Raw genomic sequence first — 144,179 nt, forward strand, 5'->3', positions numbered from 1 at the left:
ATACTCTATACTCAGTTTATAAGACAAGTCATTGATTCAGAGTGTTGCATATTGTCTTTTAAGTCCCTATAGCACATAAAATTCCTTCCTCATTTTGAGAGGTAAATTCTAAGAATTTGATAGAAATTAGTTCAAACACAAACAATAAGAAAGCCTCTGGTGTTGACCTTGTTCTCATGTACCCATACTTTGAGGAAAAGGTCATTAATAAAACATACAAATAATATAATATTTGTGCATATGCAGCTTATTTTCCTCATTTATTTCTGCGGCATTAGCTAAACATAATTCTATATTTTAGTTTGGTGAAGACCACTGTATCCTTTAAGCTTCCAGCTAAGCAGACTGAAGGCTCTCAAGTGTTCAAGAGTTAAATCTTTTATTAAAATACTAGGTGTCAAATAGCTCACTCAAGACACCTTTTCTCACAAGAGCTTTGAGGGTTTTTTTGTTTTTTGTTTGTTTTGTATTGTAGCTCATTATTTAAAAGCTGACAGCAAATGCAGTACAGTTATCTTTAAGCCAACTGTCATGATTTCTTCAGAAAATCATTTTTTACATTGAACTGATGTTGTGATCACATACCTTACTGCCTTGTGTCTTGATAAGTGATTACTTGCTGTGAAGAGACCATGAACTATTTCTTGTACTTAAGGTTCTTACACTGTATATGCACATATAGTTTCAACCATTGTACATTCATGGAGCTGGCTGAGTAATTTTCATCCAAACCCATTATTCAACAAACATTTCAATGGAATAGCTTCTTTAGAGGCTGAATTTAAAAGAAATTAAGCTAGTTCTGATCCTCACAAAGTGAGGTTCTGTGAAAAAAACCCATTGTAAATAGTGCCAGAGGGACTCATACCTTAAGTTCATGTAAGTTTAGTTCTTTGATGTGTGGGCCTTCTGATGATAACATTCATCATCTCTGTGCTACATTGTCCTGCAGCAGTAAAAAGAGTTTTATTCGCCACTCTAAATTTGTTTGAAATAGTGCATAGAATTTGATTTATAGATGCAGAATATTTTATTTCCTATTTTTATTTTGGTCACTTACATTTCACAGAGGCCAATTTATTGATAAATATGTGCTTCAGCCCATACCTGAATGAAATGATGTTGCTGTATAAACAACTGATTTTCTTGCTTTTCCAAAAAGTCCCTAAAGAGCCTTGAGAGAGAAACTTCTTTTATTTTTTACATACACTAGGGAGCTTAAAAACACCCCCCCAAAATAAACCCTATATTATCTATATAAACCCTGTACTATATACCAACAATCTATCTTGGACAAAATGTGCTGTATATTTGCATATTACAATTTTTTTATGAAAACATGCACAAGAAAATTCAAATTTCAAAATGAGAAAGCCTGTGAGGTTTCTCTTAAATCAGCTGTTTTTCTCCTGAGAAATATTGGATGTCCAAAAACAGGAAAACTGAGATGAGAAGATAGTAAACAGGGAGAATGATGGTACCTAAGAGTGGTGACAGTAAATTCCTGTTCCCCATGGTCATTTAATGACTTCTGTTGTGCCCTGAAGATGTCTGACTTTGTGTGGGACTATTTTGGAGTGGAATAACCAGGGAGAGGAAAGGTTCAAAAAATGTGGATGTCTAACTAAACATGAGGAACATTCCACTGGAACATATAGATAGAAGACTTAAAGACAAAACCAACTCAGGCTAATTATATTATCAAAAAGAGAGTCAATATGTCCTGCATAGGGAAAAGTTCCCTGGAATGCAACAACTTTTTTAAACTAGTAGAGAGAAACACAATGAGATGCGTACTTGGGCAGTGAATAAAAGCAAAATTAGACTATGAATAAGGTCCTAATTTTATCTGCAAGTGTAATTTACCCCTCGGAGCCAAGTGCATTAAGTTGTGATGGATTAACTACTGTCTGAGCTCTTTTAAGCTAGGCTATAACTCTACATGAGGTTGCAATTTTGATACACGTGTTCTTTAGTTCTTTTGCTACAAGTGATATGCAAAGGAACAGATTAATTTATAGCCACATGTAACAATGAAATCTTCACTTGCCACGCTGTAATACTCCAGCCTCAGAGCTGCGGGCTCATGGGCTCTGAAAAGAGCTTTACTTTAATACTTATACGTATAGGGTTCTTGAGTACCTTATGAAAACATCAAGAGAGTAACCTATGGATTTGTTCCCAAGGAGTTTCTTTATTAATTTAGGTAAGAAAACAAGGGAACTTGGCAAAGGTTCAAAAAGGACACTACACAATCTAAACAAAATGTGCCACCACAATACCAACTCAGCACTTATTAATCAACAACACTCAAGTCAATATTCAACCAATTCACCACACTCAAATCAAATCTGATCCATCCAGTTCTGAGCCACCCAAAGCATCAAGAAAGAAGTAAAGAAAAAGAAGTAGAAGGAGCAAGAAGAGAGAGAAAGAGAGAGAGAGATAGCTACCACCAAAACTTTGTGGAAGACCAGTTCTCACATGTCCAATGTCAGGGTCGAGACACATTACACCCCTAAACCTCTGGTTTTATCTGCTCTGGTCTCTATAGCCAAACACCCCAGGTGGGGCCTATAACTCACTGGCCACTCCAGGGTCCCAGGCCAGAGTAAGGGACAGCGTTCTCACTGTCTCTGCCAATACAAGCTGGGTCAGAGGCTCCAGGAGTCATGTATCATTTTTTTGGGCTTTTTGTGAGTGGCAGCTGCTCCACGTGAGGTTCGACCCATCCCTGCCCCCTTCACACACACACACACACACACACACACACACACACACACACACACACACACACACACACACACACTCTCACACACACTCACACACACAAGCTGGTTCTGACCCAATAATAACTTGCCTGGTGTGCAACATATGTCACCTTGCAGTCTCTCAGAAATAAGTTCTTGTTCTACTGCATCAAAGTGAACATGCACAGTAGGATCCTACAGTATCATAAGATCAGTAATGCACAGAGTTAATTTCTGTCTTGATGAGCAGCATTCATTCCCCTTGTACTCTGGTGTAACTTTTTTTTTCTTTTAGTCAGTGGAGTTATGGGCACCTTTGCATGATTATGGCATATACGGTGAGAAAGTGACTGTGGTACAAATAGATTTGTGGAAGATTAAAGAACACAACAATCTTCATTCTTTTCATCCGAATTCCTTTTTAAATTTTTTTTTTTTGTGTCCAATTTCTCTAGTGATTATGAAAAAAACCAGCTGGATAATATTTTCAGTTAATCCCCAAAAGTTATTTGTTATTATTACTGAAACAGAAGTAGAGGAATTGTAGACTCTATGTCAGCAAAGACAGGGTAAAATTTTCCATGAGTCTGCAAAGTGTTATTGTTTAGTAGAGCCTTGAAGAAAAGCACTATACTAGGAATACATAATATCTAGTGGGGTTTAGTATTTTAGGGTAAAGGAAAATCTCTTATATTGCTGATATTGTATAATTACCCTGCTAAAGTGATCTATAAAAATAGGCTCTCTCACAAAGTTATGTGTGAATGTAAAAACCAAGAGAGAATTTTAGGAAGCAGAAGGTTCTTTGAAAACATGGAGTAGCAACAGGGCAGCCTAAAAATTGAGTGGAAAAGTAGGGATTCTAACTGAAAGGTTGACTGCTATGAAAAGAAATTCAAACAAACTAAATAAGAGAGGAAGGTAAATAAGTAGCAGCTTCCCACAGAAGCCCTAAACTCCTATTTATCTATCAGGAAAAAAAAAAGCTTAAAACCCCCAAGAATCTCCAAAACAAAAATCTATGTTTACAAGATGTTTTGAGTTTAGGTTTGTTGTTTTTTTCCCCTTCCCCCTCATTAAATCCAACTACCATATATTCAAATACAGAAGGCCAAAGAAAGATGTGATATGGAAAATCTCTGACCAAACCCAGTTTTGTTAATAATTTAGATTTCCTATTGCCTCATACACCTGTTTTGTTTTTAGATAACAGCTTTGCTTTCCATGTTGTACAGATAAGCCAGGTCACTGAGGTTCAGAGAGGCTCCAGCCTCCAGCACATCATCATATTAATTCACTCAGCAGACTGGAGCTTTCAGTCTCTTAAACTCAGAATTAATCCCTTAAATTATGGCTGGTCTCCCTCTACAAGATTCAGAAGGCAAAACTACTGCTTAGCTTCAAAAGCTACTTAAATCAGTGTGCTATGTGCTAATACCATTCTTTATTTGCCAGGGTCTCCAAGGAGGAAATGCAAAAAAGTATCTGTGTTGTTAAGAGCTTATTATAAAACCCATTCCTGATCTGCATTTTGCCTGTATTTTGATCTGTGTTTTAGCTCAGTATAAACAGAGCAAGACAAATATGTAACATTTCAGGGTATGTCTTAAAAAATTCAGTCTCTCTCAGTAGCATCACAGGCAGACTGCCATAGTTCATTACAACATTTGGGGACAAGGCATCAGAGGTATTTGTGTATTATCCCCCAAGTTAATTCCTTCATTCCCCATCTTTGGGAGCCAAGTGCAAATAATATCTGTGTGGAGAAACACCACCCTTCAAGGATTAAACATGTGCTTTCTGTATCATTAATGTAATTTAAGTTTGCAGCTCTGCCCACAGTGAAGATTTGTGCCAGGGATTTAGTGATTGTGCTTATGGTTTGAAAATGAGGCCAATGCTTTTCAATGAGGAAAGATGACTGTGTGATAAAGGCATGGAATTTTAGTGTGCCTTTGGCACACACTTCTCATGTTTCAGTGGAGGATGTACAATTCTTTTTTATAGTTATCTGTATTTTTGCAGTTATCTATATGCAAATTACAATCCAGCGATATTTTGACAGTAGAAAAAACTTAAAATCTTTGATTTATTTTTCTGTCTGTATAAAGGATACTACAGTACTACTCTACTTTTCAAAGGAGTCCTTGGAGTTGAGTCAGATTCTGACAACGTGGAAAGCATCTACTGTCATGTTATTTTCTAGATGTGCTCAGGCATACCAAACCAATGCAGTGTTGCTGCCTCTGCTTGATTTGTTTAGAAAATGAACCTGAAACACAAAGTGATGGGGTTGTGCCATGAGCACCCACAGCTGTAAAGCAGCACTGGGCACAAGCCTCCAAAGGTGAAGAAATGGAAAAGCATGATGTGGTGGTCAAGTACAGAAATGTCCAGTTTTTTATGAATGAAACAATTACAAAAGCATCAGATCGTTTTTTTTTTCCATTGTTCTGGTGCATACCAGATAGTGTGGGTCTTTTTTTAAAAAATTACTATTATTTTCTAAAATATCTATACTTGTCATATGGCTTATATCTACATTTTACAGTTACATTTCCTTTTCTGTCTTTTGTACAATGTGACCAACACCTCAGTAAACACCGTAATAAGATAATTTGCTACTTACCATATTCAACACAGAAAAACAACCTGACAAAAGTTCTGACAATGAAGGAGGAAGTGGTATTTTTACCATAAATTATATATTCTGCAATGAGTGATTGCTACCAACAAAGCCTTAGCTTTATTTATAAAATGCCATTGCTTTTACACTTGTGAGCATATCTTACCTGTCCAATTAATATTACATATTCTTTGTAAACAACCCTATACAAACTGCTGGAGTTGTGACAAATCACAGTAGCCATCAGCCTGTCAATAGTCTTTAGCCATAGTTGGCTAACATCATTCTGAATCAGGAACTAAACATATAGACAAACCCTTGAAAGATGTCTGGGTGTCAAAAATATTCAGCAAATACAGTAATAGATTATTATTTTAGTAATTAATCTAATAAAATAAGTTAGAAAGTAATATTGTCAGCACCTATAAAGTGCCCCTCCTTGAGAAATTTTTACATCTGTAAGTGAAAACTTTTAAAAGTAAAAAGTGTTTGGTTGAGGGTTATGGAGGATGAAGAAATGTTCAGGTATAATTATAAAATTATTTATTGATTAATTAAAAAAAGAATACAGCATTTGTAACACAAATGTATACGTACCCAGAGGCAAGTGAAAATGCTGAATGCATTTTGAGGTAACTTCTGCATCATGCAAAAAAAAGAGATTAAATTCTTCTCTGAATGGGTTAATTTTCAAGTCAGCCTGATTTTTTCTCCAGTCTTCAATACCTGCCTGTTCAGAGTACATTGGATTTCGTTTCTCTGGACATGGGGGAAGGTACTTGGGGCACTTAAGTACCATTCTTGACCATTTTCTTGTCACAGATTTTATCAAATTAATACAGAAAATACAAACAAAAAAGTATATTTGCCTATATAAATCCACACTCTTACCTTCCTTTTCTGGCTTCAAGGCCAACAAGCTTTTCTACTGAACAACATTTAATAGGTAGGGTAATCTATTTTTAACCATAGAGCAGAGCTTTTCAAACTGACTAATCATACTGAAAAGGGAAGAGTAAGGTCACAGATGTCATTTTGTGGTGAAAAGATGCAGAAGCTTATTGTAAGAGATATCTAGCTTGCATTAGTTTTCTTATCCTGTTACATTTCACAAATTCAATATGAAAGCTACTTATATGATAATGTTCTGAAATTGCATTATCAAACTGAGACACTGTCATGTCAATAAAAAACAAAACAGGAAAGACTTTAAAGTCTATTATAAGTCTGCTTTGACCCAATTAAAAGGCATGCAGCTCAGCCCTGAGGGTAGTCCAAAAAATCACACATCTCATTGCTCATCATGGGTCATGTCAAGGCCTTGGACTAAGATTCCACTGCAGAGCATTACTAGACAACAATGAAAAAAATTACTTTGGAGGCTCAGTACCTGCTGCCCTATTTAAAAATGGAGTGGGTGAAAAGAAGCACTCCACTCCACTGTTATAACCAGGAATATCATGTTCAATGTACAAAGAGCTTTGATCAGGTATCTCTTTCTTTGCATGTTTATGTCTGCTAACTTAAAATAAAGCAAGGGCTGATGGAACCTAGCATGATGTCAAGGATATATGTTACATGATAAAAAGCTGTGTAAGTATATAAAACCTGCTGACATTGTTTCAAGATGGCTAAGTCTGGCTATGATGTGATCTCACACATATTGGGTGGTCTTTGGGAAAAAGTATTTCTAGAATCTCAGTGTTGTCCCAGAAGGAACCAGTCACTTCATTCCACAAAAGAGACTGGAATTGAAATGAGGCAGTGTGGACAATGACCCAAGAGAAAACCAAGGAGTTAAACTGTTTGATACTGGGGAAGTAAGTAGTAAACAGTACATAGTTTAAAACTGTTGGGAAGGCTCCCATATTACCAGTGAAGGAAGAAGTTTCACTGAATCAGCCAGTAGGGGTGGCTGTTCTGCTAAAGCAGCAAGAGTTAAACAGAAGGCTTAATCCATCCACTTCACTGTTCAGGAAAGCATTTCACAGAATCACAGAATGGGTAAGGTTCAAAGTGATCACAGGGGGTCATCTGCTCCAACCTCCCTACACAAGCAGGGTCATCCTAGAGAACATGGCAAAAGTTTGCATCCAGATGTTTCTTCAGTATCTCCAGTAAGGGTCACTCCATATCCTCTCTGTCACCAGTTCCAGTGTTCAGTCACGCACATTTTAAAGTTCTTCCTCATATTTAGGTTGAACTTTCTGTGCATCAGTTTCTGCTGATTGCCTCTTGTCCTACTGCTTGACATCACTGAGAGAAGCCTGGCTCCATTCTCTTTACACTCCCCCTTCAGACACTTATAGACATTAGCGATGTTCCCTCTCAATCATCTCTTTTTGAGGCTGAAGAGGCACAGCCCTCTCAGCCTTTCCTCATCAGAAAGGTGCTCCTGTCCCCTAATCACATTTATCACACTCTGCTGGACCTGCTTCTGGAGATCTATGTCCCTCTTGTACTGAGGAGCCCAGAACTGGAGACAGAACTCCAGATATGGCCTCATCAGGGTTGAGTAGAGGGGCAGGATGACCTTCCTAGTCCTGCTAGCAATGCTTTTCCTAGTGCACCTCAGGATATCATTGACCGTCTTGGACACAAGGGCACTTCTGGCTCAGGGACAGCTTGTTGTCCACCAGGATCCCCAGGTCCTTCCACTCAGGATTGCTTTCTAGCAGGTCAGTCCCCAGCCTGCAGTGGTGCCCAGCATTATTTTTCCCCAGGAGTAGGATTCTGCATGTCTTTGTTGAATTTCAGATGGTTGGTCAAGCATGATTTACTTTCAGTGAATCTATCCTGACTACTCCCGATCACCTTCTTGTCATCTATGTGGAGAGAGATAGCCGTTTCTTACACCCTACTTAGATCTGCAGCTTCTCCTTACAGGCAACCAGATGTTTCAACTTGTTTCTACCCACTACTGACAGATTGTTTGATATCCAAAATCTGGAAAGATCTCCTTGATTCTAAGATTATTTTGAGTAAGTCCTTAGGTTTGAGCTCAATGACCTCAAAATCTTCTTCCATCCAGATCTCTTTTAGATTTATTCAATCTCCTCAGTTGTTGTTGACTGACCGTCTCTTTTCCACATGGCTGGAGATAACACTTCACTTCTCCCAGAGATCTCAACTTTCTTGAAGGCCAATCTGAGGAGAAAGAGAAGCAGCGTGTGATAAAATCTGCTGGTCTTCCTGATCAGTGTTAAAGCCCATGAATTTGGATTCATTATGGACAAACATTTTCCAGAAGAAACTTTGTCTGGGGCTCAGGTTTAGATTAAACATGCACAATTAGGTATTGATACATGAATTACAGGGATCTAGCCAATAAATTAAACTAACGTTGGAAAGTAATTCTGTTCACCCCAAATTGACAGCATCTGGTTAACTGAATATGGAATATATTCTTGGTGTCTATTCATTGCAAAAGGAACATGGAAATCCACCTCACATATAAATACCTAAATATGTCTTATTCAGGACATGAAATCTACCTGCCAATAAAACCAGTAATTTTCATTCACTCTGGTTTATTCTACCATTTCATCCTGCCTAGTAAATAATAACTTCCATAAATGTTTGCTTAAATTTTAAAAGTAAGGCAAATTTTAAAATGAAAATGTTTCTTGAAATTATATCATAAATAGAAGACAAGTAAGATAAGAACAAATATTTTCTTCCTTAGAAGTCTACATCAACTAAAAACCTTTCAGTAACATCACATATATCCCTAGCAGTATATAAAATATTAGTCAATATGTTTTATATTTTCTGTTTGTTTTAAAAAGGACATATTTCATAGGTACAGATGTCAGATATAATTACCATGTTTTAAATTCAAAAAGCGTGTGATCTGCTGATTGGATTAATTGAAGGGAAAGGCAAACTTTTGAGCAGGAGAACAACCAAACTTCACTGGCTGCAATTTCCTTCCTTTTCATTGTTGTAGCTGTTTGGGGAACTTTTAGTTTCCTTGTTATTATGGCCAGTAAAAGTTACTATGGCTTATTTGTCCAGGAGCAGCAATTGCAGCTGTCAGTGAACTGTCAGACTGTTTTGTAGCCATGTTTTGTATCCATACTCTTTAATCTTATCGTTGTGACTCCCCGCCCCAAAAAAACCTTATCTCAAACTGACTGATAACAGCCTTTCCTAGTTATTTGCATATATCCTTCATGTACCAGAGGGTATGCACAATAACAACCAAATCCTGCTGCACTGTGGCATAATTAGGAAAGGAATTCAGATAGTGGTAGAGGAAGCAGAAGAAAGCTTTTGCCATTGTTTTCAATCTAATAGTAGAAAAATGTAGCAATTATGCAAGACCCATATGTGTAGATTACATATATTCTGCCCTATAGTAGAGTAGCACTGTAGGTTTATAGCCTACAGGCTGTTGCTGTACAAAGTTTGACTAATTTTACAAGAATATCTATCCTTTTATCCTATCCCCTTTTGTCCTTTCTACTCCTACTATTCCCTAGGGTATATTCATTTCAAACTGAGTAAACTAAAAATAATTAAACACTTTTGTAACTTCAGCAAAAATTTGGGGTTTGGGCTTTAATCCTATTGGTTTTCTTTTAAATTGGTTGCTCGCTTCAGACTACAGGTGTTGCTGGGACCATCATTGTGGGATCTCTAAGGAGACACTCATAGACAGTATTTTTCTCTCTCATCTCAATGTGTAGGAGATGTCTGCAATTTTATCATGGGAAGGGCAGGGAGGGAGTGCTTTTCTTTACCTTTTGAGTTTTAAGAGGTTATAATTTAGAAATAGAGGTCTGACAAGAAATTAATGACTCAGGGCCCTGTTCCTTACCACTTCAGTCTGTACCCTTCTCCATATAAGCTAGCTAAGCCCCATTTTAAACCTTGTAATTTTTACTTCTAATACTGTGATTGGAAGCCTGTTCTGAAATCAGTCTTCCAATTCTTAGACCATCTAATTTTAAAACTATATTTGTTTATATTTATTCTTACATCAATTTTTCATCTTACATAGCTCATCTCACTCTCTCTGTTGTTTATCTCATTGATATAACTACAAAAAAGAATTATAGATCCATTTTGCTAAACAAAACAATCTTTTAATAAAATTCAAAAGGCTTCCCAACCTTGACCTATGCTATTTCTCTCTTTTTAGACTTTGTAGTGAGACATACTTATAGACAAAATAAAATGCTAACAGAAATGATTGCAAGTTTGAACTGCTTAAATCTGTTAAAAAACAATGAAAAATTTCCATTGGTGTCCATGGCCTTGTGTTTAATCTTTTGTTTTCTAAGTGGCAGTCACAGGCTTTCAGTTAAAAGTGAGAGTATGACAATCTTCAGTTGCTCTCCTACTGCCTCCTCCCCAACCACCAATACATCTTATATATATATATATCAATACTTATCTATGCTTTTCTAGATTGCATGGCAGCCAGCGAACAGTCATCTAAACCCAAAGCCTAGCTAGGCTGAGTAATTCAATTGACTTCACTAGAAAGCCCAGAATAAAGCTTCATAAGCTCCTATTTGATGCATGGATTCATGATGAATTCATAGAGCAGTTGTGATACCATCCATCCTTTTTGAGTTGAACTCCTTAAAAAGTTATCTATAAATGCTCTTTATTTGTTAGAAGTGTAAATCTGACAGATTCTGACAGTCTGTCAGCCTCTTGTGTACAACTCAGCTGGAGTCTGCTTTACTTCTATATTTTTTCATCAGTTTATTCATTGTTTCTGAGATGTTAACATTGACTTCTAGCTGACTGACTTGACGAGGCAATAATCAAGCTAACCTAATTGAGGTTGATAGTATAGCCCACCTGTTATTATACAACTTTTTTATAATGAAGTTTGAAAGTTTTTATTATGTAGTTTTTTCTTCAGATAGTCCAGGTTGTCAGAAGTGTCTCATTATATCAGTAGTACAAAATATTGAAAATTGTTGCTAGAAAATAATGCAAGCACAAATGAGGTCATTAGAGTGGACTTTTATCAACCAGGAAGACCTATTTTACTTTTATGTTGTTTGAACAAAATCAGAACACTGGTATTCTAGATGAATTAAGAGATATAATTACAAAAAAAACCAAAACCAAACCCTATTAGTTTTAGCTATGAAGTAATATTTTACACTTGTGACTTCTCTGACTTTGATAATACTACATTTTGTGATGTTTCTCTTTTTTCCTTTTTAAAAATGTAATCCATCATATTTTTTTAGAATCAATCACAAAAATTATGCAAAAGGATTGTCCAGTTCAGTCCTGTAAATAGCATCGTGTTTTACCTATGCTGAAAGAGCAGGTGACTATGGGTCTGTGAAACATGGAGATCTCCAGGGTTGAGCAAAACCTATTCAAACGGCTTATGGTTGTATATTTCAACATACAATTCATCTATATTCCAAATAGATGCCCAAGATTGCTTTTATGTCTGGAGTTGTCTCTTTGTTCATGAAGACCTTAATTAGGAATAATTTGCTACAACCAACTTCCAGAAAGGCTTGAAATACTACTCAAGAATGAGTAAAATGGGGAATTAGTCCTTACAGGGTTGTAAAACTAAAACAATAATTATTAAGTCATGTCCATTTATTCTTGTTGGGAGAGAATTAGGCCTTGTTTACTCTTTTACTTCTCTAGAAATGTGTTTCATTTTTCCCTCTTGTCCTCTGTCATTTGCTGCACTGATTTAGCAATGCAAAGGGGATTCAAACCAGCTGCGCATTTATTAATGCTGGGTAAATAGAAGTTTGAGTCAGTTTTTAAATGTACTTTCCAACCTTGTTTACCGTCATCATGCTAGGTGAAAATGTTTTTATTGGCAAGAAGATCTGCAGAAAATTCAACCTCTGTGAATAACAATGGAAACAAGAATTAACTTTGCAAATTCTGCCCTGACCATACAGAGAACTTAATGTATATATCTACATAATACATTTTGCTGAACAATTGTGAAATTATTTTCAAGTGAAACGTGGTGTTGTGAGAATCACAATTCTCTGAGGAATGATTTGTGTGTCCAAGTTCTAGTCTGTCTCTTCCTGATGTGCCTATTAGCCCACTAAAAGTTATTACCCTTCACCACAAGCCACACCCTGCAGCCATATCGTGATTTGAGTTCTGTCCTTGAGAAATATTTGCTGTATCTCTGTTGGCACAATTCTCAAGAAAAGTTAAGCTTTTAATATTAGGTATCAAAATATATAGTAAGAATAATAACTGTGACCATCTGATACTAAAGTAAAGTTGAAGTATGAACATTCATACAGATGGATAAATTTTACAAAAAAAAAGCTTGAAAAGATCCTAAGAGAGAATAAATAAGTAAACCAACAAACAATCCACTGCATTGACTATCTGAGAAAGTTTAAGGGGATTTTATCTCTATGGAATGGGAAACATAGAATAGTTTTACCTTGAGGTAGAATCCCAACAGTCTATAGAGACTAGGCTTGGGAATGTCTGAGTTTCCCATAAATTTACTTTAAAAATTAGCTGCCAGAAGTAATGTAGGAGTTTCAAAATCCCTTTCATGTGATTGATGGCCCATTATGGCAAATGCAATAAAACAATTTAATATCAAACTGCTGTGTTTTAGATTAAGTGAACCTTGTTATTCCTGAACTTCAGCACCTCAGAGTACCACACAGTACTAGGTCACTGAAGAACACTTTGGTAAGCAAAGATGACCTGAAAATATTTCCCAGGAATATTTGCTCTAAGGAAAAAAATAAATATAAATTACAGTCAGTATCAATTATAATAATCTATTATTAATATCTATAGAAAAAACAATCTAAAGACGTGAAAATTTTCTGGCATCATGATTTTATCAATTAAATCGTATCTAACAGAGAAAAAAAGGACATGCACTGAAACTACTTGGGAGAAACATTTAAAGATGCTCCATGTATTTAAATGCACTTCTGAATTCTGTGCAGTTAACTATTACCCTAAGTGTGGGGAGAGAATGACATTGTAATGAAGTGGAGTCAAAACACCTAATACACATATTTATGTTTGAAGCAAAGTGGTCAAAAGGGAGCATTTTCAGGATACAGATCAACTTTTCACTCTAACCTAGTAAGTGATACTTAAGATACCCCTGCATCTATAAGAGCAGATGAAATGAATCTTGCATCTGTTCTAAGTATCTTCCTTCCCTCCCTGTGAATTCTTGCAAATTACACAACTAAAAGGTAAGATTAGAAACGGAAAACTGAAAATCTTGCTTACAAGCACAAGTCAAAGAGATACAATGTTATGCAAGGTTCAAAAACCCTAAAATCCTCAGGATTTGAGGCTGACTTTGGTACTTTTTAATAAAGATGAAGTGAATTCTGAAGATAAAGAGGGCTAGTATGAGTAATAATCCATTTATTTTAAGGGTCTATGTAAGTTCTCTATAGAAGGTTTTAGTTTTAATTTCTGCCCCCCATCCCCTCCCCGCTTCTGTAAGTTCTGCACGCAAGTAGAAGAATTTTGTCTTAACAGCTTATCTAGTCTCAGAAAATGAAGTCTAATTTACTAATTAATTTGCGTATCTTCAGCTTAACCTATCAACATCGAGTTGTAAATTAATATGTGAAAACAACTGGGAGAAAAATTAAAAATTAATTCAGAGGAAAAAGAAGAAAGTTGATGCAATCAAATTCAGAGCCTGGTCTAAACTTGAAAGAATCTGGAGATTGACAAAAATGCAGAGGAATTTTAGACATGATTTTGACTCCAGTGTCATATTTTGCAAGGGAATCCATTCTGTAGTAACATCTGGTAATAGAAATGTCAACTATCAGAAAATAAAATATACAGAAAAGAAAATCTCAGATAGCTAGACCCACAGTTAGTGGGAATTAACTTTTCATAAAGCATAGCATTCATTTCTTTGGTCAAAGACCATTAATCATGCTGAATTATTTTTGGAAAACCTGTTGTCTGCATACATGTAATCCTCAAACTGATCTTTAAGAACAGTCATTTACTCAAGAAGGAACACAACATAATGTAAATATTTGGCTTCCATGTTGTTTTTACATTCAGGTGTTATCATTAAATGCAAATTTAATTTCTATCATTTGAGAGGGTAGTTTAACAACAGTGTTACTCATTTCTCACAAAGTAGGTATTTTCCTAGTCATATAATTTGCTAAAGAAATAATGTACAAGTCATGCTATATGTTTGTAGGGAATTAATAATAATAATCTATTAGGTATTCAGAAAAGAAATGGTTTGTTCCCTGGTAGCATTCATTAATGTTGCATTTCCAAGGTCTCAGAAGCCAAAGGTTCTCATTCATGAGAATGGAAACCACTGCATCTACTTTGTGTAATTAGATGCCTACTCAACTGGAGTGGTCATTCAAAGAGATCCATAATTTATTTTTTAGTACTATTGCTCATGCAACTGTGTAATTACAATTTCACTTAAAATATCACCACAGACTTCTGAGTTTTCCTGTGAAAATCTCCACAAATGTAGGAAGATATAAAGAATTCATTATGTTTAGGATAACTAAATCTTACTGGAAATTTCAATACTGAAGATAAAGCTCAAGAATTTAGAAAAGCAATGAAGTGTTGCTACAAGTGCCCAAGAATGCTTTGTCTTCTATCCAAAATTTAGGGACTCCATTCATGAATATTACAATACTTGCTTTAGCTCTTTGATTGTGTCTTCATCTATATTTTGCAGATGTATTTAGCACTTCCTTTCATTGGAAGGGATGAAGTCTATCATTCATGAGCTGAGCTGGTGATGTTTGGCACAGCCTTCAAACTATCAATATGTGCCCAAGAAAGACATTGCTTTTCCATTATCAAGTTCCCTCAGCAACTGACATCTAGTGAATACTTTAATATATTTCCTGAAAGGAGTTATTAGAATCCAAAGTGTAGATTAATAAAATGCCTTGACACATATCTATTTCTATGAGGTTTATAGACTCAGATCCCCAGCGAAGCAAAGGGAACATGTTCTCCTTTCTAACACTGTCAACCTTCGCTATCACAAGCACCCCAAATTAACAATTATTTAGCTACTGAACAATTATGACAGATGATTAATTGATCACAAGGAACTAGTTCTCATGGTGATATTAATCACTATGTCATCAAGCAGAAAGGGAAGGCAAGTAATCTATATCTGTTACCAGCTATGTAAGGGACAGATTAGTCAGCATGAAAAGGTCATTGTGGAGCTGGAAGCAAGATGAGAAGACTTAGACAGATTGGTGAGATAGAGTTATTTTATTTATTACCAAGAAAAAAAACAAAGCAAAACAAAACAAAACACCAAAACTATTCTGTCTGTACAAACACTGTAAATAACTGGTTTACTCAAACTTAATGCTAAGAAAGTCCCTGAGCTGTCAACAATGCTTTAGTCATCTCTTGCTCAAAAGTTACCAAATGTGCTATGGGGCAAAGGAAGACACTTTCCCCTCCTCGTGATAGAAGAATATTTTGCAGCTGTGACCTCTGGACATGACAAACCTCTGTCTCGTCCTCTCCTGATGATTGCCAGGCAACTCATTAAACACTACTCATTACCATCTGCTGCAGGGTGAAATCTGTTTGGTAAAGGAGTGCAATATGAGGAATGGGCTGAGAAGGAAGTAGTAAAAGGGGCCTTATAAAAAAGAAATAAAAGGAAGAGTGACTTTTTACAAAGCCTAATTGAGAAAGGCAAAGGGGAATAGTTTTAAACAGAAAAAGGGTAGGTTTAGATTGGATCTTAGAAAGAAATTCTTCACTCTGAAAGTGGAGAGGCCCTGGAATGGGTTGTCCTGAGAAGCTGTGTATGCCCTATCTCTGGAAGTGTTCAAGGCCAGGTTGGATGAGGTTTTGAGTAGCCTCACTGGGTGACATCCCTGCTCATAGCAGGGGTTAAAACAAGATGATCTTTAAGGTCTCTCCCAAGCCAAACTGCTCTAGGATTCAGTGATTCTATGGGAAACAGTTACGTGTGCTCCATGGTGTGATGGAGTAGTACACTGATAGGAGAAAAAGTGGATGGCAGTGACCATAGGACAGTTTCCTTTCCTCACTCTTTCAAGCTTCTTAGGTATGATTGTGCACAGCAGCTTTGAGGTTTGCCTGCAGAATTACTAGCAGGCAGATTTGATATTTTTCTGCCTGCATTTCAAGATAACCAGAAACTATTGTGCTAATTGCATGGCAATTAACAATAACCTTGTACCAGGAGGTAGTAAAGAATCTTTATGAAACATTAGAGCAGGGGTGAAGAAGGGTTTGTATGTATGCCAGGCACTCACAGCTATAACATTTTTTACCTAGTGGAATCTCCAAGGACGGGCACAGTATATATCATGCTCTTTTTTGTGCATTCTAGTCAAGTGTGCTGGGTACCCAGACTTGGTGGTGATATGGGCACTGTCGATGACTTGTACTGGAGGGAACTGAGATTCAGAAAGGTTCTCCCAGGGGTGTATGTGTATAATTTCTTGTGTGTATGGATACCATTATCTCCATGGCAAAACCTCTTTGTTTTCAAGTTTCTCTCACCAGGAATTAGTGGTTTAAGATGGAGGAATCCATAATTCGTTACATTTCAATCTATGATTATGCAAAAGTAAATTTTCCCTCTGCACGTAAATTTGGTTCAGCCACATAAATATTGTATAGATGCCTTAGTGAAAAACTGTGTTTGGACTAATTTATCTTGCAAAGAAGGTTAATTAGCTGAAGCATCACACTGTTGCAGGTGTTGTTTCTAGATGTGGCTGCCACCCAGCTGGCTTGGGACAATGGCAGAAAGAGCCTAAGTCTGTCCACAATGGATTTGCAAAGCTCTCTTAACTACCTCATAAAATATTTCCTAGTTTGTATTATGTCTCAAAGTGACAATGTGAAAACGTATGGACAATAAGTGGTTGTTATAGATGTAGAAAAGCTTAGGTAGAAGTTTCCACGTATGAGGGTCTCCACAGATTACAAGGCTGTTTTCTTGATTTCTGAAACGAGTGTAGAAAAAGAACAAGGAAGCAGCAAGAAATTACAGACATAGTTGTTGTGCTTTGTTCAGACAGCTCAGCCCAGAAATTAATTCAAAGATATTATATATTCTTCCCTCTCCACTTTTCACCTACTTTGAGCATTAGCTGTAAAAAGAAAAAAAAGTCCAGAACATTATCTTTACTGGTTACCTTATCTTGAACTTCAGACAATTTGACAATGCTTCTGGCAGGTATGTACTTAATCCATTTATTTAATTCAAACATATTTCAGTTGGTTTAATAAACAGGACTTTAGATTTTTCCTTATGAAAATGCCAGTTTCATCAGCATTTTTTCATGGAAAATGGTTGATGTATAGAAGCTGCATTTTTAATTGATGGAAAATTTCCAAGCAGCTCTGTTATGTGCTTATTCATTTCTATCAGACAATTTATTTACTTGACATTTTATAAAAATTTAGATAGAGGTCTATAAACATGATACTGTATCAATTTTAATAATCTTTTCACTATGATTTTTTTTTATTTATCTGCCACTCTCCAGTCAGATAGCCTTACATAAAGAGTCCTACTCTTGTTCTTAGCCATCCTTGTTTAGCTTGACCTTCTCTTGTGCCTGTAGTCACAGAGGTTTCATACAGTTTGAAGAAACTTCAGGTGGAGAAAATGCAGTCACTTGCCTCACACCTTCCTCCAGAGAGGAGTAAGCAAACAAATTAGTAAGACCTTGACATAAAAAATACTAATGAGAATTGTGAAAATACAAAATGACAAAATGACAAAATTTGCAAAATACAGGATAGGAAAGGAGAAAAAGCCCTTGAATTTTAAAAGATAACCTACCTAGTGATTAAGAATGTAAAATCAGGAGATGACCAGAAGCATGTAAGCTTTTGTTATGGTTACAGAATTACAGGAAATGCATTGAAATCCACAGACAAAAAAAAAGCAACAAGCAGAAAGACAGACACTGAGGACATGGCTTGGGATTTGTCAAGCAGAGCAGTTCAGCAGCATCTCTCCTAGAGGTTTATGTGTGATTCCTGAGAAAGCAGGAGAATTTATCTGCATATATGAACAAATTTGAAGTTGCAAATGAATTTGCACATAAACACGAGTGCAGCCCTGAAAGTTGAGCAAACTATTTGAATGGAAGTGAGTTTTCATGGTGTGCCCTAACCTAATGTGGTACAGTGTCATCTGAAAATACCACAACATAAATTGCACAATAGTGAGCTCACTGTGATGGCAGTTTTACAAACCATTTTTTATTTCTTAAATGTCAAGTGTCTACAGATGCCACTGATGGGAAATAAATATGGCACTGCTTTCTCTAGTTAGATACTTTAAAACTAATAGGATGAATATATCTTCTTTGTCAGTGATCATGTTATCAGAGACTCATATGCATCTGCTTTATGCTGCTGTAACAAAATGAACAGGATCTAATTCACCAGTTGGTTACTTCAACCTAATACCACTAACTCCACTGATGTCTCTGTAATGAAATCAGAAGAGCAGAGAATAACAGACTTGTTGGATTTGCTTAGGAAGGAAAAAAAGGGTGTATTTTTGAGGTCCTTCACTGACACTTTTGTCAGTTTTCCCAATTCTTTGCATTCATAGATGTAAACTTTCCAGATAAATAAAATGGATCCAGAGTAAAATATAGTAACCATATATTTAATTGTTTATAATAAATACAGAATGCCTTGAAGGTACTTTAGTAATAAATGATACCATGTTAGGAACATGTAAAAGAACTGAAATACTTCTGCTAAGTCTGCTGCTATGATTTGGGAGTTAAACTGGCTTCCAAGTCCATATGCTTTTCTGAAATAAGTGTAAGAAAAGCCATGCAGGTAACATTAAATTTGTAGGCTTCTGAACTTTTTGTTTGTTTGCTTGGTTGTTGGTTTGGGGGTTTTTTTGGTTTTTTTTGTGCTATTGCAATTCACAATTTGGAATAAAATGTTACTGTTTATGGAAAAAAAAAAACAAACCTGAACTTCATTTCTTCCAAAATAAACCTTTAATAGGAAAACAAACATGATAGGTATGTAAATGTTTGGAAAACAGGATCCTATTTGCTGCTTATTTTCTAAAGGGCAATGAGGCTTGTGTCCTTCCTTACTTGATAGAGACAAGATTATATGAAAGCACAAAAATTGCATCTTATAATCCATCCAATATCATAATCTTTCAAAAAAACCAGTAACTGAGATGTCAGAAACCCAAGGTGATGTGGCTTTAGGTATGGTATAAACAGCAGGAGCAAATGAACTTTTAAAAAGCCAAGATGCTGTTTCCCTACAGCTCAGCTTGCTCCTTTCTGAGCCAGAGCATTACTTCTTCAAAATTGTGTTGTTTTTACCTTTTTTTTTTCCTGAAACACCTGAGGGAGGCATTTAAATTTAATCACATTCAGGTTCAGCACTCATCATGATGATAGCAAAGCAGTGTGGATTGGGAGGAAGGTAGGATTTGCTGATTTGTGAGATCCTATCACTCAGCATCTGCTAGCCAAATTTCCAGCCAATCACCTGTGAAAGGGGAAAAAAAAGTCTTGTTTTGACAAGAAAAGTATTTCATCACCTGTGGAAATTGCCTTTTCAAATACATGGGTTTGGCCCCAGATCTCTGCAGGCATTGAAAGGAAAAATCCTCATCTGAATTTCCAGGCTCTTCTGTTAAAAGTTCAGACAATCAAGTGGATAGTCTCATTGAAAAATTCCCTGCTTTTTATTATCTAGCTTTGCTTTCTGTCCTGAAGATGGAATTTCTTAGCACCCATGAAAGAAAATGTCTGCTCCATAGGGGAAAGCATAGGGAACTTTACCTGTAGTTTGTACAAATCAAGGCACTCTGTTCTATCAGCCATCCAGCCTGGCTAGGCATGAGGCCATTCTGGTCCAGCAGCCAGGCTGTATCACTGCTAATGAGCCCTGCTGAGACTGCAAGGTCATTATGCATGTTTAGCTAGGTCTCCAGCTGGGATCTGATTCATACATTTCTGGCAAGGAGCATGGATGAACTTGGGAAGCAGCTGCCTGTAACTGGCTGTAGGATAACATCCAGAGACCTGAAGAGATTAACAGGTCACTATAAAGATCTGGACAAATTTTTCTGGGAAAGTGGAACACAAACTTGAAAATAAGAGAAACACCACCACCAAAAAACTCCACCAAAACAAGGATGTCTGAAACATAACTCAAGATATTTTCACATGGGAAAGCTTTAATAGTTTCATACTACACTAGCATCTTCCCTTGAAGCATTTATTATCCACTACCAAAGAGAAAATGCTTCAGTAGCTGTTGTAGAAATTTCTGTCTCCTTTTCCATTGGCTCCACAGGCACCAGCACATGTGAAAAGCAAGATAAACAGAGAGGGAAGTTTAAATCTTATTGAGAGAGAGCAATAGCAAATCCTCCCTTGGCAGTTTGCTGTGCTGTGTGCTCTTCTCCCTTCCTACCTCTGTGTTGACTCTGAGCAAGAGGTCCAGGTCACCAGCCACCCTAATGCTTACACTGAATGAGATGTACAAGAAACCTCACAGATCCCCAGAAACACAAATGAAAGCAGAAGAGCAGATCCAAAAGCATTGTGAAGTGCACAATTTCTGCACCTCAGGCAAGCAGAGAACTGCAAACACAAAATACAGGGGAAAGGGACTATCTGTGGAAGGAGTTCTTCCTGGAAAGCTGGATAGATACCAATCAAACTGCTGATGTGACTAAGGGCAACATGCAAAATTTCTTAGCTAGTCTTCCATAAGCCATCTGCTCCAGCCCTACTTTGGTACATTGGTACAGAAACTAGCTGAGTATGTTTCTTCTGAGAATAGGGATCTCTTTCAAGGCAAGGTAGTATTGCAGATTTGGGGTCATTTCCTCACTGATCTGATAAATAAAATCCTGCCTGTTATTTAGAATATGAATAGTGCAACCAGGTAAAAAAGTCTTTGCTCAAAAGACAGCTCTCTGAAGCTTTCACAGAATGATATGCAACCAAAGATCACTGTTTGGGGCTCTGTATTGTCAAGCTGGGTAGGTTCCTTAGGAGAAAGAAGCTCCTTTTACATCTCATACCCTAACCCTTAACTGAAATGGGTAGGGCTGCAGACAGCAGATTCATGAATTTCCAGATACAATCTGTCAGGAATTCAGTCACAGGTAGGAATTACAGGGAGAAGATCTCTGCTCAGACTGGGTCACCTGATCTGCTTTTCATACTGTGCACCCTAAATGGGCTTTGCAAGTTTTGGTCACTTATTCAAGATGCTTTCAAAGTAAGCCAAGTTTGCTTAAATACCAGATTTTTTATGTTCTTGTTTATAAAGAAAGGCATTCAAAAATACTAAAGAAATAAAATGGGCCTGATTCATTAATGTAGAGGAGTTTTGCAGCTGAAGGTGATGCAGGTAATAAGACTGACCTAATTAAGTGTCCATGAGGAGCAGATTACTATGTGTTTAGCAAGAATATGAATGCAGTGTATGCAAATATATTTATTTGAGTGTTGCAAATATTTATCACTTTCAGGTTAATGATATAATTTACATTGTAAGCAGTCTTCACCGTGAAAGCTTCTAATGGGAAAAAATTAAACTCATTTAGTTTCTTGATAAAATTTTAGCAAGAAAATGTTAGCAACTAAAAAACAATGTTGTCTTGAATTAATCTCAGTTTATTTACAAACTCATTGTCCACTTCTCCCTTAAATGAGTACAGGATTAAAAAAGGTCAGATCTTATTTATTTATTTATTATTATTATTATTGAATTTATAAAATATGTATTTATTGTTTACAAGAAACCCCCTCAAATATATATTTCAGATGCCTAGATTTTTATAGCATGCAATCAATTTATCTCCTGAATCTAGTGGCAGGCAAATTTCATAAAGGACATTCCTGTGGATAACATAGTCATCTGTGATTAAAGAAATCTTCTGATTGGTCATAGTCCCTTTATTTCTCTATCTGAAATATCCCACTTTCAATGTAAAATCAAAGTGTTTTTCAGATTCATTAGGAATCTTTTTGGGAAGTTGCTGGAGGAAAGTGTATATAAATGTTGTAGCTATAGGCAATTGTAGAGATAAAACACTATATTTCAAAACACGTAACCAGCAGTAAAACTGTACAGCAACAAATATGTTTTAGCACCATCTAGCTATCTTGTCAGGTAAGTCATAGTTGTGTAGCACTCACAAAATCTAATCCTATCATAAGAAAAAAAGAGCATATGAATTCTATATATTTTTTTTTTCTGAAAATCAGTTGCAGTAGTTGATATTGAAATACTTGCAAATATTCAGACATTTACAAATGATCCATGTTAAATACCTCAGATTGCTGCCTGTGTTTTGGTTTAAGGTGAAGGATGCTGGAGTGTTATCAGCTTGCATCTCATAGCTGTAAGAATTTAGAAGATGTGAGTGAAAAACAAAGTTTTCACCATAAAGCCCTACTGCAGCTGAAACCATGACATTGTTTCAAAAACCAAAATCAGTGTGTACATGAGGTCTTTGGATTTGCTCACTGCTATCCTTTGGTGTGACTTTGTTTTGATTAACACCCCAAAAGGCTGACTGGCGAGGAAGAGGGCGAGTGAGGATGGAAATTCATGGTAAGTGTAACCTCTATAACCTATGGAATTTGAATGAGATTGCTGATAAGCAGATGCAGCATCTAACATCAGTGCTTGTGAGCTTAGTCTGTCTGTGTCTTGGGTTGAGCTGGCAAAACACCAACTGTTCAGGACAGAGTGAAAAGGGTTCCTCCTCCCCCCCCATCCAGCCAACAGAAGAAGAGGGAGAGGGAAAAAAATCCTTCAAACTAGGTCTATGCTGAAACTAACTACATGTATTTATACAGAAAAAAATTAAGAGAAAACTACAATATAACATGCACTTACACAAGTTATGCATATATAACAAGGAATAACCTCCCACTCCCCAATTAATACAAAGTGTATTTCTCTAAGAGACACATAGCAAGAAACAGAAAGAGTAACAAACAAAATGTTTCTACTTCCCTGAATTCAAACAAAATACGATGTAGCGGCAGCAGGCTCAGGGTCTAACAGAAGAGAACAACTGCAGCAGTCTTCTCTGTACTCCAGCCATGGTGGAACTGAACTAACACCTCCCACTGCTGCCCCATATCTTAAGTTTGTGTCATCTGGTATGAAATACTTCCTTGGTTACCCAGTCAGGTGATAGCTGTCTCCCAATCCACATAGATTCTCTGAGCCTGACAATTTGAGGCCTAGCTAAAACCACGACAATCTGTCAAGATCAAAGAGCACTCTTAGAAAAATCAACAGATGAACAGCAATTATCCACACTGAAAACAGTAGTACTAGGCACTTGGGTCAGAGATGTGCCCTGGTCAGGAGCAAAAAAGTCATCCATCTTTCCTTATTGCTGCCATTGAGATGGCTAGTAAGATACCTATGATGTTCTTGGTGTGCAGTGCAGGGGTTTTAAGGAAAAAGGGAATTTAATGCGGAAAAGAACTAAGTTTATTAGTTTCCTATTATGTGCCTTAATGAAGATTATATATGAAAACTAGTAGAGCTAAGGAGAGTCAGCAGGTGAATACAGATGCTGGCACAAATGGTTGACAAAATACTACCTGCTGTACATCTCCTTCTGAGAAGTTTCTATGCTGATTTCGGAGTTGCGATGTTAATTGTTCTGGGGCCTGATCAGACACTCTCTATGTGCATCAAGAATTTCCAGAGACACAAATGGTCTGGGCCTTCTGCTATAATTTATTCACTTGTTTCCTAAGCATTTATTCCAATTTAATAATTGAAATTGCATTGTTAGTGTTGGGACCTGGCTACAAAGCAGCTTTGAAGAATCTCTTCAGGCATTTGAAATATAACTGAATTTGTGAACAGTTGAAAAATAGGTCACTCAGTTCAAACACAAGCCATTTGAAATTTGTTAGCACTGGTTAAATGCACAAATTTTTTTAATTGATTTTTTCAAATAATTATTCAATCTTAGAATCATATAATTGTTCGGATTGGAAGATCATCTACTTCCAAACCCCCTGCCATGGCCAGGGACACATTCCACTAGACCAGGTAGCTGCTCTGAGCTCCATCCAGCCTGGAGCTGAACACTTTCACAGATGGGGCATCAATAGTTTCTCTGATCAACCTGTTCCACTGCTTCACCACCCTCACAGTAAAGAATTTCTTCCTTATATCAGTCTAAACCTACTCTTAAGTTTACAGCCATTCCCCCATGTTCTGTCAATACACAACCCTGTCAGAATTTCCTCTTCAGCTCTCTTGTAACACCCTTAGGTACTGGAAGGGGCTTTAAGGTCTCCATGGTAATTTCTTTTCTCTGAGGCTGAACAGCTCCAACTGTCTTAGCCTATCTTCATAGCACAAGCTGCTCCAGCCCCTCTCATCATCTATATGGCCTCCTCTGAACTCACTCCAACAGATATACTTCTCAGCAATCCAGAAGTCTCACAAGAGCAGAATAGAGGGGTAGAATCTCCTCCTTTCACTTGAGCCATAATGGTTCTATGAATAGCAGTTTTGAATCAGTCCTTATTTATTACACTATTAGCAATATGTGGGGGCAAAACAACTGTAAATGAGATACAAAAGAAGCTTCAATACTGAAGAAAGTCTTTAAACATAGCTTGGTGTATTCCTCAGCACTTTGTACAGTTTATACAGCTCTGAGATCCATCTGTGCAGGTAAATCATCAGGCAAAAACCATCATGAATATATAAGTGAAAGAGTAGTCATCACTTGCCTTAATGAATAAAAACAGGAGGCTCAGCCATAACAATAAAATCACTTTGGGTCAGAGCCCATCAGTCTTCCTTTCTGCTGGTATTTATCTACATTCTTTCAAGATAAATGTTTCTATTACTATGTCTTTGGTAGGATTCCTTTATTTTTTTTTTTACTTGGATGTTATTTTAGTAGCCTTTTCTTCTCATTCCTCATATAATTCATCCAGTATCAGTCACTATGCTAGTTCCCCTTCTCAGAGCAGGTGAGTGGGGGTAATTCCTATTATGTCAGTGTTGCTTTTTATCTAGAGCTGCAACAAGGGATTTTTTTTCTTTTTAAATGTTGCTGAAATTCCTGTCTTTTGCATTAATTACACTGGATTTGATATTTGTCATCTTACATTTAATTTTTACAATTTTTTGTGTATATGATGTCTTCCAACCATCAATATAGTAAATCCCTATTACACCATTAGGGTTGCCCCTCAGGGCAGAGTGCCCTCATTTTTAGTGTTGGCATGGTCCACTCAGCCCAGATTCATTCAGGAAAAAGTAGAATATAGAGAATTAATTTTAGTTGGGGAAATAAATAATTACATTCAGGTGTCCCTATTAAAATACCATTAGGCAAAATAGGAGCGGTTTTAGCACACTGCTGAGAGCTAAAATAAATCCAGATACTTACCATATGCTTTGCTTTAGCTCCTGAAAACCCATGTGATAAAGAACCTTTCTGTTAAGAATGGAAAAGAGACAGATTATACAGCTTGAAGGACAGTTGCTCTTTCTTCCCTCTTACCTATTCACCTAAATTGAACCTGAGGGAATCTTCTCACCATTTCTCAGTGTTGCCATTGTTAGATAATCTGTTTCAGATATTTGCAGTTCACATCTGCCTAACTTCAATGCTAAGAGCAAAGAGCTTTTTGTGAAGATAAAAACACCACTATCTACAAAAGCTGAGATACCTCCTATTGCATGCATTCAGTCTAGACTCCCTCTGAAATTAGAAGAAAGAGTAGACAGGTTGAATCCTCCTTTGAATGTGAATGATTCTTTACTCTGTAGTTTGCTGCAGCTACAGGGTTGCCTTAGGTACTTCAGATACTTGAATTTAGCTGAGATTTGGGTATTACACTCCAAATCCAAACACCATCTATGGGGATAAAAGTGTTGCTGTTACTCTGCACTTGTTCTGAAGGCAAAAATATTAATAATTTTACTGTGCCTTTGCCATCTTTTAAGGTGATACAATTCTGTTTTGTCCTTAAAACCAATCTTCATATCTATGGAATGGGGTTCCCTAGAGAAACTGTGGGCTAAAGTAATTTCATGTGAGAATAGGCAAGAGCTGAGCTTTGTATAGGTTACAGAACTTATGGAAATATCTCAGTTGTTCTTTAGAAAAAATAATTTCCATTCTTCATGGAATTTAATTGCCTTAAGGTGCTTTCATTTATGTTAGCTCCAATTCCAATGTCATCAAGGTACCTATTCCTCTCAGGAATCAGCATATCTGAAAGAAAAATCAACCTCATGAAGTCCTCTTTTCTCAAAGGGCAGAGATATTTAAATATGAAAGTTGATGAGGATCTTGACAGGAAAATATAGATTAAATGGGTCACCTAAAAGCTGATTCCATGTTACAGGTGTGTAATACAGAGCTCCAGTTGTGAAGCTTCCTTTCTTTTCTGTATATGTGCAATGCATTTTAATAATTTCATCTGTTTAGGTATTGTTATTGAGCAGAGGTTCTCTGCTGCCAGGATAACTATAGGATTATAGATACTCAAAATACATGTAGTGTCAAATTCTTCAGCCACTAAAATGTTATGCCTGAGGCATTACAAGACTCATTCATTTCAAATTTGGTGATTCACACTGTTGCACTGCAGTTAACAGAATTTTGCCACATCACATTGGGCCTTCTGTTACAGCAGCAGATTTCTGAGAGCAGAACTTACATTGTAAATTATTCTGATTTACTGAAGGTTAGTGTGTGATGAAAGAGGGCAGTGTGCTTAAAAAAGCACATGTTAAGGATATCAGAGAGCCACAGGGGATATCTTCTCTGGACACTGAATCAAGGAATGACCACTATTTGTATAGAAAATGCTATACACAATGGAAATACTCTGCAAACACTTCAAGAAAGCCAGATAAATCTCATTTCTTAATATGAGACAGCATTGTTCTTTTGAGAACAGGGCAAGTGCAAGTCTGTATACAACAGATTGACAAGCCTGTATTTACTTTGAAGTTTGTAACTTATATGTTGAAGAAATAAATCTTTTAAAATAACCTTAATCTTTATCATTCTCATGTGATTAATCTGGTGCACAGGAAAGCACTAAAATAAACACACATCTGGTTAACAGCAGAGAAAATATTTCATATGAAAGATCTTAAATGACCCAAACATTATTTGAGCATCAGACTGTGTTCATTCATGTGGCAGCAATAGTTTAATTCATATTATCTATTTTATTATATTTCATTTGTTGTGCATTCTGATAGTATATAGACCCTGGCTGTATATGAGGAATTGTGGGGACTTTATATTGCTCAAGAATACTGCTTGACAAGACAGCACCCTAGCAAAACTGGTGCTATGCTGGTCAAATTTTTAGTCATGATAAAAGACAGTGCTAACGCATTCACTTCCAGTTTTGGGGTGTTTTCCTTCCTAGTGAGGACATACAAATCCCTACAGAGTCATGCACTATGATCAAAGGTCAATCTCATCTCCACACTGTACTTCAAGCAGGGGACAATGGGACTTTTTAGAAACTGACATCAGACCATCATGTTTACCAGTTGCTGCAGGATCTTTCTGCCACTAAAGTATTGAACAACTTTCTGAGATGAAAAAAAGAGATGAAAGCTGCCATTTCACAAGAATCTGAAAATGTCTCTCTGTGCTACTCCCAGAAGTTGTCTCAGACAATGCTTCCTTCTGAGCACCTGCCTTTTTAGCTTTTATCTTCTCTCATTTCAAATTTTCTCATCTGATAAACTCAGATTTCTCTTTTGCCTTATAGATGAGGGTCTAATTGGTGCAAATAATGTACCAAGGGAGAGCTGTTGCACTAGTGTGTGGCAAACACACTTTTAACACATCAATGTCCTTACTAACTATGTTTCTTCTTTGATGCTTACCTATACCTCTTCTGCAACGCAGGAGCACAGATATAAGAGAAGAAAAACTCACTGTACTGAGCTCTAATTAGGTATAAAATACATGTTTAGTATATTTAGTATATATCATATACAAATTTAATTTATTTGTATATTTAGTAAATATCTTTAAGGTACAGTTTTAGTTTTCATGTTAGAATAGGCTCAAAGACAGATAAAGAATATAAGGGATGCCTCAGCCTGCAAAAAGTATTAGAAAAAACGTTGCATAAGCAAACTGAGGGATTAATTTATTTGAGGGGTTAGTTTCACTAGCTTTGCCTGCATCAAACACTGATTCTGTGTTGTGACAGGCAGACTCGAAGGGATTTTATCGAGAGACAAAGTTCTGAGCCTGGCAGGTGAATTTTCTAAACCAAAAAAGAAATTCTACTTGGTCCTCAAATCACACAACTGCTCAGGCTAGAATCTTCTTAAAACTCTTTGTGCCATGAGCTGTAATGGAAGACTTCAGTAGCAGCACAATAGTCTTTGAGCATCTGAAAAGAGCTTAAATAGAAGGTGGGGGGATATAAATGCACACAAATATGAAAAAAGCCTTCTGAGCAACATTTCCAAAGTATGTTTGTCTCCTACATGAAATGACTTTCAGTGCAAAGTATATTTATGCAAATAACATTTCAACCACTTGTGACCATTAATCAAATTGAGCTGTCTATGCAACAGAGTCACATGCCAAGTAAATGTAGGACTGCTACCCAAGCAGTTGCCAGTTGCTTATGTATGCTGATGCACAGCAAGAGCTGTGCAAGCTTATAGCTATCCAACTTTCATGGCTTTTCACAGTGACCCCATGCTCAGATGTCCCTGGCCTTCTGCTTTATTTCAGGGTTGTAAAGTCAGATTCACCTCCAGGCTTCTCTGTGGGTAGGAGAGGTCCTGAGTCTTTCAGGAAAAGAGCAGACATCATCATAATGGCATTAAAGGAAACAAAAATTGCTTCCTTTGAGCAACAAATTATAGCAGCATTAAACAACATTTACTGCAATGAAAATTATTGAAGCAGCAAGGTATCAGACAAGCTGTGTACATCTGGTCTGTTCATCTGCTTCTTTGTAGAGTGCTTCATTAACAGAGACTAGCACAGTGGTTTTTGTCATGTTTTACTAGAAGGAAAGCAGAGGATGTTGTTTTCTCTTATAAGGATCAATTTTAGCCTCTTGAAGGAAAATCCTCATGAAGTGTAAACACGTCCTTGTTTTTCTGTAAGTACAGGCTAAGCATCTTCATGTTGTAATTGCAGCATACATAAGTAAGGTTAAATTGAGAAAATCTAGGTACCGCAAGAATAAGTCTTTAATCATTTAGTAGTTGAGAGCGTGTTAGGAAGTCCCATGCTGCTAAAAGATGCCATGTTGTAAATGAGATGTAAATTGGAGGTCCTGACTGTTTGTGATCATTAAAGATTATATGAAGAATAGTGATGATTAACTTTAATGTCCTGCGAAATTCTGGTGTGACAATTTTTTTTTTCCAAATGGAGAAATTCCCCTTAGAACTGCATCACCCCTGTGCTAATGTTTAGTGGTGTTAATTGCTAGATTTTGCTTCTTAAATCAATGCAAGTTATTGTCTATCAAGTCGCAAGCCTTCTTTCTACATTCAACAGGCTAAACAGGCAGTTTGGTGCTTCTTTGACTGGAGTTTAATACCTTACAATCTTTCCAGCCAAACCACAATGCTGGAAAACTCAAACACTCTGTAGATTTTACCAGTGTTAAAGGCAGTTGGTAACAACTGCATTTGGACCAGGGCAGACTGAATAGTACTTGAATGAACCCATGCTTGCAGTTTGGCTGCAGAAGCAGGAATCTGTGTCTGACAGACACTAATGAACACTGTGGCTAGGTGACATCTTGCGTGGTATTAAAAATACTTGTGTGTTTATATCTTAGAGTAATCTTCAGGGGTAATAATCAACTGAAAATTAGAGGGGGAAGTAATAATAAAATAAAAAATCCAAAAAAATCATCTAGCATATGTCATAGAATAATTAAGGTTGGAAAAGACCTTTAAGGCCATCAAGTCCAAATGTCAAATAGCAAAACCACCTTTGGCTGAATAAGTATCAGACCTCAGAGGGCTTTATTTCATACCTTAGATTAGGGAAAAATGTATTTCCAGTTTAGTCCATATGTGACTGGCTTTTTTTTTATTATTTTCTGTTGAAATTGTTTCTCATGAAATGAGAGAGACCTATGTATTTTCCTGAAATTTCACCTTCTAAGTGTCTATTTTTCAATTCCGAAGTCACTTTTCATGGCTCTCCTTTGCCTTCTTCATAACACTGATGTAGTCATCTTCCAGGGATGATGCTGGTCCTAGATTCAGTACTCTTGTAGTGGTCCTAAAATTGCTTTACAGAGGCAAAATTTAATTTCCCGAGTTTTCTGTGGTGGTCCTCTTTTCATACATCATGGTCCTCCTAAAACACATCTACTTTTTCCCCTGTTGTTTTGTACTGAAATTTATTATTAAAGTCATAATTTGTGGTGAGTTCTAAAGCAGTAATGTTCATAACAGGCTTTCAAACTGAAGTCCCGTGCTTCTTCATCCTGTTCAGGGAGAGATATGGGCCCTTTCTCCTTCAAATGCCCTAGAACTATGCTTATTTTCTTTATTATGCAACTCTAAAGTGCAAAGAAAAGTGCTACAGATACCGATGAGCAACCATGAACAGAAACTTTGATCTCACCATTGGAGAAGTGGTGTTTTAAGAAGTAACCCTTGTAGACTTGTCTAGAGAAAAGAGTCCAATATCAACAAACCAGATCAAAGGGGGATCAGGCAGAAGACAGCCACAGGTGCTTTCACAATGCTGACTTCACTGTTGCACTTGGATCGTTGAGCAAACAAACATGAATTCCTAGAAAAAAATATTGATGTACTGATTAAAATAAGAACTCAAGTCAGATGTACATTGTCAAGAACTAAGATCATCTGACATGATCAGCTCACAAAATGCTGTGTTCCTTATGCACCATGTGTGCATCTCCATTCCATGGAGTATTCAGCAGTTCATTGTTCCCTCTGCCAGTAGTTTGTGAACTGAAACTTGGGCAACCAACGGGTACTGAAGGTTTCTGTTTGGATTTTTTTACTTTATTTAGTTTTGTTTTGTTTCCTCTGAGCAAAATATTAACATTTTTACTTGCACCAGGTTGTTTTAGGATTCCTACTCAAATGCGGAAAGGAAATGTTTATGAAGTAGGGGTATGGTGCCTCCATTATGTGAGGGAGAGCTGTCTTTAACATGGGAATCTGTTATTAAAGACAGGAACTTTGTCACTGATTGTTGTGACACTGAATTTTGTCACCAACTGCAGAAAATTGTGTTTTAACCCAAGTTTATGAAGCAGACAACAGCCACATTTTAAGCTGAAAATGTTCTCTTCTGATTAATTGTGTAAATCAGAACCTCTATCCATCTCCTGATTTGCATATATGGGATGCTGAACAGGATGGTTTGGTGTGAGAGTGGAAGAGTGCAAATAAGATACAGACCCACAAAAATCAGCCTTTGTCAGCTTTGTCACATTTTATTTTCTGTTGTTTTGGTTTTGGTTTATTTTTTGTTTTGGTTTGTTTTTCAGTCAGCAGCTTTGTAAACCTCTTTGGGGACATTGAAATTTTGCATGGGCATCTATAAAAGACCATTCAATGAAATTTCTTACCTGATATCATATCTATTCCTTCAAAATGAAACATTCAGCACATGGACTGTTAGCTTTGACTGATACTTTATTGTCCTTCACACTACAATTCAAGAAACAGACCTTGAAGGTTTCTGACAGGAGGATTAGAGGGGAGTTGGGGGGTGAGGGGGGTGGGGAGGCGAAGCTTTGTCTTTTTGTATAACTTATTTCAGTAATGCAGCTTTTGTCTTTTTGGATAACTTATTTCAGTTATGCAACTTTTTTGAATTAAATTATTAATACCTGGCTGTTTGTGTCAAGCTTTCTAAAAATATTTGATGGTCTATCATGACCTCATTTATCCAATCCCATAATTTTCTTTTACACTTTTATTCTTCATCCCTCTGTTTCAGACCTATATTTCCCTTGTCTTTGCAGGCAGGTGTGCTGCCACAAAGTGTCATATCAGGTACTAAGCTGAGAGGTCAATTGCAATGATTTTTACCAGATTGGATCAAATAGAAAGTGTATTGTACTGCAATTATCTTTAATTAAAACAAACAATATGTGTGCTCTGCTCTAGATGAGACACATGATCAAAAAAATCAGCAAGTCATCATTATAAGACAGGCATTGCTAGAGCATCAAAGAAAATAGTGGAAATTCTTAGGGATAATATATTAACATTACTGAGTAGGAAAAGAGAAAGTGCAAAGTAATGTTTCTTCAGTAATTTAGCTTCCAGAACCAATTCATTAAATGGAACTTTATCTTTTTTCTACATTTTGTATAGACACAAATGTTTAAAATTTTGTCAGAAATTTAAAACTCCAGTTAAAAGCCAGAATTATGACCCAGGTAAATAGCAATCCAGACTAAATAATAAAGATCAACATAGTGGAAGACAAAAAGGTAATTGTAGCAATCTAGAGGCATTTCCCGATGAGCAAATGGACAAATGATGAAGAGCAGGATGGACAGAGGGATTAGGGACTCAAAGCCTTGCTGGTGGCCATTACATGTGTCAGAGGCTGATACTGGTTTGTCACTGACCATCAGTGACCTAGACCATGGGACATAAACCAGTCTCAGAAAACTCAGGGACAACAGCAAATTGGGTGGAAACAGTTAATATGTTAGGGTTAGAGTTAGGGTTACTGACTTGACCCTGACCAGCTCAGTCAAATGACTCTCACCGTACTGTGGTGCCTCCTGTTTCCTCCATGTGCTTGTCTTGAAGTGTACAATTGACATATATATAAAAAATCCCAGCTACCCTTACTTGCCTTCAAAGTTGTAAATTATATGTATTCTCCCTACATATTCTTCACAAGCATCTCTTTTTCTGCAACTGCTTTTTCATTGCCAGTTATACCGGTTTTTTCCTCTTTCTTTGATGTCCCTAGAAGCGGACGTTCTCAGCCCCTCTAAAGCCTGCTCACTTATTAACATAGACTTCAGAAATTTATTTCCATCAGCCTATATGAAAGTTAGTCACTACGGCATCTGTTAAAACCTCTACTAGTTCCTCATTCTAGTAAAAGGCTAGGTCACATGGCAATTTTTTTTGAAGAGCTTTATTTCATACAGTTACATGAGAGATCTTTGAAAACTATTACTGACTTTGTTTCTCTTCATCCCCATCAGTGGCTCAACAACACACAACAGTAGGTTTTCTCCACACCAGCTGTTGGGGACTTACAAAATTGGGTAAGCCAGACTGCTCACATATGTTTTGGAGTTGATTCTTCCCTATTTAACCTCTCAGCTAGAAAATTAATAAACACAGCTTCATCCTTTATGTTGCCAAGCACTTTGTATTTTGAATTAACAATTGCAAAATCTTTGAGGATTGTGGCATTACTTTTTCATTGGTAGCTCTATTACATATATCCAACTATTTGTAGGACTTAAATTATCAATGTGTTCTCAAAACTATATGTGTGTCTAATTTATTCCAATGACAAAAGGTCTGAGGAGAGGTATTTTAGAAATTTTTATCAGGTTTTGTTCATAATGAACAGAAGTCACGGTTCTTCCTGGGGAGTCTGGTTGAAGTCGAAAGTAAATATCTGCATTTTTTCCTTCAAGTGTATTTTTTAAACATATGGCTTTTAAAATTACTTGTTATATTGATAGTTGCTATTGATGATTCATACTGTATTAATCCTGATTTTTTTCAGTGAAGCTACAGTGTTATTGCAATTGAACTATAAGCTTTCCTTTTTAATACAAATTCCAGTGCACCAAGATAAAACCTCTGATGAAAAAAAGAATAATCAAAAAGTTATAAAAATGCCATTGCAAAACATTTGCTTTGATGATCAAAATTTCTATAGGAAGAGTTAATAGTAAAGAATTTCCAACCAGCTTCTACAGTCAACTTAATGATGAATACCAAATGGTTGACCTGTGCCCAAAAGCACTTGTGGTTTCTAAGTCAAATGGCAGCTCAGTCCCTTGGACAAATTAACAGAAAGCATAAGTGTACATGTACCACTGCAATTACCTCAATAATTATTCAATTATACTAGTAAAAAAGGGTTTAAATTTTTCCTAGGGGAACAGGATCAGTTTGCTGAGAAAATAAGGGAGAAGATACTACAAATAAAATATTAAAAACAAAAACAAAAACAAAACAAAACCCCAAAAAACTATTACGAATTAATATAAAGAATTGAAAAAATAGCACAGAATTATTATTGTATGGCAACCACCTCAGAAATGCCCAGATGGAAATACAAAAACACATGTTGTGTTCTGTCTCAACGAGAAAAAAAGCAACTGTTTGTACCATTAACTGGTAACCATCACCTGTCTGCAACATATTGCATTGATTATGAGCTCAGTGGGTTTCCCAGCTTTCAGAAATGCAAAGAGAAAAAACATCTATTCCATGAAAAGAAGCATAAAAACATTTTTAGAATCCTGTCAAATACAGTTTATGTGGGAGAAATTTGGAAGACCACCTCAAAACTCATATAATGCATAAGACCCAAGACCACCTTAAAACCTATATAATGTATGTATATGTATGGCCAAACTTCGCGAACGAAGATTTGGGAAGGGCTGTCCCCACGTGGGTGTGCCCTTCCAGCCTGCGCAGTGGATTTTTAGGTGAGGCTCAGCGTGCACAGAACTGGCCCCACCGTTTAAGTCCTGAGGTTCATCTGCCACGGCCGAGCAAGCTTGGACAGTGACAGTGAAGTCCTCAGGACTAGAACCTACAGCACCCGGCATTTCCCAGGAGGTCTGCCATCCAAGTACTAATCTGGGGCTGACCCTGCTTAGCTTCCGAGATCTGACGGGATCGGATGTCAGGGAGGCATTTAACTGCCCAAAACCTATATAATACATAGGATATATTAAACACTTAAAGACCTAAGTGAAACTTAAAAATCTCACATGCCTTTTGAGTGAATTTTACAATTAAAGAGCCAATTATGAACTCAGTACTGCTCCCACTGAAGTAACTGGCAATGCTGACATTCCTGTAACTTAAGGTTTCTTTTTAACAGTAAGTAAAAAAAAAATATCTGCCTAGTTGCCTAGGGAGAATAAGTACAATTAAAATGGTGTGACTTTTCAATATTGTTTCCTGCACAAATTAATAATCTCAAAGAATTTATCTAACAAGGTAAAAATGGTTAACTTAAAAAATAGTTAAAGGAGACCACTGTTTTTCTAATTGAAACTGATATTATTAGGAAGAAGGGGAAGAAAACACCACATATTTTCTGACAATTATGTATTGATTCTCTAATGAATTAAAAGGATTAGATATGATATTATATTAATATTTTAGACATTAATGAAAAGCAGAGATCATTTAGATGATATGACATTGCAAATTAATCTTATGCTGGGCCATCTATGATCTGGGAAATATCAGCTGATAAAGCAAGTGCTTTTTTGGATTACATGTGTCGATTCGTAATTCTTCACTTAAGAAAAGGAACCATAGATCACTGGTGGATTTCTATCAACATGTGGTGTAATCATATTTTAAGGAGTTCTTTAGTAACCAACCTTTTAAATCTCTTGAATTTCACAGAACAGTAAGGTTAAACTGCCAGATTATTTAGCATATCTCAATAATTTGCATCACAATAGCAAATAAACTTTCAAAGAAAGCACAATAAGTCAAAGGAAAAAACTTACATGAAAGGACATCTGAGAAGCCATACATCGAAGTTTGCTTAGGGCAATAAAGGATTATGAACTAGATCTTGAATGGAAAATAACTTTTTTTTTTCCTAGGGAAGTAAACAATGTGATTTTTTGACTTTGTTTATCAAGCCCATGGATAAGAAACCCTGTTCCTTTCATTTTTAAGATTTCAAATAAATATGTTACATAAAAATTTAGCATAAAAGTGCTGTGAAGGTATTGATAAGGTGATCAAAGAGATATAACATGGTTGTCTAAATGCACTGGTAATTTGAACGTGGCCTACAGGAGATAAAACATAAACTATGTAATTGTCATCACAGCAGAAACAGAAAAATATGTATCTGCTTTTGGAAGCAATATAATCCTAGATTTATTGTATGACTTAATAAACCTGCTAACTAAAGGTGCAACCTGAAAATTAAAATGAGTATTTAATTGTCATATTTGGTTTGTTTCTTCACATGTCACTTCTGAAGTGTAATATAGCAAATAAAAGTTGTTTTTATTTCATAGAATCAAATAATCCTAGAATGATTTTGGTTGTAATGGATGATAAAAATCCTCTAGTTCCAACCCTTGAGCCATGGGCAGGGACACTTTCTATTAGACCAGGTTGCTCAAAGACCTGTCAAACCCGGCTTTAAATATTTCCAGGGATGGGACATCTAAATTGTAAATTATAAAACAATTCCCTAACTTACCCTATAATTGTGTGGGTATTTTCATTGCAATTATCTCAGATTAGTGGTAGAGACAGTGCTTGGGAAAAGGAAATAATTACTACTGTTCTTCTGTGGATGAGAAGTTGAGAGAAGATCTTGAAAGCTTATAGATGTCCAGTTGGTTCAGTGGGTGACAGACACATAAGTACTTGAAAAAAAGTAGTCCACAGACTGAATGAATGCAAGCCTGCTCAATAAGCCCTAGCAGCAAAAGTAACTTATTTAGTTCAATATTTTGATATGTCCTGATCTTTACTCAAGTTGGCCTATGTTCCTGTGTGCGTACATCTGCAGAAGAAATGACTGATTGTTGATGCTGAAGTGGTGGAAAGTTATTATTGTTTTCTTTCTGCATACAGGCCTCCCTAGACTGATTAGAAATGAAAGTTAAACTAGTTCTTTTTTCTTGACAGCAGTCTGGAAGCACAATATGTAGAGAATTTCAGCTGTTTTTTTAAGTGATTATTCCTGTTTTAGTTGTAAAGAGAACCAGATTAATGCCTTATATTCTTCATGGAAATCATGAATTTTAGTAAGCCTGTGCAATCTTCTCTTATATAATTTCCTTCTTGATAGCTGGTGCTGTGTTTTATTTATTGTTTATCTGCCTCGTCTCAAGGTATTTTTCGTCTGTATCCGGTGAAGAAAACCAACATCCATCAAAGATCTAAAACAGTTTATTAAATTTACAGTCCTGATTGACTACCACTTTGGAAAACTAAGCAGTATCTTAGTGCAGTTGGTACTAACTAGTAATCAGAGAATCCTTTTTAATTAGCCCTAAGTATGACTTTTCATACCATATTACTCCTGTAACCAAGGTCATTTAAACTAATTTCTTGAGCAGGGTAAATAAGAAGCATACACTTAAAAAGGAAAAAAAAAAGCTGAATATAAAATCAAAGGTAACATCCAGTGGATACTGTTGGATTCTTATCCATTAATTAAGGGAGGTTTTCCACTGAATAATAACACAAATCAGTTTTTCTAGATGGTTCATTAAAGGTTGGATTTTATTACATATTACATGCTTTATGCTTTTCACACAAACTTATTATATTGCTCAGAGAAGGTGATCTTTTAAAGCACATTAGACTAATGTTCCTGAAACTCCATCTAATGTAAGTTTTATTGAATTGCTGTAACTAAAAAGGTCACCTAATGATTTGTTCAGATAATGGATTTAGTGAAAGGAAAACAAAATTAATGGGTTATTGTAGTAACTCCGACCTTGAGATACATTTATAGTTACTGAGATTTATGAATTTAGCTACAAATGAAGAAACTAAAGCGTATTTGTTATACTAGTATTATTTTTAAAAAGTTGATGTAATGCAAAGCAAATTAAAATGATATCTGTTCCACTCTTGTGAGGCATATTGCAAACAGTAACAGCTAATACCCTGGGGCAGCTCAGCAACATGGTTTTCTTAAGGTCACTATAGAAACATGCCAAAATTTCATATCTCATAAAGTACCTTATTGTTCAGACAACTGGTCTTGACTTTCACTCACTTGCTTTTGCTCTCTCTCTTTTTTTTCTCTGTAAAAATGAGAACAGTTGTACACCTTGACCAAGACCATGAACTGGGTAGAATCATAATCATAGCTAAAGATTTTGAAGTCACAGAATCAAAGAGTATGCTACACTACAGAGAAGAGATCAGCACCTGCCCCTTCTCTTCCCCTCACAAGGGAGTTGCAACTGCAATAATGTAACTGTAGTGGCCAGTGACAGGACCTGAGGGAATGGCCTGAAGTTGTGTCAGGGGAGGTTTAGGTTGGATATTAGAAAATGGTACTTTATCCACAGGGTGTTTGGGCACTGGGACAGGCTCCCAGGGAAGTGGTCACAGGACCAAGCCTAACAGAGTTTGAAAAATGTTTAGACTGTATCCTCAGGCACATGGTGTGACTCTTGGGGGTGGTCCTGTGCAGGGCCAGGAGTTGGATTCAATGATCCTTGTGGGTGTCTCCCAACTCAGCATACTCTTTGATTCTGTGACTTCAAAATCTTTAGCTATGATTATGATTCTACCCAGTTCATGGTCTTGGTCAAGGTGTACAACTGTTCTCATTTTTACAGAGAAAAAAAAGAGAGAGAGCAAAAACAAGTGAGTGAAAGTCAAGACCAGTTGTCTGAACAATAAGGTACTTTATGAGATATGAAATTTTGGCATGTTTCTATAGTGACCTTAAGAAAACCATGTTGCTGAGCTGCCCCAGGGTATTAGCTGTTACTGTTGCAATATGCCTCACAAGAGTGGAACAGATATCATTTTAATTTGCTTTGCATTACATCAACTTTTTAAAAATAATACTAGTATTATTTTAAACAACTCTGGGGGGAAAGTTCCTCAAAACTACTAATAACTTTCAGTATTAAAAAAGAAAATATCAGCATTTCTGTTTAACCATTTTTACTATGTTTGTGAAACTGGGGAGAGGAAAGCAACTTCCAGTCTTCACGCTAAACTTTTGCTTGGTTGGCAATGCAATGTACTCCAGAGGTATAAAAAGATAGATGATGCAGCAGGTAGAATTGAATTTAGTTGTAAATATTTACATGTGGCTGCCATATGGTGCTAAAAATGCCATTGAAATAACAGCTAAATTCTCTGTGTCTGAATGGTTTTGAATCAAAAATGAGGACCTTGCTGGTATAATGATTTAGTTAAATGCAATTAATAGGGCTAATGTAAGCTTACTGGGAGAAACTGTGACATTTAGGGCTTAAAATTTGTGAGTCCACTAGGACAGTCACTCATTGTTTGAATATTCCCTAGAAAGACAAATTGTGAAAGAGGTACATTATTATGCCTTTGCATTCATTAGGTAGGGGCTGTTCTCTGAGAAAGAATGGCTAATCAGAGATGTTGAATGTATTATATAGCTTGCTTTTTAAACATATAAAACTGGCTTTAACCTTAAAATAGGAAACAGTTCTTTTTTTCTCCCATTTTTTTAAAGTATTAAGAACCAAAGATCCAGAGGTAATAAGGAGGCTTGTCCATTACAGCTGCTAGAGAGAACTCAACAGTTGAATGTAGTTATGGAGCTGCCCAAAGACTAATTTTTTTAAAAGCAACACTGAAGATAGAAAAAAGCTGTGTGTCTTTCTGCTGGGTTTTATAACTTCAAACAGTTGTTTGGCGCATGGGTACTTTTAGTATAAATTCACAATATACATGTGCTTTTCCTGAGGAAAGCACTCAGTGTCTTGACTTGGATCTTGTAAAGGGGGAACCATGGCATGGATCTTGCTGCAGAGTCAGGTTCTAGAGAACCCTAAGGGTAAAGGTAGTTCTTTAACATGTTGATTTCATGTTTTTCTTCGGAGGCAGTTCCTTTTGAACATTCACACTAAGGAAATGGGATACAGCATGAAGTTTTGTTCCTGGTTGTGCTGGGACAGAGGTGGTTTCTTTTGGCAGTTAGCTTGGACAATGTTGTGATGCTGCTCATCACCTGTCCCCAGCTCATGTACTGGAAACAGTTGAGCCAAGGAAGCAGTGAGCAACACATGAGCTAATTTAATTTGCTTCTCAATAGAGAAAAAATAGCCCATGGTCTTCTCTGGGTGCTTCTGGTATCTGAGACGGCTCGTTTAAAGCAAGCTCACGTCTTCCTATGCTTCACTGTATCTGCAATCAAAGCATGCCTCAGGTCTCATGTTCTCTCCAGTTCTTCCCCTGTTCTTTCTTAGAAAACTGCCCAGTATTCAGGGTAAGAATTTTTCTCTTATCTTCTTTCTTTAAACTGGTTTTGCACAGACATTCAGTAAAACCTTCCTGCTAATATGATGATAATGAAGAGGAGGATGATTAGGCCATTAACAATAAATAATCCTCTTACAGAAAAAGGTGGGTATATATATTTTATGGTGTGGAGAAAATATCAAAAGGGACCAATTATTTTCTTTTTCTTACATAAAATAAGCAGACTCTAGAGATGCATAAGGGCTTACAAGGTCAGGCAAACTTGGGATCCTCAGGGCCCTACAGTGAGTTACCCACTCCTGGAAACAAGGACATTGTACACTCAGCACTAGCAAGCCTGCATGAAAAGCATAAAATATCAATTAGAGCATCAGAAAACAAAACAAATCAAAACACAAACAAACAAACAAAAACCCAACACAAAACCCACCAAAGTAACGAAGCAGCAAATTCAACTGCTTAAAAGTTTATACAGTCATAAAAAAAACCTTTGGAAATTCTTAAGTGGGAGAATGAATCTAAATCAGAAAAAAATAAACCCAAAACTAAAACAAAAAAAAGAAAAACAAACACTACATGAAGCAGGCCTTACTGCTGAGTAAACATTTTCTTTTAAAGCATTCGTGTCTTTTGCTTGCACACTTGCAAAGGAAGAAGAAAAAAAAGGGCAAGAAGCACTTCTATTGGCAAGATAACATCTCTGCTTCAAGGCACAAAACAAGATTTAGGGCATGAAAGAACTAAAATTCTAATGAAATAACCAGTAAAAGGACGGGAAATCAATGTCAAGCTCTATTTCAAGTCTTTTAAAATGTTTTTGATAATGACAGTTACTTTTGCTGAAGAAGTTATCACAAAAACTATAAAAGTGCCTTATGTAGGAATATAGGTGGTTACTGAATTAAAGGCTTCAAAATAAATAACAGTTTCTGAGGAAAAAAAACCAGCCTCTTTCTTTTCTTTCTTTCTTTCTTTCTTTCTTTCTTTCTTTCTTTCTTTCTTTCTTTCTTTCTTTCTTTCTTTCTTTCTTTCTTTCTTTCTTTCTTTCTTTCTTTCCTTTCTTTCTTTCTTTCTTTCTTTTCTTTCCTTCTTTCTTTCTTTTCTTTCCTTCTTTCTTCCAAATTCCTTCCTTCTTTCCAAATTCCTTCCGTCTGAATTCCTTCCTTCCTTCCTTCCGAATTCTTTCCTTCCTTCCGAATTCCTCCCTTCCGAATTCCTTCTGAATTCTCTTATTCTTTCTCAATTTCTCTCTTCTGTCCTGTCCTGTCCTCTCCTGTCCTCTCCTTTTTTATTCCCACTGGGGAAAAAAAATAAATAAATGTAAGACAGTAGCAAGATTTTGGCAATCCACATATATTTGGGTCTGCTGCCTTGCAGGAGATGCAGGTGCTCTTCCAGACTGGGAAACGTGGTAGAGAGATTCCAAATAAAAATGAGAACAGATTTGTATAAGCACAAGGTGAGAAATGCCTATATAAGAATTAGGTAGTTGAGCTCTGAAAGTGCCTGTTTCTTGCCAGTGCCAGTGATGTAGGCTCAAGTGATTATCCCAAATGCGGGTGTCTTCTCTAAGGGTATCAAAAGCAAAATGAGATAAATGCCACTTTATGCATCATAGCACAGGGTAGAAGTGGCTTTTACATCTACTCCATCTCAACTGGGGTTTGCCGCCACTTCATTATCAGCCCCATTGTTAGGGAGACAATGTCATCCCTCTCACCAGTTCAGTGGAGAAGGGGAAGGGAATGTCTGCCAATATTTGCATATCAACACATAAGCAAAGCTATAAGTGAGATTTGATTAGATATGACTTGATAATTTAATAAAATTTTGAATTTCTCTGTTCTTAGAATCTTGTTTTGTGCCTTGAATAGGTGCTGATCCTTGAAAATGGGTCTCAGCAAGTTGTTTTGCTTTTTTCCTCCACTCTGTTACTTACATAAGCTATTCCTTATGACCTCATAGGTGCCAAACAGAAGCAATCAAATCAGATATTTTATTGTATCTGCTGTGGCCAGTTGAGTTTCATTTTGAATTTCCTCATTCTTACAGGAATCTTTAAAGATTCTATATTTAAAATATGCTATTATTGCATTAGTAAATGCAAATAACATACTTTATATAATTTCCTTCTTTTAAACTTTCCTGTCTGGGAGGTTTCTAGGCTGAAATTTTAATTTGAAGAGGACCTGCTGTTGACTAACTGAATCACAGCAAAACTTGAAATATGCTGCAAAAGACTGAAAAAACCCACACTGTCTATGATGCCAGATCATCCATTTGGTGTATTATCTGGATTTGATCAGATGCATCCTCACACTACATAATTTCTACTCATAAATGAAGAAGTAATGGAAGTGTTCAAGACCAGGCTGGATGGGGCTTTGAGCAACCTGGTCTAGTAGAAGGTGTTTCTGCCCATGGCAGAGCATTTTGGAAATAAATGATGTTTAAGTTCCATTCCAGCTCCAAACCATTTTATGATTCTATGAATGCCAAAGGTTTCTCAAATGCCACTTTGATTATTGCCAGCATATGAGATCTCCAGTATCTAAGAACTAACTTTTGCTGTACTCAGGTGCAGTTTTGTCAACAGAAGTATATGTATTACCTTCATGGGTGTGACAGAATGTTGGAAGCCTTTCCCTGTAGTCATACTGGCCTTTTGTGACAGCTGCTGGGTGGTGGCACAGCCACAGCTGCCAGCCCCTATGAAACACTTTAGTGGCATGGGACTGCAGTTAGACATGAGTAGCTTGATTCAATCTGCATGCTTTTTGATCTGTATCTTTGGAAAGCAATTGCAATTTTTAGTGAAATTCACAGTTAAATATTTCTTTCCCCCTCTGAAATCCAAGCTTTTGTTAAACAGTTGTTCATTATTCCTAATTATCTGGTAACACACTGCCAATTACTTGTATATGTTGGAAGTAAGGTGCAAAAATTCTACTTTTAATCATTATGCATTGATACATTTGCATTTTAGTTTCACATATGTGTGCTCCTATAGCACTGAGAGTCCAACAGGCTTACACAAGAAACACTGACTGTCTGATTAGTACTAATTACTTATTCTGTTCATCAGAGATGATTATTTAGTCTTAATCTTAACCAAATAGCTATTGTAGTGGAATATCCATGTCCCTTGCTGACAAATGGACCAGGACTTCCTTACTTTTCCTTCATGGTTTTATGAGCACGTCTATTGCACTATCCTTACGAAAATGCCTGTAATTTATTCTCATTTAGACACTTAATGCTCTCTTACAAACACATGGTAGAACATGGAAGAAAAGTGAGATCTGTGTATTTTTAAGGTAGAATCAATCATGTTATATTAACCATATAAATGTTAAGGGTCTTGTCTAAGTCAGTCATGAGGCCAGTTAAGTGAGGCAGGATTGTTCAGATAGTCCTTCATTAATCTTAGTTGTCTATTTTAGGATTGAATGAAACTGGAATTGCTTGTCTCTCTCCACCACTTACAGAAAGAAATTAGAAGCCTAATTTAGACTAAGAGCCTAAGTTTTCTGTGATTAAGTGCAGATAAAATGAATTTCAGTCCTGTGGTCTTCCAATTGCAAGTGAATAATCTCTGAGTTACATTGTTCAGAAAGTGAATGGCTACTTAGAGTTTTCCCAACACCACCAAAATATCTTGGAAATTCAGAATAATCAGATGAACAGATCCTCCATCCTCATATCTGCATAGCAGACTGGAGGAGTGACTTGAGAACATCAGTAATTAGTTTATGCAAAAAAAAAAAAAAAGCCTGTGTGAAAATAATTGTGATTCTGCATTCCTCACCCTTGTTTGTCTGTGAACAGGATGAAGCTCAGGTAGTGTAATTCATTACTTTCATAGTATGCATGCACAAGAAGATTGATTCAAGGTTCTATCAGCAAACTAAAATACACCACATTGTAACTGCAAACCCCCTGATTCCTTAGCAAAAATGTTTCTTATGTATGGCTAATTAACTTATGTTGTGGCACTGGTGTTACAATACAGCTTTTGAAGCAGAATAAGTATCGGGGCACAACTCTGACACTTGATTTGTGGTTGTTGTTGTTTTACTCCTGCCCTTTCAAGAGGTTCTCTTACTTATGGTAGACTCCACCAAAATGTCCTCTGTGATTTATCTTAGATGTACTCACTCCAGCCAGCTAGCTGTTTCCTCATCGTTGTAGTGAGTCAAGGGCAACATTCTCTGTTTTCACCTCCTTCATAACATTTTTTATGTGGCTACTAGTCTATCTAAGCAATTTGTCTGCTATTCGTATGTAACTTAAATCTTTAGGGCTTAAAAGAAAGACTATTTTAATAATTGCTAAAATTGGGGAAGAATATATTTTTCATCATTCTTGGTGAAACATCAACATTTGTCCTTCTTGCAGAGGAAGGTAAAAGAGGTGACAGAGTTTGTCTTGAGTATCTCAGCAAAGCTGATACATAGACAAGATACAAATTACTATAGTCAGTTAAATGTGAGAATGCAGAATGTAATACAGAAGCTGAAAGAAAATGTGAAATAGTGGGAATTCACATCTTCTTTGCTCTGAGTTACGTTTAATTATAATAATAATCAAGAGGTACTTCAGAAAGAACCCTTTCCATGGGCTTACTGGGCAATAAACACTGACCCAAACACAGACTCGCTTCATGATCTGCCAGTTGGAGCTAATTTTCCAGTCAAAAGTATTTCTATTTTTATGCCCTAATTATGTTCACAGTAGTTTAAAAGAGTCAGAGACAGAAAACAATGTTTGGATATTTAGGCTGCTTGGGGAACAACATTGTTCTATAAAACTTTGTATGGCTTTTTTCTGCCCTATTTTTGAACACTCCATATGGCTGGTCAGGTGCCTTTTGGGAAATATTCCATAACATAAATCAGCTGCATAGAATCATTGAATCATTAGGGTTCAAAAAGACCTCCAAGATTAAGCACAATCTTCAACCAAATATCACCATGCCCATTAAATCATATTGTGAAGTGCCACATCCACATCCAGCAATGGTGAGTCCACCACTTCCCTGGGCACACTGTTCCATTTTTTGACAGCTCTTTTAATGAAGAAATTTTCTCTAATATCTAACCAGAGCCTGCCCTGGTACAACTTGAGGCCATTTCCCCTTGTCCTGCCACTAGCTGTCTGGGAGAAGAGGCCAACTCCCATATTGGCACGTCCACCTTTCAGGTAGCTCTAGAGGACAATAAGTTCATCAAAACCATTTATTTTTCTCATTTTTCCTGTAAGTTGTATCTTTTCTGCCTTTCATGTCTCCATTCATAGCTGTTCTGTTTTATTAGATGGTTCTTCCTGCTGTTTTTTGCTGTTCCTACACCCTTAATTTCAGTGTGTGGTTAGCCATGAGGAAGATAAGCAGCAATTTTCATTGTAAATACCTATGTAGTGGAGGTAAAAATGGATAGAATTGCTTGGTGTGAGTTACAGAAAAAATCAGACTAATAATGACACACATCCACAGTCATCTCATAAGCAGGTAGAGCTTCAGAGCAGGTTTTGGAATCAGAACATAAAAAAAAAAAAAAGGAATAAACCAAACAGCAACAGAAAAACCTCCTCAGACAAATGTCCTTAAATTTGGTGTTTCTGATCCTGATAAGAATAAGCCATAACTTGTAATAATCAAAATTTAGCTCTAGGGTTGATAAGGAGACAGAAAACAACATATTGTTTACATGGATTCATTATGTTTATCTGTCTGTTTTTATGAAGTGATCAGTGTGTTTGAAGGAAAGAATTTGTAAAAAGCTTGAAATAGACAGTTTAAGCAGGTACTTACTTGATGTTCTTATCCTATAGAGCCTCCTACTAGAAATGCTATCTAATTCATTATAGTTCTGAACCACAGAAGCATTAAATGATGTTGGAATAAAATCCTGTAGTACTTACCAGTGTTTGTGAATGACTAATGCTGTTAGGAATACTTCCTGTCATTATCTGCTTGTGAAGGAGACTGAGTGAGATTTATTCAGATGAAGTTTAAGCCTCTCTACACAGAGTACAAGCCTGATGCAGTGTGTGTTATTAAAGGAAAACAGAGCTGAGATTACATTCTGTGGAGTGTCATTTTTTACTGTTGTCACTATTTAAAGTATCATAATAGATTTAGTGACAGTTTCTTAAACCTCTGTATATAGAACATTTCACCTTCTCATATAACAGTCTTTAAAATCTGAAAAAAATTGTTTTGAAGAAGCTCATTTGGCCATTGTGTTTACAAATAATTGGCATTTAAGTCCAATAACATTTAGCATCTTCACTGACTTCATTAATTTTTCTTTCAACTAGTTTAAATATTTCAGTGTAGCCTAAAGCTATATCAAGTTTAGATGTCATTTCTTGTCTGACCCATCAATTTTGGTTAAGCTGATCAATTATAGAATAGAAGATCATCTGACAAAACAAAGAAATGGTTTGATTCTTTCTTTGATGTCTGTGCACTACAATGCACTAGTGTCCACCAAATTCATGAAGTGTTATTTTTCTAATAATTATAATTAATTTTCTTATTAAGGGAATTATCTAACTCTCCATAGATGTCTATAGGACATGAAAGAGAGATTAGACCTAGTACCTTTGCATATGTCCCATAGGCCAGGAATGTCTTTCTGTTGCTGTAAATATTTATGTTTATTGGTCAGAATTTAATTGTAACCAAATATGCCATATTTCAGAAGAGAGGTAAACATCTAGATTTTGTGTTTTGTTATCATTGCATATAGTAAAACATTTTTTAATATGTCCTGACTCCTCATTTATGGCAAAAATCTATTTCTTTCCTAAACGATCTACAGTTGAGATAATAAAGTCAGTGGGAACTCTTTTATAAACTTTTTATATATCAGTTCAGTGTCTTTCATTCTTTACTCTCTGAGATAATACACTTTTCATAATTAATTTCTGAGTGTAGAATTAAATAATTTGAATTTTTTTCTATTTTGATGATGTGTTTTTAATAAATTTTCAAATAATTTAAGATTGAGATGAGAAATTACATATTTTTCCATTTTTTTAAAAGTTTAGTACTTCATATTGCATAATGTATATCTATATATGTTTGTCTATATATATCTCCATATGTAAATGACTACATATATATAAAAGATAAATTATTGCATACATACATATGTATGGATGTATATGGATTTCTCTGTTTACATACCAATGTGTTTCAGTGTATGGCATCAAGGGGCAAAGTCAAGTGGTCTTTGTTTTCACAGTAGTCCTGTTACACACTTGTGGGGAACAAGTGTTATGGGTTTGACTGGGATAGAGTTCATTTTCTTCCTAATGGCTTGTATAGTACTGTGTTTTGGATTTGGAATGTGAGTCATGACAACACATTGAAATTTTCATTTTTGCTAAGATGTAGTCAAGGACTCTCCAGCTCCTCACCTCACCCCACCAGCGAGTATGTTGGAAGTGTACAAGGAGTTGGAAGGTGACATAGCCAGGACAGCTGACACCAACAGACCCAAAGGATATTCCATGCTATATGATACCATGCTCGCCATATAAACTGGAGGGAAAGCTGACTGAAAGCTGCTCAGGAATTGGCTGGGCATTGGTGATCATGTTGTGAGCAATTGAATAGTGCATCACTTATTTTGTTTATTCTCCTCCTTCTCTCCTTCTTTGTCCTTTTCCTCCTTTTTCTCTTCTTATACTTTCATCTTCTGTCATATTAAACTGTCTTTATCTCAACCCATATATTTTATTTTTCTGTTCTGATTCTGTCTCCCATCTCATTGTGGTATGAGTGAGTAAATGGCTGTAGGGTGTTAAACTGCCTGTTGAGTTAAAGCACAACAAAAAATCCATGAAATTCTTAGTACATCTAATATCTTTTTGTTCAATTTCCCTGACAAATTAAAGCCATAAAGTAGAACTTGATTCGAGATACATAACTTGCCACATATGTCCTGTCATTTTAGGAAATTAGTCAATTTTCTTTATATCTCATAGAAAGATAAGAAATTTAATTTTGTGTAGTTTTATAATAGTTTATAAAGTTATATATAATTGTCCTGGGTTGAGCTGGCAAAACGCCAACTGTCCAGGACAGAGTGAAAAGGGTTCCTCCCCCCCAACCAGCCAAGGGAAGAGAGGAGGGAGAGGAAAGAAAAACCCTCAAAACCAGGTCTGTGCTGAAACTAACTACATGTATTTATACAGAGAAGAGAAAATTAAGAAGATACTACAATATAACACACACTTACACAAGTTATGTATAACAAGAAATAACTTCCCACTTCCCAGTAATACAAAGCCCATTACTCTAAATTCATAAGCACTCCAAAAGACACTCAGCAAGAAAGAGAAAGTATAACAACAAAATATTTCTACTTCCCTGAATGCAAACAAAATGCGAGGCAACAGAGGCAGGGCCTAGCATAGTAGAGGAGCTGCCAGATGTCCTCCTCTTAGTGCAGCCATGATGGAACTAACTAAGCCACTCCCACACACTGGATTTTACACCCTTTGAGATGATGTAGTATGGTATGGAATACAATATTATTGGCTGGAAGAAGTCAGCTGTCAGCTCAGCCCAGCTTAAACCAGCTGACAATCCTAGGCCTAGCTGAACTTTAAAACCTAAGTTTAGGCCCACCTGGCTAAACCCATAACAATAATAAAAACATCTACCGTAAATATAAGACTACTGTGCTGGGTTAAAGGTAAACCAGCAGGAAAAATGGACCCACCACAAAAATTATTTTAAGTCAGAGTTACAATTTAATGAAAGATATTACCATAAATACACTGATACAAAGGGAAATTGCTTTCAACTCACAAAACCCAGCAGTATAACCGAGTGTCCTGGGGCACAAACCTAAAGGGCTAGTTGGCCCTTGTGCTGAGACCTGCGTGGTCCCCCCAAGTCCAAAGCAAAAGAAAGTGAGAAATCTGTTGGTACAGGTGATGGCTGTAGTCTGGTCAAGAGTAGTGGTCGTAGTCTAGTCAAGAGTGGTGGTCTCCTCCTGTTGAGGTCCTGCTGCTCCTCTGGATCCAACAAGTGCTTCCTGAGGTCTTCTTACCCACCACTTATGTAGCCTCAGGGAGCACCCAGTTCCTCCCCCAGGGCGGGGACTCACACAATGGGTGATTAACTCTGGGAGTCATGGGGTATCCCTGAACTGTTGATGGCCCATTAGCAGCCACACCGCCTCAGGCTGGGTGTTAAGGTGCTAATGACTCCCTGGGCAGCTACTGCTAATGGTCCATTGTCCTTGGGGAGTGAATAGAGGGGGTAGAATACACAGCTTTGATCACCCCCACACAGTGATAACTGGTCCCACCCGCTGAACTAGGAGAATTACAAAACCCTGAATTTCTGCACTAATAGTTGCTCTTAGATGCCCCTCTGGTGGAAATCTGTGTCATCACAGAGGACTTGGGAAGCTGCACTAATGTGCTGGAGGTGACTCCACTGACCTGAAGCATCTGATTCACTGACATCCTCCTGTAACTCCAACCTTACTGTATATAGCAACTGAGATGAATCTCTTTGCTTTCTCTTTCCCCCAGGCTCCAATCACTGTTAAGACTGGAATGAAAATATTATTGACAGACTGGTAAGCTCTTTGGTTTAATATTATAGTTATTATAGTTTAATATTTTCAATTTGTTTTGTTGGAATATTTGTTTTTTTCTTGGATTGTTTTTCTAAGACCATCATAACACACAGTTGAATTCCAGCATTGATTTGATTAATTGTAATAGCAGCAGGACATTCAATCAGGGTTTCAAAAGCAAATCTTTGCTATTGTAAATGGGTGTCCTCACTGGAGGAAAGTGATTTCGCTTTTATATTCTTCCTTTGCATCATAACTCGGTTTTAAGTCAATTGAACATGTCTCTGAACATGGTAGAGATGAGGCTGAATAACTTCTCTCAGTGGTGCAGCTCATCTGTCATTCCTAAAACTCATACGCTGCGCTGGCAGAAATATATGTGGTGTCAATGCCATAGTACATACACAGAATTTAAAATCTGATGTATTTTAGAGATGTTGTCAAGGTGTCAGGCTGTTTTTAAGGATCAGGTTCTTTTCCACTGTGGTCAAAGGAAAGCTTTCTGTCTCCTTCTCTCATGGCTTGGTCATTCTGTTTTAAAGTTGACACAAAGTTGCTGAGTGTTAATGTAGTATTTTATTATAGTCAAACTATTCCTATTATCTGCAATAAAAATTTTCTACTGAAGTTGTCCCTGAGGGATTAAGTAATTTCTTTCCCTATGGTTTTCACTGTATTCTTTTTCTGTGTTGATGTATTGAAAAGTAAAAAAAAAAAAAAAAAAATCATCAAATTGGTATCTTATTATTTGACAGAAACAACCTAGTTAGTAATATATTTAATAATAAATGAGAAACTGCACACATATGAACCAAGTTGTTTCTACAGGTTCATATAAAATACTGTGTGTTACCATTCCAGTGTACAAAGTTATTTTAAGCTGCTTTTGCAGCTATAACTTAAGGTACTGTCATTTAAAGACATTAATTAAAAATATAAACATGACCATCATAGCTTGCTTATGGATTCTTAAGAAAATATTTGCATTGAACAATGTTATGGGATTTTGCTCTGAAAAATGTACTCTACTGTAAGTGACTATCATAGGAAAAAAAACAGATACAACACGTTATAGAAAAAATCTGTAAATCTACTTCTATGAAATTGCCTCAGTTGGGGAGCATTTTTATTTGAAACTTCTATTGTTTTATTCAGCTTTTAGTTAACTCTTTTACTGGTGAAATTATGGGTAAAGCCAGTCAACCAAGCCAAAGGAATAAAATTATATGTGTGTTAAAAAATAAACTAAGGTGAAAAGGAAAGTGACACAGATGGATCTATTAAAGCACACAGAAATACCATCGAGAAGATGCTCATTTTAACCTTTTTTCCTATTAAGTTTTACATCTGTACAAAATAAGATTGCAATCTCAAACTCATCTTGAAAAAGGACTATATTTATATGAAATTATTGAATGATAACAAGAATGGCTCCTCACCACTTATTTTAAAAGCCCAGTCTTTCTGTTTTCTAAAAGAGAATCATTATGACTGAACTGTATCACAAAGCTGAACTGAATTTTTTTTTCTTACATTGTGTACAGACCTAGACCTGGTGAGCGTTTTCCCTTGTGGCTGTCCTAGGTTAGCAGAATCTTATTTTCTATGCTGAGGGGGCAGCTGTAGGAAATGTCACAGTTCATTCTGGGAAAATCACACCACTGACCAGAAATCAAATCAAGCAGTGATAATATAGTGTTATTGGGTTGTTCTCTGCTTCTCCAGACTACACGGTTTTCACCTTTGCTTTATAGGCAGGTAGTGGGTCCCAGTGCAGCTGTGGCACCTTTATATGAGAAAGCTATTCCACTGGAAAACAACTTAAAAATTTACTATAAGAAGGAATAGAAAATATTGCCAGAATATGAACCAGAATAAGAAAGTTCCTTTGAGAAAGTAATGTTTATGTAAGGATATTAAGCCTTAATATTGTTGAGCAACATTTAGGATCTGGTTAAGGAGATACCAAAAACTAGATGCCACAGCTCACCTTCCTTAATATTGTTTTTATCCAGCATAATTTGGAGAAATCTGTGTCAGAATGTCATCCCAATTCTACAGCTTCTGCCTATCAAACTAGATTTTATTATCCATCTGTGTTACTAAGATAGAACGTGTATACACAGGGCCTACATATCATATGCTTTGTCATGCATTGTGTGCTCCCAAGAAATGTGCAACCTGATCTGAAGAATATCACAAACTACAGACTACTGTAATCTGGCAGAATGGTAGATAATATCCTATTTTACTACTGAAAATAATTCAAGTGTGTGGAGAATTGTACTGTGGGGTTTGTTCTCAGTAGTGCAGAATGGTCCTTAATCCATTACATTAACTTATGGAGATATACCCATACATATGGACTTAGATAAAGGATCAGATCCTGGTTCTAGTCCTTGCTGTGTCAAATATTTTAGTTGTAGCTCTACTCAAGTGGTTTTAATGGTATAGTTTTGTTGTAAGTCTCTGTTAAAAATTTCATATCATTAGGTAGTCATTTCAGGTTTTATCCCATTATTATTTGTAGAGTTGCTTTATACTATTTCTCATTTCTGTTCTTGAAGCAGAAAAAGACTATTCCATATATGTTAATCCTTGATTAATTTCAACTATTGCAGACCTCCTAAGTAAGGACTAAACTCTTAGTCAGTTTTAGCTACTTAGCTTGGAATAGAACCATCTCCAGAAGGCAATTCATGCTACTTCTGACATGACTTGTTTCCTGGAGTGGCTTGTCCCATCCTACTGACAGTCAGATAAGTAGGATGATTCAACTGGGTTGAAAGAGACCTTCGAGATCATCAAGTCCAACCCTTGATCCAACACCACTGTGATTACTGGATCATGGCACTAAGTGCCACATCCAGTCTCATCTTAAAAACCTCCAGGGACAGTGAATCCACCACCTCTTCCAATGTCTAATTACTCTCTCTGTCAAGAATTTCTTTCTATTCTGCAACCTGAACCTCCCCTGGCAGAGCTTAAGCCCATGTCCTCTTGTTTTACTGCTGGTTGCCTGGAATAAGAGATCAACCCCCACCTGGCTACAACATCCTTTCAGGCAGCTGTAGAGAGTGGTGACATCATCTGTGAGCCTCCTCTTCTCCAGACTAAACCCCAGTTCCCTCAGCCTTTCCTCACAGGACTTGTGCTCAAGTCCCTTCACCAGCCTTGTTGCTCTTCTCTGTACCCTCTCCAGCACTTCAATATCTTTCCTTAACTGAGTGACCAAGAACTGAACACAATACTCAAGGTGTGGCCTCACCAGCGCTGAGTAGAGCGAAGGATCATTTCCCTCATCCTTCTGGCCACACTATTCTTGATACAGGACAGGATCCCATTGGCCTCCTTGGCCACCTGGGCACACTGCTGGCTCATGTTCATCCTCATATCAATCCAAACCCCGGGTCTCTTTCCACCTGGCTGCTCTCCAGCCACTTTATCCCAAGCCTGTAGCACTGCATGGGGTTGTTGTGGCCGAAGTGAAGGATCCAGCATTTAGCCTTGTTGAACCTCATCTCATTGGAATCAGCCCATCTCTCCTACCTATCCAGGTCCCTCTGCAGAGCCGTCCTGCCTTCCAGTAGGTTGACACTCCCTCCCAACCTGGTGTCATCTGCAAATTTGCTAATGATGGACTGAGTCCCCTCATCTAATTCATCAATAAAGATGTTAAACAAAACTGGGCCCAACACTTACCCCTGGTAACACCACTGGTGACCGGCTGCCAGCTGGTCACAGCCCCATTCACCAGCACTCTCTGGGCCTGGCCATCCAGCCAGCTCTTAACCCAGCAGAGAATGCCCCTGTCCGAGTCACGGGCTACCAGCTTTTCCAGCAGTATGCTGTGGGAGACAGTGTCAAAGGCTTTGCTGAAGTCCAGATAGACCACATCCACAGCCTTCCCCTCATCCACCAGTAGGTCACATGATTGTAAATAGAGATCAGGTTGGTCAGACAGGACCTGCTCCTCCTAAACCCATGTTGGCTGGGTCTGAGCCTATGTCCATCCTGGATGTGCTGTGTCATTGCACTCAGGATGATTTGCTCCATAACCTTGCCAGGCACTGAGGTTCAGCTGACAGGCCTGTAGTTGCCCGGATCCTCCTTGAAGCCCCTTTTATGGACTGGTGTGACATTTGCCAACTTCCAGTCATCTGGTACCTCCCCAGAGAGCCAGGACTGTTGGTAGATAATGGAGAGTGGCTTTGCAAGCTCTTCTGCCAGCTTCCTCATCACCCTGGGATGGATCCCACCTGGTCCCCTAGACTTGTGAGGATCCAAGTGGCTCAGCATGTCACTATTTCCTCCTGGAACACAGTGGGGCTATTTGGCTCCCTGTCTATGTCTACCAGCTCAGGAGGCCAGTTCTGAGGTCCACCTGACTTACTGGTGAAAGCTGAGGCAAAGTAAGTGTTAAGTACCTCAGCCTTCTCCGCCTCTCTGTTAACTATGTTACTCCCAAGTCCAACAAAGAATAGAGGTACTCTTTGGCCCTCCTTTTTTATTAATGTATTTATTGAAGTCCTTTTCATTATCCCTAACAGAAGTAGCCGAATTGACTTCAAATTCCACTTCTGTCTCTCTAATTTTCTTTCTATGTGACCTAACTATTCCTAAACTCTTCATGAGTAGCCAGCCCTTTTTTCCACAGTTGGTAAGGTCTCTTTTTTTTCCTTGACTTCCTTCAGAATCTCCCTGTTCAACCAAACTGGTGGTCTTCCCCTCTGGCTTGCCTTTTGGCACACTGGTACTGCCTGTTCAGCCTGTTCCTGCACATTACACTGTGCAGCCTGTTCCTGCACACTCAAGACTTCCTTCTTGAAGCACATTCATCCCTTCTGTACCCCCTTGTTTTCAGGGCCTGTTTCCCAGGGTACGCATTGGACCAGTCCTATGAATAGGCTGAAATCTGTCCTCCGGAAGTCCAGTGTAGAGGTTTTATTGATGGCCCTCCTTGCATCCCTGAGTATTGAAAACTCTATTATGTCATGGTCACTGTGCCCCAGACGACTACATCTCCCACCAGCCCCTCTCTGCTTGTAAAGACCAGGTCTGGCAAGGCCCCACCCCTAGTAGGTTCATTTACCAGCTGAAGCAGGAAATATCCTCTGCACACTCAAGGAATCTCCTAGACTGCCTCTTCTCTGTTGTGTTGAGCTCCCAGGAGATATCTGACAGGTTAAAGTCACCCACAAGAACAAGGGCTGGGGATTCTGAGACATCTGCCAGCTGCTTGTAGAATAATTCATCCCCTTCATCATCCTGGTTGAATGGTCTGTAAGAGACTCCCATCAGGTTGTCAGCCTTGTTGGCCTTCCCCTTGATTCTGGTCCACATGCACTCAACCTTATTGTTACTGTCCTTGAGTTCTACAGAGTCAAGAGACTCTCTGATATATTGAGCCACTCCTCCATCTCTCCTGCCCTGCCTGTCCTTTCTGAAGAGCTTGTAGCCCCCCATATCAGCACTCCAGTCGTGCAAGTCATCCCACCACATCTCTGTAAAGGCAATTACATCATAGCTTTCCTCCCGCACAGTGGCTTCCAGCTCCTCTTGTTTATTGCCCATACTGAGTGCATTAGTGTACATGCACTTCAGCTGGGCTGCTGATTTCACTCTTAACTCAGGCTTTCCATCCTTAGGCTTATCTCTGGATAACCCAGTTTCAATCCCTTTCCCCTTCAAACCTAGTTTAAAGCCCTCCTGATCAGCCCTGCCAGTTTATGGGCTACAGTAATTTTGCCCTTCCTAGATAGATGAAGCCCATCTGATTTGAGGAGACTAGGTACCATGGAGTTTGCCCCATGGTAAAAAAACCCCAAAATTTTGATGGTCGCACCAATCCTTGAGCCATCTATTGATAAGATGGGCTTTCCTACTTCTCTCCTGATTCGTCTCATTCATCCTGGCTAGCACAGGAACTGAGGCGACACCACCTGTGCTCCTATCCCATGAACTTATTGACCCAGCGCTTTGAAATCCTTTTTAATTACCCTGGTACTCCTTCCACTAATGTCATCACTGCCAGCCTGGACTACCAACAGTGGATAATAATCTGAGGGCTGAATTAGCTCAGGAAGTCTCCTACCAATATCCCTCACCCTGGCCCTGGGAAGGCAGCAAACGTCCCTATAGGATGGGTCTGTTCGACATATGGGGCCCTCAGTTACCCTCAAAAGGGACTCACTGACTACAACTACCCTTCTTTTCTTTCTTACAGCTGTAGTTGTAATCCATCTGCTAGATGGAGGGCAACCAGGAGACCCTCCGGAGAGATCTTCCTCTTGACTGTCATATCTGTTCTATTAGAACTGCTCCTAAATGTGACATGATCAGCTGTTTTTAAACATGTCAGTATATTCATAAATACTTTCTCAATTTCTATTTGAACATTATCAGCTTTGTACATCTTCATTAAAGTCTTTGTAAGTTTGTATTGGAAGAGAAACTTGCACATTATCTCAAAACGGATTGCCTTTCAAGAATTGTATTCATTTCCTCATTTTGCATAAAGGGTTAGTGACTGTTTTCTTCAGATGGCTTAACTTCTGCAAAGCAATTTTTAATATCATATTACAGGAATTCACCACATGTAAGCTGAAAAGAGGAAAATGAAAGCTATTAAAACATGACTGATAGAATTTCAGCTTAAAATATTAGAAATATTTGCATATCAAGAAAACACTAAAATTTGCAGCTGTTTTTTCTGGGAGGCAGAACTCTTATAACCTTCTCCAATATTTGCCAGAAACAGCAAATTACTTTTGTGACCATAATGAGTTCTAGTTTTCCAGTATTAACCTTGGACCATCCATGTCCAGTTTTCTGTTTGTTCTCAACTTATTTTATCCACTAAAGTACATTTCCTTCTCTCACTAACGTTTTCCAATCATTTAATTTTTTGTTGCTTCAGTGAAAGCTTTGAGCAGTTTCATTGCAAAGAATTCAAAATAATAAAATTTTAGGGTAATTAATTTCCAAAGGAGTAAACAAAAATTTGGGCAGCCAATAAAAAAAAATTATGTGGGAAAAAACTTCTGGTAATCATTTGTTACAAAGCTGTGCTCACCTTAGGCTGCCTTCAAGGACAGGTTTGGTTGCTCTGTATCTTTTTTTAGGTGAAATTTGCTTAATTTTAAGGGATGGAGACACTACATCTGACCTGGGAAACCTTTTCCAGTGTTTCATTTATCTCATTGTGCACTATTATTTTCCTCATAGTTAGCTGAAATTTCTGTAGTTCAAGTTGTCAGTATTCCCTATTTTCTTTCACTTTGCATCTCTAGGTGGAATTTAGCTCCACCTTCTTTATAAATACCATGAATTCTACTCCTAGTCTCTATAACCTAGATGTTACAATACTTATCACAACCAGCTTTGAAATGCTTTTGCCTGGAAAAAGTGCTATTTCTTGAAATAAGAAGTATATGCAGAGACTTTATTTATTAAGGGAATGAGGTGATTTTCTAATACATCTGCAAGCACCTGTGAACAGGAGTTGTGGGTGATCAAAGCTGGATTACAGATGATAGTCAAACATATTATTTTAAACTGATAAAAAAGGAACACTGAGGAAGTACCAAGGCAATATTATGACACATAACTTTCTGATACTCAAGATGACTTTATAAAGTAGTTTTCTATCCTACACAGTACATTAAAGAAGGAAAATAACATGATAAATCAGTAGCAACTCAAAAGAGACAGGTTCAGTGCTTGTATGCTTTTGTAAATCCAGTTTAGCAGTGAAAATAGATTTCATATCCTGCTGTTTCTTAGTTATATCCACAAACATTAGTGAAGAGTAGTATTAGCAGTGTCTGACCTTAAAAGTGTAGCTGACAATTGCTGTCTTACCCACAAAAAGCAGTAGCAAATAAGTCTAGCAAACAAGACTATCAATCAGTCTACATGGAAAAAAAAAGTGTTTACGGTGCTAAGTGAAATTATATATTTTGTAAGAGAGACAATTTGAATTTTAGCTAGTGTACTTATTACACTAATTTTAAAGAAGCAAAGACAATTGTAGATGCAAACCCCTCTTGGATAATATCATGGTCTACTAAAACTTCACAAGCGTTTTTGGGCTAGAGCTGTCTGAGATAGTGTCTCTGTCCCAGGTTGCTAGGACTGAAGTCATAATAAAGGGCGCAGGATGGATCTTTGGCACCTCAGTTTGACATGTTAGATCATGAGTATAACATTTGAGGTAAATGCTCCTGAAATCTAATTTGTGTTTTCTCTGCCTGTATAAAGGTTCTCAAATAACCCATATTTTCTGCCTTTCTAGCTAATCTGAAAAATCTAGAGTTTTGAAAGACAACTCTGGTCTCTCTAAATATTGTGAAACTGGAAAATTTCTCTGGTTGAGTATCAGCCTGTGTGATTGAGATTTTTCCAGAATCCATTCTTAGCTGAAAAAAGTTGAGTGCCCAATGTGTTTTAGAAATTACTTTCTTTCCTGTAAAGAACTTAAAATTTAACTATGGATAATATTTATGGGTTTAGGATCTTGTCCAGCAACGTACTATGAAACAGCTAAGTCAACTCTCCTGTTTGCTATATGTATATTTAATTTGAAATGGGAATGTAACATTATACTGGGAAGATGATTCAGAGAACACTAAAAATCAAGTTGCAGTTCTGTATTCAGAACTCACTATGTACATCAAGGTCCAGAAAAGCTATGTAGCTTTTGTCTAATCTCTTCAGAAGTTGATCAAAATATCCTAATTGTCAAGACAATGCTCATACTTGAAAATCCTGCTTGTCCCTTGGAATATTTTTTTTGGTGAAGAGTTGCTTTCTGTATGGGCATTTGTCCTTTTTTCCCCCCCTCAGGAATTTGTTTAGGAAACTTAAATTAAAGCTGTCAAATATTGTATTTCAGAAGTAATACTCGAATTTAGGGTCTCAGTATCTCATTAAGTAATAAATTCCCCAGGGGAAAGGACCTGCGAGAATACAAAGACAAAATTACTGCCCTGAGTTTAATAGGATAGAGACTATAAGATGCTCAAAACTTCAGAGTCTTAGTCACTGTCTTTCATGCTGTGTCACTTTCAGTCAAACAACAAGGACTCTTTGTGATTTATGCCTCTAATACATGGGGGAAGGATCTGTAAAACAGGCAACAGAGTTAGGAACAACCACAAACTGAAACTATTTAATGTGAATGGATTTTGGATATCAGCAGGAGATAGGTTTCTGCACAATAAGGTTTTAAATAAAATTTAAAATCACTGGAAAGTCACCATTATACATACACTGTTAATGAGTATAATTTGTGATAAGGCACAATGACACAGCATGAGGGATGTTGCTTAAGGCTCCAACAAAACTTATGATGCTCATGTCACAAGGTAATTGTGGTGCAGCTCATATAGTGTTTGTGATGACAAATCTTAATCTGCTATGATTGTCCTGTGTTATGAAAGAACAAAGCTAAATTCAAATAAGAGATCCACAAGCCATTTTGATTATAAGCTTTTTGTGGCTTTTCTTGGTGTTCTCTCCATAACTTCCATGTCTCTTTAAAAGAGCCACAAGAAATTAGGAAATACAATTCCATTAATAACCAGATACATTTTATCTGTGTTTAAAATTGCTTGTTACATAGTGTTGCACTTCTAATGTAGAAAAAAATCTTTGAAAGAGATTATTTTTCTCCCAGTGGCTTATTTTTAAGTCTTCATTTATAGTCTTTCTCCACCCTATGAGATTGGAACTAGAACAGATCTGTGAGTAACATGAGTGCTTTAAAAGTAACCCAGAAATCCTGGCCTATAGGTAGCCATTCACAAAAGGAACTATAATTGCAAAGCTCAGAATAAGCATTTATCACTATCTAGTGACATAAATATTCTAATGACATGAAATGCCTCATAAACTGTGGAAAATATACTAGTAGCTGAAGAAATGCATACCATTCTGAGGGACTCCACACTACCTCAATTTGCATGGATACATCCCATCTAGTTTTAAGCCCTACATTGAGCTCCCTCAAATTAAGACTGTAGTGACTGCCTTTACAGGAATTGAAAAATAGTGATTTAGACCTTGTTAGATCTCCATGCTCTTGTGGAATGAAATCCTACTGAGGATCACAGAAATCCTTCAGGCTGGAAGGGAGCTCAGGAGATTTCAAGTCCAATCTCCACTTCAAAGCATGATTAAACCTGAGTTCAAACCAGGTTGCTTAGAAAGAATCTTTCCAAGGAGGGAGACAGGGCCAAAAGCCTTGCTGAAGACAAAGTAGATGACAGCCAGTGCTTTCTCCTCAGCCAGAGATCCAGCCATTTTTGTCATAGCAGGCAATCATTGGATCATCTCTGAGTTGTCCTTGATAAATTTATGCTTATTGCTCCTGGTCACCTCCTCTTTCATGTGAACTGAAATGTGTTCCAGGAGGACTCACCTACATGGTTTTTCCAGGAATGGGGTGAGCATGATTGGCTTGTGGTTTCTTGGGTTGTCTTTTCAACTGCTTTTAAGGCTGGGTGTAGAATTTGCTTTTTTTTTTTTTTTTGGTAGAAAAAAGTGGAAACATAGAATCAATAAGGTTGTCCTCAATTACCATATCTATGTGGTTTTGAACAATTATAGGAATGGTGACTCCACTACTTCCCTGGGCAGTCCATTCTAATGCTTTCCAAACCTTTCTTTGAAAAAAATATTTTCTTAATATATACAAGTGAGATCTTCCATCTCTCCTTTCATAGGGAGACCTCAAGTTAACTTGATTTGGTATTAAGTATTTTAATTCTCTCACTCCTCTAGACTTTGCTTTTCTGGGGTTCAATACCCAAAATTTTAATTTTCCAGCTTCTACTTTCAAGGATGTTTTTGTTACACATTCGTCAAGCAGAATGTCACCTTAATAGCCATTATTGTTATTATGAATGTACTTCAACTAAGTGATCATGTCACCTTTCAACCTTCTCTTTAGTAAGCTGAATAAGCTATATAGGACCTTGAAAGCCAAGACAAGAAGTTTGAACTTGATGTTTAAATGGCTGTTTTGATTTCCTTAGCCTTGTGTTAATTTTACTTCCAGTAACTTTCAATACATATTATTTGTAAAAATATTAATTTATTTTTTTAGTTTGCTCACTAAGATCATGTAGGTAGTATCTTAAAATCCCCTTGTTATTGTCTTTGTCCAAAACCAGTCTGTCCCTTTCATTGAAACTACAAAGACAGAAATTTAGAAAATGACATCAGTGTGCATTCAGAAATGCTTTAATGCAAAAGGAAAAAAAATCCTGTCTTTTTTGTAATGCTTTAAACAGCATCACACTGAAAATAGAAAAGCTGCCTTACAGATAAGGGATTGATGATTAAAACAGAAAAATCCTTATATCGGTCATTTGCAGCACTCTTCAGTCAAATTAGTGACTTAAAGGATCTTACGGGAAAAAATTTAATGCAAGATTTGTATCAGAGGTAAAAATGTAGCACTTCAGACTGTAACAATTACAGACTGGTAACAGAACTGATTTATCCTCTGTTACTGCTACATGATACGCTGATTAATAATAATAATATCATAATACAGAAAGATAAGCATAAGCTGTAAATAACAAACATAATATGTTCCATTGAGTTGGGAATGTAGGTGGAGTTATTCAACAGAAAATAGCAAAGTACAGTGTCTCAGTGTACAGAACTTGAGAGAAGAAACTCACAGACAGAAATGCTCGATTGTAAGGAAACAGACTGGGAAGATCATGATACTTTCTTTTTGATAAAAGTGTATAAACTCCCCATTTGTTAAAGAGACTAGAGGAACAATTCCATTTTTAAAAAATTCTTCTGGGAAATTTTTAAAAATCTATATGATAACTGGCTCTGATAACTGGCTGATACTCAGTATATTATCTGTTGCAGTTAAGCATCTTTAATGATCTTCATAGCTCTTGTGAGGGACAATAAGCATGTGGCTTCTCTTAGAAGCCCATGGAAACTTTGGCAGAGAATCTTCTAAACAGAAGATTAAACCTATTTGCTATAACACTTAAATTATCACAGAGTATTAATGCATATGAATATTACTGAATTGTTCCATGTGCTTATGCTAGATTAGACACAAAATCAATACTCCTTCCGCTCAACCACTTCATTTATATGAAAAAATAAAAATGTTATATGATATGACCAGAAATACCAGGTGGAAATCCAGTGCCCAGGGAAGCTGATAGAACATGTTGACAGTCATGGTGCTCAGATCTCATTCTGAACAGTTCCAATGGCTATATGCAATACAAGGCCTGGTTGCAGACACATATTATATGCCTCACTAATTACTTAAAATGAAATACACTAGGAGATTTGTGTTTCATGTTATGCTTCCATTTTACAAGATGAGTGGTAATGAACCACTGCAAAAAGGCTGCTGGGAAAGATTAAGGCTCTTTGCAGCATCTGCTGGTATCTGAGTTGACTTTGACCACTACACTTCTGTAAGAAGACAGAAACAACCAGAAATCTAAGAAACTTCATTGGGGAGACCTTCTAGACCAAGACTGTTTTGTAGCATCCTATTTCCAGAAAACTGTAGTATGTAACACTACAGTTAAATGCAGAGCACACTTTGACAATATGTCATGACATATCTTGTGATTCAATCATTTTCTCTTTTGGGAAGCAGAGAAACAAAGGGAGTGTTTCATGTGCCATCTGTTTAACATGATCCTATACTTGTAGCTTATATCAACCACATGACCAGTCCATGTACTGACTAAAGAAATAATTTTTTGCAATGTTCATTTGATTGTGCTCTAAAAAGTCTCCACAGCCTTCCTTTCACAAGGAATTTTCTGAAATAAATTGCATATCTCTAGATTTTATGCCCATTTATTTGGCCCCTGAATTCATGCCTTTAAATGTGTATCAGTAAGACAATCTTCTTCCACTGGAATGTGTTTCACCTTGCTAGACTAACAACTGAAATATGATTAATCACTTTTCCCTTGGGGTCATTTATTATGAATGGCTTATGTAGTTACTACATAGAGCATCCTTCTAGGATGATGTGATAAAGTGAAGGCTTTTACAAATTGGATTCTTGCTTGGCTGGTGCCTACTGCTATTACCTGTGAAATTGCATGGCTGAAACTTGTAGACTAATATTTTGAGAAACCATTCTAATATATGTCAAAAAACCCCACCAACAACCAAAACCCACCAAAAATCCAAAACAAAGAAAAAAACCCTCTAAAATCCTGAGCAATGAAAACATTCTGTAGTCAAAATAACCTTCCTATCTAAAACAATCTGCATTTGCAAATGATCAGATGTTGTAAATGCAAAATTGATGATGCAATTTAGTCACTGTAAAATTAATGGGGTTTTGGAGTGCTGCTTAAAAATATTTTCTAGCACAGAATGCTTTAATTTGGGTAACATGACTGTCAAAGGAAAATATCCTTTCTTATGGGCAAACAGGCAGATGATATTACACTTCTCCCTCTAAGACATCACAATAGACAAGAAACATCTATGTCTGCAAAACCAGTGTATTTTAACCAAGTTCAAATTCCTCCCAGCTTGTAAGAAGTTGTCTTTGAATCTTATAGAAATGATGTGTCCATTGAGACAGGAAAAATCTTGAGAATCACTACAGCAAACATCTACATGTTTGCTTTTGAGTCATTATCTTCTCAAATCTAATTTTTTATTGGAATAGAATTTCCCAGTTATGAAAGATCTTTGTTTTATTCAAATGTGCTGAAAGACATTTCCATAGAACCAATTGGCAGTAGTGCACCAAGATGCATTGTGGAAACTGGTAAAATGAAAAATTTTCCATAAGTTTTTTCTGTATGTTCTCTACATGGACACACTGGGGTAACTGTTTGAAATGTTTCCTCAGGATACCGGATCCCTGATAGTTCAAATCTTTGATTTTAAGGCAGTAACTAAAACACAAGTGCCAATGCCTGTGGCCTTCATTCTGAAGTAAATCAATTTTGATTGAGTGGAAGGAAAATAAAATCAATATTTGGGGGGAAAGTGTACAAAGTCTGAAACCACATCTCTAAAACCCTCTAATATTTGTATCCCCAACACAAAATGTTTTTACATAAATAAATTGGTTTCTCCTGTTATCTTAACAGTAAATCTGAAATATATTAATTGGAGTAAATTAAGAGCATAAGGAGTGTCCTTTCAATTTGTCATGACCTTATACTGACTTTCATTACATCTCTAAAAATATCCTTATAACAGCACTTTAAGCTCTTTAGTAGTAGCAAATAAAGCCATTCATGCTGTTAATGTTGTTAAAATAAAGGCACATCACAAGTAGCATAGCACATCATATTGTATATTTAATAACTTGATTTCATCTCTGATTTTGACATAGAATGTCATATTATGGTGGATTCACAGGCATGCTGATCTACAGGTACTTAAAGTAACTCTTAGGAGCTGACTTGCTGTGAGAGGCAGTAGTGCAAATATAAGATTATGTTGAAATAGCACAAAAGTGAAGTCAATCTGTGCAGAGCAATGATACCTCTAATAATTACGCAATGTAACATGAAATAAGTACATTCCAAAAGTATTTGTAGTGACATTCAGAAATGTGTAAAAAGTTTACTCAGTGTGAAAAAGAAGAATTAAAAAATATCCCACTGATTTCAGATCTCAGTAGAAGTCTAAAATAGATGAGGTTTCCCCTCAACACATATTTTCATTTTTTTCTGAAGAACCTACATCAAACACACGGAAGAATGCAGGCTTCCAAAACTCAACATGAACTTTAGTAGGTTGGTAAGGGTTGCTTTGCAATGCAAAATCAAGCTTCCTTCTGGGTTTTTGGCATTTCTTTTCTTGCAAAAGGGATCTTTTCAGTTAGAAATCTCTAACTATAAATAAATCATTGTCCCTTGAAATCTCTTCTACATGAATAGCTCTGTGGTTAGTTTACCATTCCTGCTTTTATAGCCTGATTACATCTGTATTTCTAAAAAAAAAAAAAAAAAAAAAAAAAAAGGAGATACGTGAGTTCCAAAATGAAAGCATTTTCTCTGCTTTGTATAATTCCTTAGGATAGTTATTGGAATATGTGATTTATGAAAATGCAACATTAATGAAAAAAATCAGTCCAAGCCAACCTTACCCAAAATCAAAGAAGACAGTTGCCTCTATCTCCTTACACTTTCTAAACTTATCAGTAATTTAAGTCACCAAAAAAGGCACTACCTTCCAAAGAAGCCCACCTTTTCCAAAACTTGTTCTTTGCAACAAAATTGGTGCTGAAATTGTGTGGTTACTTTGGTGAAAATACCCAAAGCATCAGTAATTCTTTTCAATATGTTGGCTTTTCTAGTACAATTTAATGTATTTCTGTTGAAAATGCCAACAAGAAGTTAAAAGTGTGGATGCTGAATTTTTTAAGATATTTTAAGCCATCAGTGAAAGATAAATATAACATATCTTTATAGTATGTCACAGTCATTCAGTTTGGTTTGGACCTAGGGAAATCTCCTAATTAGAACAAGGTTAACACTGAATTCTAACCAGGTTTCTTACAACATTGTGCAGCTGAGTTTTTAAAACCTCTTGTGATGGAGGTCTCATTGGGATCTCATAGCTTCTCTGGGCCATGTTGCGTAAGTGGAAGACAAAATAGAGCAAAGCAAAGAACATTCAGTGGCAGAAAGGAATGGAAATATTAGAGGAGAAACCAAGAAGTAATATAATAGTGTCTTGTGAAGGGATTCTTGAAGTGTCAAACTTTTGGAAATCAACACACCAATATACGAAGTTTATTCATTTGTTATTTCATTCTTGAAATATTGCCCAAGAACTGTATAGAATTAGGCTGATTTCATTTTTGGTAAAGGAAACTTTAGTAGCCCAGAGGATTTTTACTTAATAGAAGGACTCATTTTATATGATCTATTTCAGTGATGCTGTACTCTCATGCAATAATAGATATACTTTATCAACTGCTTTTATTAGCTGTACTAGAAAATTACTCCTCCTGCATTAAGTACCATAGGGTTCATCAAGGTGTCCCTCAGGCATGCCTTTACTGCCAGCTCTGCCCAGAGGATGGAAGCAAAAATCCCAATTAAGCCTAAAACTCAGCATGGCAAAAATCAAGAAACTAATTGAACTTCTCTAGATTTCCTTTTCTTAGCATTATAAAAATATTGTACATTCAGGGTACAAATAATCACAAATGATAAGTATTTGACATCATGGATGCAACTGCTAAAATTTCTGACCCCTGATTTGATAAAAAAGTCCATTAGTCATCATTATTGTCTTTCTACAATAACCCATGGAAATAAAGTAGGTTTTTTGAAATATTTATAGAAACCTCATACAAAAGTTCAGATAGAGTTGCTGCACACAGTAGTGTAAGTAAAAGTCAGAAAACATGTTTAAGAAAAGATCTTTCCCCAAATCCAAGTGCTTTTAGAAATCAGACTATTTTGTTTTACTTTAATCAGTCTGTATTCCTTTTTTTTTCTTCTCCTTAGCGTCCCAGTGAAAATTCCCTTACATTCCATTATTCAGCATCTGTGCAAACACCACAGAACATAACAGTTGAACACTTCCCCATCTTTGGAAGTGTTCAAGGCCAGGTTGGAGAGGGCTTTGAGCAACTTGGCCTAGTGAAAGGAGCCTCTGCCCATAACAGGGAGGTTGGAACTGGCTGAAATTTAAGGTCCTTTCTAACCCAAACTATTCTATGGTCCTCTGATTCTATGACCAGATATATTAGAAAGATTATATGAAGAAATAATGGGACAAAAATATGTGTTGGACATTAATGTGCCAGCTAATTCAGAGACTGCTTCACTTTCATTTGATGCTCTCATTGGAATTCTGCACTTCACATTCTTATTCTCTTCTGTTAGACAACCAACTTAATCTTTCTCTGATTCAATTCTCCATCTGTAAAATAAGTGTAGTAGTATTTCTCTATCTCTGCAGGGTCTTGTGCAGCTAAATAAAATATTACAAGAGATTTTCAGATGGTGCAGCAGCAGTGGATAACACAAACAGGAATATGATGGAAACTGTGCTTCATCTTCAGAGTTTAAGTGTATGCCTATTTTCTTACAGTTTCCTAGGGAGATGTGGTTTCCTTTGATATGAGCATAAAACCTCTGATAATACTCACAGGATTTAGGAGCATTCAACAGGGGGAATAATACAATGATAGACAAAAAAAGCAGTGGTGCTACCTCCCCTTGAAACCTTCTTTTACATAGCGGTACTTTGCTTTTGCTTTGCCTCCAATGGATCATCACAAACTATTTCCTTTTCTTTTGTTGACATGAAAAATATATTCATTTGGAGTTAACTGGAGCCTAATTTGCTGCTGAATTCTCTATTCTGAATGTGGACTTTCACTAGGAGATCTTTATTCAGCCGATGATTGCTGCCTGTATCTTGTCATCATTTTCACGGATGAAAAGACCTGAAGTTTTTCTGAATGCTTTGCTGTTACCAAGGTGATAAAACTCCAGCTCAGAAATTAGTAGTATTGTCTCTCAGTCCATATGTGCAAGAGAGGGTCTGAGTGTCCATGTTTACACACATGGGTTTTTAGTCAACAGACTTCAGGCACATTTAGTTTTACAGGACAAAATATTATTCTAGGTGACCTTTAATGTCCTTTCCAAACCAAACCATTTCATGATTCTGTCATGGCATCTCAAGTTTTTTGGTAGACTGTGTTAGATTGCAAGCAAGCATGCAAGTAAACACTAAACCTGTCTCAGGTTAAAGAGAACAGCAGTTGTATGAAGACAAACAAGGTAACTCATATTTTATGAAGATTAAAAGATTGATTTTTAGGATCCTTCTATTTCAGTGCCACAAGGTGTCAGTGAAGTTTAAGCAACAGCACAGCAGTCTCAGAATGTGAACAGCAATGAAAATGGGCAAAGGAAAAGAAAGAGAATAACCACAGTTAGTTATAAGACCTGTCCTCAGAGAAATATGTCTACAATGTCTACCTCTTTGGGGTATTTTTTATTTATTTTTCCCCCTTCTGGATCATGCTGTGTGCAATCACAATTATAATGAACATAAATGTAAAAACTCCAAACAGGAGCTAGTTTATACTCCTATCTGCTTTTCACTTTTCTTCTAATTCAACAGTTAATGAAAAAGCTGCTTCTAAATACATTTTATTGCTCAGCAGAGCAGCGGTTTTTTTCAACACGTTGAATTTTGAGGATATTTTCTCAAGCTTTGCTTTGCTTTGACTTTGTGAAAGAAAAAGGAGGAGGAGGGACAGGAGGAGGAGGAAGAGGTGGAGAAGAGGGAAAAAAAAAGAATCAAAACTGGCTCACTTGTAGTAATGACATATCCACCTCACTTGTAACAGGAGCTAATATATTTCCATTACAATGACCACATAGAATGGGTAGTTAATCATCAAGAAAATTCATTAGCTGAATGTCACCAGGAATCTGTGTACTGTAGCAAAGGAACAATGGACAACCATTAGGGCTTTAATTCAGCAGTGAGTTCCACTCACAAAGCTGCTTTCATCTTTATGAAATTGGGTACAAAGTTAATGGCATGATAAATGGATATTTGAACTTAGTAAGCTTCTTTGATTACAAGGACAGCAGTTTTTCCTGCACAAGTGCCAAAATTATCTCATGTTGAGTGTCATTTTATAATGCTTTTGTATTCTCACAACAGTGGAACCATCACATGGAAGGCTGAGGCAGGAGTAATCTTCCACCCCATAAGCAACATTTGCCTGATTTAGGCTTTTGGTCAATATCTTTCACTGATGTAAATTGGTCCTTTGGCATGATGCTCAAAGCAATTAAGTTCATGGCCTATGTCCACATGAACTTTAGTAGTGCTTAAAATGCTTGTACTGCTCTCAGAGAGTTTGGGAACTTTGTAAAAAGTATTTCTCTTTTGGAGATTAAAATCACGTGTGTATGTTTTAAAGCCACCTTATGGACAGCACACAAGGGCAGACAGCTGCAAACACAGAGTATAAATCTCTGCCTGAAAGAATCAACAATTTAAGAGCAGAGATACATGTGTGAAATGACAGCATTTGGATATACATGTTGGAAAATGAATGAAGGCCTGAAGTAAAAGCACATTGTGGGTGCTTTTGGGTACCCACAGCCTGTTGCTGTACAGACTATCTGCTTGGGCTTATAAGGGGTATTTTTGTGTGTTCAGGCAGATGCAGTGCTAACCCTCCACCTGTGCCCAGTTTGCTGAAGTTTGAACACCTTCAACTACCCTCTGAGCTACCCCTGCCAGCCCTGGCAATGAAGCACCACCAAAAACCTCTAAGCAGAGCAGTGAGCACCAATCAGCATGTCTCATTCCCTTAACTGGGACCTTTCACCAGAAAAGGGTATCACTATCCTTTTGTCAAGTCAGAATTCAGGTTGCACTCAGTGCCCTGTTCCTTTCCTGCCTCAGTACTGTATCAATAGAAAACTAGAAACAGCATGAGAGAAGTAACTGTAGGGGAAGAAATAACCTCTTGCTTCGTATCTCACTCGGCATCAGCCAATCCTTCCTTCCATGGCAGCCACAGCTTGCCCCAAAATACTACCAAATATTTTTGTTTTCTCATCTATTACTTTTTCGCCCTTCACTCTCTCTCTTTTTTTTCCTTTTTTTTTTTTTAAATCTCCAGATAATAAGTGAAGAAGTAATTTGTTTACTAGCCACATTCTCTGTTTCTCTGCTGGGTGCTTCAGATGTCAACATGATAGAAGAGCCAGGGATTTGCAGCACATCTTTGTGCCTTGGCCAAGGATCTGCTGCACAATCCGGTATCACTGGGGACATTTGCATGAAAACAAGGGCACTCAGCAGCTGCTTTCATAGGTTCATATTTGTCCATGTAGAGAAATAGCCACAGTCTCAGCAGTAACAACCTTCTGGGTTGTAATCTGTACCTTTCTCCATCTGCAAACAAGGTGGGTGATTTTGGGGGGAAAGTTATCTTTGACTTGAAATATATATTATGCTGCAGAATGTTTTTGGAGGTAGAAGCAATTTTTACTCAATAAAATTAAATCTATATGGAAAGTACACAACAGACCCAGACTAGTAACATCAAGGCAGAAACTGCCTTGTCTTTGTATTTTATCAAATTTTAAACTGTGATAACTAGAGGTAACTAGTCACCTAATTTGATACAAACAAACTCTGCAGTGTTTAGTTGAACTTCTCTGTTTTATTAACCTCTAGTTCTGATGACTCCTGTTATTTTTCCTATAGACAAGATTGAATTCTTGTCCCTGGTTTGGAATTGCATGGAGCAACTTGGATTTTTCTCTGCCTGGAGGAGTAATTATATGCACCCAGATGCATAGTAATGAACGTGCTTTTCAAAGTCTCTGCCATGATATTTACAATCCTAACACAAAATCATCCTCCTCTTAGTGGAGAAGCCAACAAAAAAAAAAATTGTAGAAGAATTACTTTTCCACACATTCCCTATCAGAATAATAGCCCAGGAAGGATCTAGCCTGTTTATATTTCGATATGGGGTTCAGTTTCACTTGATTTCAGCAGTCAGCAGTAAATATACAGTTCTCAGAATTACATTTCTGAAATCTAGGATTTTTGAAGTTCTTTCTTTTTCTTCAATTCTATTGTCAAGAATTTAACTTCTAAAACATATCAGGAAAATGCAGTGAGAGACACATAAATTAGTATAGTAGTGATTAACTTGGAAAACTCTCCCACTGCAACATTATATAAATATGTGTGAAATTATGGTGGTTATGGGAATAAGTTTCTGTGGAGAGCCTCAAAAGCTATAAAATAGATTATTTACTTTAAAACCCAGGAGAACCTTCTGAATTTTATGATTTTGTCACATTGATTAAATGTTGGTGAAAAAACATTTTTCATTTCCAATTGAAAATCAATGTGTTATTACAAAATAAAGAGATTGAATGAGGTCATAGGTCCGAGAGTGCAAATCTTTATTTGTCTTCATGATGCAAAATTCCTCCATTATTTATAGGAAAACATGCAGAGGACATTTTTCCAAGTGTCTCCATTCACAAATATTTTTTCTAATTGCAATATATCACACCATTCCTCTATATCCAAGTGATATCTTCTAACTTATGTAGTATAGAGATTTAATGTAGAATGTCGCTGGAGAAACTTAAATGCAAGACACCCTTCTTTAGAAATGTCTTAGATAACTCTGAATATTTTATTGCCTTACTGGTTTATTTTCTTTAAACCAAGTGCAATTGTAGTTTATCTGTTTCAAATATTACTATCAATTATTTGTTTCACTCTCAAAATAAAAAAGAACAACTTTTCACAGCTATTTGAAAGGCAGACAAATTCTAGCTTTTGGGTACTAACACTCATAAAAATGGAAAAATAATTAGTTCCTACTTCTGTGCTACTGAACAAGTAAAAATTGATCCGAGGTTAAATCAGTTCTTATAATAACGCCAGGTACAGTAGTATCATGCTGCAGAGGACTTGAAACTGCTAAAAAAGTCAATCAAGTATTTTTCCCATACTATCACCACCATCTCTATCTGTTTATATGGGTTATTACAGGAAAGTAGAACCACTACTGTGAACCTGAGCATATGAAAGGACCTCAACTTCAGGAGAAATAATTCAGTGCTCAAGCAGCTCTGAGGACAGGAAAAGAAGAGTTATACAAACATCTATTTGGTCTTGAAGCAAACGCACAGTTTGTCAAACTCTTTGTGTGTGTTCATGCATGCACTTATAAGAGTGAAATATTTCACAGAGATTTATGTTACATTAGTCAGCTTTTCTACCTAACATTTTTTGAGATCACAGAATATTCTTACTTGGATGTGACCCACAAGAATCATCAAGTCCAGCTCTTAAGTGAGTAGGCCATACAGGGATCAAATCCACAAGCCTAGCATTTTTAGTACCATGCTCTAACTAACTGAGCTAACCTCAGGGTCAATGATAGATGCTTTTTTGGCATTCTGGATAATAGATCCTAGGGGAAAATCTAAAACTGGAGAAGAAGGGATTTAGGCTTGTGCCTAATAAAGCAACATATACATAAGATGAATTTGGGGATGATGACAGATTTTGCTATTTGCATAGAAAAATTTAATCTGCATACTTTTTCTACCTTCCCCAGTGTATAGTTTGGTGCTGGAGATTCAGGCAGTAAACTACTTGAATTCACAGTGGCTAGGAAGGCTAATTTCTTTCTGTAAGCCACTTTATCTCTGGAAATATCTTTTACCTCATTTTTCATCAAGTAGACCAAAAAGTTGAAAATTGTCATGCAACCAATGTTTCACTTTATTTCAGTATTAACCACAAGAAATTGTGGCTTTTCTGAAAGGGCAGGTAATCCTCATAATCTTTGCTTATGGTCTAATACACTGCATCCTGGCAGTGGACCTCAAAAACACAGCAACTGGGAGCTGAATTGTCCTGGATGTCACAAATTACGCTTCAGCCCACCAGAAAACACGAGAAATAAAACTGATCAGGCTCTTGTCAGAAGGTCAGTCAGAGTTTCACTACTGCTATCCAAAGAAGAGATGTTATAAAGCAGAGAAAAGGAAATCTCCTTCATTCTTTGGCTCCCAAGACTTTCATGATCCTATTGCACTGTTGATCTTGCAGTCAGAAAGCCAAGGCAGCTGCAGTGGTGTGCTGGAAAGGACCTACACACAACTACTGGATTTCAGATAAACTCTTATGTGAAGCCAAATGCATGCTCATTGAGCAGAGTTTAGTACACAATGCAGTGTTAATATACTGGTAAATTTCCGAGCAAATTTCTTGTCAGAATTTTTCCCTACAGAACATTAATTCTCCCAGTGTGTTAGCATATTGAATCAACATAAAGTCAAATATATAAATCAATAATAAAAATGAAAGTTTTAAAAGAAAAATAAACATATAAAGTAAGTTAGAACATATATATGTATGTATGGATATGCAAAACTGTACAGGTATTTGGAAAGGCAGAGAAGAAAGCACATTTTTCAGAAACATCCTCACAGCTGTATATTAGTTGAAGAGCTTTGGTGTCTACAAGTTATTTGCACAGTCCTTAATAGTGTGAACAGATTTATTATTCTTTACTGAATCCAGAGTCATCTTTTTAATTTATAAATCAAAAAGCAGGTTTCAGTGCTGCATTGTTTCAAGGTTTTCCTTTTTGTTTCTTATTGAATTGTTGATTTTTCTTCTGTTTTTCCCAGCTGGTAAGCCTGTAAGCTCAGATGAGGATCTGATCAGAATATGTTAATGAAACAGTATTTTTGATTTTACTTTGTTTATATGTTAATAAAATTAAGCCAAATGTAGTTCCTTGCTAGCATAACAAAACAAAACAAAGCAAAAAAAATACATTTCCTATTCATTTTAGTAGGTTTTATGATAAAGATATATAAACATCACAGTTGGCTAATGTGTTTATTTCACTAATCTTATTGTTCTTGTCAAAACCAAAACAAATTATTTTTCTTAATTCAGATAGATTGCCAAAACTATTTCTTTTTTAAAGTGGAGGATGGTCTGATAAACTCTTCTGTGTGCTGTAACTTGGTGAAATTAATGTTGAATAACTTTTAGATTTGACCTTGTACATGGCAAAATAATCTAATGGATTTTAATAAAAGATAGAGTGAAAAAAGGATTGAATTTATAGTTTCATCTACTCTTCTGCTAATACACAGGTAGGGTGTATCAACTTTTAAGTGTAGATGCTAGGAATTCTTTATTAGAGATACAGTATGTGGGTCAATATTCCATCAATAATTCAAGATGTAATTTAGCTGTATAATTATATTCAATATATTACTATTCTTTATTGCTTTGTTTCAATAATAACTTAAGATTCACAGCAAGATATTTTTATTCATATATTTGGGTTATCATAAACTTACCTTGAGCAAACTAAAATTACTTGTGAGTCAAATAGATAGTCACTAGAATCTCTTTGTTTAATTGGATCTTTACAATGAAAGAAGCTCCTGTTTCACTAGATAATAGGAATACAAGATTTTGTAATCTCCAGTGCAAAGATCTGGTAGAATCAGTGAGACACTGAAAATGTCTTACATTTGCAGAGTAAGAAAGAAAAAATCCTTACTCATTTGAGATTTTTTTTTCCAGCTATGAATTAAGGTTTTCAGAAAACCTGTGAACATCTGGTCTAGTTTCTTTATGACTAAACTACCACAACAAATGAAGAACTGCACAGTCTGACAGAAAGGAACCATATTGTGCTTTATTCAATTCAGTCATCCTTTTCCAGTTGCTTTCCCCCTCACTCTCCATTATGTCCCCTCCCTTGTCACACAGCAAGTCTTCATTATTGTGGCATATTTTTTTCAAGTGGAGGAGGAGGAGGAGTGTTCTGCTCCAAAGATTGCCAGGCTGAGGCTGACTCTGTTTTCCTGTGATAAGGAGTTACACTCTGTGAATTCCACCACTAAGCCATTTCTGGTTCAAAACTGTGCCCTGTCTTCCATCTGTCTAGATGGCTCACAAAGAAGTGAATTCTTGGTACCTCAGCCTTGGAGATTAAAACAGCCATAGTGAATTGGGTTTGAATCTTTTTAATTGAGAACCAGTGGAGTATGTGTGAAACACTATGCTTATGTGTGATTTGCTGCACACTCTGCAGTTCACATTCTATGTTTAAAGTCAATATCCACTACCAAAGTTCAGTTTTGCAACCTCAAATGTAGGTACAAAATGGCAGGGACAACAGTACGTTCAGAGATTTTGGGGCACAGCTTCCTGGGACACTGCAATCAGGAGGTGACATCACTCTACCAATTTGACTTACAGCTGGATTATATCCAGTGATAACATCTGCTTTTCTCCCCTTGTCTGTTCAAAACATCTGTTTTGAAGAAATGTCAGTGTTAAGCATAGGCAAAACCGTAAGTGCCTTTCCATTTAAACTCTTTGCACAATGACAACAGTTCTAAAATGTGTCAGACTTTTGAGTTTAAAAGCAAAAGTTTTCCCCAAATGTTAAAATTTTAAAGACATTCTTGGAGACCTTTCCTCTGTTAGAACAAACATTCTTAACCTGATTTTAGCATCTCTTCAAAATGCAACTATTACTTCAAAAGTTTTTCCAGAACTGCTAAATCAAAAATGTTTGGGCATGAATTAGAATAAAGAAAGAGAGAGAGAGAGAGAGAGAGAAGAAAAAACCCACAAAACTCAGAAGTTTCTACCTGGGTATTCTTTATGACAGTGAAAGTTCACAGTTGAAAGAGATTATATGAATGATATGAGAAGTTTCTATACCAAGGGAATGTACAGATAGTATGAAAGGGATTTGTTCCTCCAGGAAATTAGCTCCTGTCCTGAAGTAATGTTGATTAAATCCTTTGTTTCTTTTCATCTAGTCTTGCTCTTTGTACAGCTCTCTAGGGAGTGAGCATCTATTCTGATGAGGTATTTAATCAACTTCAAAAGTAATTTTATTGCTTTGTGTACTTTTTAATGCTATAAACTCAATCCTTTAAATAATAATAAGTCAGTGACACATACACTAGATACTGAATATCTTGAAATTATTATGGCTGACAGCTGTAACTGTGGGAAAGTCAATATTCCCTGCTTCTTGGAAAGATCTCTCTGAGTTTCAATTACAAGTATGCTGACAACCTTGTCAGGACTTGCAGCTGAAAGCAGCGCATGGTATGGTTTCTGTCTACATTGCCACCTTGCTTGAAACTAGGCAATTCCTTCTGGTAGATTCCAAGGGATGAATGGGCTTTGTTACCCTTTGATCAGATGGAAAGCACAGACATTGTCTAACAGCTATATCTACTGCAAAGAGTCACTCAAATCTCTGCTGACTGTGTGTGTGATCTTTTACCTAGTTGACTTGGACACCCAGTTTCTCCAAGACTGGCAATATGGCTTGATTTCTAAAAGCTGACCAGCAAATATCTGGAGTTATTAATGGAGTTTCTATTCTTTTCTCTTCCTCTTTATCAGATCTTTAGAGATATCAGACTTCATGTTTGGTTTTTAAAAATAATAAAGTATTTCCAGTGAGTTCCGGATTAAAAAAAAACAAAATCACAAAAACCTGGTCTGAGATGCTGGAAGAGCTTAGCATTTGTTACTTTGTTTACACCGTATTACTGTAAATACATGACTGAAGGACTTGATTTTCACTTACATTAGTGTTCGTTAAAACCATTTGGAAGAACTTTGTTTCTTTCTCTTTTTCTGTCTATTCAACGTAAGATCTCCTCTTAGTGTTTTATGTATTGAGATGGAATCTAGAAAATGGGAGATCAAGGTGACTAATTAAGAACTACTAGCAAGGGGCCTCAACTTCATGTATTCTCATGTGAAATTAATTCAAAGAACTCTTTCTTAAGTTTGTACAGAGCTGTGTGATGGAAGTAGAGCTTAAGAAGCCTTTCTGAGAGAGATTGCATTCATTTAGTAGTTTAGATATCTCACACAGTTGAAGAAAAAGTTGTGATGTAATTTTTCAAAGCACACATGACAAGAGTATTTCCCCATGGTTTGTTGCTTTGACTGTAGTTTATTATTATTGTTGTTGTTATTGACTGGGTTTCAAAATATTGTTCATATCCAAATAACTTGTTTACAGGGAAGTGTCATGTTATCAAGTCACAAGGCTTTTTGAAAAGTTTGTGAATCATTATTTTCTTGTCCTTCCTGTTGCTATCCAGTAAGTGGCTTTCAGATGTTGAAACATACTGAGATCATTTAGTGGCAATAGGCTTTGCCTTGAAGTTCCCCTTGTTCAGGAACATCAGAATTATTCCACTTGGATAATAGTAATGAAATTCTCATTACAACATTGTGATGAGCAAGAATTACTGATTTAATGAAAAGAATGGAAAGTGACCTTTTAGATTTGTCTGTTCTATTACTTCCACTGTTCGACATTTACATCAAAAACATACATAGAAGCACTTAAATCAACCTCCAGTGCCAAAATTTCTCCCCCACAGTATTTTCCTGGAGAAACTGCCTGCTAATGGCTTGGATAGATGCATAGTTACCTGGATAAAAAACTGACTGAATGACCCAAAGAGTGGTGATGAATGGAGTTAAATCCCTCTGGTGGCTAATCACAGCTGGTGTTCCCCAGTGTTCAATACTGGGGCTAGTCCTATTTAATACCTCTGTTGATTGTTTGGATGATGGAATCGAAGGCACCCTTGACAGATTTGCAGATGACACCAAGTTGTGTGTGAATGTTGATCTCCTGGATGGCAGGAAGGCTCTACAGAGGGACCTGGACTAGCTGGACTGATGGGCTGAGGCCAACTGTATGAAGTTCAACAGGGTGAAGTGTTGGGTCCTCCCCTTAAGTCACAAGAACAAATGTTTTTTCCAAACTAGAGCAGTCTATGATTTTGTGATTCTATACTCAAAATATATATAATTATTCAAATATCTATACACTCAAATATGTGGTTTACTGAATCTTGTGCTAATGAAAAAGGATTGTATTTAAACCCTACATGGAGAATGTCATAGAAGAATCTCTGTAACATCAACAGATCTTATGAGAAGCTCTATAAAAAACAAAGACTGTAGTTCTATATATCACTATGACATGGTGAAGAAAAAAAATCACAGTTTGAAACAATGCATGTGACTAGAGATTATTTGTAAAGATAGAAAATCCTAATAGTCATTAGAAGATGTTTTCTAGACTTCCCTATTGTTCTACCATTGTTCAAGTAACAAAGTACCTTAAACAAAACCCTTTTATTTACAGGCAGTTTTATCTCAAGTAGGAAGATTGTTATGAAACCCATTAGAAGGGTCTACATCGAGTTTTAAAAACAATATCACAGTAATCCCACGTAAATTGACAATTAAAGTGTGTTTTCCTTATGGCTGGCTTCAGACACACGCTGCAATTTACTAAGTAATACGAAAAATGTCATTTGCTATATGTAAATTTCTATTAGTATTCTTCGCCAATTAAGTTTATAACTATGAGAAAGGCCATTAGTGAGATTTTCTTAGAGCACTACAATCTTACACTTTGTTTCTGAAACTATTCTGTATAGTGTCAGAATTACAACACAAGTACTTCTGCATAGTTTTCCAATATGCTATAAAAATAAACAAGAAGTGATTTGATGTAGCACTGAGTAAATTAGGGAAGGCTTGAGAGTAACAGAGTTACATCAGTTTAGAAGTTTACCAAGACAATGAGACTCACCCCTTTGCAGTGTAGAAAATCACAGATGAGTGTAAGGTATATCCACTTCTCTTAAAAACAATTCCACTCTGGAAGTATAGGTCTTTGTGAAAACAGTTTTATCCACCTGAAAGTCATATAATAACTTCTTCCTAAATTCGACATTTCTAGGATCCAAAGTTTCTGATCAGGCCTTTATGTGTTCCTTATCATGAGCTCAAAGATGACAAATCCCACATTGAATTAAAGAGGACTGCAGTATATAAGCATCCTCTTTATATGCAAAGAGAAAGATAACATTCAGAAATGTTACAGGGCTGCTGCAGCCCATTGTGAGTTGGAAGGACCAGTGATAATAAAGCTCGGATAAGGAACAGGAGATGTGTCTTTCTGAGGCCCAGCGCTTGTAGCTGGTGCAGGTTTTCTGTATAAGTTTTTAGTGTTCTTGACTTCAGAATAAACTTCTGGAATTCTTTCCACTGCCTTGGCATTTTTGGGGATAACTGTATGTATTTTATCACACAGTTTTTTAAGAAACATGTGAACTATTTTATTGAGAAAAATGTCAAATCAATCAATCCAATCCAGTTGCTGTCATATAGTTGATTACGATAGATATGGTTATGCTCAGTGTTGTAATTTATTTGGACTATATTCAAATCTATGCATTGATTTCATTTTAACAAAACTTTAAACACTTTTCTGAAGCAGGTAATTTTATGAGATGACTTGAATTCTGTCTTCAGTCAGGAAGAGATATGAGCACTACCCAAAGAAGATGCCACAATGACAGCTCTCCAAAAAGGTTTCTTATTTTCAATCTTTTCTGTGTAGCTGTAACTATGAAACTCCTTAACTTCTTAAAATAATTTGCTGTAGGAAATTGGGTTCCTATGTCTATGGAGTTCATTTTATTACCATCTTCAGATATTAGTCCCTTTTTTTCAGAAGGTAAATGCTATATCATTATAGCATTGCATGTGTGTGTGTTAGTCCTGCCTAATTTAACCTGATACTGTTCATATGTCACATTTCAAACTCATTCAGAGCTAAGTAAACAACCTGTTCTATGTCATTACATTCCACTCCAGTCTGCACTGGGGCAATGTCACCTGGAATATTGTGTGCAGTTTTGGTCATCATAATATAAGAAAGACATCAAGCTCTTAGAGAGCATCCAAATGAGGGCAAAGAAGATGGTGAAGGGCCTAGAGGGGAAGCTGTATGAGGGACAGCTGAGAGCACTTGGTCTGTTCAGCCTGGAGAAGAGGAGACTGAAGGGAGACCTCATTGCAGTTACAACTGACTTGTGAGGAGAAGAGGAGGGGCAGGCACTGATATCATCTCTGTGGTGACCAGTGACACAACCTGAGGGAATGGCCTGAAGTTGTGTCAGGGGATGTTTAGGTTGGATATTAGAAGAAGTTACTTTGCCCAGAGGGTGGTTGGGCACTGGAACAGGCTCGCCAGGGAAGTGGTCACAGCACCGTCTGACAGAGTTCAAGAAACAGCTGTACAATGCTCTCAGGCACGTGGTGTGACTCTTGGGGCTGGTCCTGTGCTGGCTAAGGGTTGGACTTGTGGGCCTCTTCTGACTCAGCATATTCTATGATTCTGTGATCCCGTGGGGAAGAAACACCTTTGAAATTCTTGTAGACACAGAAAGTCATCACCACAGACAGAAGTATTAAGCAGTTCATTAGATTTGTGCTGTGCTCTCTAAGTGCTGCTCTTAAAAATAGCAGGATACTGAGATACCACCACAGGGTATACTTTCAGCTACACAGCTGTTGAACAGGTTTGTTACCTCCTTGCAGGTATAAGAGCGACAGTGCAGGTGCTAATCAGGCCTCCGGGTCTGAGCAGGATAACAGTTGGCTCATCTGCTGCAACCTGACAGCTGAAATTGCTCAAAGAGTTTTGGGCCCTAACAGAGACACACATTGCCAAGAGAGTGCTCTAGTGCCATTTATCTGCCAATCTGCTTGGGGACCATGTTGTTTTCCAAACTGTGTGGAGAGCGTGAAAAGTACCATATTTGTATTCTAGTCAGGTTCTACTTGTTATGAAACAGCACTGAGAGTACTTGGCACTATAAAAATTGTGTCCCAAAGCAGTTCACGTGTTACTCATTGTGGTTTCCTGGTCGATGAGAAAAATAACGAGCTTCTAAGCACCATGAGAGGGTGAACATTTGCAAATAGGACAAACTGATTTTTTAATGGAGTATTCCTACTGGGAGGTGCTGGCACTGGTTTCTCCATGATTTGCTGTGAAGTTTTCACTGTTCAAACATCACAGGTTCTCAGTTTTGAGGTTTCTGTTTTCAATAAAAAAATTCCAGATTCTGACTTCCTGTTCTGCCCACTTAGCTGTGTGTTACTCCATAAGTATTTCTGCTGATTTCTTTAAGTCTTGGGATAATGACACATTTCCCACAATGATTATGAGCAGCAGGATTTGGATTTTCTTTCTTTGCAAAGAGCAGAATGTATTAGTTTTATTCATTCTAGTTTGGAAATTTTATGATCTCTCAGTTAGAAAATAATAATCCAGAGATGTCTAATAGTTAGGGAATATGACTTAATTTAGAAAAATAATCAATGTTTTCTCTACAATTCTGAAAGTGTTTCAGATGTTTTTGACAAAGGAAGCTGAGTTAAGTTCAGTGGTGATATGTCAGAATAACACATATCTGAGGATTTGGCTTAGTTAAGATAAATATTTGGAATGAGATTTATCTCAGTCAATTCTCACCATTGACAATTTGGATGTTCAGTCAAAACTAGAGATAAGGATATTCATAGAGAAATTAATATCTGATTTCTCAGAAGTCCATCCTGTGGGCCATAATTTCCACCATCTATGCTTGTCTTGTTCTTGATTAATCTACTGAAAACTTTCTTAATGGAGATGATGATCGTCTAACTTCAGAAACCAGGATGACATAAAGACTACCAGCTTTCTCCTCCTCCAGCCTCTAAAAGTATGTCAGTATAACCCAACTTCAAGAGACCAAATAATAGCCTCAGTCCCACGAGAAGTGTGCAAAACCAAACTGAAAAACCCTGTCTTATTCATACTTTGATCTTCATGGTTTAGGTGATCACCATATTTGCCAGCAATATGTTCTAATAGAAAGTATGGGTTTTCAGATAAAAAACTGAGTTAAGAAAGATAGAGAAGAAAATAAATCAAGTGAAAAAAAGGAGATGGAACTTGAACAGGATTACAGCATTAAAAGGCCTCTCCATTTTTAGCTATTTTATGTCATCTGAAAAATATAAGAGTTCACTTTGTCAGTTATTGATTTTGAAATACTGTAGATTGCACTCAGCCTTCTGCTCTACAATGCATTGTATAATTGAGCATTTAAACTGATTATTTCTTATAAATTCAGGGTAAACCCAAAGTGTTAAACTTTAGCTCAAGAAGTCTGATATCTCACAACAATTCTGAAAATATTAAGTAGGAAACTGAAACATTCTCTAGAGCCAGAAAGCTGGGAAAACATGATGTATTAACATTTCCTCCATTAGGTTTTCAGATTTTTTAATATAACATAATCCATTTCAATATTTTTAACATTTCAATATGCATTTCAGTCATTTTCTGTGAGATACAAATAAAGGCAGGCTCATTTTTGGTCCCTTCCTCCCTTCTTTTTCACTTCCTCTCTCTCTTTCCTTCATCTGCCTCTCTCTTTCTCCCTGTTTGTCTGTCTTGACTTTACTACACTACAATTGGCTCTAAGTTGGCAGACCTTCTCTGTGGTGTGGAATATGGTGTGCAAGGAGCCTAGGGAAGTGGTGAAATCACCATGTCTGAAAGTGTTCAAAAGGGACATGCATGTGACACTTGGGGACATGATTTAGTGGTGAATGTGACAGTGGTGGGTTAATGGTTGGACTCAAGCTCAAAGCTCTTTTCCAATCTTAAAATTTCTGTGATGAGATGACCATAACACCTGACCATCAAATCTGACTTCAGTGAAACCAGATTCTTAGGATAGTATAAATTACCATAACTCCATTTAATTCTGTTGATAAAAACCCCTAGAAATGTTAACATACTTTTTTTTAATAGAAATGCAAGTATGTTTTGTTGTTTGTTTTTTTTTCTTTTTGAGTAGCCAAAGGAAGAAAAACAATTATATTTAAAAAATGTTGAAAGAGGTTTTCTGAGTTTTTCAAATTATTAAAGAGGGCTGCTGACAATTTATCACATATTAACCTTTCATATGTAAAAAATGGTAATATGGGACTTCCATTTTTTTCCTAAGATATAGTTGTGTGATGCATTGCATGTGCTCAGGGTGTGACTATAACACTCCAGGGAAGCTCCCACAAATTTCTTCTGCCAGTTGGACAGTATGTAAATCAGGTGACTTAAGGCCTCTTCTCCCACGCAAATAATGATAGGACTAGGGGGAATGGTCTTAAATTGCATCAGGGAGGTTCAGGTTAGATACTAGGAAAAATATCTTCACTGAAAGAACAGTTAAGCATTGGAATAGCCTCACCAAGTAGGTGATGGAATCACCATCCCTGGAAGTGTTCATAAAAGGAGTATATATGCCATTTTGTGATATAGTTTAGTGGTTGTGGTGATATTCAGCTGAAGGTTGGACTTGATGATCTTTGAGGCCTTTTCCAACCTTTATGATTCTATGTTATTTCCTGTTAACAAAAGATGGATTTAATCTGATTGCTCATCACACCCAAAGATGAAAAGCAGCTGTGTAGCTCTGCACAATATTTTTAACTCACTTTTGCTGAGTTATAGGGTAGGAGGCTTCCTTCCCAGATGTTTATTCTGGCAACTTCATCAAAATACATCTTCATCAAAATGTCATCAAAATAACAGCACAGCAAGTGAGAGATTTAATTTAAACTTAATAATTTTAGTTGTTAGAGCCAAAAAAAATGCACATTAAGAAAGGATGTGGGTGGGTCTTAAATGCCATGGTACCTGAAATTTTGGAACAGATGAAGATGTGCCAGGTATGGTTTGTCCATAGCAGCTGGTATCTTCTCCAGGTTACAAAGGAAAGCAATCCCTGTTCCACTTTCTGCCAACAAACTTCCCCAGAATTGACAATAGACATTTTCTGGATCCAGTGTGTTGACTTGGTCCAGACAGGATGATGGAATGGCAGTATAAAAACACTAGAAAAAGCCAGTTTTCAGTGCCACAAAAGGGCGTGCCTTCACTTGCTGATGTGTTGCCTTTAGCACAAGCCAATTTCCAAAACTATCAGAGAAATCAGACTCCAAGTATGCATATTTTAAATTGAGAGAAAGGAAAGGAAGGAAGAAAGGCGAAGGGAGGGAGGGAGGAAGAAAGGCGAAGGGAGGGAGGGAGGAAGAAAGGCGAAGGGAGGGAGGGAGGGAGGGAGGGAGGGAGGGAGGGAGGGAGGGAAGGAAGGAAGGAAGGAAGGAAGGAAGGAAGGAAGGAAGGAAGGAAGGAAGGAAGGAAGGAAGGAAGGAAGGAAGGAAGGAAGGAAGGAAGGAAGGAAGGAAGGAAGGAAGGAAGGAAGGAAGGAAGGAAGGAAGGAAGGAAGGAAGGAAGGAAGGAAGGAAGGAAGGAAGGAAGGAAGGAAGGAAGGAAGGAAGGAAGGAAGGAAGGAAGGAAGGAAGGAAGGAAGGAAGGAAGGAAGGAAGGAAGGAAGGAAGGAAGGAAGGAAGGAAGGAAGGAAGGAAGGAAGGAAAAGCGAGTCACAATCTTGATAGGAAGCCTCTGAAGAAAGAGTTGTACAGATCTTCTAATTCAAGACTTCTAAGTGTGACAAAGGCAGTACAAATGGTTTTGCTTTCCCTGAGGCTCTGGAGAGCATCAAGTAACAGGAATATTGATAGATTAAAAAATTTCTGTTTTAAAACACATCTGTTTAGCCCTCCTTTCCTTCATGCACCCAGACACTATGTTAAAATGATGTATTAAGTCAGACAATATATTTTCATTTATAAAATGCTAAATGGTGGGAGAAAAGTCTATCCATCAGTTTTCTAGTAAGTTTTTACAGTACTTGTTTACCACTTCTCCTAGTATGGAGTGTTTTTTCAAGTTTCTTTTTGTCTCATTTAGAAAGAGAAAAAAAAAACAACAAACCAAAACCAGACACTGGAATATGTTATGTACACTCAGCAGAGCTGAAAATTCTACTAGACAAATCCTGCCTATAGACAAATTTAGAGGGGAAATTAGAACTAATTTTTCACCTCTCAGAGGGATGATATTATGCTACTGTTTGTATATTCAAATATCATACTGTTTCCTGAGCGTTTCTGGTAAAGCATAATGACCCAAAATGCATATCTGAGGCATTGTTCCTGAAAGAAAGAGTTCATAGTGTAGACACATCCTTCACTATTCCAATATACATTTTCTTGATTTATAAAATATTTTGTTGAACTGCAAATAACACCATAACTTTAACTTCTCTATTTTATTATTTTTTTTCTGTCCCAACAATATTGAGAAACTTGTCCATAAAGAATTTTTTATAGGTGCTGGTGAGTACATGAAAGGATTTTATATGTTACCAGACAGGGAGTCCCATTAGAAAAAAAAGAAAAAAAACCCCAAACAACAAATCAACAACCAACCAACCAACCAACCAACCAAGAAAGAACATACTGATGTTTCCTCCCATTTCCTCCTAAGTACTGGTACAAACACTTGTCATTGTCCATTCCTACTCAGAAAAAAACACTTACATTCCTTTTTCAGTTCTGTTGACTTCAACAAGAAGGACCATGGCCAGACTGAGAGATTACAGCTTCTTAGCTGTTTATTCCTAGAAAATGACTGAGACATGGAATAAAACAGGTTATTTGGAAACATCTAGAGGAAAAAAAAGAGAAGAAAAAAAAAGAAAACACCATTATAAGAAGGAAGAAGAGGGCAAACAGTGCTCTTTTATGCCCAATATTAGGTTAGAAACTATAAGGAAACCACAGTCACAGCATGCAATTTTGTGATTTTAAATTTAATTCATAAGAAATCTATGCTCTGCAATGATCCTCACAATAATAAAAATATGTTGTAAGTTCAAGATTCCTCTTATATATTATACTTAACCATAACGATTTAACAGTCAGTTCTGACTAGATAGTTTTCCTGACTTTGCTTAGCATCCTCTTTGTGAATTGAACATGACCCTTGAGCTTGGACTAGGCCACTTTGCCGATTTCTAGAGATGGACAAATTGCTCATTATTATTTTGAACTTGGAAACCCCAGAAATTCTTATGCCCAAAGTAGCTAGTGTAGTGAGCAATCTGAGAGCAGGCTGCCTTCTGTTTGGAAACTGAAACCCTGCTATAAGGAAACATGACAAGAAGTATTCTGGGGCTTTAGGGAACCAGCCACATAAGACTTCAGTAGAGCTAGTCAAAGTATTGTCATTGGTGATTCTTAGAGAGGAAGCAATTTATGAACATAGATATGATAAAAGTCTTCACTGTATTGGGAAAGCAAAAGGATACATAGTAAATACCATGGAATGAAGACCAAAAAGTGAGTCAGAGGACATGCTAAGAGAGTACTACAGTAATCATCTACATTTTCAAAAAACTGATGAAAAATATAGAGTAAAAGAACAAAGAGAATTCTCTAGTGAAAACTGTAGTAAACTTGAAATATCATTAATGATATATTTTTAGTCTTCTGAACAAAATATGTTTTTTTGAATTAAAAAGAACCTTTAAACCAGACAGTGGCCATAGCATATTTGTTACTAAGTGTGCATTCTTCTAATAGACCAGCACAACAGTAAAACTCTGCCCTAGAAAAGAGATGAAGAGAACACTTAATTAAAAAGTGAAAACAAACTGAAATATTTAATATCTGATTGAAATTTGGACAGGCTAATAAACTTAATGCCTCTGTTCTTTAGGAAATTATATGATTTGATTAATGTTCTCAAGTAGTGACGGCTGCAATTTCATCTCTTTAGAAAGCAGCACTTCCAGGACTAGAATAACCCTTACAACCATGCCTCCAGCAAAACTTGGTTGTAATAATGCCAAGGTCATGGGTTCAATCCCCTATGTAGGCCATTGACTTAAGAGTTGGACTCGATGATCCTTGTGGGTCCCTTCCAACTCAGAATAGTCTGTGATTCTGTGATTCTGTGATTAAATACTCAAGACAGCAAAAAGTTCTTGATACTGAATTGGTGACACCATGGGTTGCAGCACCTGGATTTGCTTTGTAGGTATCATGTTTCAGTATTGACCAAGCCTAACCTTGTTTGTCCTAGGAGACTCTAATATCATAACCTAAAGTAGAACGACTGCAGTCCATCAGTATCAACACCCAGAAGATTTGACTGTCTTCCTAGTTTTTGTTTGGATGTATTTTCTTTTAAAAAATTGCACCTTTTTATTTATTAAGATGCATGATTTCAGTTGGTCTTTAGAGAGACCAACTACAGAAGGATTAAGTAACCTTCCTGGGATATTTTCAGCTGTAGAAAAGTTTTCACAATAAAAAGAAACATGATTTCTTAAGTAGTCGGGGCTGAAACTGAGACCTAAAAGTATTTAACTTCATAGCAAGCTTTAACTTTTAACTTTTCAGACCTGCTCTGCATTTAATAAACTCAAGGACACCTCATAATTTTACCCAAAATGTGAACTATCTTATTTTCCTTGTATTGTTTTTGGTGCTTATATTTCTGTTATTCACAGATGAAATGAATAATAGCTTTACAAAAGCTAACCTGAGATGCATTGTTAAAAATTGTCTCTGAAAAACAATAACACATTTAAAAAAAAAATAAAGGGAGATTTATTTTTTCATTATTTCTGCTTTCTATTTAACTTTTGAGGGCTCTGAGCACATATAAAAATGTGATTCCTCTTTATAATAAGCTAAATATTTTTTACACATATTGACTCAGAAATTTAATAACTAAACCAGACATGCTAAGTAGACTATACAGGTCATTTTCATACCTATTAAGTGTCATTCTGTTTTACAAAAATTGACTTTCCTTTTACAGCCTTGTACGGTTACATTATTGTTACATTAACAGAAAGACCATGCTAAATTAAACATTTTTACTGTTTTCTTCAAATGCCAAAACAAGACAGATTTCTCCTACAAACAGATGAATAATAAAAATATGCAATAACGTATACTCTTTCTTGGAATAATTCCTTAGAATTGCTTCTCATGGATAATGCAAAATTTCTGACATTAATGACCTCTGATCATTATTCATTGAGATAATCATAACTCAAAATTGCCTTGTGTTCCTGTCTTGTGTTCATATTATTAATCTTGTTCCAGTTGTGTTTCATGTGTTTAGGTTGATTCAAGCTAGGACATTTTGGCATATGTAGGATTCAACTGCATAACACAGAGTTTGATGGCACTGCCCAAAAGTAAATGAATGTGCTCTTCTCCAGATTTGGTTGGTGGCCATATTGCCTAATGGGAAGGGAGAATAGTAGTTACTCTTTGTGCATGAATACTAGGAGCTTAGTTTCTTTCACTGATATATGCAGAGTTCAATGACCAAGCTAGAACAAATACTGATCTTTTATATCCAAGATGAGACAAGACCTGCTGAACAACACAAAGATGACCAGTGCTGAGGAATCAAACAATTAAAACTATTCTCTCCATTTATTTGTCCCCTACTTCTCTATATAGCTACTGACTAGAAACATTCCCAGGCTTCTTATTGTGTAGATCAGATTTAATAAAAAAGTTTTAATGTCTTCACAGGAATCTTAAGCATTTATCACTGCAATAACATCACCTCACTGCACTGGTAATATGCTTAGAATTTTTATATATAACCCGTTTTATAGATACACCACCATTTTTACTCTGGAATTTCTTGGGGTTTTTTTCTGTCAACATAATCCTGTGGTTACTAGACACATAAGTCTTTTGGCAAATATTTCTGCTTAGTATTCTGTTGGTTTATTGTTTGTTCTATTGGTTTATTGCTTGATTTTTTTATTCCAGAGCAACTATTAAGACAAGTTTTGTAATAAAGAGCAAAAAAAGCTTTTGATACCATGCTGTCACAATTCACTTCAGTAAACTCCATTTTTGTAATGTACTGAGGAGGAATACATTTGACTACAGAACTGATCTGTTCCCTTAGGACCAAGCTGAACTTCTCTTTATTTTCATAGGGCTCTGTTCCCTTAGGACAAATCTCAACTTCTCTTTATTTTCACAGGGTTGACTGAGGTATCTTCATCTTGCAGGTTTCACTGAAAGCTAGCTGTTAAGTGCACATATGCATTCAGAGACTCAAACCCCATAGTATATTTAGTGTTGTTAAATCTATTAATTATGGAAACCAGAACATCTTTGCAACCTAGATTAGTTTGTGCCCATGGGAAGATGTTACTATCACAAAACTCACATTCGCTTATCTTTTTGTGGCTTTGCATTTTATTCTGTTTGCTTGCTCCAGTAAGATAACCTGATCTATGTTAAGGTTTTGATCTCTTCCAATTCACATACAACCACAAGCTAGAAGAAGGAAAGATGACCTTTTCCTCCTGAATTGCTATATTTTAGTAGCTGCATTATTCTTGTTAGAGGGTAAAGATAGTCCTTGGTATGCAGATTGCCTCATGTTTCCAGTTCTTTCTCCAATTTTAGTGGAACAATTTGAAGTAGATTTTCTCAAAAGGAGAAAAAAAGACCCTTAAAGGATATACTTTTAAGAATTGCCCTAAAAATTTTAAAGTATCATTCTGAATGAGATGATTACATGTTATATTCAGTGACATATTAACTGCCTACATCCATATTTATACATGATGATAAAACTTTTTAATTCCAAAATATTAGGCTATTTTTCAGATTAATGAGGTAAAAAGTTTTTTCTGCATATACCTCAAGTTGCTTTGATGTTGCTATTTGCCAGGTATTTCAGAACAATTTGCAAGCAAGAATATCTTCTATTATTCTAGGACAATCACATTGAATTAATGTCACTCAGTGTAGCACCCAGTGTAACACACTGGGGCATTAAAAGGTCCGGAGTATACTTTAGCTCTACAAAGAAGCTTAGGAGCTGGTACGGAATAGGTCATCACAGAAAAAGTATATTGAGATGAGTTTCCATAACCAGGAGCTGTTTGGTATGCAGGAAGCTAAAAAGGTGCCTGAATCTCAACAGATTCCCAGCAAATCTCCTGCTTTGTAATATAGGCAGACACTGTAAATACACTACTGGAAAGGGTAAGAGATATACCATTATATATTTTTGATAATGTCTTACAGAGGCAGTTTCTGAAAACAGAGAAAAGTTGTGAGAAGTGCAATGTATATTGTGGGATGCAGTCTCAATCCTCCTGGTGAGCAGAATTAATAGCAATTCTGCTGAGAGTATATTAAAAGAACACTATGGCATCCATCAAGTCAAGCCCTCAAAAATTATTGTTCGTTGCACTACTATAAATGTTGTGACTTTGCACATGTGGCAATAGGCTTAGTTTATGTAATCTCAACTCCTTTTACCCAGAAGTTCTGACTTTATCCACGCACAAGTTAGACAGTTTTCAGTTAACATAAGGATTTAAGCAACCAAAGAAAACTTTTAAATTGACCTTGCTTTGAACAGGGTGTAAGACTACATGACACCACAAGATTCCTTCCCATTTAAATTATTCTATCATTCTTTACAATTCTTTTTCCCATTTGTATTGTTGATAATAGAACTCTGGATTTTATTATAAAGTAATAAAACACCACTTAGAATAAACCAGCTTTCTATGATTACATCACCATTATTCCATTTTATTGAACAGGATACTAAAAATGGAAATACATTCAAGATGAAACAGGAAATATGCAGGAGAATCAAGGGAATTGATTCAAGTCTCAGGGTTCTATCATACCTACCCTTTCAACCACACTGAATTTCAGTACACTTTTTAAAAGAGCCGTATGACCAGCTCTGGTTTTAAAAGCAACTCACAAGGCTCAGGGTTCTCTTTTGAAAGGTTATGGCACGCCTTTTTGAGACCTGTTACATTTCCAAAAATCATCTTCCTGTCTTGGTTTGAGGGGAAAAACCAAAATGTTTACCAAAAAGCAGAGGAGAGGATTCCTCTACAATAATCACGTCACTCTTTATTAAATTTAAGAAAAGGAACTTTAATTAGAAAATGGATATAGGAAGGATAACTGTTCTTAACTACTATATGTGTATATATATATATATATATATATATATATGTAGATACAGATATAACTGTAAACAGACCATAGCAAACTGCTTCCCCGACACCACAAGTAAAAAAAAAAAACAAAAAACCAAACCAAACCAACAAACAAACAAACAAACAAAAAGAGAATAACCCCCAAACCGGTAGCTTCCTCCTGGAGAAAGTTATATCTATGGACAGTGTCAGTGTCACACCTTGACTAGCTTCAGAGTGAGTTCTCAGTTTTTTTCCAGCGAGACAGAGACAGAGATGAGCAATGAGCACTCAGATGAATTCTGTCGCTGGGAGTGGAGAGCCGCAGCATGTCCTGGAAAGCAGCTGTGACTCCTCTCTCCCAGGTCACTGCCATGGTGGGGTGGGCAGCCATGACACCGCAGGTGACAGTGAGGCCAGAGCGGTGGCTGGGGCCCCAGTGCCGAAACCAGGAGAAACAGCAATGGCAAGAAGAAACTAGCTTACTCCACAGGAGCAGTGAGGAGACAACACACACAGCTGCAACCTACCCCCAGAGCTGTGAGATATCCCCAAAACCAAAAGAGACGGTGCAAATCCATTCTTTGCCACACCTTTCCCCAGTCTGCCCCCACCCAAAACAATCAAGAAGGAATTGGTAGCAGTTAACTACTTCTTTTGTTAACTAAGGGCTTGGGGGTTAGTGTCAGGGAGGGAATTTACATTATCATTCCAAACTACAACACTTCCATACAATTAAACAGTGTTCAGAACTTCCAGTTCAGTATGCCAAGAGGGTCCATTTTTATCTTTTCACTTATTTTCTGGCAGCTGACACTCTAAATCACTATATTCCTCAAGCCCAGCCAAAGCAAGCCTTGAGCTCTGATTAAAGATATGTTTCAGCTAGATAAAAGAGTCATTAGAGCCAGTCATTGAGCAGCATTGGAGGAAAGGAGAGGTCTCTGTTTTCCCTTTGTCTGAAGGGATGCAGAGAAGGGAGAAAAAGACCAGGAGTTCAGGAGTCCAGGCACAGAGTGAGACATTTTACTGGGCCATTCCTGGAGATTTTATAAGATCTCTGGGGAAAGGTGCCAGATCTGGGACTGGATTGGGTGAAAATTAGGAAGGGAAAGGGTCTAAGGTACCCAGGCTAGCAAATAGAAGTAACAAAGGGTAACATCCAATGGAAATGCAGGGATTGGAGATAGACAGAGGCAGTAAGCCATGGAATTGGGACAGAGGCAGGACTGGCTTCAGCCCTGGCCCTGCCCCCCCAGCCACGAGGCATAGGGGTCTTACATACCAGGCTTCCCACCTTGGAATAGCGGGCGGGGAGGCACTGCCTGACCCAGGACAAGACAAACTAGCTTAATTGGTGACTGATCAACAGAACAAAGAAAACTCGAGGAATACAATAGACAGGGTGTGGTGACTGTAACAGCACAGCATAGACAAGAAGACAGAACCAGGAAGCTGATTGCAACTAAAAAAACCTATGACAAGTAAAACTACAACTTTAAAACTTCAACAGCAAGTCTCTCAGTTGTTCAAGGTGTTTCTCCAGCACTGTCCTCCTTGGGATTCATTTTAGCATTTTACTACAAGTCATCAGATTTATATTGATTGAAGTCAAATGACAAACACTAAAAGGTATTAAGTGAGAGAACTTGCCAAGCAAGTCAGCTTCCAAGTCTACTTCCAACAGCCTCTTGAAGAATTCTTTACAGTGTTTGGTATTAGGTCTTCTTATAAAACCTTGAAAATTTAGTTCAAATTAGACATCCTCATGACTGTGTTATCTACATTTTTATCAGGGTTGTGTGTGTTTTGGTTTTCGTTTTTATTTTATTATTGTTCAAAAAAATCTTGCTTATTACCAAAATCCCATTGCAAAAAGCTAACTACCACTGGAATATCTTTTTTCAAGGCTCTATGAAGGTCTATCATAATGGGCAGCAGGTTAAATCTTTGTTGTCTCGTTACCTCCACCAATGAGAGGGCACTGTCCCATTAAAATGGCCTATGCTGCATCAATGCCAAGATTTTGTGCAGCTATGTTACCCCACATACTTTAACACTTGGATCTTCTGACCTCCTTTTAACTTCATCCTAAAGGTTTGTAGCCTAAATGAAATTATTTAATTTGGGGTTTGCATATAATTCTGCTCAAAGGCCTCAGGGCGATGAGATAGCACTCTTTCATTGGCTTCGTTGATGCTGAAGGTGTGTTTCATTCTCATGCTACTAAAACATATTGAATACTTAAGTATCCGTGTCCTTCTGGGTTAGAGCTGGAGGACTCCAGTGTGGAGGGAGCCAAATGTATGCAGACTGTTTAGCTTGAGAGGCTCTTTGAATAAATGCCTGAGTCTATGAGTTATTATGAAATGAACAGGCTGCCTTACTATAGAGGTGAGCCTGACAGGCAAACACAAGCAGTTACTATGTGGATAATTGGAGGACAAGGGATCTCCAACAAGGCATTAATTCATCTTTTAAGACCTTGCAGTTGAATAAGTTAGTTCTGGAAATGTAAATAACAGTAACTGTGAGAACCTTGATATGGTACTGAGCTTTATTAACTACAGAAGAGTTTAAAACAAGTGCCAAGAAAGTATTGTAGAGGTTTCCACTGATTTAACAAGGTCAAACTCAGGTTTAACTGTACACCAAAAACCTAATTTTAGCATCGTATGATTTACTTAGTCAGTGAATAAGATTCACCAGGGTATACACATACATTCAGAATATTATGTTTGTAAATCAATGAGTCCCAAGTAAAACATTACTTCTCCACAGAAACATGTATAAATGTTTTATAAGAGAGACACAAGTGTTTTCCTAACTCATTTTGCATATGGGCAATATAAGAAATATTGATGCCATGATGCAGAATAGAGAAATTAATAAGAAAGTATTACCTGTTGTACCATATGTTGCTCTGTTTTACATAACTTCTCATGTGACTTAAAAGCCTACTCTAGCTTCTCTTTCAACATGGCATCAAAATCTCTTCTTTCATTTGCACAAACCTGACACTGCTAATCTAGTGAGTAGATGAAATTCACTTGTTAATTTACCATTTTATCTGTTACCTCACCCATTTAACTACATTTTTTATCAAGAATTTATCAGTATACTCACCTTGCCTTCATAAGAAAAGCATTAACTCTTTACAGCTGTGAAGATTCACTAGCTATAGAGGAGCCTCCATCAGTACAAATATACCTTCCACTCTAAGTCTTTCTTATTCCCTCAAAATGTGATAAAAGTTCTTTGCAATTACCCCAGAGAATCCACAGATACTTAATTAAATAATTAATTTAGCATCTTATACTATAGTCTTCAGTTATGTATTTGCATCCAAGACACTTCTGCCTGTGATTAGTAATATAAAAACAATATAAGAACAAGCTTGGCAGCTTGCACATGAACAAAGAGATGAGTGTTCAAAAAGTTAGTAGAAGTTTCAATGAACAGAGAGCTAAATGAAATTATAAGTTTTATAGAATGATCAACCTGTGGGTGTGAGATGGATGTACATGAACAGTCCTATGCTCCTGGTTTTTGTCCAGCTTTATGCTGTCCAGATTTTTCACTCATTTCACATCTACACCAGTAATGGGAACAAAAAGAATTAGTCCTGCTCTCCACAGTTACTGAAGCAAAATAAGCCCCAAGAATAAAAAACAAAATTTCATAAATATTTCCCATTTATTCATTTCCAAAATTCTCCCTTTTTTGCTTTGTTTTTTTTTTTTTTTTTGCTGAACCAAAGGCTAGCAAAGTCATCTTGCTCTAATTATGTTCAGGGAATTTGGAGGTAAAAGGCTCTCTGTCGTCTACAGAAACACAGGAAAGGGAGCTGCCTGTCTATAAAGTCTGTTGTATCCTACCCTCTTTCCAGGTCTTTCCCAATTTTCAAACAATTTCCTGGGCATTTTAAGATTTAAATAATTTCATTTTCTTCATTACCTGTCCCCCTCCCCACCTCCTCTTCTAACTAAGCTCCAAAGGGCTGTTTGCACTTTTTTTTTTAATAAAATTGAAAGTATTTTTAAAAAAGATAAAACCAACTCCTCCCCCAAAAAAACCCCAAACAAAAAAAAGAACCAAAAAACCCAAAACAAAACAAAAAAAAAAAAACCAAGCAAAAAATCAACTTTCCCGAGTCTTTACTATTAGTCTGTAGAAGAAATTTACAATGAGTGTCACGCACCTCTAAAAGCATTGTAGACAGATACAGGAAAATTGTATAAAAGTCTAAGTTGAAAGTCTTAATTATTTATGCTTAAGTCATTTGTAATCTGTATTACTGACAGTCTAACTGAAAAGACTGTCCTTTGAGCTGCTGGTCCCATAACAAAGTGAATTTGTTATGATTTCAGAAACATACTTTGGTATAAAATACACAAAGCCTTTTGCCTCCTCCTCCTCTCCCACTTTCCAAAGTAATCTGGTAACTATCTCTTTTTGTGATGCTTCAGTGATTCACACAGCAGTTTAATTCCTTCCTTGGTCTAGTGAAAAAAATTCTTACATATATTTAAATGAAGAATAAGAACAGGAAAAGAAGCCTAAGAAAAATTTAAAGAATGGATGAAGGGAAATGGAAAGAATAATTGGAATAGCATTCTAGAAAAAGCAAATATAATTTTAAATAAGACACTACAACTAGAAAGCCAGGGAGAGAAACACTTTACTGTTGTTAGTAATCAATAAAATGTGAATTATAATAAAAATGTCTTGGTTATAGGCTGAAGATATATAGAGCCTTGGTAGAAAGCTCATCTGGCTCATCAGTGAAAGAAACAGCCACATGCAGAGAACAGTTCATCTCATGTTCCTCAAATACCAATTTTAGAATGAAATGAATAGCTCTCCGGTATTATTTTTAACTTTCTCATCACTTTAATGGGAGCTTCAGTGACTAGGCTGAACAGGACACAGCATTTCAGACAACTGACATCAGATAATCATAGAATCATAGAATGGACCTTAAAGATCATCTAATTCTAACAACCCTGCCATAGGTTGGGGCAAATTCCTCTGGACCGGGTTTCTTAAAGCCCATCCAAGCTGGCCTTGGGCACTTGCGGGGATGAAGGAATCACAACTTCTCTGGTCAACCTGTGCCCAGTGCCTCACCACTTTCGCAGTAAAGAATTTCTGCTGAATTTTTAAATTTGTGGGGGTTTTTCAGATTGATAAGATGGATATCATTTATATTCTTCCTAATTCATGATCAGACAGTCAGACATAAAATTGCAGCCTCCTTCGCATCACACATTTTGTCTCAAAAACTGGTTAATATTCGAGGCTTTAAAAAGGTGCAAAAGTCATTAAAACAGGTTTATCTGTGTTAACTTCACCACAGAGGGGAGTCCTTCAAACACTGAGAAAGCAGTATACGATTGGAAACATAAAACTATATCTCTGATTTTAAAAAAAAAATCTTTAGTGTTTTTTTTCATTCTTTTTTTACAGTAAATGTAACAATGTTCTTAGAGCTTTTGGGAAAACAGACACATCTTTAATTTTCTTATGTACTCAATGTCACAGCTAAAATTCATACTGTCTATATTTTCCCTTAGAAGCTTGTATTTTACTCTATTTCTAGCCTTTTAAAGAATAATTTTGCCTTTAAAGATGGGTTTATAACTTGCAATTCAAATAACTCATTCTGTTTCATCTCTGCAAATTCTCATCTTGATCTACCTGTTGTATGACTTAGAAATTATACATATCAGGCATGTCTGTCAGGAGGTCTGTCTCTTTTTATTCTAGACTTTGCACTGTCTTCTGAGTGATTCTTCTGGGACCTGGGTTTCCACATATCCATTTTAAGCTCAGAGGAACTTTTTCTTTAAAAGGTAAAGGCAAGAATTGAGCTTTGGAATGAATGTAGATGTGAATATTTGCCCACTTCTGTATACCAACTCTGAAGCCTTAGCTAAGAAGGTCTTCTGTAGAAAGTAGAATTTTTTTCCAAGGTACTCTTTGAGAATCACTGGTTTTATGGATAATGCTGTTTTCTCTTCTCCAAGAACAATTAACTGAGCTGTAGAAAGAAATCATGTTCAACCTCCTTTCAGGTCTGTTCATTAGATCTTCCCTCAGTATTTCTAGATCTATGTGGTGCATCTCTGCACTCCTGCAGAAACAAGTGATTCCTTTGCAAATCTCGGAGTGATATAGTAGACTGCAAGGGAGAAGTATGAATTGCAAGAGGCAAAAGATCTCAAAGGTCTACTTTGTATTAACTCATTTGAATTTGATTTTCCCTTTCCTTTTTCCTCTTTTCCTTTTTTTTTTTCCTGGGCACATGGCATCACTTCCTATATTTCCCTTATTAAGGATAGAACATGGACAAGCTGAAGACAAACATAATTGAAAGCACTATGTTTTCCCTAGTTTCATGCACCAGCCTCTCAGCCTGTAGCAAAATCCAACATCATCTGTCTTCTTGTGGTTCATGGAAATATTTCTAGAACCATAAACAAAACCTTTCAAGGTCAGTTGTCATCTGTCACTTTAGTTCCACACACCATGAATCCTTGCCTAGGGGAGACTAACCCAACTGATATTTGACAATCTTGGCTTTGATTTTGTGTATCCATTGTCTCTTTTTAAAAATGCGTAGGAGATTCAGGGTATAAAAAATCCAATCTCAGTGCTTTGAGCTAGAACAATGTGTCAGTTATTCTATAAAATAAGTGCGAATTTATAAAAGCAATAAATAAACTGGAGATAATTGGTATCTGTTTCTATCTTATTTGAACCATAAAATCCAATTTACCATTTGTGATTTCAAATTAAACTTGGAAAATGAGACTGTATGCAATCACAACTGCTCATGTTCTGTGGGCAACATGCAGCCTGCAACTCTATTTTCTTATCTAAAATATGACTGGTGTCTAAGAAAGACCCTTTGACAGCTGTCATTGAAAATTAAAAGTCCTTGACAGCCATGTCCCTGTTTATTCCATCAAGAGTGACATGGTTCAAAGAAGATTAGGTCCAGTAAATACGACTTGAAATTATGACAACTTTGTTAGGATTGCTTCAGATATCTTAACAGAGGTACACCAGTGACCTTTAGTTATGAGGATAGAGTATGTTGCTTTCTGTGTGCTCGATATGGTTTATTTCAAGTCTGAATGAGTGAAGAATAACTCTGTCTGAAAACTTTTATGTGAAATTCTTCTCTGAACTGTAATGAATGTTGTTCACTGTCATAATCTAAGCGAACAGGCTTGAAAACCATAAACTCATGTAAGTTTAGTGACTGAATGAAACTTTAAACTTTACAAATTTATAACCAGATCTTGCAGTAAAAGTCAAGAATCTTTCAAGGGTCCTCTGCATTAATTATAGCCTTTATAACCCATCACAATAACACAGCAAACAGTATCCAATAAAGTATTGCAAAATCTATTAATTGGATATTTTGAGCACCAGGCTGTAGTTCTGGCTTTGCAGGCTTCCATAAACATAAATAGAAGACATTGTGGTATCACTCAGAATGGGTGGATAATTTGTATTTTTGTGTTGACTACATACCTTTCAACTTCTTCATTCAAAAGCCTAAACTAGTCTCTGTCTTCTCACAAAAGCTAATGCAGACATATTCATAGAAATGTGGCTAAAGGCAGGAACAAGCCATGTGACAAAGCAGGACAAGTTTCTTGTAGCTCATTGAACAGCTAAAGGAAGTGAACATTGATGGTTCTGCTCTAAAAACTTAAAAGAATCTGCATTAGTGAAATACCTAATCTGATTTTTTAAAAAAAAGTTGATTTTTTTTTATTACAGTGACATCAAAACTAGCATCCTAAATTTAAGCCTTTTATTTCAAAAACATCCCTTTACCAAAAAAGTAGTTTTGTTTTCTTTTGTTTTGTGTTTTTACCTCATCTCACCCCCATCTTTATAGCCTTTCCAGCTCTCCACTGTTAGGAAGTGTCTGTAGATGCCTCATGAATCAGATTCATCCGCAATACAATTACAGTATCTACTGGTTTTAAAAGTACAGATGAATTTCTGAAAATCTCCAAGTACAGAATGTATGAGAATCTCATAAATCAAGGTGAATCAGAGCAACACTTTTGACTTTGCTACTGTATATATTTTAGTATTAGTTTTCTGTTTTGTCAGCCAGTGACAGAGTGTTGCAAAAGTAGATACATACAGAAGTATCAAGACCATTTGTGCAAATTCACACTGCTAAGTAAAGTTGCTTTGTAAGGAAAAACATATTATTATCTCTACTCTTAACTTTATAATATAGAGGGGGGTTATATTTCAGAGTCAGTATATTGAAAGCCTTCTTCAGACTTTAAGTATTTTAGAAAAATGCAGTTTAGTAAATGCTTCTCACTTTCTCATAATGAGGGTATAAGAAAGTGAGAGGACATTTGAAATATAGATAGGACAGGAGTGTTCTCAGCTATTACATTTGAGCTCAAATTAAAAAAGAAACTCTTCAAGTACAGTTGTGAATCCTATCTCTTTCTGAAAACCAGGTCTCTGCTTAGAGGTATTCATAACATGCTTTAGGATCCTTATAATCAAAATGATGAAGAAAATAGGTTTTCACTAAAATGCATGGATGTATTATCCCCCCAAATACTCAAAATACTATATTATTTTTTTTCTATCTTGTACTTTCCTATGACATCTTCAGTACATATGTTGACTGGAGTCAATAATATCTCATGGACTTAAGACTTATTATAAGAATATGTGATTCTACCAGATCTTGATGCTGACCTTAACATATATGGCTATTAAAATACTCTGGCTTTAGAAGTTTAGTTAACTTCATGTATGTTCACAGACTGAAAAGAATCAAATGGATTTTTCTCTCTCCCCCACAAGCACCTTCCTTAGATGTTCACTTGTTAGTGTTTGTTTCAATAAAGTCTCATCCTCTTTACAAACCTTTACTCAAAGATCACTTTAATAATTTCTTTACTGGTGTCACTGCCTTTGGTTCTTTGGCTTTATGTTTCCTTCTGCACTGCAAAGCAGAGAGTACAATTGTTTCAAGACAATAACTGACATTTTTTGAAATAATCCAGTTCATCACTCCCAGTATGTGTATCTTCTCATCGGGGTACAGATTTCATCTTTGGCATCGCCATTACTGGATATCTTCAAGACATGGCTTTTGTTGGAACACTTGAACAGCTGCCAGTTTTTATCCAACAATGCAATGGCTGTTGTCTGTCACGGTTTGCTAGACAAAGTTTCCCAGAGGCGTATTCAGCTACCTGTAGGTGACCAACTTAGCCAGGTAATTCAGCCACCTTGTCTTCCTGGGCTCTGTCTTACCGGGGAAGAGAGGCGGAATTTACCAGAGCAATTCAGTGAGTTAAATTTTGGATGCTGAAACTGGAAGACTCTTGTTGCCATAAAAGTCTGTAAAAAAGACTCCAAGCCAAGTTTTGTAGGAGATAAGATAAAGAGCAGGCACTTTAATGAGCAACCCTGCTCATCCAGGAATACATAGACACATGCGTGTAAGCTCTAATTTCTATAGCTTTTATAATATAATCTATCCAATCACTACTGTCCACATGTCCAGTTCCACCTCCATCCCCTCCCAGTTCCCATCCCTGTTGAATTGGGGCTGGGGTCATTGGGACTCTCTGTCTTCATGAATCTCCTCTTCTTCAGCATACATAGGTTCTTTGGATGCTCTCCAGGGTTTTGGGTCACACTGCTCCATGTTTATGTTTCCTCTGATATGCTTTAATCAGGTACCTTGAGAAAGAGACTAAATAGCTGGCAGATCTTAGCTGCCTGTTCTGGAGCAGGGGTAGAGATAGAAGGACTTTATACTATAAGTGGCTAAATATAAGCTGCTAAATATTAATTCACTAAAATCTACAGCCTTACATTTACTGTGTTTCTAAAATCTACAAAATATGAAAATTGAAAAATCGAAAAACCCCTTCGGCATCACTCTGAATCCTCTCTTGACTATAATCTGTAGGATTATTAGGAAGGCAAAATATCCAGTTTAGTTGCTTGAACTTCAGTGCTGCATTTCCTATATCTTCAAGTACATCCACCCAATTATTCAATATTCTTTGCTTCAGTAACCTAGGATGAGACGAAACAGCTGCAAGTTGCATGAGGGGAGATTTAGGTCAGGTATTAGAAAAAAATTTCTTAATGGAAAGAGTTGTCAAACAGTGGAACAGACTGCCCAGGGAAGTGGTGGATTCACCATCCCTGGAGGTATTTAAAAGTCATGTAGAAGTGGCACTTGGACACGTAGTTTAGTGGTGGAATTGACAGTTTGGGTTAATGGTTGGACTTGTTTATCTTAGAGGTCTTTTCCAACTTAAAGAATCCTATGTTTCTATGATTATTTATAATAATAACCAGAAACTTACTACAAAGGTACTTAGGTTGTCACACTATCAAACTGTCACAAGGCTGACAATCAGAGTGACATAAGGAAAATCATTCTGAAGAAACAATATTTCCACTTTCCTGTCTAAGGGACCTGGGGATCCCACTTGATTCCAAGTTGAATATGAATCAGCAGTGCCTCGGCAGCCAGGAGGGCCAGCCATGTCCTGGGAGGTATCAGGCAGAGCATCACCAGCCAGTTGAGGGAGGGGATTGTCCTGCTCTGCTCTTTGCTGGGGCAGCCTCACCCTGAATATTGTGTGCAGTTTTGGGCACTGCAGTATGAGGAACATACTAAGCCATTAGAGATCATCCAAAGATGGCAATGAAAATGGTGAAGGGCCTTGAGGGGAAGCCAAATGAGGAGAGGCTGAGGACACTTGGTCTGTTCAGCCTGGAGAAGAGGAGACTGAGGGGAGACTTCATGGCAGTTGCAACTTCCTTGAGAAGGGAAGAGGAGGAGCAGGCACTGACCTCTTCTCTATGGGGACCAGTGGCAGGACCTGAGGGAATGGCCCGAAATTGTGTAAAGGGACTTTTAGGTTGCATATTTGGAAAAGGATCTTTACCCAGAGGGTTGCTGGGCACTGCTCCTCAGGGAAGTGGTCACAGCACCAAGCCTGAAAGTGATAAAAAAAATGTGTGAATATAGCACTTGGGGATATCATTTAATGGTGAACATGGTGGAAGTACTATGTTGACGATTGGAATTGATGACCCTAAAGGTCTTTTTAACCTTAATGATTCTATAATATTATTATTCTATAAGGAGCACCTATTTTCCTTTATTCTATTCTCACCACTCATTTCCAAGACATTTGTCTTACTGAGTTTTAAGAGGCAACATCCAGGCAACAACCTGGTAGGCAAGGAGGAAATCTGAGACAGTGTAGTTATCTCCATATCTACTCTTTAAGAATATGCCTTAATGTTAGTTTAAGATGGCTTGGTTTTGTGTTGTTTTAAGTTTGTTATTTTGTTGTGTTTGTTTGTTGGTTGGTTTTCCTCAGTTTTACATTGTTTTGTTTCTTTGGGGTTTTGTGGGGTTTTTTTGGCAAATGCCTGTGAATTGCACAGCTCAGTGCTGATCCTGAAGTAGTTCAGACCCACCATTTTGCACTAGTCCCAGTTCCTGTTGCAGGCCCAATCACTTCTCCCTGAAGTTGTCACTTTTCACATCAGTTTGGCTTTTTGGCAGGTTTTAGCTGCTGCAAGTCACTGAGAGCTACTTTCAAGTGTGAGATTGATGTCTAAATGAGAATATTCAGGAAAACAGTGGATACAAAGTGTTGAATTCTTGTTATGTTGATGTCAAGGCTTATAAATTGCGTATGTTTTGCAGTGAAAGACTGAAACTAAATGATAAAAAATAATTAGCCAAAAGTAAGAAAATCTGACTTTTTTTCTTGCGTGAAAATAGTTTTGTGTGTGAGGAGCTAAAAGTGCATATTAAGTTATGGACTTACCTAAGAGTACAAACACCTGGAGCTCAAAGAGAAATCCAACCAGATCTGCTACATGAGGTCAGTACTAGAATGTAAAGAGTAAGAAAGATGGAATAAAGCATGAATTAATCTTGGGTCTGACATTTAGTATAGGAGCTTCCTACTTAAAGAAACAATTAGTGCATTCAGTAAGTTAAACAAGGTAGCATTAGAAGTTTTCAAAGAAAAAAAAGAAGTCATAAAACACAAACAGTTGCCAGATGCAGAAGCTATTTAAAATTAACACAAATAATTTCCTGTATATAAGAGCTTATCTCTTTTACAATAAATATTCTGAAGATGTGGTACAGCAGGTATTTATAAATGGTACTTACTTATTTCAAAGGTCATTTATACAAACACATGTCCTAAGGGAATTTCATTCTCAGTGCCAAGAGGGAGACACTTTTATAGAAGAGAAGGACCAGATTCATGCCTGCGTTCTCTTGTGAGGAGGAAGAGGTTGCAGCATCCTACTGCAGTGTCCAGAAGAGGCAACATCACTGTACATGGGGATGCAGCTGAATCCCCCAAAGCATGTCTGTATTAGCCATATTCCAACAGTGCAGCTCTACTCTGCAGCAGGTTGGCTTGTCTTCACAAGAAAGTCTTGGGCTTATTGACTTACAGTTATGCAAGCCTTTCCTAGGCAAATATGGGCTTTCTCTTTTCTCTCTCTCCTCAAGCTGTCCCAAAATCAGTGGAAGCAATGAAGAGCAAAGATCATGCACTCTTTTGGCAAGCGTATTACTTCAGACTCAGTGCTGTATTGCCAAGGTTAACATGAATTCCACTTGAAAGAAAGCTACATTTTTTTCTGGATTTTGGTGAGACTTATGACACTGTCCCTCCTAGACTCCTTCTGGACAGATTGTCCAGCTGTGAGATGCATGGTTTCACTGTGTGCTCCCTGAAGCACTGGCTGAATGGCAGAGCTCAAAGGCTTGTAGTGAATGGTGTTACATGTGGCTGTTGACTGGTCACTAGTGGTCTTTCACAGGGTTCGATTCTAGGACCAGTTCTATTCAGCATATTTATCAAAAATCTGGGTGCAGGAGTTGAATGCACAATTAGCATAATTGCTGATGATACCGAACTTGTAGATGCAGCTGCTGGACTCTTTTGAGGGACAAGAGGCCTGACAGAGGGATCAAGATAGGTTGAAGCACTACACAGATATCATTGACATCAAACTAACAAGAAGAAATGCTGAATTCTGCACGTGGGCACAAGCATAAATTGGGAGAGAACTTGAGGTGCTGACCAGCAGCAGACTCAGTAGAAGCCAGCAGTGTACTCTTTCAGCTGAGCAGGAAAACCCTGTTCTGGGCTGCATCAAAAAGCAGAACCAACCAGTCCAAAGAGTTGATTGTCCTGCTATGTCCAGTGCTGGTGCAGCCTTGGAAATGTAAAATGATAGTGTGGAAAGTAGAAGAAAAAGCAAAGCAGACGCTGTGGATATGATGATCAAGGACATGCTTTGAACTTATGACCTAGCAACCCAGTATGTTTGACAACACAGACATAAAGAAACACCATATAAATTGACGTTTCAAAAATAGTTACATACCGCTACTCACACAGCAAATATTCAGTTCATGGTTCAGTTGAGGAATAATTAGAACAAAGGCAAAAAATTATTTCATTCTACTTCAATCTGCATTGCAGTAGGTAGAGCTTTTCAATCTACTGATAATGTGGCTTTTGAAATACCTTCCCTCTGTTTATCCAGTCACTAATTTTTTGAATTTTCTTTGAAATATGGTCCTGTATTCTCTATGACACATTCCGTCAATATGATTTTCATTCTCAAAGTACTGAAGTGCTCAGAAACCTGGATGGTGTAATTTAGTTCTTAGGGCTGCAAGAGGCATTAAATGAAATACCTGGTAATAATAATGCAATCAATGTTCAGCAGATTATTGTCTTGGACAGAAACACAGATGAGTGCTTTAGTACAGAAGTCCACTGTATTTCATGTACTCCTGATTAGTAATAATCACATGCAGTCTCAGTTTCTGAGTCTTTTGATTTACTATTCAAACTTAGAGGAAAAAAAATCTACAAGGAGAAATTAGTGAATATATCTTTCTTCTTGGGTGTAGTACAGGCCCTTTTTAATTTTTTGTAAAGCTATTGTCTTCTGTTTTTGTATTAATATTGCTTTATCCATAGTGAAAACATCATCTTTTCCATAGCAGTTCTGATTATAAGAATAATGAAGTAGTAGTGAAAAGAGCATTTGTGCATTTTCTTGCACAGATTCCTGCAGTCATATCCTGTCATCTTGCTCTCTGGATGCTATTTCTATCCTTCTATTATAAAGGGCATATGCTCCCTCTGTGTATTGTGGATATAATCTAAAGCCCACTGAAATGGAAAAACTCTCACTTGGCTTCAGAGAGGTCCTAAATCTATAGAGAGAAAATCAGCTGCAAAGAAAAATGGCTTTATATGCTCATTTTTGTGCAGATTTAAAAAGTCCACAATTCCAGATTGTCTCTCCATTTCCAGTTGTAGGTGTGGGTTTCAAACAAAAATTATATATGCTGCGCTGTTTTATTTACATGATGAAATTATGCTGTTCCAGCTTTGAGCAAAGATATGTAGAATGGAAAGGATAGAAAGAAAACTATTTACAAAAACTGCTTCTTTGCTAGTATACCCTGGAAACCTTTGCCCATCACTGCATGTTTATTGGTATAGACTGCTTGGCTGTGTGCTCCTGTGAGTCAGCATCACTGGCAGAAATGAGAGGGTTGTCTGTCATTCAAGATGTACAACAGTGGATATTGGTTTCCTTTGCAGGTTTTAGTTGGTGCTGTAGAAAATGTATTAAAACATGAAGAATTTTTCTCTGGAAGGTCTATAAACTAAGTTCTTCAGGAAGGTGACTGACCAAACTGCTCTGTTTGGACCTCAGTCCACTGTGTTTGTAGCTTTTATACTCTCCATATCTTAGAAGGTTCCAGTAACCATCTCCAGTTGATCTGCAGTCTGGTTTGTGTAGAAAATCGGGATGCTACTTCTGCATGGAATAGGGATGCCATGACCCAGTCTACAAATTTCTCATGTCCAGAAATAACCGCAGAGTCTGGACAGGAGTTTTGTCGTATCTCCAGTTCTCTGGATGCATTGGTTTTACATTTCAACTCTGAATGAGTGAAATGGAAAGGACAGAAAGATTTTACAAAGTTTTGTTGGTTTTTTTTTTTAATCTTCTTTAAGGATATCAAAAAAGATGTAAAGATCTACAGTATCCTGCCTTAATTTCCTCACTGCTGTGAAGTTTTCAGTGGCTGTGGATCCAACAAGTAATCTCTAATATTGCTTTATGCAAGTGACTACTCCTCCCCATCATGGATGCTACCTCCTTCTCATAGAGCTCAGTGTTTCTCAGCTAGTCTAATAATGAAATAGAAGCCTAATCTGTAAAATCATCCTTATATCCCTCTATCCTACATATTTTTTCATCAGTTCCTGAGAAATTCTGAGCTTACTTTTCACTGCTCATCCTCAGAATTTTTAAGCTCTAATACAACACATGCACTTGTGCTATAATGGGTTGATTTTTCTACTCTCCAGCCTCTCTAAATGTAATGAACTTTCATATTTCTACATAAACTTCATTCAATTTGTAGTCTCAGAGTGCTTCCCCAAGTCATTATGGCTTAATATGTTCACATTATCCTTGGACTTCTAGTTATCACGTAGTCAGGAAAACAATGGGTTGCTACAAGGCATGTTCAGTCACTTAAACCATGAATTTCCCCAAAATATTGGCATTAGAGATATAGTTTATAAAGCTTGCCAGAGCTATAAAAATCTAGAATAGTACTTTTGGAAGCTTTTTGGTTAAAATTTATCTTTAGATGCAGGAAAAGAAGTTGATTGATTTACAATCATTTGAGATTTGAGTGACAAATGATAGAATGGAAAGAAGATTTAAGTGTGGTGTCCTGCAAATGATTTCCTGTTTCCCATCCAGGGGTATGCTTTGTTTTGGTTCTAGTGTAGCATTTAGAGCAGGTAATAAAAAAACCACATAGTTTAATGAAAACCAACTTTCACCATGATGATATAGTATATTACACTTCTTTAGTAAGTTTGTATTGTCTCAGATGCTCACAGATGCTTTCCACACCATCTGCCTTAACTTACAGTATTAATAGCTCATGCAAATCAACTTTAGAGGCTAAAATATAGCATATATTTTTCCAGAGCAAAACTGTATAGACTGGGATGGCTTTCAGACTCAATACATTGATGGCACAGTGCCACAGACATTCTAAAGCAAAGGAACACTGGGAAACTTGGAAAAATGGCTTCATAGAGAGAAGCCTAAACTGGAGTGGTATCTATGGAAATTTTATCTCTTTTTAACTCCTGTTTTTCCAAAGTTATGAAACCCATAAAAAGAATATGAAACTTTCTCTGCCTTTGAAATCCACAAGAGACTTAAAAAAAATCACACCTGTACTGCAGCATAAAAACATCTTAGTAAAAATGGGGTGAAAAAGAGGAAGAAAAATTACAATTTTAGATTAAAAATATAGGAAAAACTAATTTTTGATTAGTTCCTGCTAACGATTTTGCTCCCTGCTTCTCTTCGCCCACTTTTTTAGTGTGTTTGAGGACTTCACTTGAAATTTGGATTACAGTTACAGCATAGATACCTAGTTATGGAGGTACAATCCCATTTTTCGAGGTATTTTGTAGTTACTTACCTACATGACCAGCAGTGCTGGAGCTCCTGTATTGGAAAAATCAATTCACACTACTAGATATTTGTGTACATATCCCATCCACCACCACTGCAACTGCTTTCAGTTCCTGGACATTTAGCACCGCTCTTAGTGCATGGGCAAATTGCGAGCCAAGACACTACATGTCATGCTGCCCTGAACAAGGAGCGCCCTAAACAAACAACTTCTACTCCCCTAAAAACCTTCAGTTATTCAGGTTTCAGCTGAGTGAATCTAGACCACTCTCACATTAGGACACAAGCAAAGATGCTTACTGATAATCAGATGAAAAAATACTTCAAACAAATTAAGGCTGACAATAAAAGATCAGACAAGCTTGCCTTTCATACTTAAGGATAAAAACAGCTCTCCTCGTTGCTCATGGCTGTGTAGTTAGGACAGAGGTGCTTCACCCAAGATTTCTTTCCTACCTATATCTTTAAGTGAAACTGGTAGCTAATCTTACCAGTTCCTAGATCTAGGGGTATAATCCTACCTATGCCCAGACTTCATACCAGGGCAATACCAGAGTATCCACACTTCCCCTTTTCTCTGTGCTTCAGTTTCCAAACCAAAGAAGTCTAAAACCAAAAGACATATAAAAGAATTGTCATCCTCCAGAAAGTCTTCAAACTGAACAGCATCCCAGGGTATACCCCATTGTGTCTCCCAGGTATCTTCAATATAGACCTACTTTTGGGAACTTCTTCAAAAGAAACAAGATGAAATAGGTCGTGCTGTACCTCACCTAACTGTGTCTCTGAGATGGGACACAGATAGTTAAATTCTTGAGTTGGAAATCATGGCCTTTGGCCATTTCATTAAAGAGCTAAACCAGCTGCCTTCCTGCTTAAGGAGTTTATATACTATATGTTGTTTATATACAGTGAACAGAATGTCTCCTGACAAGCAATGTTGCATTCACATTTTGACTGTAAAAGGTCACAGATCAGAACTCTGACTTAAGATAATTCATCTACTCTACCATTATATCTCATTGAAGGTTGATTTATATTTAAGATAAGGAAGCTGTTAATTAAACTCCTGTGGTTTTGGGGGGTTTAGGTTTTTGTTTGTTTTCTTGTTTTTTTGTTGTGTTTTTTGTTGTTGTTGTTGTTGTTGTTGATAGTTTGATGTTGTGCTGTGGTTTTTATTTCATCGGGGAACCTGTTGCCAAGAATGATTCATTTATCGTGAGATCTTTAGAGCAGCAGTGCCTCATTTCTAATCCTTGCCAATCTGCATAAGTCATCTAGCAACTCACTTGGAGCATGAATCAAGAGGCAATAGGCACTGTAGTGATGCTGTGAGGAAAAGAGAAAATATTGGGCATGCTCAATGAATGTTTTTCACGCAACTATGAACCAACAAATCAGGCAAGACACTTGATTAAACAGCACAAGTGTGCACTGCAAAGCAAATTATGATAAATTGCTAGTATTGATTACTTTTAACCAGAAGGATGAGATTGTCTGGTGTTTAAATTTAGGAATGTAGCCAAATGATACCTTGACCTCACCTCTGCACTGGGAACCAATACAAAATTAATTGGAGCTGTCATTCAGGTAGAAGTCGCAATTATTTGACAGTTGATTTATTAATTTAAGAGCTAGCTACAAACCAGATGCGTTCTCCACTCATACGTGCTTTTCACAGCTTAGTTTGTTAATGCAGAAAAACCTCTGGGATGTTGATAGTCTTTGCGTAATGCCTGTAATATAATACATTTTTATTTGAATTAATGCACTTCTGATCAGCAATAAACAGTTTTAGCTTGTTTTTGTGATCATATTTTTTTTTTTAATTTTGCTTTTATTTTGCTAAGTAGCTTGTGCTGCTGAATTCGTAAGTACGTAACCAGCTGGGATTTGGAGTACTTACACAGTATGGCATTTGCAAAAGATATCTGAAGTTGCAAATACTCTGTCTGCTGATACTTTTATTTTCATATCATAGATATGTTGCACCCTAAACAAAACATATACTGACCCAAGTTCTCAGGAGTGTTGAGTGGCTTTTGGAGTTTCTTTTCTGGTTTTGTCCCAAACACCTTATCAATTTTAGCTGTGGGTTAACTGCATATTCAGTGTGGACAAAGAAACTTCATTGTAGGTGGCAGAATTTACTCATACATCTTTTCCATGTGCAAATATACACACATAATGTTGTGTCCAAGAAAAAAATTATAAACATTATTTTATTAAATAGTCATCTTTTATTTGTTGTTCTGAAGTAATTTCAATCTTTCATTGACATAACATGCCTTTCTTCTCTAATCATGCAGATATGCACATTTTATATGAAATTAATGCAAAGTTTAGATAATCTTTATCTAGATTAATGAAATTACTCATGCATGAAGAAATATCAGAGGGAGCCTAACAAAATCAAAGGCAGGAAACCTCTTTTCTGTCAGATAGGATCATAGATACTTATAAAAAGATATTTTTAAAGTCTCCTCTTTTTTTTTCTTTGATGTGGCATGGACAGTGTTGGCATGATAATATCCATCTTTCTCCACAGCACTTCCATAGGGCATTTTTCTGTGTGTTCAACACCAAAATAATAGGACTGTACTGCTGCCATGCATAGCATATAGCTTATGAGTATAGGCAGTGGCCCATACCAGACCAAGATCACTGATATCAGAGTTACATCAAAGGCAAGACTCTAACACACCCTGGAATCAATCAGTATTGATTTCAGTCCCCTCTTTCAGGTCACATGCCTGAATCATTGAATCCTGTGTTTCAGAGAAGCTGATGTGACCTCAATTTCAGGAATTACATTGGGGAATCTGCTGGGACACTGCATCTGCTGCCAGGATCTTCTCCTCAACTTCATTCCTTAGTATCATCTTAGGTTTTTATGCACTATCTAATGTGTTTCTCTCTGAAATAATAGCACACTGTCAAACAGCATTATGTAATGAAATCTCTGTGGCCTCCTGAAGGAAAAAAAAAAAGTGAAACATTGTAGAATACAATGGACTAATATACTATAATGTGCAGTGTACTAATGCCACAGCTTCATAATAGAATGCAGTGGTTCTGCCTTCAGGCCAAGAGATTTTCTGGACCTCCACAAACCCTATTTTTCCCCCATGAACTTATAAAAATAAAACAAAACAAAATAAAATAAAATAAAATAAAATAAAATAAAATAAAATAAAATAAAATAAAATAAAATAAAATAAAATAAAATAAAATAAAATAAACCCCAACAAAACAAACCCCAACAACAACAAAATAAACAACATTGAAAAGGAAAGGGCATCCCAAACTAAAGTTCAGTTCAATAGAAATGTGTAACTAAATTTAGAATTTCTAGATGGGGGAAAAATAAAAAAAGCCCATTAATGAATTGTAATAATTTTCCACGTTCTTTTTCTTTTCTTAGTCTTGTGCTATAAAGTACAAGCACAGAATCATATTACAAAAGACCTATAATATGAAGTCCATTAACCAGGCACTGCCAAGCCCACCACTAAACCATGTCTCCAAGTGACATATCATGTCTTTAAATACTTCCGTGGGCAGCCTCTTCCAGTGCTTTACAACCCTTTCCATGAGGAATTTTCCCCTGATGTCCAATCTAAACCTCTCCTGGGCTAACTTGAAGCTGTTTCATTGTATCCTGTTGCTTGTTACCTGGGATAAAAAACTGAGGCCCACCTGGCTACAATCTCCTTTCAGGTAGTTGTATAGAGTGATAAGGTCTCCTTTCAGCTTTCTTTTTTCCAGGCTAAACACAATCCGTTCCTGCAGCTACTTCTCATAAGGTTTGTTCTCTCTCTATAATGTAGCACTTCACATATTTTAAAAACTGAACACTAAAAAAAAAACCTCCAAAAATTATTTTACACCTAAAAACCTACACAATTTCTGCTCCTTTGCCTGTCATTGTACCTTGCTATTAAAATGTATATTTGTATGAGCAAAGAAATAATTCAGATTTTCACAACATACCTCCTGAATTTTCAGTATAGAGTTAATGTTGGTTGTGGTTTTTTCCTTCAGTCACTTTCACCCATCTCTTTCCCTTGCTCCCTCTTTCTCTCCTTAGTGGCGAGTCTACTAAAAGTAGAGCTTGGCAATTAGATTGCTAAAAGTTCTATTAATGCTGTATTCAGACCTGTTCTACTGAGAATTTTAAAGTTCAATCTCTTGAGAATTGTCAGAGTTAGAAATACACTTTCTGAGCTAGGAATTTCAACTTTTCAGCTATATCAAGTGTTATGCAGCATTTATTTAGAAACCTGGTAGATGATGAAATATTGAACCTTAAAACAGGAATGACATTTTGATTTGTACTAGAACAGACTGATCATTCTCTGTTTCCCATTCCTCACCAGTATCTTTCTGTTGACTTCTTTATTTACACCAGGAAGATAGAATAAAATCTGTCTTTAATAGTTTTAAATGTTTTCTACAAGTTAAAAAAAGGCTTTTTTTTTCTTTTTTTTTCCCCCTGACAATATACTTGAATATATCAAGGTAGGCTGGATTTTGCAGGCATATAAATACAAATTATTTTGCCAGTACATTTTTTTAAAGACTCAATAAAAAGAAATCTAAAATAGATTTTATATAAAATGTGAACCTTAAACAAATTGCAGGATGGCATTATTAAAGGTTTTTACTGGAAGAATTTAGGTCTGACCAACATAATTCACTTGGCCATTTCTAATTTGTTGTCATAAAACTTTCAGATCTTAACATAATGTCTTCTGTATAGAGGCATAGATCTATGAAAACAGTTGAAGCTATTCTAGCTTACAAGCTATTATTGTAAAGGATTATGGCACTATATATCTGTAGACTAGTATGATGTCACGTTAATATTGTATCTAATAATTTTGAGAGGAATTCTTAGATCAATGTAAAAAAAATGCTATTTAGATCTTTTCTTAAATTCATATTCCAAGGTACTTTTGAGCTACTTTGAAGGCTGAATACCAATATTCCCATATGTCTATATTTGTAAATGAGATGGGAAAAAATCCGATCTAACATTAAAAGAGACAAAAAAATGCTTAAAGACAATCCTCCAGTTCAGTTCCATGTCTTTTGTTGTAGATTTAATCATATGTTTTCATCTTTTGGACATGTGACTTCACCTTCATATATTTCTGTTTATCTTTGCATCTAAGTCCCTTCAATCTGTTCAAGTTTTCATAGGGCTCATTGTCTGCTGGGACTTTTACCACCACAATTAATAAAAATTTGTTCACATTTGTACTATGAATATGAAATACTGAGCAAGATTTACAGCCTGTGTAGCAAGATAAAATTTATTGTAGTAGGACAAAACTCATTTATGGCGAATATCTCATATCTTGGCTTGATTAAATGCTTTTCAAAAAGAACAATGATTTCCTATTGATTGATTGTTTGCAAACATAGTTATAGAAGTAATAACTAGGAAGAATCTGATGCAAAAGAAAGGGTTCTGATAACTCTGCGGGAAAGATATAGAAGATGAACTATCTGTATTGTTAGAAGCAGGGATGTGAATCCGAGTTCCCATTTCAGTAATGTTAACATTAATAGACTTCAGCAAATGCACTCTTGTTCTGCCCAAACTGACAAGTGAATACAATTCTGGCCTTTCATACTGTGTTTCATTGTGTTGTAGCTATCTTTTGTGAATCTAGATCATCTTTGATAGCAGGTCATCTGACATCTAAATCTTTGCTGTTGCTGTTATCTTCAAGGCTAAATAATGCCTTCCACCAGCTCTGTGTCTTTTGATACTTGTTCATCTTCAATTTAGTTTGTTTTTAAAATCTTCCTGTTGCCCTGAAAATTGTGTAGCTGATGAGATCTGGTGTGTGTCATCATCTGTGAGCACATGGCAGAACCACTGAACAGTGACAGACTCCAGAGCAAGTGGCATAATACAGTTTTAGCACATAACTTTGAATTACTTTGTCAAAAAATGATTTGAGCCATAGTATGAGTTCTAGATACTTTTGAACATTAAATCATTTTCACACTCTGTCAGAAACAGCTACATATAAGGTCTTCTGTCAGTGGCAGTTAACAAGCATTACGAGGTAGTTCATTCCCTGGAACAATGGCAACAAAGGGTCATTTGGAACAAAATATCAAAACAAGTCTCATCTAACCAGTATTATAATTGCTTCCGTGTAGTCCTTTCTTACAATCTCTTGAGAACAGAGGGGTCTTGGAAAAATAATTGAAATCTGTAGGAGCACAATGCTGAACTGAATAATAGTGGTGTAAAAGCCATCTAATAAAGGGGACAGTCAGATACTTCAAGGAGGCTTTGAACATTTTTTACAGTGAAAACCCAGTGCTCTCTAAGAAAGAGATAATCATCAGAAATGGAAGAGGTCTTGAGAAATATTTACTTGTAATAATTTCATGTGGGTTTGTGCAATTATATCTTATAATATAAGGTGAGGCCACTGCCTTGAGGTCTAAGCCATCTGCTTTTCCTTTGTTTGTTCATGAAAATGTCTGAACTGTCTCTTCCAGCAACCAGTGCCAGGGAAAAGTGTATACAGGCTGACCTTCAGCTGTACATCATTCATTATTTCCTCTTCCATTTTTAGCACTGTCATTTGCTGAAGTACCGGAGATCATCTGGATGTTCCAGGCAGATTGCAGCCAAAGAGGCTAGGTGAAAATATTGGCAATGTCAATGCTTAGAATTGACATTTTCAATATTTTGGAGGAAACATTGTAAGATGAGTATCTTTGATGATAAGAAAGTATCACATGTTGGGACATTATTTGAGAATATCTTGATGTTGTTTACAAAACAGGGACGCAGTATGGGTGCTGTGGTACATGACACCTCTTGTGGGTTCCACAGTATTGGATCACTTTCCCTTATGAGAAATTAAGGAGGGCTGTCTTTAGGTAAGTGATCAAATATAGAGACAATTAGGGTGAGCACTCACCATGTATCTTTGTCTTTTATTTGAACTATTTGAATGATTACAATATTCTTGGAGTGAAGGACTGGCACTTCAGGCATTTTTCAGAGTCCCATACATTGTGTCCAGATTCCTTTATATGTTGTACCCATGGAGGGTATAATGTTCAATATAAAATTTATTTATTTAAATATAGTTGTTTGAGGGTGTTGGTTTCTTGTAGCCTTGTGATGCTGTGTGCTGAAGGAATTCTGCAATGATACGGTGATTCTCCTGGTCCTGGATTTGTTAGTCCATTAACCTAGGAGAAAGGTGCTCTCTGCTTTACCCCAACCATGTGGTCCCTGAGAGCCCCCGAGAAAGGACAAGCAGAGACCACCATCGAGAACAGGAACAAAGAGAGAGCTTATTCAGGGGAACAGGTTTATGTGGACTTTGGAGGGATACAAACTCCCCAATAAGAGCCAAGAGGGGAATCTGGCTTTAGGCCAATAGGAGTAAGGGGATTTACATTCAGTGGGAAAGGGTTTCAGGTAACATGAGGTCACAATCTTCTCCCAGCCCCCTGACCTGGCAGGGTGTTCTGGGAAGAAGAAGCAATGACAGTGCAGTTTTTACACTCAGTACACTCAAACAACATCAAAACCATCAGTTAAAGCATTCTCGGTAGGTGGTTGATTTTCTTCATCAGCCCATTTCTGGCAGGACATTTTCCATGCCATATTGCTCTGTCCAAATTATGGAGACATTCACACTTACTAACTCAAGGAGAAACATCATCAGGTGATCCACTCAGTGGCCAACAGATACCTAAAACAAAGGACAGGCTTTAGTCCTTTTCATGTCAACACAACGCCAGCCTCTTCAAAACAGTGATATCAGCATGACTAAAACATGTTTCTTAGCATCACAGTTACATGTTTTTTGCCTCTTCCAGCGACAATAATACTACTTCCCTGAGCAGCCTATTGCAATGCCTGACCACATTTTCAGTGAGGAAATTTTTCATATCAAATCTAAACCTCTCCTGATGCAATTTGTGGCCATTTCCTCTTGTCTTATATTTTTCACTTGGGAGAAAAAAAGCAATGCCCCCATGTCTACAGCCTCATTTCAAGTCTCCGCTGACACTTCTTTTTTCCAGACCAAAAACCCCCATCTCCCTCAGCTGCTCCTAAGACTTGTGCTTTGAGTCTTCTGAGATCCCGTTTTTCCTGGGATCTCAAAGTATTTGACAAAGATGACAAACATTCCTATTTCAATGATCTCTTACATTGCTTAGAGATGACAGTACTTTGGCTTGAAAAATGTAGAAAACAATCCTATACTCTTAACAATAGACATTCTTAGCACTTAAAATTTTACACTAATCTCTTAAAACATTGACAACTACTGGATATGGAGGGTTTTTGAAAGTTTTTAATCTTTGTAATGGGATGTACATCAAGAAAAATTATCAACGTATTAAACAAATTTTATTTGAAACTTAACTGTTTATAAATAAATTTATATGCTGCCACAACTTTCTGATACGACCAAAATAAACAATTGAGGCTTCAGAACAATTTTGTTGTAGGGCTTTATTAATTGATAAGAATAATTTATAAGAGCTTGAATTCCATTGTTACAACCCTGCTAAGTATCAGCAAAATAGAAAATCTCTTTAGAGAAATATTTAAATAGGGGAATTGATTTTTTTGATTTTGTTTCGGTTTTTTGTTTTTTGGGTTTTTTGTTTTTTTTTTTCTTTTTATAATTGAAAAATGTAGATTTATAGCTTCTCTATTTACTCTCAGAGATCAAGGAGATTGTGTGCAAAATTCTACCAGTGACAACTTAACCAGTGATCCTATAAAGTGTCTTTAAATGAAAGATTTCTAATACTGTAGGAAAATATATTTTAAAAAAAACTCAAAAAAAGGAGAAAAGAAACTATGCTACAGGTCTTTATCTCTAATAAATATACTACTTTGGAGAGTATCTTCTGGGGACCTGCAGATAGTTTTCATGTGAGATAATTGTAGATCAGAATGCATTATGCTGTTAACTTCAGCAGAGGGATTTTCTATTTATTGATGCAGCACAGTCATAATAAAAGGTTATATGAATTTTCTCACTTTACCTTTTATTTTATAGAATCATAAAAGGCTTGGGTTGGAAAGGAGCTTAAAAATCATGGAATTCCAACCTCACTGCCATGGGAAGGGATGCCATCCTCCAGATCAGTTAATACTTCTTTCTTTTTTTTTTTTTCCAAATGTTGTGTGCTTGTATTTCTCCACCCTGAACCTCTACAATGAACTTTTTGTCTGCAGAAATCTCAGTTTATCCAGCTCATTAAAAATCTGGTGCAGTTTATGGTGTGTTTTTGTGAAATATTCCCATTATGTCTCAGTTTGATATGGTCCTTTCCATATGTAAAGAATATGCAAAACACAGATGTAGAGAACATGCAAGAAGACCCCTGCTTTAGGCTGCAGAAGGAGATTTGCCAATCCTTTGCTAATATCCTGTGTCCTGTCTTTAGTGTGGCAACATGTAAAAACAATAAAATCTGGTATAAGTGCAGAAGAAGATGTAGAATTGAAACTAAATATGTGTTCCACACAGTTGCAAATATGGTTATGGCTGGGATAGGATGGCTGACTGAAAGTTATAGTTTTGATTTGTGGAAGTAATGACCACTCACAAATGCTGCTGAAGTTAACGGGATTGCTGTCATGAATGTATAATGCTCTAAACAGAGTGGATATCCTAAAACCAATCAAAATCTTGATTAAAAAACATGAATTGTCTATTTTGGTCTTGTGATTTTTCCACTTTTAGTTTGTTTGGCTTTTCTTGTGGTTTTGTTTGTTTGTTTGTTATTTGGTTTTGATTTTGGTTTAGTTTGCTTTTTATATATATGTATGACACCACTCAAGATGAGCAGTAGAAATATTTTCATTACTGTTTTCATTGTATTCTGCAGCAGCAGTAGCGAACACCACAGGGAATGAAATTGCTGTCCTCCAAGCCACTTTGAATAATGTGAAGTAAGCAAGCTGAATGACACTTTGAGCTTTTTCTCTGCTGTTTTTGAAGTACAGCTATTTTTCCAGCATGTCCTGGCTGATTAGTAATGGGGTTGTGGGAAAAATAATGTAATTCTTTAGATTCTGAGAAATCCATTTTACTTTACACTACACTTTACTACACAGGCAGTAGATCTACATTATTTTAAAGTTAAACTCCTAAAATACTATAAATATTTCTTTGATAAGTGCTTTGTCAGCAAAGTGTTAATGCTAGGTATGAAACAAATTCTTCTTAAAGAGTTACACTCTCAACTGAGATGTTGCATCCAACTTAACACATTCCAGATGTGTGAAGATTTTCAGGAAACTCTAGACGATGTTCACAACCAGATGTTCACCTGGTTTTGCTTAGCTTCTTGTTTGCTCCCAGAACATGATCAAAAGTTTGCTGGTGTCAGGACACATGGAAAACATTGAATGTTTGCAATCATTTGTTCACATTCAGCTGTGCATGTGTGACTGCTATAAGTGATCCAAAATATACTTGCAAGTGTTGCACTTGTAATCCAAGAGCTTCATACTTTATTTTTTCTTCTGAGCCTTAATGAAAGGAGGGAAGACTCTGCATCTGTGATCAATGATAGAGGAAGAAAACTAGAGAAGATAAAAATGGTCATGTACATTCAGTCGATGGCTAATACATGAAGGAAATGTGTGCACACCGAGTACCCTGTCTGGGTGTATGCATCATTTGTGATACAACATATCAGTTTTGTATCGATTATTCCTGTTGAATTGACAGCTTTTCTTCTGTAAGTTAGAGTGAGGCCATGTAAAGGTCCTAAAGCTATTCTTTTGAAATTGTGGTGATTTTGGTGGGTTTATGGAGGAGTTTCCCTTTTTCTGAACCTCTAAAGACCAAATGCTGACATCTCCATATGCCTTTTTATTCATTGATAAAGACACATTCCTGTGATATCACCTTAGAGTTATCCTATAGTATGCTGAAAAAGTTGATCAGATCACATGCTGGAAGAACCTACTTTTCCCTATTGATTAAAAAAGGGCATCTGGTGACCATCTTAGGTGGAGACACACCTTTCAGATGTCTATGGTGAAGTAGGATTAATCTCTTCATGAGTGATTCATCTCTGGAGGTGTACAAAAGGCATGTGCACATGGCACCTGGGGACATGGTTTAACAGTGAATGCAGTGGTGCTGGGTTAACAGTTGGGTTTGATGATCTTAGATGGTTTTGCCAACCTAAATGACTCTATGATATGTTTTCACATAACTGATTGCTTTAATAACCTCTCAGCAATTTTAATACTGTTAAAGTGCTTTCTGTACAGAAAGATTGTTTTCTATATGTGGTGATCTCTGGAAACAGTTGCTTATAATTACTTTTGAGGACCCAGGGAGCATGTATCCATTGTTCAAATTTGTGTAGTGTTTTGTGAATAATGCTGAAGTTACAGCAGGTTTTCCCCTCTGTGATTGAAACAGTTAAACTAGTACTCAGAAAAAGCAAAGGCACTAAAACATTCTATTACTACAGAGCCTATCTCCATGTGGTATAACAAGGAGTTGACCCTGAAAATTTGGTACAAGCTCCTTGCAACCATTCTGACTAATGCCAGAGAAAAATAGAGACTGATGTATTTTTTATAGAACACTGCTCAAGGTTTATTTTGATTTAAACTAGAGGAGGTAAAGAGGATGGGAAATGGTACATAGTAGTGACTCAGCAGTTTAAATCATCACTTTTAAAATGAGGCAAGGAAGGGAGGAAATGGAAAGAAAGAAGTTTTGAGCTACAAAGATGAATAAATAACCAAGGATTTTCCAGAACTTCACCATTATGACTAAATGGGGTTGTTGGAAACCCCATCCAGATGTGGCCATTTGTAAATTAACTTGAAGTTGCCCTTTTCAGGGCATGACATTTCCATTGAGACTTCTTATATAAAGTTAATAACTTAGTTGCATAAGCTTAGTCTGTTTGGAAGAAACTGCTATTATTTATTTCTATAGTACGATATAACTTGAGGTGAGAGATTTTGGTTTCTATACTTTCTTTGCTGCTAAAACCACAGAAATAAATTTCAGCCTTACATGATCATTTTACTGGTATTCACAAGAGTATGACTGAACATTCCTTGAGATAATTAAAAGATTCCTTTCAGATTTTTCTGGCATTTTGCTAGCTAACTAATGCTGATGTTGATGAAAATATGATTATAGTGTAATTACGGTTGCTATTTCTTAAGTTATCAGTCATTAGACTTCTGTGAAAAGAAAAACAGGGAAAAGAAAAAACAAAACAGAAAAAAGGCACTTTATATGCATCTATTAATTTATCTGAATACTAATTTTGAGTAGCAAGGCTTTTTCAGCACTTTGTGTATCAAACTGGAAAAAAAAATCCTAGATTTAGGGCTTTTGGAAGAACTCTGATATTTTCGTTTTGATATTGTCAGTATATCTTTGAGACTACTTGTTAACCAATTATTTTTGAAGGTTCTTGCGAAGAGATAACTGAGTTAAAGAGGAGACATGTTTTTCTCTTTTGTAAAGCTGTAAAAACCAAAGGGAGAGTGTTCCTCACAAACCTGATATGCTCAAAGTTCTGTTTTGTACCAAAGGTAGTTTCACACACTGAAGAAATGTAGATATAATATTTTCTGATCCTGCCTTTTCCCCTTTTCTTTAACTGAGTTTCCCCTAAGGGGTATGTCATCTGCAATTGGGCCTATGGAGTAAATATCAAGGCCCACGCAGCCTTTGCAGAAGGAAATGTTGACATTTCCAGGCAATGACAGAGAAGAAGGATGTTTGTTTGATCTAACTTCCAGTAAAAACCAAGAGTGTAAGTGGGAATAAAGTATAAAGAACTTGTTTGAAAACTGCATCTTTGATCCACGCACATATATTGTAAATCACAGAATCATAAAATGGAATGGGATGGAAAGGTTCTGAAAGACCATCTAGTTCCAACCCTCTTGCCATGGGAAGGGATGCCTTCCACTAGGTGAAGTTACCCAAAACCCCATGCAAGCTGGCCTTGAACACTTCAGGAATAGGGCAGGAACAACTTCTCTGGGTAACCTGGGAATATATAGGGAACTTTTTATTCTTCCCCCATGGATGTCATTGCAAGTTTTACTAAGATTCTCTACAAGTGCAAATAGCCTGTCTCACTTGCTTTCTCCACATATGGGCCTGCTCCAGTGTCTCATCAGCAAGTGTCTCATGCATCTGCAATTAGGCTTCCTGGGTAAAGGTGAGTGTCACATGCCAGAAACGGTCTCGATGACATGGAAATGAAGTTGCACAGAGCCCATTGGAGCAGAATAGTCTTTGAAACTCAAACTGAAGATTAGTAATCAGCTTAATTAAATTTAAATTAATTATCCCATGTAAAAAAGAGTATTAGAAAGTTTGTTCTTGGTTCACTGTGCTAATAGAGTGTTCCAAAATGTTTGGTGATCTAACTCTTATTTCATAAGCATTCACATAGGTTTAGATATTTTACTAATTTTTGTTGTTTTATACTTGTGTTTTGGACACACTCTTCTTTGAATCCTTCAGGATATCTCACAATATTTAAAGTAATTGAGACTAAACAACAGAAATTCAAACACCTGAGACATTAACTACTTCTGGTTTGTATTTCTTATAAATTTTTAGAGTGTCTTCATGTATTTTACTGAATATCATGTATCACAGAAACAATTTCCAAAAGCTTCAAAGAATTACATTGGTATGGTATTTTAGGAGAATATAAGCTAAGATGTCTCTACACTGTTGGAGTCTGAAGAATCTGAAATATTAATTATAAAACCTTACATAAGGGATTTTTATGCACACCACTTTTGAGCAATATTGTAATTGCATAAAAAATTGTCAAAGGCTTTCTTTATAGCTAACTTATAGCAAGCAGCTCTAAAAAACTCCCTACTACAGAGCACAAGAAGGATTCTTACACCTCCAGTAGGAAAAAAAAAAGGACTTTTCCACAGTTTCTAACTTTTTTAAGACCTATCTTTAATGACTGAGGTATTAAAAGGAAGAGCTTCTAGGGTAGGAGTTAGTTATAATGGTTTCTCTTACATTCCCTGAGAGATATAGTCACCTCTAGAGTATGATTTATATCAGCCAAAAATACACATCAAAACTAGATATGTTTAAAGACACCTGTATTTCTTTTCATTTGTATAAAGGGAATATAGGGCAACTATCTGAAAAGTATGTACCTACAGTCTAATGGTCCATATGAGAAGAATCCTAGCTCCAGTAATGTGAAAGCTTTGTTTACCTTGTCCCTGTGGGGCTCCAGGGAGTCCTTGTTATGTCTTTCAAAATATAAGGGGGCTTGCAGAGAGACATTTTACCAAAATATCTAGTGATTAGAGAGAGGGAACAGTTTTTAAATGGAAGAAGGTAGATATAAGAAATAAATTATTTCCATTAATAAGGACAAAAACAGGTTGCCCAGAGAAGCCGTGGATGCCCCATCCCTGGAGATGTTCAAGGCCAGGCTAGATGAGGCTCAGAGCAATCTGGTCTAGTGGAAAGTGTCCCTTAACCATGGCAGAGGGGTTGAAGTAGATGGTCTTTTAGGGTCCTTTGCAGCACAAACTATTCTGTGATTCTGTGATTCTATTTCAAGTCTACGTGCTTTCAGCCGTATTTTCCTATAGTTGACTGCTTAGACAATTAAAAAAAATAGTAATGTTCTTATATCTATGAGTATTATGCATCTTAGAAAATGCTCATACATAAGGTGTTAGCTACTAAGATCTCAGGAGGCTACTACAGAGTTTCACCTAAACATAATCAGTTGATGGAATTATCCAAAGAAGTTTCAAACTTCATAACTTGACTCAAGTCACTGAAAATATTGACCAGAGCCATTATTCAGAGACACATCGTAAGAATCCAGTTGTTGTTAGCTGGGGAATATAGCTTTACTGAAGTTAGTGCTACTGTATGACTTTACACCAGCTGAAGTTCTGTTCAGAATAATCATTAATCTTTTTAAAACTCAATGCCCTTCTCTCTGGCATTAGGCAAAATACAGAATATCCTCTGATAGCTTTTAGTTAGCTTTTAAAAATGGAAAACCTGTGACAAATGTGTCTGAAGGTCCAAACATCTAGAGACCTCCAGATGAACTTCAGATTTCTTTGTCACACACCATGTGCAGCTCATGAATAAACCAAGGTGACACATTTAGCAACCCAAAAGCTTGGAAATTAACTTTAAAGGAAAGATTAACACATAGTGCAAAGTGACTTTCCTCCATGATGGCACAGATATGCATTGAACTAGAACACAGTAATAGTTTTTATTGAATGTGAAAAGTGAGTAACATTTAGCTTCCTTATAGAAGGCGTTAAAAGGTCAGCTGCAAGTTTTATTGATGGTGCTTAAAGGAGAAGTTTGCTGGCTGCAATGCAAAAGTGAAGCTTATTTGAACAGAGGAAATTGTATTGAAAAAGCAAGTCCTGTTCCACAGGACAGTTACATTCTAATCCCTCTATGTATTTATATTGTTGTCCAGTGCTCTATGCCCTTGTTTCAGAAGAAAAATCTCTAAGGACATATCTTAGAATTTATCTGTTACCCGAGCTTCATTTGTTACACACTACTGATTTGGTTTTAAAGTCTGTTACATTCCTATAGGTGTCCAGAAAGTAAAAAAGAATAAAAAATTTTTAAAAAAACCCAAACAAACAAAAACCAAAAACCAAAAACACATTTATATATTTATCAATTATTGGGCACTTATTTTTACTATCTTAAACCTGTCTTGGAAATACAAATATTATGTAAGTGTGGCATTTTAGACTGAAGATTTAGCATCTTGGGGAACTTCACTTTATAATCCATTATAACCTCGTATAAATGTGCATCATTAGTGCTACCTGAAAATTAACTTCCAACAGTTTTCTCTAAAAGAAAGATGCCTTTTAGTGAAAAGTATCATGAGCACTACAAATGTCTGACCCAATGACCATTACTAATTATTATTAATACAGCTAATAATAATGGTCATGTTTGAAGTGATTTTCATTGAAAGTATTTAATGGTTTATAGAATGTTTGTCTCCAGCAGTCTTTGAGAGACAAATATTTTAAATGATGTACAGCTAAATGATGAGGCACATAAGTTAAGGGATGATTATGGTCATAAAATGTGGCATATGGAGAAGGGAAAATGAGGGGAAAAAAGTGATTAAGGCATTGGTCTTGTCATTAAGAGACAAGAAGTCTGTATATGGCTATTGTTGTGAATTTGAATGTTTAACTTCATAGTTTCTCCTCTCTTGTTGCAAATGGAAATGATAATTTTCTATATTAGTAGCATACTAATATATGGAGCTGTATTGAGGTAACTGGATATGAATATCACAGATATGAATATATTTGTGTACATACCTCCACTTCTTTCTCTCTCTTTCCACATATCACAGAATATTTTGAGTTTAAAGGGGCCCTCAAGGATCATCCAGTCCAACTCTTAAGCCCCTATGGAGATCAAACCTAAGGCCTTGGTGCTATTAGCACCATCCTCTAACCAATTAAGCTATTATACTTTACTGCAGAATCTGCAGAAATCTGTGTAAGGAACCCAAACCTTCCTCTGGGTCTCAACTGAAAACAGCATGAATTCTGTTCTGTTACTTGGGGTTGCCACTAATCTTTTCTTTTAAGCAATGTCTTATTCTGTAACTTCACCCTGATTCAGTTTCACTCCTCTCTTCATTTCTTGGCCAGGCTTAGAAAAGTCTAACTCTTAGGCATATTAATCTGTTCTTCAGGAGTGGAGTAGTTTATTATTGACATTTTGAGACTTTTTAAAATCCAATTTTGTACTGGCCTTGCTGGTTGCTGATCTTCCTGACCTTACCATAACTGTTGCCTATGAGTTTTGTGTTTTATCTGCTCCCACACCAGTTCTGGTTCAGTGGTGCCTTCCCCCAGAGAAGCTCCTCAAGGCCAGTGTCAACTCCAGCTCTTTCAGCAAAACAAGAAAAATAAATACTGATTTCCATTATGTAACTTTAAATATTCAATTTATAAAGAGAATTACGACCTCTAACAACACTGATTTCTGATGTTTAATCAAGACAAGAAAAATTAACTTCCACTTTTACAGCACGTTTAGTCTTATTAGCTTCTTATGAACTATGCATATTGATAAAAAATAATACTTTGATAATATATATTTTCCACTTAGATTGTAGAGATAAGCTTTTGCATTACCCTATGTGTCTTTTTTTTTTTTTTAACTGAGGCTATGCTGAGGAAATCTATTTGGGTTTTTGCTTATGTTAACAGATTCACCACCCCCACCCCCGAAATTTTAAAATATTATAATGCTCTAATTTTTCTCAAGTTTCATTTTATCAGACAGAGTCACAAAGTCACAAAGTATTTTCAGTTGGAAGGCACCCACAAGGACCATCAAGATATATTTGGAAAAAAGCCATCATTTTCCTTTTTGTCTGGATCTGTCTGAACATAATATACTGTAGGTACTAGACATGGGCAATACACTTGAACCAGAAAAGGGGTTGGGACAGCTTAAAGTGCTTAAAGTACAGTATGATAGGGAATATGCATTTGGAACTCTGAACACTGAGATAATTGAAGCACTGATAAATATTGTTAGTCCAAACATAAATTGTTCTACCTAGGATACCAGGGGCAGTTTAGCTAAACTAAATAATCCCATGTCTCAACACACTTTTGCAGGGTCTAATATCACTGGATGAGGTATCACACCAACATCCTATCACTCCTTCTAGCTGAGTTGGTTCAGAAGCCATTAAGCCACTCAGCCACTCTTTGCCTGGTAGTGTGTTGTGACCAGGGATGAGATGTTGCTTTCCTCCCCTCCTCTATTTGCATATACTTCAGAGTTAGTGATGATTAAAACTGTTCAGGATTTCTTCTGAAGTATTCAGAGGCTTTAAAGATCAGGCTCCGCAACTGTGGCTAATTTAAGCATTTTGCACAATTTACACTGATATGATCCTAGCAGGATGTAATTCAGAATGAGTCCTTATTCCTCTATACAGCTGAAATGTAATTTATGCATTTTCAGTTAACTTTGCACCTTTTCATTATTATCAAATGTGACATTTGAAAAAGCCTGGTGATGCAAAAACTTCTCTTCTGAGTGGCTGAGAGGACATGTTGGCCTGGGTTATTACTGAAGCTTTCAGCCTTAATTTACATCATTTTCAAGTGGTTTGGGGACACTTTTCTGACCATATAATTTCAGATTTTCCTTTCTGACTCCAGACTCACACTCCTGGTCACAGTGACTGACTTGAAAACACTTAGCATGTGCTTGATGCAAGGGACATGATGTCCCCAAGTCAGCTCTCCTGCCATTAAAAGCATTTGTCACCATTTTTCTGTCTAACTTTTTTCAGTTCTTTTTAAGACAAGTAATTTCCCCTCGTTCAAGGTAGAATTTGCCTGAAATACATTGAAAAAACAATACTCTGAGCTTTTTCTAAAGATTGAAGTAATTACTTTGCAAGGCACATAAAAACTTTTCTTGAAATATACTGGCTCACAAGAGCAAGCTTTATAAAATATCTTTTACTGGGTAGACTCATATCCAATATGGACTTTCATCTGTTGCTGGTTAAAGGAGTTTTGTGATAAGACTGAAATACATTGTTACTTTTATGATCAGAAAATACATGCTTTTAATACAAAGAACTTATTTAAGATGCATAAATTATCTGTTTCAGATGTGGTTGCTGTTCTCATAACTGTACTGTTAGAAGGAGTGGTCTTCAAATTCCTATGAAAACTGATTAATTACTTTCAGGAAAAATAAGGCTGCTGGTGTCAGCTGGAAATCTGGTCCATTCAGGTGTGCTAAGACATTTGGAAAGAAGCAAACACACTCTCAAGGCTTGTTAGGATGCCTTGATAGAGCAGTCAAATGTTTTACTTCAATTTTTAGGACAAATAGTTAAAATAGCAATCACAGGGATTAAGTGATTTGGAATGAAATAGAGATTATGCAGATTTCCCAAACAACTATTTCCTACATATATTGAGTCCAGAGTAGGCCATTAACTTGATCACAGCAATGAAACACCTCCCCCATGAAGACAGGCCTGAGGCACTTGGGGTTGTTCAGACTGGACAGGAGAAAGCTCCTAGATGACCTTATGGCACCTTTCAGTACCTAAAGGGGCTTACAAGAAGGCTGGAGAGGGGTTATTCATAAGAGAATGTAAAGATAGGATAGGGGTAATGGCCTTAAGCTGAAGGAGGGTAGATTTACATTAGAGATTAGGAAAAAAAAATCTTTACTTTGAGAATGGTGAGTCATTGGGACAGGTTGCCCAGAGAAGTTGTGGATGCCACAGCCCTGGAGGTGTTCAGGAGTAGACTGGATGAAGCCTTGAGCAGCATGGTCTAGTGGAAGGTTTTCTGTCCATGGGAAGAGAGGTTGGAACTAGATGATCTTTAAGGGTCCCTTCCAACCCAAATCATTCTATGATTCTTGTAAAATAAAATGTAATAATTTTAGTCTTACAATGAAATTTTGGCTGATCTCATGTATATGAGTTTTGTCTCATCTTTTTGCAGGACTGATAGAACTGTGTTGGTTTTTTACATTTCACATTCTTTTATTCTGCGATTCTCTGTTGCTGACTACAGAATATAAAGAAGATTCATTGTAATTTTTTTTACATATATTTTTTCCTCTTAGCTTATTCAACCAATAAGATTTGGAAACTTTGGCTTAATTTTTCATATGTAAACTTGTATAAAACTGAGTCTTGATTTTTCCTGGATACTTTGAAGTATGTTTAGAGTAGGTATGATAGTGACAATAGTAATAATAATGCAAAAAAACAACCCAATGCTTGCATCTCTTTTCTGTTTAGTCCTTGTCTCACACTACAGCAAGAATAGGCATCCGTGCAAAATTGTTAGAGTCCACATGCAAGGTGAGTCCTCTGAGCTTCCAGTGGAGGGCTACAGAAACCTGTTTATTCACCTGACCACCTGCAGACAAGGTATGAATCGCTGACACTGACATCACCCAGTACAGTAAAAGCTACCTGGAAAAAATCATTCAGTAAGCTGATGGCACACACATTTTTCCCACTGGTAGGTGACCATATCTGATGTGAGCTTTCTTTTTCAGTTTTGTTGTTTAATATCCTGCAGAGGCCACTTTTGAAAGAGAGAAAGTTCAACAGCAAAAAAATATTAACAGGGCTCTGAAAGCAAAGAGGCAGTTAACAGCCTTGGGAAATATATGTACATGTACTTCTGGAGAGAAAGAGGGCAGGGAAAAGAACTGCTGTTTGTTTGAAAGCTTTGCAAGAAATAAAGATATAAAGGAGTATGACTCAGAGCAATGTGCTGACAATCAGATGATACACAAAAACTGAAGTAGCTTGTGAAGAAAAACACCCTGAAAATAGTTTTTTTAGTATTTCATGGTATGTTCCTAGTCCTATTGACATAATTTTGATTATTTTACTGATATCTCTCCTAATGCACAGAGATTTAGCTGAGAACCCACCTAGGGTTCAGCTTCCGAAAAAACTCTCCAAGAGCTTTGTTCTGACAGTATCTGTTGTCATTCATTCCCACTTAAAGTGATTTGGGACCATGTGGGAATAGCTCAGGTGCCTAAACAAATATATGTAATGACATTTTTAGTTATGCTAAGAGGTATCCTGATGTATCTGAGGCATTCACATGGGCTGGCTGACAAAACAGAGGATTTAGGAAGGACCTGGTACACTTCACTTAAGAGACAACTAGAAGAAGGGGCATTTCAAATGGCACAAGCTGTCTGTGTTTACAAAGACAAATCAACAAAGTACCTAAATAATTTCTTCCTTCTTCAGTGTCCATCCTCACACACACATGCACACAAAAATCCTTGACTGTGACTGAAGAGGGGAGTTGTTTTAAGATGAGCAAATCAGTTGCTGTCACATACATGGAGACCTACTAAGTGATAGAAATATTAAGGATGTGATCAACAAGTAATCAAGGAAGGATATTCAATGAAGCAATTTCCTCTTTTCAGAAAATGTTACCAATCTTCATCTGAGCATGAGTAACTCCTTTTGGCATGCTCTTAATGAACCAAAATATGAATTGGAATATATTAGTCTAAGAATTATCATTGTCTTCTGTGCTTGACATCCATTTTTACTTTGTGTTACAATAGATGAAGACTGTGAACAAGATTTCTGTGCCTGTGAAGACTGTGCCTGCATTTCAAATAAGGAACGGTGACTTAAACCTACTGCTACCAAGAGTTTAGGTATTGGGGTTGAAGAACTTGTTGGTGAAAACCAAGTTAAAAAAGTCATTGAGTACCTCAGCCTTCTCCGTATCCCAGGTAATCAGGTCTCCCATTTCCTTCTGGAGAGATCCCACATTTCCCCTAGTCTTCCTTTTAACACCAGTGTATCTACAGCAGCATTTCTTGTTGCCCTTGATACCGTGGCCAGATTTAATTCTATCACAGCTTTAGCTATCTAAACCTGATCCCTCAAAATCCCACTGTATTCCTCAAAGGCTACCTGTCCTTTAGTCCATGCTCTGTAGGTTTTATGTTTGTGTTTTAGCTTTTCCGAGTGCTTCTTTTCATCCATGTAGATGTCCTAGCATTTTTGTCTGACTTCCTCTTTGTCAGGATGCATCAATCCTGATTTTGGAGGAAGTGATCCTTGAATATTAACCAATTTCTTGGGTGGCTTCCGTATAGGACTTTATCCCACAGCACTCTACAAAGCAGATATCAGAAGAGGACACAATTTGCTCTCCTGAAGTTCAGGGTAGTGAGCTGGGTGTGTGCCCTCCTCAGTACTCTAAAGGATCTTGAACTCCACCATTTTCTAATCACTGAAGCCAAGGCTGCCCTTGAGCTTCGCATTCCTCACTAGCCCCTCCTTGATGGTGAGAACAAGTTGCAGCATAGCACCTCTCATTCAATCCTCTATCATTTGTTGAAGGAAGTTGTCATTCAGGAACCTCTGGATTGCTCATGACCTGCTGTGTTTTCTGTCCAACAGATGTCAGGGTGGTTGAAGTCCCCTGTGAGGACCAGGGCTTGTGAATGTGAGGCTGCTCCTGTCTACAGAGGGTCTCACTCATTTGTTCTGCCTGGTCAGGTGGCCTGTAGCAAACCCCCACTGTAATGTCACCCTGTCCTTGCACTCCCTTTAATTCTGACCCATGAGGTCTCACTTGGCTCCTCATCTATCCTCATGTGGAACTTCTTGCACTCTGGATGGTCACTGATGTAAGGTGACATCCCTTATTTTTCTGCCTTGCCTGTCCATCCCAAGGAACCTGCATCCTTTCATTCTATCACTCCAGTCACAGGAGTCATCCTCCCACATCTCCATGATGCCAGTAAAGTCATAGCCCTTTAGGCATGTGCATATCTCTAGTTTCTCCTAGTTATTCCCCATGATATGTGCAATAGCACAGGGGCATGTAAGCTGGGATCCTGATAAAGCCAAGCTACTGGCTGGAGTGGCTGGAATTCCTTTGTGCTGCTCTTCAGGTGATCTTCTCCTGTCATCTCTCCCTAGGCTCTGGGCATATATTTTTGGCCTAGGCATCAGACTTGTAGAAGGATGGATGGAGGTTCCCCTCCCCTAGCAACTTATTTGTGACTTAAATCAATGATGCACGACATGACAATTACTGATCTTAAAGTGCTTCTGTAGTTACACTTATTTGTCTCATGAGACTTTTAAAAGATTAATTTTCTTTTTTTCTTTGGTTCTGGTTTTTGGAAATCATGCATTATTGTTTCAGACACAATGCAGATTTCATTTCAGCCAATATAATTCAGTAATTTCAGTAAATTTCATGTGAAAATGTTACACTCAAAGTTTTAAATATATAGGAAAAAGAATAAGCTCACATTATATATATATGTATTTACATATGTGTGTGTATATATATATTTATGTATGTAAACATAATTTATTTCTTGTGTAAGTAAAATTTCAACTGTCAAATCCAGGAGTTGTTATTTATTAAAATAAGTTTAAAAAATACAGGAAGAAAAGGAATTATACAGTTAAAACTGTTATGCTTGCGCTTCTCTTTCTCTGTCCCTTGACCTGATGTTGTGCTCACCCTTCACTTGCTCCTTTTGATCCCAGGTTTAGCAGTTTTATTCCACTGCTGATTGTTTGGGAAGGTGTCCTAGCAAATAGCATCTTGAGTCCACCAGAGTTCATACTGATAGTTTTCCATTTCTTACCCTAGCAACCACCTGATGTCCATTTTCAGGTTTAGCTAATATGATTTACATCTACCTCTTCATCTGTCTCCAGCTCCACATTACATTCAAAGTTTCTGTGTATGGTACCTATGTCAGGTATAACTTAATTGTCTCTGTTACCCCTAAAACCATTTTTTCCAGCTCTAGATCTGTATTTAACTGTTTCCAGTTTTTTCCAGCTCTAGATCTGTATTTAACTGTTTATGGATTAGCTGACTCTAATACCAGCCTGGGCCCTTCACTTATCAGCCCTTGCCCTTCTGTGCTATGTCCTATGCCTCCATTTCTTAAGAACTTTGCTATCCTACCAGGCTTGTATTTATCTACACAAAATTATTGTCAAAAAGATGTAAATCAGAATCATAGGGTCATATAGTCACAGCATGTGGTTTGAATTGGAAGAGGCCTTAAAGACCACCTAGTTCCACCCCCCTACTAGGGGCAGACACCTTCCACTAGACAAAGTTGCTCAAAGCTCCATCTAATCTGGTCTTGAAATATTTCATTCTACTTGGAATAACAGGTTGTTATTTCTGTTTATATAACTATAGTCATATTATACAAAAGTATTTTTTAAAAAAAGTGTTAAAAATTACATATAGACAGACACCTGTTGTGAAAACAAAAGTAAACAAAAGCCTGAGAACTTTGGTAAAGGTTCAGGAGAACAAAACTAACCAGCACAAAGCTTATGACTTGCTATGAAGAACAGAACTACTGTACTACAGGATTCCAAGAATTATCAACATCTGTTTTCTATATCTAATTTGTATAAAAACATCTCTGCTCCTAAATAACCAAAAATTAACTAAATCATCAAGATAATAAACTTCACCTTATATGAAGAAGAAAAAATCTCTAGTGAATAGATTATGGAATACAGGTTTTGATACAGTCCTTCATTCCAAACTCTTTCTATTAGCAGTTGTGAATTCTGGAAGCCCAACAGATGTGAGGCTGCGACAGTTCCTTGTTCCCAGTTTCAACCAAGAGTCAAGTGAAGCATGTATTCCCCATAGGTACACAAGTAAACACATGTATACAATACACATGCACATACACACATGACCAGACACACAAGCAACACTCAGTACTCACATAAATACAAACAACATCAACAGCCTCTTTCTGTTCCTTGATGTGCCTCATCAGGATGAAGGTGTGTTAGAGAGAAATGCATCTATGTAGATACTTGTCTGCAATGTGGTTCCAGCCAGCAACTGGGCTCAGACTATCTTTCACCTCAGTAGCTGATCCTAGATGCCAGTCTCCCCTTTTTCTAACACCTGAATGGACAAACTTCTGAGGATGCAATCCCTCTCCAGCTGCTGGTAGAGATCCTTTCATTCACACAGACACATGTGCACAAGTACTGCAAACTGGTTCATTAAATGTCCAAAGCTGAGGCTACAAAGTGGACTCACTTTCTGTAGTTGCCTAATGCACAGTGCCTAGTGCATCCAAACAGGTCCTCCATTTGACCCATGGACTCCAGAACTGCAGGCTGGGACATCTTGATCTCTCCTGCAGTCATCTCAAAGCCTCTAGGATCCCTTCTGTACCTAATCCAGTCTTACAGGTGCAGGAACTGACTTCTTTGTCAAGTCCTACTGGGCATCTAGTCTGGCTTGATGGTTGCCAGTGATAAACCACTGTCATATGCACCCACAAGATGTGCACATGCTCCAGGCAGTCCAGTTGCTGGCACCACAAACACTTAATCCCCGGTTGCATTCACTGGCATTCAAAAACCCCATACAGACACATGCATGCAGAAATGGAGTTCCATGAAAACACATGACAGACTATACACACTAGTTTCAGGGTACGGCCAGACAAGCACACTCACCAGCAACTACCCTTATTCTCTTTTCCCCTCTATTTTCCAGCATTTGTTTTCTTAGATACCTCCCTTCTCTCACCTTTAATTGCTCTCCTAAATATCCCATAATAAGTCTTATGCAAACCAAAGAACATTTTTGTGACACCCCTCAATTTGTTCTACCCCTCACTCAGTCTCGAAGATAGGCTTCTGGTGACTCATAGTACTGGGTAAAATGTCACATTATTGTATACAAAATTATTTAGTCTCTCTAAAGTTCTTCATAGGAACAAAATACAATATTCATCCTTTTTTACCCTCAGTAAGGTTCCAGTTATATCAATAGTTCTGTACTTTATCTATGTGTAGTTGCCTTTAGCTTTCTTATTTGTTACTTGTGTTGCAGTGTAGAAATAGGGGTATGGGTGATACTGTCATCTCATCACTAGTATTTCAGCCTCAAACCCCAGCAGAGGTGAACTGAGATGCCAGTTAAATGATGCAGGTAACTCAGATGTTGAGCAGTTGGATTATGGCCAACCCATAGGTTGAGTGAACGTCAGATGAGGATCTGGGTAACAAGAAAAAGGAGTAAACAAAAAAGTTGAGTTTGTTATCAGGTGTAGGTTCTGGTAAATAATATGTAATGGCAGTGGTTAGTGTCAAGGTCACACTTTGCAGTATGACCAGCCAACATAATTCTTTTGATATAATTTTCAATCTGGAGCTAATATATTAAAGGCTAGAGGGATCCATTTTATTTAGCGTTAAGTACATTGCAGTCAATTCATTAAAGACCTGAAACACTCATAACAAGATACAAAATTACTCTTAAAGAACTTGCATTTCTACCCCTAAAGAAGTGCATATTATAATCTCCAAGAGACTCAGAAGAAAGCCAAAAATAGATTCTAATTTCTTAATTGGGTTTATTTACATTTAGGGTATTAAATATGTGTAAGCCTCCATGTGTTAAAGTAGTTGTCCTCTTAATTGCTTCTGATTATGAGGTCAAGTACGCATTTTATAAAAATTTATTTCTACTACCCATGGCCTGGGAATTCTTCAGCATTTACTATAGAATGCCAATTGCAGTAAAAATGGTCAACCATGAAAATGAAGATATAGAAAACATTATAGTTGTCAAAAGAATTAATCTCACACTGACCAAACCTTCCTTCCCCCACTATTTTTCATTGTTACTGACTTTAGATCTTTGTCACTTGTCTAAATCCCAGTGGACTACAAGCCTGACCCCTGACTTATAGGGTTAGAAGTAGTATTAAAGGTAAAACCTATATTTTGTTGGGGTTTTTTTTAATGTTCTCATTTTGATTGTCATATTAATCACCTGTCAAAGACCATTTCTTAGCTTTGAAAGGAAATGTGTCCATTTTCTTCAGTTCAATAACCTGAAACTGCCAAAAGTGAATTGCTCATCTCACTGTGAATAAACTGAATTGTATTTGTCATTTCTGAGCTTGCTGATGGTTTCTCTTCTTAGCAAAGTGCAATCTTTTGTGATAGAGGAAATATTGTGTATTTAACTATACATTGGGCTTTGCAGTTTTCATGAGTGGGTTGATTATTGGCATACATCTCATGAATGAGGAGGAAAGTCGGTGGCCATTAATGACTTCAGAAAGAAAGACTATCTTATCTTATGTAGCACCTTTCACATGAATGGTGTTTATTAGTTCTGCCAAACCTATTCTTATATCCTTAATTATTTATCAGAGCTTTATTTAGCTAAGTGCCTAGGGAAGCAAGAAAAAAAAGTGCCTTTTCCTGAAGATTTTCAGATTTTTTTCTTCAGCCCTAGTGTTCTCATCTTAGCCTATGACAACATCCAATTAAATAAGATAGAAACCCAGTTGAAGAATTCTTTTCTTGAAGATTAAAAATGCTAGAAGTTTGGGAAAGACATATCAATATATCTGTTGGCATACACAATTGTTTTTCCCCAGTCAGAGCTGGATGTTTTTAGCCAATAAAAAAGTGTCAGATGTCTATCAAGTTTTGAAGGACAGGTTCTGATTCAAAACTATAGCCTTTGCCAAGATTTTCCTGACAAGTGGATGCCTTAAGTTAGTATAATTGATTTAACATAGCTATTTACCACCTGCTTGGTTCTCAATGATGAAATAATGACAGCTTCTATTGTATTTGTCTCAATGTTAGGGTTTAAAATAATAATAATTAAAAAAAAATTTTAAAAAAAAGTAAGAGTCTTCCAACAACACAGAAATAGAAATGAGAAAAATATGCTCTGGTGGAATACCTTGTTTTCCTGTGCAGATATGTCTAATAGGGCAGCTAAATGACATGAAAAGGCTAACACAAAACCAGCCTACAATACTTATTGCTACAGGTACTTAGCAGAGGCATTCAAATGGGAATGAAGGGAATAGGGTCCCTGGTGAATGAGGTGAACAAGGTGTCTGCACTTTCAGGAACTATTCTTTCTATCTGATAACATGGAACATTGCTTAATTGTCCTCTTCTGCATTCACCAAGGTCTATCTGATTGTTTTTTAAATTCCTCTCCACCATATTATAAATGCTCTGGACTATTGAAGTCCAATGTATTTGAGGACAGATTCTCATTATACATATATACTTTTTTTTTTTAATGTGAAACTGACTTTAGCGCCATGACACAGGTTGAAGCATCGTGACACATGCCATTTCTTTGGTTCCCTTTACCATTTGCCATGATATAGGTGATGGATGGAAGGGAGGCAGTATCCCTTAGAGCAGCTGAAGAATTCAGTCTTCCCGAGAATAATAATGGTGTTTTCAGTGGTACATCCTTCTTGGTCTCTGCAATGAGTGTTTCTAGAAACAGACGTAATGGTGGCATCCTCCAACTGAGAATTTGTAGCATAGGACTATTGGCACAGATGTGATCAAAATGCAAAGGAACAAAATGCAAAGACTCGGTGAATTAAGGGTAAAATGTTCCTCACTGCATGTCAATATCTCAAGACACAAAGTGAAGATTTTTGAAGGCAACCATCATAGGTTGCCCAGAGAAGTACTGGCTGCTCTGTCCCTAGAAGTGTTCAAGGCCAGGCTGGATGGGGCTTTGAGCAATCTGATGTAGTGGAAGGTGTCCCTGCCCATGGCAGGAGGGTTGGAACTAGATGATATTTAAGGTCCCTTCCAACCAAACTCCTGTGATTCTATGATCCTTTTCATTTCAGGTAAGTATATTAACTAGTATTTCTTAGACTCCTTTGTAGTTTGCCTAAAAAAGGATAGCAGTTTGGGAAACAATATTATTTAAAATTCCCTAAGGACATAGTCACCAGCTGTAAAATATGCACATGAAGAGATATGGTTTACGAATTAGCACTATGAATAAGACAGCTGTGTACATTGGTATTCTCTTCAGCACTCAGACAAAGCAAACAAAACTAAATAATGCAGTGAACTTCTTTCCCCAGTTACTACACTTACATACAGATTGTTAGCTCAAAGGGAATAACACAGGGAGGAGGGAAAGCAGGGTAAAATGTTAAATACATACTTTAGTGTATTGTTAGGGATAAGAAAGAGGCAACAGTCTTAGAGTGCCAGGTCAGAAATGATGTAAGAAAAAGCACCCCCAAGGAGACTGCTGAGTCTGACTCTGGCCAGTCACCTCTTAAGAAATGCTGCTGGGTATTTTGTTTTTAAAATGGCTGAGATAATAAACAGCATCATGTCCCAAAGATGAATTCTGTCACATTGATGCTGAGAACAAAAAGAATTTCAAATTCTGAGGCCAAAGTTGTATTTTTGATCAGATTAATGATAGCTATGAAATTATAATAAAAATAACCAATGAATTTGACTGATTAAAGTTTTGTCTGTTTCTATTACATGTTTAGTTCAATTAGAGCTGCTGTCATGCAGCTCCCTTGACCCTGCTGAGACGTTTGTAGACTGAGCTCAAGAGAAGAAACATCTGCTGATTTGAACAGGGGAGCATATGGTTAGAAAATTAAGATGTGGAACCATAAAGTAGTAATAGGAAAGCAAAAAGATTTATTTTAGTCTGAAATTAAAAGTTTATAGGGTTCTCAAGGAAAAGGGGGTAAAAATAAATCCTTTTTCTTGTTTTGCGGAGATTCAATGAAAAAGCAGATTCTCTACTAAAAACCTTTCACATATGTAATAGTTTCAGCAGTTCTGTTCCACAAGCAGAGCTTGTCTTTATCTGAAAAACACACATAGTCTCTCTCTTCCAGGAAATAGAGTATCTGTATAGTAAAGGCTCCAATATATGCAATTCCTTAAAAAAGGCTATTGAATAATCAGATTATATTGTGATATTTTAATGAAGGAAAAAATATAGGGAGGCAGTCAATGGATTTTTAATCTAGCATCAGTCCTTCTACTAACTATTTTTAGAAAACATATTTAACAATTTTCATATTAAAACATATTAATTATTTTCAGGAAGCACATGCCTCTCTCCATGTTTACACATATAAATTTCTGAGATGAGTGAATGTTGAAAGACCTACTAGAAATCATCTATTTTAATCCAGGGAAAACAAACAAACAAACAAAAAACCATCACAAACAAACAAAACACCCAACACCAGTTATTTAAAGAGAAGAGGTTAATGTATCATAAATTCTGTTGCAGAAACCCAGAGGAAATAGTTGCTTCTTCTGTGTCTTTGTATGTTAAACATGTTCCATTGGGTTTCATCTTGAAATCATATTGGCGTAAGTTTTTTTCAGAAGAAGGTTCATTGTGCAGTTTTGGTATTGTCATTTTTGTTTTCAAATATTGAACTGTTGGTTTGTGAAGTTATTTTTTACACTGATTATAGTAGATTTTTTTTTGCAATTTCTTCCCTTCAATATTTTTTGCCATGATTTCAAAAATTGTTTTTCCAAGTGCCTAAAAAATTTTCAGTATGTAAAAAAATATAAACTCAGAGTAACATATAATTATTTTCTGTTATTTGCAACTTTTTTTAAAGTTTCCTTTTCTGAAAACCTTGAAAACTTTAAAAATTTTAATTGACCTTTCCTGTGAAATCATGTTATATTTAGAGAGATGAATTAATCAGAGGGAGGGGAGAACCAAACTACTCAGGAATATTCTTTTTATTTTTCTATGAGTAATGGTTCTTATCTCTGTTAACAATGATTTTAGTAATACTGCGGAAGAAATTCCTTTGAAAAAAACTTTCCAGTTACATATATTTTTATGCAATAAATTCTATGTTTTGAGAAGTTTTTAATGTCAACATAATATCAAAATTTTTGCATAATATCTTTTCCTCCATGTTTATAAAGATTATTTTTTTCGTTCAGAAAGGTTTCCTACCCGAATCTCTGATCTACCCTAAACCACTGGAGTTTTCACATCGCATGAAGAAAGGATAAATATAAACCAGTAATTACAATTCTCTTGAGATATGAACTGAGATAGATGACACACAGAGTTTGATGATCTTTTTTTTTCATCAAAATATTTCATAATAAATAAGTGAGATGAACTGTTTCAAAGGCATCTGCCCATATCGTTCTATACAACGTCCCACATAGGCTTCTCAAATCAAGTTAATACAAGAGATCCAAAGCAAGAGAATTGACTGACTGGAGATTTTGGTCTTTTTAAAAGAAATTATTGGTTGATCAGCTATTTTAAAAGCTGTTTGTCTTCACTGGTCATAACAGGACACATTTTACAAATATAAAGATGAGCTTTGTCACCTGGCTAATGCTAAATATCAGTAGAATGTAAAACTCAAGGATCATGATCAAATATTGCTTCTGTAAATGAGTAATTTCCACATTAATTTCCTGTGTATCTTTAATTTTAAATCTATCTGTAGAGTTAAAAGTTACTTCCCTATATAATACATTTTTGATGTCACTTTTCTCATCTGGAGGTGTTAAAACCTGGCTAATCTTGGTAAAATATACTCCATGAGATGGAATATTAATATTTGTTCTCCATTTCACAGTGGACTAGGTATTAGTTTTAGATGCCTCTGTTCATTCAGTTGTACCATCTAAAGCTTTTAAGGAGTAGTAACATAAACTAGTATGAAATTAAGTGGCTAATGACACCCTTCTCGTGCTTGCATGGGCAGGAATAGGACAAGGTCAATCAAATTGTTTCAGTCAAATGGGAAATCATAACAGGAATGAAATTGTAGATCTGTTGTACATGCTCCAGATGTTCTATTTTGAGGCTTTGTATACATTAATTATATATATTAACTGTTTTTAAGCTTTCATCCTTATCGGTGTAAAAATATATGCAGTCAATATTAAAATTTCAGTAGCAAATATATGGATTTACCAATAGTTATCTAGACCTATGAAATTTAACAATACAACTCACAAGTATTTGTATCATTAAATTGATTTTTGTTTCTCTTTTTCTTCATATTACAGCTAAAGGTACCTGTTTTTTGGGGAAAAAAATGAAAACACCAAAATTGGCAAATTAAAACTGTGACAGGATTATGTATAAGTTGAATTGACTTACAATTTTATCCTCTTTTACTGTAGTTGTTTCCTTTGATCAATTTGAGATCAAAAGGGACTGTCCTGTTTATTGAACTTGCTTCCATGGCAGCACAGGAGCAGATGTCCACCCGTTCATTTCTTTCAAGCTCACAGTTTAAAGAAAGGCATTTCCATGTGTTGAAGTAGCTATTCAGACTTGATCTCGAGTGCTGAAAGATGCGTGATGTGCTTTCAATAGTAATAATTGGTAAATGATCTTCCTTATTTCTAGCCTGAAGTTATTTTATGTAGTTTCAGTTTCCACCTTCTAGATCTTTCTATGTCTTATCCTTCATAGATGAAAAAGTATGCTATAAAAAGTATTTATCCCATGTAGACTTTTACAAGCCATGGCCAGGGCATCGTTTTTCTTAATAGCTATCATATATTTACATCATAACACATAAGTAAAGAAACAGTGTCTAAATACAACCTTATTAGTAGAGCAGAGAGCTCTAGTATGTTTTGACTCTACTGGCTGATCTTCATAAAAAACAACACAAGTCCTTCAAAAGGCTGAAGGATTTGCCAGTCCCTCATCTTAGAGTTGAAATTTGTATAAATCCAAACTAGAAATACAATATGTATTTCCAAAGGTGAAAGGTAGAGACTCTGATGTGAAAATTTCTCTGTCACTTGAAATGTTTGCTCAGAAATTGAGAGCTTCTGAGAGGACCAGTTCTCTACTCATAGGTAAATTATTGGCAGTATCCCTTTTAATCCCTGTGGTTCAGTAATAAAATGGAATTTATCAGAAATAATCATGACTCCAGGAAATGGTAAGAGAAAAAGAGTGGAGAGATTGCCATAGTGACGTCAGTACCTTTTGAAAAATCAAAGAGCCAACCACTGCCACCAAAACATCTCAAAAGCAGTGACTTGGCTAAAACACAAACCATACAGTTGATGTCATTTCTTGTTTGAGGTGGTTTAAAAAAAATCAGAAACAAAATCTTATTTGCACTGTCATAATACCATATCAGAAATCACAAACCTCCCTATTCTCCAACCTGTGAAATCTTCTCTGGAAGTTCAGAACATAGAAAAGAATACCTTGACACTCTAGAGGTTTCTGCATTAAGAAAAAAGGGAAAACATCATACACAAACACTGGCCTGTTTTGAAGCTTACTAGCAGATTTTCAGTACCTTTTCCTTTCAGAAAATACAATGTAACTACCTTGTTTTGATTTTATTATACACAGGAAATATTTGCTTTTAAAGCACCTGATGGAAAAAGATGACAATTCACACATGACACTCAGATATTTTTCTCTTGATGAGTCTATACAGGTAAAAGAGAGTAGGTTAGAAAGACAACTGCATACATAGTTTGAATAATAAAATAGCGAAGTCTGAACATTGCATGTGGACTAGTGGCATTCTGGTCTTGAACAAGATAAAAGATCAAGATAAATATTCAAAAATATGTTTCAGATTGTTCCCATAATGAAATGTTGATCTCACTGTTTTTATTAATGCACATTACAGAAAACATGATCCACAACTATTATACAAAGGTTCAATCTTGCCCTCCCTACTCTACATATACTAAGGTATTTCTCATTTTGAGCAGGAGTACTGACACATGGAATAAGGGAGATGTGGACCCTTAGTGATCACTTGGATTTGACCTTGCAGTTCAGAAAAGCAGCACCATTTAAGACATTTCAGTATGGCATGAACTGAAGTCCCAGGAATGTTAGAGAAGGCTTTCTGTTCCTTAAAGTTTAAATACTGTTTTGGCTAAAGCCCTTAAAATAAGTCATCAAATATGGCTTAGTATTTAAACTTCAGCCAACTATTCTGGTCCTCTCAGAAAAAATGTAGCTATTCATGAATTGCAGTTTGGCATCTGAAGTGAAAACATTTCCAGACTTAAGTAGACTTGCTTTGGGGCTCTTCTTTTAATGGTGATTGTTGATATAATTTAGAAATATACATATATATGTCTTTTGAATGTCACAAAATAGAGCCTTCAAATACTTAAGTTGAGGTCAGGTCTAAAAAGAGCATATTAATGCCTCATTCAATTATTCCTCAAGTTTATGAAGAATTTGAAACATTTTTCACATGGTCACTTTTAAACATCTAATTCAGGACATGAAAGAGTGTCTGTATTTTCCTTTGGCTGAATGGGAGTCTAAGATTCTTAGCTTCCTTACTGATGCCTACATACAAGAAAATAAATTCTACACCTGCACTCAATAGGCACCTTTCTCCGTGTATTTGTGATTACCAATCTTTCTGTCAGTATCCACTGGTTAATTAGGAAAAAGGAGTGAGTGATTACAACAGAATTTAGCCCATATAGAAACACCAGCTGATGCAGGCTCTTGTAACAAGGGCACCGATAAAGCAGAAAGTGAGAAAATTTGTGGGTTGTAGATATACCTCTAGGATATAGTTTCACAAGATGCCTGCATGGCATACAAAGGCAACTTAGAATATTTCTATATTCCTGTCTTCCTCTGATGTGGTTTGTCTCTGTCTCTCCTGTGCTAGTACAGCTGTTTGTGGGTTTGTGGTTAATTGCCTCACTGAGATCAGCAAATTAGAAGCAGCAAACAATGAGGGTTGGACTGGGGTTGTGAACCTCTTACACCAGCAATACTATCCTCATCTAAAACTGCAGACTGTGCCTCCTCACATGGGCTCAATAAAACTGATTGTAAGTTTTAAGTGAGATGCTGTTACTATAAGTAATATCTGAATGCCATTTTTAATTATCCATATGGTTTTCCTTTGACTAATTTTTTCCCCCAAAATTGTCCATTTAATTAAGGTAGATAACCTTGAAGTGATTTTCTTACTTTTCCTAAGCAACAAAAGTAACACATATAAGTGTGGGCATTCCAAATGCTTCAGCACCGTACCACTGTCCTTCTGTTGTCATCTCATGCTCCCTTCTTGACAGTGAATGTATGCTCCACAAATGTTAGCTAATGGCAGCTGGAGTATAGGCACAAGCAGGTTTTTTAAATGTATGAAAAGGGTATTTCAAGTATTTCTACACCATGCAGCCTATTTTTAAAAGCGCTCCATTACTTAGGTAGGAATGTCAACCCAGAGGATAAGCTTCAGAGTAAAACTGAAGTTAAAAGGTCCCTCAAAAATCCCCTTATTTTGGATGACCTAGAGGAACTGCTGGTGGGGGTCAGCAGGAACACACATATTATTAGTAAGAATAACTAAAGTTATCTTTGAAATTTTAGATGCTGACATCATCAGAGAGCAAAGAGCTGAATTTGTGTGTATTTGGGTCAAAGTAGAGAAATACAATGGAATAAAATAAATCTCCTCATTGGTAATTCTTGAATAATGTGACTTTTATAGATTGTTACCTTTTGTAGTATTTATTTCTGAAACCTGAAGTGCTCTCACGAATTAATGATTCCCCCCAGTAATAAAGCTTTATCATCAAGGTTTTTGCTCACAAGAAAAATTTGATAACCAGAGGTCATTCCTGAATCCTTTATAAACTGCTTAATTCATAGTTAGACACAAGAGGAAAAGTGTCTTTCTCAAAATCATATTCTGTTATACACCTCAGAGTGGTTAAGAAGCTCATAAGTGTTAACAGAGGAACAAGTAAAGATCATTTTTAGCCTGATGAAGAAAGTAGGTGGATGTTCAGCTGATGCTATGTGAGTCCAAGATGTACTGTTTCTCGTCATTAGCTAGTTTGAGTATTTTGATAATTTTTCATTGGTTCTTCCAAAAATGCCTGGATTATAATAACACAGTGAAAAGATCAGTAGTCCAAGGTGGCCTCCATGTAACTAACATGACTGTGGAATATTCATGCTTACTCAGTGAACAATTCTGAAATTATAGCAAGATCTGAATCTTCAATGGTATCTTGTGTTATTTATAAATAATATTACTATAAGCAGATACAAATATCAAAGAACACAAGTCATGATAATCAGAGATTACAGAGTAATTTGGTTCCTTCAGAACATGAAAAGTTTTTGGTTTTTTTTTTTGTCTTTGTTTTTTTTTTTTCCCCAAAAACCAGAGATTAGAGTATTGATACTGTTTTGATAATGTGCCCTTTGACAGTCTTTGTGGCATGAGGTTCATAAAAAATCATCAGTGAGGTAGATAAGCAACAAAAGATATGTAAAACAGCTGAGAAGGAATAGGAAGGAAGGAAGGAATAGGGAGGAAGAGTGAAAAGTCCCTCAGGATGTGATACGAATTGAAGTAAAGATATTTATCCTAAAGAGGTCTAGTAAGAGACACAATCATGGTTATTGAAACTCTTACAGAGTGCTTCTACTACTCACAGGCAGACTTACATCATCCAGATCAACTTGCAAGTTGATTCCTAATTGCAAAAATTTTATTGAAATCACATTTCTGTGGAAAAAAATGTTATCTCAGTACTTGCTTAGTGGTTTCTAGGAGGTTTTAGATTGAGGGTGGCAGCATTTCATGACTTCGCAGAAAGAAAGCTGCCTTTGTAACTAGACTATGAACAATTCCGTCTACAAAAGAGAAAGAGGCAACATAACCACATAGAACCAGGATTATTTTGTAGTCTGAGGTTTCTAATATTGCCTCTACCTGTGGCTTTGTGTTATTAGGTGCTATAAATCACAGAAGAACTAATTATTTTGTCCAAGAACAGGATCAAGAAAAGGTATTACTGCTGGACTTGCAGGGGAAAAAAAGCCAATTGGTGTCTTTAATCTTTTTATGTGCATCTGCTGATTTTTTAAGATATGCAACACTATGCAATTGTGCAGATGAAATTAAAGCCAATACTGCAACTGGTTTAAAATCATAATCCAGAATGTTTTCTACACTGCAAATGTAATAGAAGCCATATATAAGATAAAGAAAATAAGTAACTATTATCACATCATAGGCATTTTTTTAGTCCAGGACCAGGTCTTTTTATGCCATTGTTGAATTTTATCTGCATAGCTTTATTAAAGCTGGTCCTAGTATAATACTGTATATACTGGCCCTATGTCTTTGCCTTTCAGATAGCACTTCAAATGTAGGTAAAATGGAGAGGTCTAACTAAAGGTGGCCACTTTGGGCATGGTTTGATACTCTTGTTGTGATGTGCTGATTGCTACATTTCTGTTACCTTTAATCTTTTTTTTTTGTTTGTTTGTTTATTTCATGGTTAGCTAATTGCAGACAAAGAAGCAGGTATTCAGAGAGATACAGGTTGTGTCCCTCACATTTCAGGTTGCATCTCTGTTGGATTATATAATCTTTTTCTGACTGAACTTACTAAGCTGAAAGGAAAGTGGTAAACATAAAAATTAACTTAATTTGTAGTGCATTTTCACATGTAGAGATGAAAATTGTTCTGTCAGAGACAGTGTTTGGTGTAATTTTCCCCTGCCCAGCTTTTTCGTTCCTCTTCTGGAATACTT

This window comes from Pithys albifrons, chromosome 1 (assembly GCF_047495875.1).
Source record: "Pithys albifrons albifrons isolate INPA30051 chromosome 1, PitAlb_v1, whole genome shotgun sequence".
Classification (NCBI taxonomy): domain Eukaryota; kingdom Metazoa; phylum Chordata; class Aves; order Passeriformes; family Thamnophilidae; genus Pithys; species Pithys albifrons.